The sequence below is a fragment of the Tinamus guttatus genome, unplaced genomic scaffold (genome assembly GCF_059628265.1).
Source record: "Tinamus guttatus ecotype Peru unplaced genomic scaffold, ASM5962826v1 Tinamus_guttatus_pri_ptg000027l, whole genome shotgun sequence".
Lineage (NCBI taxonomy): Eukaryota > Metazoa > Chordata > Aves > Tinamiformes > Tinamidae > Tinamus > Tinamus guttatus.
Genome location: NW_028288561.1, coordinates 2,526,918 through 2,671,096, shown reverse-complemented (window position 1 = coordinate 2,671,096; position 144,179 = coordinate 2,526,918). Strand labels below are relative to the sequence as shown.

General features: G+C 46.1%; 1 protein-coding gene across 1 annotated transcript; it reads right to left on the bottom strand.

Moving 5' to 3' along the window:
* Positions 1 to 49,307: 49,307 nt before the first annotated feature.
* Positions 49,308 to 124,760, bottom strand: NFATC2 (nuclear factor of activated T cells 2). Its single transcript, XM_088528425.1, has 10 exons — positions 124,586 to 124,760; positions 117,717 to 118,740; positions 116,134 to 116,302; positions 101,088 to 101,290; positions 99,540 to 99,712; positions 89,194 to 89,334; positions 78,613 to 78,668; positions 77,586 to 77,712; positions 75,297 to 75,992; positions 49,308 to 50,438 (listed from the first exon to the last, which is right to left on the bottom strand). The coding sequence occupies exons 1-10, from the start codon at positions 124,758 to 124,760 to the stop codon at positions 50,383 to 50,385; spliced, it is 2,820 nt and encodes a 939-aa protein (XP_088384551.1). The 3' UTR covers positions 49,308 to 50,382.
* Positions 124,761 to 144,179: the final 19,419 nt, after the last annotated feature.

The window sequence follows — 144,179 nt, the reverse complement described above, 5'->3', positions numbered from 1 at the left end:
GCACAGCAGTTAAGTGCTGCGAGAGCATGTACACGACTCCTAGGTCCCCTGCAGCTCTGTCTTTTGATAATTAGATTTCTTAGAGAAGCGAAGGAATTGCGGAGGGCAGCGTGTGCTGCGGATAGGGAACAGCCCTGACATGCTTGTCTCTAATATCCTGAGCGTAATCACTATGCAGAGCGAGGGATGGCAGCAGCCTGTGCCAGCCCCTCGTCATTGCTGCCATGTGGCCCTGCAGGAAGGCCCTGACTTTAAAATAGCACCTGGCACACACAGCGCTAGGAAGGCAGAGGTGTTATTAAAGTATATGGGCAATCTTTTTTAAAGGCTTTTTATGCTGTCTGCAGCTGTGTAATTGCCAGCTTTCATGTACGCTGGGGAGGGCTGTACCTCTGCTGGGTAACATTTTAAATCCTTTTAAATAGGGATTCAACTACAAGTTTCAAAAGGCCCAAGGATGTAACTGTGAGAACAACTAGTCCCAACCAAAAGCCACTGCAAATTATTCTTCAAAGTAGCTAGTGTCTTGTAAATAATTTGAGCTGAATTTGTACCTTTGTTTTAAAAAGCAGTTAAGAATTTTGTAAGTGGGCTGCAAATGAGACAACAGCTGCGCAACTGGCTTAGGAATGGCAGGAGTATGGGCTGCAATGGGAGCCTGAACGTGGCCGGACCGATGCCGTGGGCTGTCTTTGCTGTGGTGTTAAAGATGACGTGATCCTGGGACGTGATGGAGATGACGTGCTCCTGGGACCTGCTCCTTTGGGCAGCACAGCCCTCAGCTGCACTGGGCATCACTGGTGGCATTTGCTTCTAAAAAAGAAAAAAGGCCATGGTATTAGGACATGGAAGCTGGTTGATTTCTAAGCTGAGAAGTAGGAGTCAGAGTTGAGCTGTGAGTCTTTTCTCCCCCCTTGCCTTCCTTTTTTCTTACTCTTTTGCTTTCTCCAACTTGATTAAATGATTGCATAAAATAGGCCATTGTTTTTTAAAGCCTGTATTGTTTTCTCGTGAACCTTTCATGTGGAGTTTGGAGCTTCTGGTACAGGAAAAACTCATGTACCAGCTCATTTGGAACAAGAATTATGGGATTAAGAATAATTGATAACTGAATGTTGCTGCCCCTGCAGTGAGCTTTAGGAATATTCACGCTCTTTCTCTAAGACAGCTAAATGTCATCCCCTTTTTACTAAGATGCAGTGACTTAGCCAAGCTCCTGAGTCAGGCAAGAGACTGCTGCAGTCACCTTTCTCAGCCTTTAGTTTTCACCCTTCTTTTCACGAGGTCTCAGTCTTCTGGATGTTACAACCGCATAAGTAAACATCTCTTCTAAAATGCAGCTCTTTGTGGCTTTCTGCAGATAGACTTTCATACCTTTTCTTCTCAGTAAAGGGTTGGATTAGGGTTTCAACCATGGAATTTGTAGTTGTCTCTCTTCATACTTGAATGCCTCTAAACTCCCGAGGCTGTTGGGAAACAGGGGCAGCAGTGCTTGGATGTTGATGCTCGCTCTGCTCCTCCTGTGTGATCTGCAATGCTCCCTGCTAAAGAGGAGCCTTCCTTTGCCTCCCCAGCTTGCGGCTGCTGCGTATTTGTATGCAGTTGGTCAGGCAGCTGCAGTGATCTAAGTGCACTAGAAAGCACTGACACCTAGTGCTGTGCATCAAACAAGCTAATTCTTTGGCGCTTCCAGCTTTGGCAAATACTTTGTGTGAAGCCGTGTTTATTGTGAGCAGTTCCCTCACTGAAACATCCCTCGTTTAGAGGTTGGATGGACAGCGGTGAGGAAGAGCAGCAGAGAGATGAGAGGAACTCTGTGAACTCCTGATTTGGAAAAAGTGTATGATCCAAAATGAGATGCTGTCATACTCCCTGTGTCAGTGTAGCCTGTGGAAATCCTGTTAATGCACTGGTGATTTAGCTGCCATTGTAGGTTTATCTTCTTAAACAGTATTTTTTTCTTTGCTTGTTTGTGAATCCTGTGCTGAATGTATATTTAATATCTATACCTGACTATTTGCCAAGCCATTTGCTTATTTTTCTTTTTCAATTGCTGTACAGATGAGTTAATTCTTTTATCACTTCTGATGCCATGTGGTGTGCACAGAGAAACTGAGGCAGGGGCTGTTTAAGTGACTGGCCAAAACCCCAAAATCAAGTCACGGTAGAACCCAAACTTTAGTGATTGGTGCTCCCCATTAATTATCCAACCCACTCATTCACACCGTTTGTTGCAGAATTTTATGTAACAGTCGTATAATAAAAAGTGATAATAAGTTGCATTGCTCATATCCTTTGTGTGAAGGATTAGGGGTTTATCAGGAAGAGTAAGCTTCCATTTAAGCCATTGGAATTTTGCCTGAAGAAGAGGATGACAGGGCAGGGTTTGGCAATGATTTTTGTTGGAAAAGTGAATATGACATAGCGAGAACTGAACTGGATCCTTCTGCAGCATGCAGGTGTCATTAATCATGCTAAGAACAAGCCATAGCATTGACTAATTTAAAATATCCTGCCCAATGGCCTTGTGGTATGCCATGTAATGGGTCTAGTCCTGTCAGGTAGTGACTGTGATGAATGTAGTGTTTAATATTTTACTTGCCAAGGTTTTTAAAAGATTTAGGATGAATCCACCCTCTGTCCTAGGAGTTAACAATCCACACAGAGATGACTGTATAGACAGGGCATCATCAGACCTACACTGGGATTTATTCTGTTTTATGGGCCAGATGTAATGGGGTGCCTCAGGAGGGGTGAACCTAAACATAAAATTCTGAATTATTAAGAAATTATGAGCAATCTTTGGAATTCTTTGTTTATAGACAGTCTCTAGATATTTAGTGGTAGTGAAAGTTTTACATAATGCTGGAGATACTGAAGTCAGCCTGCTGAATTTCATCCTTTCTTCCTAGATTGGAGTTGTCTTGACATATGATTCTCTCAGCCTGCAACACTGAATCTCTTTTTTTTTTTTTTTTTTTAAAAAAAAGATCTGCTAATTGTTAATCCTAATTCCAATTTTAAATATGTCTGCTTGCTCTAATATTTCTTATGCAAGTGAAATACAATTGGTGACAAATCTGGGCTGCCAGCTGAGTGCTGGAAAGGGGTCTGTGATTTCAGCCAGAGGTTTCAGACATAAGTTTCACTAGCTCCTTTAGAAGGAAGAGACAAAATAAGAACTCCAGCAATCACTAAACTTCCCCCAAAGCTCTCACATGCTTAGGTACCAAAGTCTGCTAATCATAAGACAGAAATCAAATCAGGTTTCATTAACTGTTGGTCTGAGCCCCAAACTTCCCATTTTCTTTTATCTATCTTTGGGATTTTAGGTGCAGAATTGCATATCCAATAACTAACCCGCATATGCTGATGTATTTTGTGTCATTCGGTGGTGAAAAGGGAAGGTTCCCTGGCAGGTACTGGACTGGCAGTGACAGTGTAATCTTCTTTCATCCTGTGCCGGAGGGAGTTTGATATTCAAAAGCATTTTTTCATACCAAAACTATGCTGCAGGCACTAAATCTTCAAGAAGGATTTGTAATTATTTCCTGAAATGTTCGAGTTCGTTCATGTGGCTGAAGTTTTTGCGAACCCAAGGTGTGCATCGCAGTGAGTGTTCGGCTGGGGTTGTGCACGGGTGCTGCAGCCGCGTGTGTGCAAATCCGGGCACGTTTTTACCAATCTGAATGACTGCTCCACTACACCAAGCAGCCATGCAGGAGCTGGACATTGCATCTAAGCTAAGTTCTGGGCTCCCTCTATAGGCAACATAACGAAGTTATGTCTACATAGCGTGATGGATCTACCCATTTGAGGATTTAGGATGAATTGCCTTTCAAAATTACCTATTTTTCTCTTTTGGACTGTAGAAGGAGCTTAGGCTAAATGTCAGTCTTAGATTAGATGTCCAACTTCTGAATGGTTTGACTTGATAAAATGCGGCCAGGCCTTGAGTTTCTGAAGATGAGGCCTTTTCAAAAAGTGCTTTAGGCACTTGCGTCTCAGCCCAGCTGGAAGGAGAGGATGAAAAGAAAACAGCAACATGTGTGTAGGTCAAATAAGGCTCACGCTTCACCGAAGAGGTCTAACAGTCTGTGACAACAGAAGCCTGTCTGAAGCTGGCAGCTAAACGAGCCTTGGTGGTATGAAATGCCCATAAATTCTAGCAAGCAGTCTAAGCAGGCTGCTGAAAAGGTTTCTAATGATAAATTAAAATGTCTGTTTTGGAAATCCTATTTTTTTTTGCTAGTAAATCTGGTGATTCTCTGCATGCTGGCACATACAGGATATTTTAGAGGGGTTTTTAAAATCCTGTTTATCTGAATAGAAAATGCCCCTCAGCCTTTCTTCTTTTGAGAGGTTTCTAGTAGCTGAGAATTTATCTCTGCATAATCCCTTCTGCACAGTATTTTTGGTGGAGTGGTGGTCGCCAACACTGAGCATATTAGGCAGGAAGGAGGTGCAAATGAAATAGTGACCAGCCCTCAAGAGAGTGTTCCCTGCCGTGGCAGCGACACTCTGCAGAAAGTTGTGGGGTTGGAGGAAAATCCCACTGGCAGACACTCCTGATCAGCATTTTTCCTATCAAAAGAGCCTGAAGGAAGGTTGGAAAGAACAAACCTAATGGATCATAGTGATTGTGGAACGAACTGAGGCAAAACAATAAATAAGCAAGCTCACAAGGCACTGGCAGACCTGGGTTTTGTGTTCTCATTTAATCATCCTGTGGATGATTACAGGAGTGTAATAGATGGGAGTGCTCAATCCCTTGCTTTTTAATTTAAATATCCAATACAATCAGGTGTGAATTCTGTGCAGTGTGTTAGCTAACAAAAATTAATGAAGCTTAATTAAAGGGTGTTTTAAAAGGCTGTGAAAATGGCTCAAGACCTCAGGAGTGCAGGATGCATGCAAACTGCCTTTGGGAATACATTTCTTTTGAGCGCAATGGATTAAAACCCAGTCACATTCTTAAAGAATGAGGGTTATGAGCTCGGCTGGGCTGCACAAGGCACTGCAAGCTTAGAGGGAACAGCATATGGAAGTATAGATGGTTTGTTATGATGTAGGAAAAGTAAGTGCAAATTACTAATGAAGCTTTAGTTTTGTTGGATTTCTATTCTTGTGAGTTTTAACCTCACAGGAGGTTAAAAGAATTAATTGAAGGGCACTGAACTTGTTTGTGGGAATAAAAACCTCATCATTTACAAATGAATCCTTTTTGTTTTTGCTCATGAGGAAAAACAAGATGCAGGTGAATAAGAAAAAAAAAATCAGACCATGTCTCATATATTGCATTTATTGAAACCTCATCTCCATGGGTATAAAAAAACAGCTCCATCTTTCAAATGAAATATGTTCCTGTGGCTGTGCAGCTGATTGGTATTCATCAAGCTGCAAGGGAATGCAGTTTGTATACAGAAAAGTGTCCAGGCTTCTGGAATCATGAGCAGAAAACTCATGTATTTTGGGGGGGAATTTTTTGTTTTGTAACTGCCACTGGATGCCAAAACTAGAATCACGGTCTTAAAGAGCAGAGCTGTGACCACACACAGTGTGATTGGAATGTGTCTGTGACTTTGGTGCCCTTGTGGTATGATTATACTGTTAAGTGGCATGGTACGTTACAGGAATTTATGAAAATATTTTTTCATAATCTCCAGCTAAAACCATACTGTCTTTTTTTCCTTATTCCTGGCTTCATGCTGAAACACAGTTTCTCCTTCTTGTTTTCTTTTCTGGATATCAAATTGCACTGCATTTTTAGAGTAATTTTTCAGAGAACATATGAAAGGAAAAGAAATGAGACTACGCAGAGATTTCTGCAAGGAACATTGTTCATTCTCATTCGGAATTGCAATGAGGAAATGTCTACAATGCAGTTAATGATGCACAGCAAAGAAAAAAGCCAGCGCATCCTACCAAGCCCTCTAGACACTGAGACACCTTCTAATGTACAAGTGTTTTTATCAGAAATCATGCAGTGTAGGAGAGGTCATTGTCTTAAATTCAAGAGTTGTAACTGCTGTGCTTAATCCTGGGTAGCAAATGACAGCCAGGGGTTTTGGCTCTACCCTGGGCTGCAGAGGAAGGGACAGGGCACCACTTGGATGAACAGCTCTTTCTTTATGAATTTCTGCGGGCAAGCGTGCCCTGCAAGTTGTCATAGCCAACAAGGCAATGGCCTCTGCTCTGGTGACAAGGTGAGCACAGCCCTTTGCGTGCTGGAAAGTGCCCAGAGCTTCCCCGGGTCAGTGCACTCGTGGCACCGCATTAATAGATGGCAGCGCAGGAGCTCGGTGACAGCGGGGACGTTGTGCTTGGTGGCTGGCCATGAGGGTCATGCAGGATTTGCACCCTGCAGGATTTGGTCTCGTTCTCTGATAACGCAGCAGCAGCCGTAAAGCCGGCGGGTCGATTGCCAGAGTACAGGGCATAACTGTGGGGATGCAGCACTCGCCAGGGCTGGGTCTGCAGAAAGTAAGAGCTGGTGACTCACCTTCATCTCAAACTCTGAACAAACCTCAGTCTGAAATTAAAACACTGGAGAGAGAGGAGAGGAGAAAAAAAAAAAAAAAAAAAAGTATTTTCCCCCCTACTTTAATTATTTCCATATCTCTCTCTAAACCCTGATTCCTTTCTGGTCTGGAAGTGGAGATTGTTTAATACAGTAATAGCCTTCCTGATTCATCCAGAAGCAGATGATTTCCACAACTTGATGAGAAGGCCTCTTCCCGTGAGTATTCTTTTCCATGTATGTAGGCTCCAGTGTCTACTTTCCTTTTCCATATGTATCCATATTGCTATAAATGTCAAATCCCAGAAGTGCAGAAATTGTTGATTTTAAAAAGATTAAGTCACGTAGTGCCCCTGCTCTTAAAATCCCTGAATGTGTAGGTTACTTTTTTTTTTTCTGCAAAGAATTTAAATCGAAAAAACAAAAGCGTTAGGTGCCAGTTGGAAGACAGATTGAGGGAATTCAAGTGCTGCAGGTATGGGAGGGCTTGGTTAATGGTGCATGTTTCAGGACACAGAACTAACATGATAATCTTGCCAAATAACTTTATCTTGCAATGAGTTTAGGCAAATTCAGAGGTCTTAAAAGGGCCGCTATTTGAAATCTAAGCTTTCCAGACATGCCTGAATGTCAGTGAGTTTGAAATCTCCATCATCATGGTACAATTGGTTTGTCTCTAGATTGAGCTTAATGCAAAAACTGCTATTTCAGATCACTGCAAGTTATTGCTGTTTTGAAAAATGAGCAACCAAAATTAGCTACTCTTAGGGTAGCTAAAAAAAATAGGGTAGAAACTCTAGGCATTTGAGGAGCTTTTTGGTAGTGTGTTTGCTGTGATCTCTGGTAGAGGCACACTGTGTTATGGCACTGAAATAGATATGTCTAGTAGAAGAGTGAAATCTTTCATGGTAGGTTACAAGAAATGTAATGTCATTGCAACACTGATTTATGAATCCAATAAAATGGTGTATTAGGGATATTTTGTCATTACAAATCATGAATATAATGCATCCATGCCAACATAGAAGGAACGTATCTTAATATTTCTTGCAGTGTTGTGCTGATTTGTGATTTGGTTCCTGACATACAGTAACAAGATTTAGATAGCAGGAGGCTGCTGGTGATTTTGTATCTTCAGTAAGGAAATGAGATTAAACTTCAACTACAGTGTGTTTAATCTAGGTGCTATTTTATTTACTCAGAAGTCCAGTAAAGGTTTTACTGATTATTCTTGTAGATTTCCTGGGTCAAATTATGCACCTAGCGTTTTAAATTGTGCACTCCACTTTGGTTTTGTTAAGCATTGATGAGGGCTGGTAAAAAATATTTCTCTATTGTTTTCTCTGGACATTTTGCAGGCTTAAATTCACTGGTTTCTAAAGCTATCTCACTGACAATAATTTTATAGCTAAACCAGATAAAGACTGTCATTAAAAACATATGTTGTGATTTATTATGCTTGATATTAATAGAAAATGATCAGCATTTGCCCCCTGTTTTTATAATGTATCGCTGCTAAAATCTTCAGTCTTGTCTCAGAGTTGTTCAAGCAATGTTTCTCCTGATTTCGTTGTTGAGTTTTGATTAAGGAACTTGGGGATTAACTTCAGTGATTGCAAATGTAGAAGCAATACAGGAATGCTGCCTATTTTTTAGCGCCTTATACTTGATAGAATATTCATGTGTTCATACAGCAGCTGTGATCTATCTTTTATAATGATTTGGAGTGAAATGAAGTTTGCTTTGAGTGGAAACCATCCATACTATTGCTGACTACAGTATAATCTCCTTCAGAGGATAATTAGACTAAAAATCAAGTTTTACATGAGGTGAAAGATTTTGCAGATGGCAGCAACCCAGCACAGATTGCAAGTGCTGTCTAGCTTGGGTGGCTGATGTTTGATTTATGGGTAGACAGTGTAAGGATGTTTGATGTATGAGCTGGGAGGTGTCCTCACTATGCTCAGAAACGTTTGTGTGTGTGAGGGCCACATCTAATAACCTCCAGAGGGAGGTTTTAAAGAGGAATATACTCATCAAATGTTGAAAGTGAAATGAAGTTGATGACAAAGCATTAGTTGTTCCAAGCAGCTTGAGGGTAATTTGAAGGAATACCAGAGGGATTTTGCTTATTGCAGCCCTTGGGCTGAAGGCTGTTGAACTTCTCATTAGGACGCAAAGATCATGGTTTGTCAGTGTGCAGTGTGAAGAGTTCGTTCCAATGTACCCCTCAGACTCAAGAGTTTGGAATGAGTTGCTTTCCATAAGTAGTAATTTCATCATCTGAAACCCCTTAAATACACATCTGCCTCTGCACAGGTGCCTTGGAGGAAGGTTTGTGGAGGTGAAGAGCCTGTTGGATGTGTTCACCAAGGGCAGCCTTCAGCGGAGGGATGTAAATCGCAGCAGTAGAAAGAAACCATGTGCAGGAGACCTCATAGGCTACTTTCTCCTCTGTCCTCTGCTTCTTTCTTTTTCTTTGCCACCAGTGCTCTTAAAGTTTTGACATCTTCCTGTGCTAAATTCCTGATTCCAATGCATCCTGGAGGGGATGGAGCTGTGTCTGGGACCCGTGCCAATGCGTATCGGTGCCTAATTGAAAGCCCATGACTTTGTGTAACCCCCTCCCATTGCAGGCGCAGTGGGATGTGCAGGGATGTCCCCTCGTGGCTCCTCTTGCACTGCAGTGGCCATGGGATGCTCTGCTGCAGCTTGTGCAGGTTGCTGCTTGGCTCTGCTCTGCTGCAAGGTTTACACAAGAACACTCCACTGCAATTTCCAACAGGCAGGGTGGTTTTTTTTCCATTGAAATTCCTTTCTGGCACTACTCTTGATTCCAAATCTCATTCAAAAATCTCTTTTATTACCTGTTTCATTTCCTTTATTTTTTCTCCCTTTTCACTCTCTTTTGCTGATATTACACTGACTTGGTGACTCCATAATTTAAATGTGAGGAGAATTTTAGTGGAATCTTATGAAAGATATTCCCTGACATGCCTATAAAAAGGTAACTTTCAAACAAGATTTGTAATCTTGGTTATGCTGTATCATGTACACTATCTAGATTTAAAATAAGCCTATGAACATCGAAATGAACAGGAGCTGAAAGTGCCTGAGGGAAAGAATAGAAAACCAGCATTGAGAGGGAAAATGTGGAAGTTTATAATGAGAGAAAAAACTTTATCCCTGCGAACATATTTGTTATTCCTCCTCCAGCTTTGCCCAATTTTAATAAAAGCTTGGAGAACTTTTAACTCCGCACAACTCTTGATTTTTAATAAAAACTGATGGAAGAGATTAGGTATCTATGTGCTTGTAATCTCTTTCATAAAGTGAATCATTTACACACTGTTTCTGCATAAAAATGCCCCCAAAAAGCAATTACTAAAGAAATCCCCACAATATTTACTTTTGTTTTATCCCATGTGAAGCCCTTACATCTGGGGGCATTCTCTGCATGTTCTTGGGTTTATATTAGAAATGGGAGGCTGTAAAAACGCCTGTCGTAGTTTTCTGACTGCTCTGACTTGCTGTGGGCAAGTCCCTGCCGTGTCCCAGGCCACTGTCACCAAACTGCAGCACGGTGCCTATCGTGACCGTCTCTGTAGCTACGAGGACCTGTCCCCATCAGCAGGAGGGCTCCTGGAGCAAGATGCACCTCGGAGGAAGGCTGAAAGCTGAGATCACTTCACATGTGTCTCCATATCAGTGCTTGAGGCTGGCTGTCAAGCTTAATTGAAAGCACTTGGCACGCTCCTAAATAAAATATTGGAGCTGATGGCTGAGGAGCAGGATCACAGAAGTGATGCATGAAAATGCTGATTGCCCATTTCTGTGTTCCAGGTGTGATTCATGGGGATGCTGCCTGGGAAGCATTTATATCCAGCTGTAACAAACATAAACAGAATGACACAGTTTATTAAGCCAGCGGCAAATGTAAATGATGAAAGGCTGCTCTGCAAAACCACATTAAACATGTCCCATTACATGACATAAACCACATTTTGTAGCAGCTTAAACATAATGCCTCTTTCATTCCTCTAATTCCTGTGATTTAAATTTCTATACTTTATGAGATGGGAAAATGGTAAAATATGAGTTCTACTTGTGTATGATGATGTTTTCTTATCAATACACAGATGAGGCAGAATAACATAATGGAGAGGCATGGGGAGCTGTAATAGCATCATTAGAAAGGGAGATTCATTTGATACTTGGAGCTGGATGGGAGGCATTAGTCACACGCAGCTGCTTTCCAAGGGTAAAACTGTGTCAACAGAGGGTTGTGATACTTGGAAGGCTGCAGATTGACCCCCAAAGTGAGGACAGTTCATTCAAACATGAATTATGGATCACCTACCCCTGTCACAGCTGCACATGAGCTTTCCTTGCTCCCTGGGAGAGCCCTGGGCACCCAGGGCTGCTCATGGTGTTAGAGCAGCCAGTAAAGACTTCTCTATAGGTGTTGTTCTTGATGGAGGTCCCTGGATGTGTTTGAGATGCTCCAGCCTAGTTTCTTGGCAGGTCACTGCTGTCCAGCCTGCCCAGTGTGACCCTGCTGCGTCCTGGGTGGGAAGACGTGCCCATCTGGCCTGAATGTTTAATGCTATAAATACAGGAATGTGCCAGCTGGCCAGAGTGCCTGGCATTTGAGCAGCACAGTTTTGGCTTGCAGCGTTTAAGGGTTGCTGAAGTGTTTTTCAGAGCTGATTCATCTTTCCCCATACAAGGGAATTCAAATACCCCGATGTGCTGATGCACGTAGCAGCGCGTACCTCCTTCATTCCACACACCTTGTCTCCCTAAAGCGCCCAAACGTCCCTTTCTGTTTGCCAAGACCTGACAATTTGGGGCCAGACTTCTCAAAACATAATGTACAATCCAGGATGCAGGTATCGTCCTTGTCTTGTGCTGGGGGCCTGAGCTGGGCTGAAGATGTGTGTTCATCTGTGCAAGGCACTGAGAGGGGTTTAACTTCCTTCTCCTTTCCTCTCATCTTTAGGCCATCTGCTGTGGTTTTGTTAGCAGGAGGAGAGTTTTGTGACGTTTAGACTGTTTCTTCTTGCTATTTCTTCTTTTTTTTCCTCATATCTGAATGGCAGTTATTACAAGGTGTGGGGGAAGAGAAGCCTCCGAAAACCTGAAGGAAACATTCACTGGATTGTTTTGTTCTGACTCACCGTTTAAAAATAGAGTTTGGAAGGGAATCAGTTTCCCGTTCCTTAAAAATACATTTTTGATGTGGTTTAAGAAAGAGTCTGAGCTATGCTTCAGGATGTGTCTAAAGACATAACTTCCATAGAATTTCAATTACCTGCTTGGCAAAAGGCAGGTTCCCAAAGTTTAGACCACTCATTTAGGTTAACTGAGAAACGGAGTCTGAATCTGGGTTTGCTCTGGCCAGCAGGGCAAGCGTTGTCCACTAGCTCTTAAAATGTTTCAGGATGAAACATTTGAAAAAAGATACAGGGTTTTTTCTAATAAAAAGAAATTAGCATTTTCTGATTTCTTCCTCCCTCCCCAAACAGATTGAAGGCAATCAAGTTCTGGTGTCAAGCAACAGAGGAGAGGCTCATTTTAGGGAAGAATGTATTACTTCTGCGCCCATGTATTCTACGGTATTTACTGTGCTCTCGTGTCCTGGTTCTTGTTAGTGTGCATTCGGTGGGAACCACAAGCCAAGCTCAGTGATAAACTGCCAGTCTCAAAACATATGCAGTGCACAGCATAAGCAGCCTGAACCAGAAATCATTTATATTACCAATTAAAAATATTTGTAGTACCCTATTGCCTCTATAAAGTTTACATGTTTTTAGAATTCTTTTTTACATACCTTTGATTATAATGTGCAATTCAAAACCACAGGGCATAGAAAGGTGGTCTAGGATGTGATGCATCTGGGGGCACAGCACTTGCCTGCATCTATTCTTACCCCAAGCTTTTTACTTTTCTCGTAAGCGAGCGCTGTCGGAAGGGCCTGTGACACCAAGCAATGCACTTGCTGCTTGTGAAGGTCCTTGCTAGCTCGGATGGACTTCAGGAGTGGCAGAGGAGGAAGAACGAGAGCAGCGTGTGGGCGCCTTGGCTTTTTCTAGCAAGCACTACTGGGCTTTTTAGCAAAATGACTCTTAGAGAGAATTGTCCCCAAACCACAAGAGTTAAGTGCACTACAGACAAAATGGTACTGTGGCTTTAGTGTTGATCACCACGTTGCTGCTATTTTGCAGTTCGTGCTTTAAAACAAGGATGTTTTTTCAAGAAGGAATGGAGGGGAATCTTCTTCTGTCTGTAGTCCTCCATCCTGACAGCTAAAGATAAGGTATTCTCAGCTGGTTTGGAGTCTTGATAAGGATGGAAAACTTTAGGACAAAGTTAGTGAATGAAATTTCAGATTCACTCATTTCTTATGAATTCTTCTGTGAGATTTCAGTCTAAAATGGCAGAAACCTTTCAAAGATCAGAAAACCAGAGGAGAGATATTCATAGCATTGAATGATACAATTCTAACAGAAGTTTCCTAGGATTTTTAGCAACAGCTAGATTAGCAACAACACTTCTTGGTGTGTTTTTGGCTACATCTATACCAGACTTTGAAAATAAATTTCCTTTTATTTTAATTCCCCTGAGCTTTATGGTTGCAAATCCTTTTCAGATTCTTTCAAGGGTGAGTGATCTTCCTCTCACCAGGGTAATTCTACTTTAATGTTGTGTAAAACACAGGTCTGCATTTGCCTTTTCATGAGCCAGCCTGTGTGAGTCACACACGCTTTGGCACTTCATTCATAACTGTGCAGCACCTTTCTGGACTTGTAGGATCTAGAGGTCTAGAAGGACAGGCATAATCTTGATAATGCCTGTGGGATAATCTTGATGCCTCTTGGACTCTTTGCTGTCGTTGCCCACTAGGTGTAATGAGGGGTCTAGGAGATGTTACATGTAGGGAAAACGTCAAAAGCTGATCTTGCTTGATTTCTACTCCAGTATTTTTGTGTACTCCTACTGAAGTCATTAGACTTGTGTGGCTGCTCACCCCCTACATGCTCCACATTTGTGTTTTCCTCCTACTTTTTTAAAAATAGACATCTCCGTGTTCCGCAGCATCAGTTCATTGCTGTGGAGACGGTTGTTGTGTTGCCAATAGAGAGATGATTTCACTGACAACCTCTGAGGGACACAAACACAAAGACATGGCAACTTATTTCTTTTGCTGTCCATTCCTCGATCATCATATTGGGCCATTCTTCCTTCTTGCTGCAGCCTCAGCTTGAATAGATGCACAAATCTCTCTCTCTCTTTTTTTTCCCCTTCCTTCTCCCCCCAATTTGGAATATCTTGGTGTCTGTATATACAAGCAGCAGATGTAAAGTGCCTAGAATAAGAGGTAGGACACAACACCTACCCACCACATCTATCCAGAGCTCTCGTTGCTCAGTGTGTTTGCACAATATGAGAGTGCTGAAGGCGATGGTTGTTGAGCCTTGAAGCACCCCTCATCTCTGTTGTGCCTCCTTCTCTTCTCCCAAACACCTTTGGGATATATTTTTAAAGGAAAGAACCACCAAAATTACATACACCAAGAAGTTTATCTTTGTAGAGAAAATAAGGAATGAAAAAAGGGGAAATGCCAGCTCAGTTGAGTAGTCTGGACCCTGTAAACTACCACTGTAGTTCTTAGTTATATGAAGTTTTGTAGAAAATTCCCAGGTAGTGTAAACAAATGAGTTGTATTTGTCATTGGGGAAAATCAGCACTCTAGAAATACAGCAGTATTTCTTCCTGGCAGTCCAAAAGTCCACGTCAGAAGTGGCCAGTGCTGTGATGGTAATTGGGCTTCAGCTGACTGCAGCAAAACTGAATCAACTGCAGCCTGTCTTGAATAATGAAGATCTGAAACATAATCGAAAATATATTCACAGAACTACAGATCTCCAGGATCACACATAACGTAACTGGTGTTCACAGCCTTTCTTCGGACTCAGATTTTTTCTCTCTTTTTTAGTTTAAGAATTGGAAAAAAAAATCAATATTTAGAGCAGCTGATTTGGCATGAGATGGAACAGAATGCAAGAATTAATACTGCTCTTTTCTGTGTCATGCTGTTTCTGATTCCCCTTCTGGGGGAGCTTCTTTTCCTAGCCTCTACCCAGGCTGAGGCAATCAGCAGGTATTACTGGTAGCAGATGATTTGGCAAGCTACGATGTGCTTGCGAAGTCACTTTGGAAAATGGTGCAGTAACCTTGAGTGCCAATAGCAGAAAACTGTATTTTACCTCTCTTGAATAAAGAAGGTATCTTGTAGTACTAACAGATGGGTAAGTTACTATGGTGATGGAGGCTGTATAAGTAGATAGAAATAAATATATGTGTAGTACCTTTTCAAGAAGGTTTGACAAGAAGATTGTGACCTGCTTCCATGGGATTTATGAAGAAATGGCATGTGTTTGTATTAATACTTTATAGAAGTTAAAAGTAGTACATGAGAAACTGATTTCTATCAGGCAACTACCTTAAGGACTGTGTGTGGTAGATCAGCGCCTCCTAAATTCCCCATTCCTTTAGCTTTTGCAGCAGGATTTGCACTCCCTCACCTCTTGTTCTAGTGGCTGCTGGATCAGTCGGATCAATTTCCTTCTTTTTTCATTTTCTTGAGATCCAAGACTTTGTTCAGGTCAGCTCAGCTTAATAGGGTTCTTTCTTCTCTGACATTCTTCCTGAGTTATTGCACACGAAGCTCCAAAATGGATAAATTTCTGGCCTTTGCCCTCTCCTGGTCCTATTCTTCTGTTTTGACTCTGAAGTTTGATGTTCCTCTACTTGGGATGCAAAGTTGTCTAGACTGTGAGCAGGAAGCTATGATTTGCTGTTGCCAAGAGATGGAAAGGCCCTTGGTGTTTCTGATAGAGGCCCCTGCAGAAGTCAGAGGCTGTAGTTAGGACCACGCACAAAACGTGTCCCAGGCTCCAGCTGGATTTGTAGCTCTAGTTCTGCAAACTCCCAGGGAATCTCAGTCTTCTGGGCATTGTTTACTTGAACAGGCCAGACAAATGTGATGAAAATAGAAGGGAAGGCAGAAGAACAAAGAGAATTACAGGAATGATTTAGGCAGCACTTGGGGTAATATGATAATTGCTTTGATAATTTTAAAACCTTTTTTTTTTTTGAGTTTTTGCTAATAACTTAGTCTGTACAAGATAGCTGTGGTTGCAGAAAGCTTTCAGAGTGGTTGCACTTGTGTAGCATTGGAAAGCCTCCCATGTCGCTTTCAAGGCAACCTCACAACTGAGAAGGTAAAAATCAAGCCCTCGATGGGATGTCCAGACTTGGTTTTCCTACCAGCCAGTATTTGTCTGTATCTGCCATTCCTCTAGGAAAGCTGCTGGCAGCAGGAGCTGTGTGGATCCTCCTGCTGATGCACATAGGGCAAGCGGCACCAGTGATCACTCCTCTCTGCAGTGTTTGCGGTGCTGGGAAAGCTGAAAACTTGATTTTGTCAATTAACAAAAAAAAAACAACTTGGAGAGTGAAGTAGAAGCTGAGATTGTCAGGCTCTAACAGTGTCAGAGCAAGATTTAAAGTGGTCTGAGACCAGCAGCTGACTGCGCCCGCAGCACCCCACCGTGCTGGTCCGCTGGGACGCAAGCTCTTGCTCGCTTGGTTTTGCACTGTTCTCCTTTTGTAAAAAGCAGCCAAGGAGTAAATGGTTAAAAGGAGTTGCAGCAGCTTCCAGCTTGGCTGATCTCCAGTCCAGTACACCATTTAAAGACATGTATTGCACTTTGTTCAAAAACCGTGGTTTTTCCCTTCATTCAGACTTTTTGGTCTCCCAGAAACGTTTCCACTTAGCTATGCAACCTTCTTGTTAATTGAGGGCTTCAGAATCGCTGAGAAGACCTTCTGCTTCAGCTAGGTAACTGGTGTGTCACCAGCTATCTTACTACTCACATCCAGATATTCTGGGAGTGTGAGCAGAGCTTGATTTTTCACATCTCGCTTCCTGCCAGTGTCTGATTCCTGATAGACACATTACTTGCACCCAGTTTCACACCAGAATCCTGAATGCCATATGGATTCCTATCAGCCCCATGCTGAACCTTGGCAAACTGCTCAGTGAGCCCAAGGTAAGATTTTAATTTGAAGCAGGTGACACCGGGTGTTTGGCTTTCTTTTCTAATATTTTAGAGCCTGATTTGCTAAAAGGCATTTATTAAACTGTGCATCCAGATAGTGCAATTAAGCAGTGGGACTGGTCAACAGTGGATGATTTGGCTATTTTGTAGCTGCTTTGGCCTTAGCCAATTACCTGATTTATTCTAGCCCCTGCAGCCTTCAGGGATATGGCTCCGATACATATTGGTATATGCTAAATTTAGTGCATGCATCTATGTATCCAGTCTGTGTGCACAATTTGGGCACGTTTCGTTTGCATTTAGCATATTTAGCGACTGCAGCTTTAGAAAAACTTGTTTAGATCATTCTGAGTTGAGAGGGGCCTCTAGTGGACTGCTTTGTCAGAACACCAAGGTTTTAATGTTCCACAGCCATCCTTGGAGAGTCTGCACAGGAAAGCTTTTCCATTTATGCTGAAATAATTTAAAAAGCCCACAGAAACGTCTCCACATTTCGTATTCCCTAGTTCACATTCAGCGTTTCTTGCATCCTCTGCGGTCCTCCTTGGCCTAGCAAGCAACTGGCAAGTGTGGTGTGTATTTGCTGTACAATCTGGGAGCTTGGGAAGCATCAGTTGATCCTACTGCTGAGGCACTAGACCTTAAAGAAAATGCTAATGAATTTTGAAATCACATTTGCATTGCAAACAACACAATTTGTTCTGCCTTTCCACAGAATTAATTTGAACTGTCGGTTGTTTTGTTCCAGCTGTGCTGTTGAATAATGTTTTTCCTTTAGGTGTCTCAGCTCTGTAAAGATCTTATTCATAAACTAGGCAGAGTAAATTAAAAATTTTCTATGTTGGACAAATAATCTGTTCAACTTTGACATTCATTTGACAGCTGTCTCCAAATTACAGTGCGCCGGGGAGTCCTGTTCTCCTGAAAACTCCTGAGAAGTGTCAAGTATCATTGCTGACTTGTTTGGATAGAAGAAGCTTTTTCGTTGCCCTTGTGTGAGGTGACTGGCCGAAGGGTAAAGCTAAAGTGGTTTTGTAAGCTGCTGCTTGGCTGTTACTTGACCAATATCTTTCTAGGCATGTAGTAAAAATGAGGATGACTTTTGTGTCATTTCACCATGCTGTATGGATTGAATGAAACAAGGATGCTCATCATTGTGAAATCTTGGTGAGTGAGGGCAAAGATTCTGTTGCTTTGCTTTCAGGACGTTTCTGAACTATAAAGGTCTTGCTTTCTAGGTTTGCAATGTGCCTCCATCTGTTTGGAGGCAAGATTTGTGTGCAGTGATGAAATCAGTAGCTGAAGTTCCTTCGGGTGCTGGAGAAGCAACCGTTGCAGTTTTCAGCTCTTGCAGCAGCTGGCGCACGGCTGGTGGCCGTGTGAGGACAGCAGAGCAACACTGAGGACTGATGCAGTATTGATACTTGAGTATTTTTTTCTCCTTTGAGCTAGGATCAAGAAGACCTATTAGTCAGTGATTTAGGAATTACATTTTAATCAGCATTGGCTGCCTCTGACTTGATCTCTTGTACGGACTCGACATCTTTTCAGCAGGAATCTTATATTCTTTGATGAAAGCCAGGTGAGCTCCAGAAGGACAAGGCATGAACAGCTTATTACCAGGTGGGGTCTAGTCCTAGCAGATGTTAAACATTCACAAATTCAGGTTCAGGCTGAGTGCATGTTCCTTGGCTGAAGAAGTCTTGCCCTGGAACAGTCAGAAAACAGGAGCTGATTTTTATCAGTCAAGGAAATAATTTAGACCTGGATACTTATGGGTCTCTTGCTTTGATTCAGCAAAGCAGTCTAGGTCTCTGTGTTGTGTCTGAAAAGGAGCCAGTTCCCAATTTTGCTGATAATGAATGTAAGCAGCTGAAGCATATTCCATGAACTTTCAAATGAGTTTAGAACCTGAAATCCTGACAGCTCTCATCACTGTCTGCATCTCACCTCTTAAAATGAGTGGTAGAGGCCTTCTCACGTGAAGGTGATGCTCGCTTCAAACTTCCTCCCTTTCTCCTCGGTCTGTACAGAAGAAAAGCATCAGAGATGATGCTTGCAAAAGAGCATCTGGACTATTGAGGAGTATTGCTGTGACTGGTGATAAATTGACAGTACCAGTTTTACAGGTTTTTTTGTTTGTTTGCTTTTGATTGAATTGCCTACATACTCTGCTTAAAGATGGAGTTCTGTGCCCTGTGTGAGAAGCAGTATAAGGCTTTGCTTATGGTACAGCTGAATAACAGTGTAATAGAGTGGTTTAAAGTGAAATTACTTCAATTTATTTTCATAGGAAGAGCATTAGCTAGCCATCTTAAGTATCATACTGGACAAGGAATTGCGAGTTTTAATTATTTTAGTATATTTTACATGTTTTTAAATGCTGTTTTAGACTCTCTTCAGACTTGAGGATATCTTCGTGATTTATACATGCAATAACGTATCCTTAGACAGTAGATCTGACCTTCTTAAATGTGGTGCATATCAAGATCAACTGGCATTTTCATTAGTTTTCTGAAGACATTTTTGGATAAGTGGTTCAGCTTCATCCGCGTAAAGAGCCATATCTTTTTTTGACTTACTGCAAACAGAGAATTCAGAACAGTCACGTCTACAAATTATTTAACTTTCAAATGCTCATTAAATCTTCAGCTCCTTCTGCAAGCTGCGTAAGTGCTATATAGCAAATTATGGAAGGTAGGAGGTGGAAGAGGATAAAAATTGCTTACCCTTCACGCCATTATCCCCGGCGATGTGTCGCTGTCTGGCATGCGCTGTCACTTCTCTGAAGTCCCCTGTGCAAGGCCCCAGGAGCGCTCCAGCAGGCAATGGTACCACGTAATTAAGTGCACAGGAACCCTGGCCCAGCAGAAGGGGCTGGATACGTTAACGAGCTGTCGTCATCCAGCTGCAGGAGTGTGGTTTGCATCAGAGCAGTCTGAGGTTGATGTCTTAATATGTTTATGTGGCTCACCTGGTAAAGGCAATGCAAATTAGTGCAGTGTCTGATTTAAGTCGCAATTTTTCAACATTTAAATCCTTTTTTTTTCACTCCTGCTGCCTAGTTTGAGCAAGAAAAGCGAGTGAAAAATTGCTGTCATAAAAGACTCATCTGCTTTCCATTATACTGACATTTAAGAATTGCACACAGTAAAATGCTCCTATGTGCTACAGAGAGTGACAGGAAAAACAGAAGGTTAAAATTTATAGCAAACGGGAGATTTTGTAATTCAGCCTACTTGGGAGGTGGGAGTGGAAATGGCAACAGGGCAGCTATAACCAGCTCCCTGCCCCTAATCCTTTTCATCCCTCCTCACATCTGCATGTCAAGGAATTAAATTGCCAGTACACAGGAAAATAGTTTCTTAAAACACCCTTTACCCTCTGTCTCTTTCAGATTTTATATATATATATATATATATATATATATATATATATATATATATATATTCCAACCAGAAGTCAATACGTTGAACTCCCTCTAGGCATAACTCTGTAAAGTTAGTGATTTAATATGACTTGTGTTATCAGTAGTTTTGGTCTTTATTGGAAGGCGACTGTTAAGAAACTTTTTTCTCTGCATTGGGAAAGCTGATTGCTCCTGTGCTGCAGGGACCTTCCAGTAGCTTTTGGCTTCTCACAAGATGAGGAGACACTTTTTTTTTGTGGTTGAGAAACATTTCTGTTTCCCTTTACAAGGGAGAGCTACAGGGTTGACTCTTTGGATACAGGAGCATCAGCAATAGCATGAAATGCTGCTGTCCATGCAGCAGACTGATCTCAACAGCTGAGAGCACATGAAGGGCACGGGGCAGTGAATAGTCCCAGAGCAGGGAATGTCACTGCATTATCATGGAGAGCACTGGGACACAGGGCGCTGGAGCCAAGATGAAGCTGCAAAACAAATTTTGGCAATCTAGAGGAGGGCAGATGGTAAACTTTAACTTTCTTTAGAGAGGCAATTGCTGCAGCCCTATGGACTTCATAATTTAATCATTTAATGCCTTCCTCCACCCCTTGCTGCGCAGTGGGGAGGGGAGCCAAAACTCTTGGCAGGAGCAGAACGCTCCGCTCAGATCTGTGAACATCTCACCATCCATCTCAGCGGGTGTTGCACGAATAAACATTTTGAGATCTTCAGCAGGAGAAATTCTGCCAAAAAGGTAGCAGAAACCAACACAAAGTTCAAATACTGGTTTAGAATGCTGCAAAAAGCTATGTCACATCCCAGTTACACCACAGACTGCCTCTGTAGTGTGGATCAAATCCTGTTGGTCCTATTTGAGCTACATATTTACCATGCACCTCTGTTTACACGTGCATGTTGGTGTGCTGGCCTCAGTGGATGGCTCTGTTCAGTATTTTAAGCACATGCAGAACTCTGGTGTGTCTGGAATTAATGAGACAAGAGGTGAAAATGCCATTGAAGCATCTTTCATTAATCATTATAAACCACCTAATAAAGCCTCATATATACATAGATAATTTGAGAAAAATCAGACAGGAAAAAAGCGTGTTGTGAACTGTGCTACCAAGAAAAAAGGGAAAAAAAAAAAAAAAAAAAGCATTATTTTTCTAGTCTAGGGAGAGTACAGGTAAGACTTAGTATGTAGGTTAGTGTTTAAAGAAATCAAGCATCCTAATCCTAAGTCTGGGAGTAACATCAATGAATTAATGCAGTGACCCTAGTGTAAATCTGATGAGGGGTGAGAGGAACAGATTTAAGGTATTTCATGCTTGAAGAAGCCTTCAGTGAAGGAGGTGCTATTTAACTATTTGAGAGAGACTGTGCTAATGGGTTCTTGCAGGTTTCATGAATTTCTCCGATGCTAATGTTCTCAAACATTGTAAATCCCACTTCTGCCCATCTAGAATACTTGTCTGGCAGTCCATCTCTGAGGACTGTGAAAGAAGGTGTCCTGGCATCAGCTTTCATGGTTGCAGGCACTGGAATAACACTGATGTCTTCCCCAGAAAGGTGTTTTCAATATTTTATTTAAGCTTTTATTGAGTGTTTCAAAGCTGTAGATTTTTTTCCCCCATAGGAAAACTGCCCTATGTTAAAAACTTGCAAATGTCTGAAGGATTCGCAGCAAGTAATAGAGTAGGCATATTGCTACTTCTATTTAAATACTAATTGGTAAGAGTTATTACAAAAATATAAATGCTAAAGGCCAAAGCATCATCCCAGGCAAGTCTCATTAAATCTATAATCAGAATTTGACCCCACAAAGAGGAGAGGTCTGCCTTTGATTCTAGCCCAGACTTTTAAGACAGTTGAATTGGCTCAATGTTCTGATTCTACCTGAAACAGGAACAACATTCTTTTGAAACAGCTTTATTGCATCCACTTGAATCAATAGTGCTGCTCAAAGAAGAGGGAGAGAGAAAACAGAAAATACAATATGAAGTAAATCAATGAAAATATAGCAATTTTTTATAGGAAAAAGAAATAGGAGTCAAAATTGGCAGTTGGTTTTAAAATACCAGCCAGGGAGGTGACTGAAAAACCTCCTGCACAAGTTAATCATTTAATGCCTTCCTCCTGAGTCAAGAGGTCAAGTCAAGAGGAGATGGCAGGAGAAGAAGGGAAAACACAGGCGGCGGGGGCACTTGTGAGCCCTGGAGCCAGCTCAGGTGCCTCTCTGTGGAGAGAGGATCGCAGGGATGGGTAGAGCTTCCAAAGGAGACCATGGGGTTTAGCAACACCCATCTAGGCTCTGTCTTTAGCTCTGCCACTGACAAGCTAGACAGACATGGGAGTTATTTTATTTACAAGTGAAACTTTCCTCCTCGTCTAAAATGCTAGTAATAATCCTGAAGAAGGTTAAGGTGCGGATGAAAAGCCCCCCACATATGAGCAGTGAGATGTTGTTATTTATCATTATTACTGTTTTTATTGTTACTAATTGCATGCCATAGTGATAAATCATGGCAAATTATCATTAACAGCCACTGGAGTCCAAGTCTTTCATATGTGTTTTTTGTGATGGTCTGCTGTTAATCTCAGAGAGCTTCTGCCTGTTCCTGCCAAGCTCCTGCTTGCAAGCAAGGAGTATTAAATGCAATGAGCACATACTCTGTGATACAGACCCTACCCCAAGGACCTTCTCTTGTGTTTAAAAGAAAAACATTGGAAAAAAGGTAGAAAAGATGCAGTCGAAAACTATGTCTGGCTAAGCCACAGTCCTTTCATTTGTCTTCTGATGAGACTCTGTCCTTGCACATGCGTCCTTACCCCTGCCTCCCTGTGCTGGTAGCAGTTGTTGTCACTCATTTTGATTCACAATAGGGGACAGACTGTGAAATTACTTATACCAAAGGATTAGCATCATAAGACTAAATTCTGTCTTTGAAGATAAGTATCACATCTGCTGCTAACTTCAAGGGAGACCCTGGATGAGATCCACAGAAAGGAATTAGCGTATTCGGAGCAAAGGAATGTTTCAGCAGTAATTTTACCTCAGTGGATAGCTAATGCAGGTGTTTCTGTCAGTTTTCTTTTTTTCAATGTCCTCTCCTCTTTCTTCTTTCCTGCCTGACCCAGCTGCATTGCAGTACTGGCATGGAGAAAGTCCCTAGCACTGTTGGTGCCCGTCATTACTGCGTCGTGGCCGCAGGTTGGGAAGAGCTTTGCTGCATCCCCGCTTTCTTAGCTGCTTCCCGGTCGCATCCCAAAGGAAAGGCTGCTCTTCCCTTTGCAGGACAGCACCAAGCAAAAGCAGCAGCTAATTTCTGCGGTTGGCGTTTTTCCAGTTAGTCAATGAGTGCCAGACGGCAATCTGTTGCTATTATTTTGTCAGTGCTGAATTAATTCAGAAATATAAAATGAATGGAAATATGTATACATATAGTGTCAATTCATGCATTTACCATTCTCTACAGCATCTTTGTTTTTCTTCTTCCCACCCCACCGCCCTCTCCCAAGGAAAAAAATCAAGTCCCAGTTATAATTTCATTAATAGTTAAACCACTTGGTTAATTCCTCTGATATAGCAGACACACATTCAGATTTGTCTGAGAGGCTCTTCACAGGTACAGGTTTTTAAGTACAATGTATGTGTTTATTTAGCCACCTGCCTCACTGTTTTTTGCCTGTGAATTTGAGATGTTGCTATTAGATGTTGTTATAGGCTGCTGTTTCTATGAGGTCCCCAAGGTCCCAAATGTTTATTGTATTAATGCACTTAGATCTACCGCTCCCCCACATCCCCCTGCAAAATGCAGGCTTATAAATGGCCATTAGATGCACAGGGCATTTTATGAGCTGCACAATTTGCAGTGTAGGTGCTTCCAGCAACACCTGAGCCACAGAGGAGCTAAGGGACAGTGGTGGCCATCGATTGATCACAGCTGGGCCAAGAGCCAGTGGCAACCTGGTGCTGGATGTGCCACAGGCAGTTTCTCCTTGGCTCAGCCGTACGGGTCCTGCAGATCCTGGTTTGGGGGTTGGTTATTCCTTTGCAGCCTCCAAAGCTTGATTGCATGCTTGTTTGGGGCTCTTTACCCTTTTATGATCCCAAATAAAATCATATACAAGTAGAGATATCATTTAAACAGTTTTTAACTAGAAAAACAGGTCTGCTTTAGAGTTATTTCTTTTTTTTTTTTTTAATCTGCCTCATAAATGAGAAATTCCTGAGCTTCTGGTCCTTTGTGAAGATTAGTTTGCATCTGCCATCTAGGAATGCTGCTTAACCTGTTCTTGCAGAGAATAAGGTTCTTTCATAAAAGTTTATTTCTATAATATATTTTCCCGTTGAATTTTAGTAGGACCTTGCACACAGTGGTATTTGTAATCTTTAGCATTAATTAATTCAATATAGTATAAATCAGCAGAAGCAACAATATTAATGAAAGCAATAAAAGCAGATTAATGATTAAAGGCGAAGAAGCAGAACCCCAGCATCCTTGCAAATGCATGTTTTGATGTGATTAATTTTTGTTTCTGTTTTGAGCGTGGGCTGTTTCTCTCTACAAGTACCAACAAGATTTCTTACTTGGGGAAGTTTGGAGTCCCTGGGCCTGCTTTGCTCTGCCAGTTCCCAAGGCACCAGGTAGCCCAGGCTGCTCTGGCAGAGCTGAGGATGCATTAGAGGCAGCGTGAGGTCCTCGGCCACCGTGGGCAGGAGTGAAGCACCAAGGATCAAACTGGTAGCCCACGGAGACTGCTTGAGCAGGCAGAAAAAGGGGGAAATACTGTTAGAAGCACGGTATTTCTGATGGTGTTTCTAATCCCTTAGTGGGATTTTTTTTTTCCTTGAGATCACCAAACAGGGAGAAGCACCCTTGCTTTTGGTGTTTTTGCAAAATGAAGCTTTGTGTTTGCTCCTTGCGAGCAGATGTTTCTGCAGGTTCTGCCCAGCTTCCTCAGGGAGAAGAAATAGGTGGGAATGGAACCAAAGGCAGGAGGTGAGTTAGGGAGGCTCTGCCCTGCTGCTGCCAGCCCCTGCGTCTGCTCACGTAAGGAGGAGCAACGAGGGCAAACACCAGATTAAAGCTAATGCACTCGAGCACGGATGTGTTAGTGTCTGGCACGGGAAGGAGAGACGATGCTACTGCATGTTCCTTCCACTAATGACTTTTGATCCTGCAACAAACCCCATTTGTATCCATAATGAAGGCTTGTAATGTTAGCAGCAGTATTAATGTCAGTATAATTAATAATACTATTTATACCGCTGAGAGACAGTTACTAATTACGCAGAAGAATTGATATCCAGCAGCAGATTAACCTTTTGTCAGTAGGCAAAGGCTGAAGCTGTTTTCCCCCAGGCTGGTCATTAAGGGGCTCTGCTCGCACAGGGCCATGCAGAGCGAGTGGCTGTGGGGACACAGCTGGAGCCGTCACCAGCGACGGGCAGTATTGCCAGGTGGGTAAAGTCTTATGCTGCTGTTACATGTCTAAATAAAGTTCTGTCATGTCCCTAAAAAGCGACCAGGCTTTCAAAAGGAAATCACTGCATCATCAGCGTATTTGCATTCAAAACATTTTTTTCGTTTGAGTTTGATGGGACCTGGGTCGCTACTCAGCTCATGGTTAAGTTAGGTCCCTTCCCTCGATCTCGATCAGCTACTCCTGTGTGCGGAGGCTGGTTTCCTCCGCACGGAGCAGCGTGTCTGTGTGGAGCATGGCCGGAGCTGTGGCTCCCACTGGCTGCTGTGGAAAAATCACGTTGTGGTGAGAAGACAGCAGGGATCCCAGCGAGAAGCTGGAAAAAGCCATCGAGCCCCTGGCCAAGCCGCCTTTCGCTGGAGCTGACCTCGCTGCGGCTCCACGTGATTTATCCTCTTCAAGGCAGGAGCTCTTGGCCATCCCACCACAACCACCGCGGGCTGGGGACGTGTTCCTGGGCCTTGCAAGCAGCCAGGTGGGTGCATTGGAGGTCGATGGGCTGTGAAGGGACAGAGGGCTGTGGCTGAGGCAGTCCCCGTGTCACAGCGTGGCCCAGGCGGTGCAGAGCAGCCCTGGGTGCTGGCGTGCAGCCCAACGTTGGCAGCCCCTTCAATTCTCCTCTGCTGCTACCTGGTTTGGGGACATTTTCACTGAGCGTGGCAAGTGCCATACTGACATGATTCCTGAGCCACAGGATCCAGCAGAGGGAAACGCTGACCTTCAGCGCAGAGGATGGAGCTGCAAAAGGAAGAAAAGGATGTGTCAGTCGCCCCTGGACGCACTGGGAAATATTCCCTCTGTGGGGACAGGTGGTGGCACTGTGCAAACAGAAGTCAAGTTGAGGTTTCTGAGGGAAAATGACTGTCCTTTTGCAGCTGGAGGGACAGGCCAGGGTGTGTGGAGTGGCTGACATGGCTGCTGCTCCTCAGGCTGGAGCAGCTTGGCCACAGGCATCATGATTTGGGCAATACGGATGTCTCGATGGGCATTCTTCCTTCCAGGAATAAAGACATATAGAGGCTGCAACTGGATGTGCATAATTCATCAGTGCAGTTATAAATTTGTTGGGGGAAAATTAAAGATTTTCATGCCTCTCTGTGTTACTTTCAGCCAGGCAGACGGATTTTCTGCTAAATCCGAAGCACCGACTTTCCCTCTTAGCGTCAGTCGTTGCTGCTTGATGATTGATTTGGGAAGAGACTTTCCCAGAGGTTTGGAAGGAAAAGGCTCCCCTCTTGCGGCTGCGAAGGAAAGCGCCTGGCCTCCTTCGGCACCATCCCCTTCCCAGAGCGGAGAACAGGGATGAGCAGGGAAGGTCCAGGTGGGAAGCAGCTCCCGCTGCTGCAGCACGCGGCGTTCCAACAGCGCCGTGTGGGGAAACTGCTTGGGCAGAAGTGGATTCAGTAAAGTTATTTAAGTTATTGAAAATAGTCATGATTTAAATTAACATTAGTTCTAAAAAAACTGATTTAAAGATGTTTTATTGGTACCTTTTAGTTACTGCCTTAAGAAGTGCTGCTTCTATATTGGGCTTTTTTTTTTTTTCTCGTTCTTTTTGCTCTCTGAGAGAAGATATGGATAAGCTTTTATTTCTGTGCAACTCAGTAGGCATTTACTTATATGATTAGGTTTTCTATTTCTGTTATATTAGAAATGACAACTGCCACATGCTGTTTACAGGATGGCTAATTTTACTTCCAATTTGTGTTGGATTGCTTTTGCATGAAAACTGAAGTATAATTCAAAAACCACAAAAGCAGCAGCTTAAAAGTATGAGTTAAGAGCTGCCTTTAAATACCTTGAACACAGAGGAAAGAAAAAAGAAAAGTAGTTTTACCCAAGTATGCTTTGCAATGAAAACAAATGCATTTATTAGAGAAGGGAAGTATTACTTGTAGTCAGTAAACTGAAGCACTTGTTGCTTGTCAGCGTGTGGACCAAGGCTTTGGAGCTCGCAGAACGGAGCCTCTTGCACCTCATTTTTTGTGAATTGGAAGAGGAAAACAAACTTTCTTCCTCTTTCAACTCCCAGCTGGTCTCTTAGTGCTGAATGACCCACTCATCGAACACAATTACTCGCATGCATTAAGACTTTTTTCCCTTGTGCTCCCACAGAAGAAACAATTACTATCCAGAGCAAATTTGCTTACTTAGGGAACAAACTCAGGTTTCTGGTGCTTGGGTAGGAACTTTGTCTGGTCATTTGCTTTTTTGCCGTTTTTTTTTGCAAAAACTTTGCTCTTTTTTGAAATATCAGTAGTAGGCAGTTACAATCTGAAAACTATAAATAATTTACATTGAATTAAAAATGACTTACATTATATCTTAACATAAGCTGTTACTAGTTTTATTTATTTATTTTTTGAATGAATTTATACACATCCCAGTCTGATTGTTCTCTCAAATACGTATTTTACTTATTGTAGCAGCATTTAAATTCCAGGAAATAATTTGATCCTAGGATTTGAATCAGACCCACAAGAAAACTGTGAAAGGTTTGGATTCAAGGTTACAGTCTTGGCCAGTGCCTAAAAGGAAATATTGAAAAATGTTGCTCAGGAAGAAGGCAGCCTGATATTAGAGCTGTCGTTAACACAAATAGAACACATTTAGTTTGTAGTTTCAACCGTAGTGCTATTTTTAAACTTTAAGGACGCTAAAATGGGAAATCTTTTATGTAATGAAAATCCAATCTAAACAATTCCTTTTTGATTTCCAAAGTAGATATTTCTATTGAGGAAGACTTATGATTCTTCAGTTTTCAGCATCATTTATTGTTTTTATTCAATGAAAAAAAGTGATATAAGATGTATTTGGCTCAATACCTCAGGCTTTTTAATAGAACTGTTCACTTTTATTTATTAGTCTGTGCCTTCAAGCCCTGATATCATCCCAACATCAAAGAAACCCATTCAAAAAGACCTGAAAATGGGATGGAAATGCAATTTGTCTTTGAGATATGGTGAGAATAGCCAAAGTCACATTGTGTGCCTATCGGTTCTCACATCAGACGAGGGTACGGGTTGCTTTGCTGTTGTTCCCCGCTTTGGCAGTGTTCTGCTTTGCAGTAGATGTTACTAAAGATGACAAAATCCTGAAAAATGAAGACAGTTTTGTAGGACAAATTTTCTGCCCTGGTATTTGGAGCAGAAGGGCAGCTTTCCTCCTCCTCTTACCTACACATACCTGCCTCTTGCTTCAGCAGCTACAGCCGAAGTGTCTCCTTGGTGTCTCTGTGGAGGCCAGGGAGGGACATGGTGCGGGGGAAAGGAACGTTCCTGCTCTTCTGCACTGCCCAACCAACCTGCAGCCTCTCACTTGGAAATATCCCCAAATTTCTATCGTGTGCAATCAGTTTGCATGGATTATGTATGTCCTCAGCTGTGGCGAGGGCTTCTCGGGAGATGCAGATAGAGCATTTTGTGGAATTTGTGAATTTGTGGAATTCAATTCTCAGCTTTGTATCTGCTTATTAGTGTTTACAAAGGATAAAACTTATACATGCTTTGTATTTCATTAATGTATACAAGTTAACTAGGGCTCCTCTGAATGAAATAAGCCTCAGAAACGCAAGCTTCTTTTCTGTTTTACCTTTAAGCAGTATTAATTTTTGAATCTAATTAGACCCTGGTTTGCAAGAATGATGGCTATTCACATTCAAAATAGCTGAGAAATATTAAAAATGTATGACAGCTTTACTCGCCCTAGTTCTAAGCCTTACGAGTGAATATTTGTTTTCTGATTTTGCTGAGCTTTCTGAGTATCATTTAGGTGCTGAGCCAGGAGAAAATGACATTTAGTCTGAAAACATGGCTGCATGTGCAAAGCAAACCTGAACGCAGTGCCCTCCAAATGCAGTAAATTTATCCATTCCAAAAACAGAAGCTGCGAATTTGCTGCATTCTGGGTTTTAGTCAAACAAGACAACTTGTTTTATTACCACAGCTAGTATCCAAGTCATTTTATGATACACATATTTTTAAGAATTTGATCTGTTTAAAGTGAGGTTAATGTTTTTGTAATAACGTTTACCCATCTCCCATCTTATCAGTAATTTTAATCTGGGATGATTTCATAACTTTTTCATTTTGCCTTCAGTTTTATACCTTCTGCCCTGGATATATCTGCAGTAATAAAAGCAGACAATCAGCAGTGTTGTTGCTATTAATAATGTGTTTCACTTGTATATTCTAAGTTACCTACAGAGCTTCAGGATAAAAAAAGCATGTCATTTATTTTGCTCATCTCCTTCTGATTGCTTTTTGTATCATGCCAGCACAGCGGTACAGTATTTGATTTGCTTGGGATGCAGTGATCTTTGCATACTACCAAAAACTCATTTTAGCACTTAAACAACCAGTGAGGACTAAACTAATGCTACCAACTGAACGTTGGTCTAGTGGTTATAGAGAGCTCATTGCAAGAGAATTTCATGTGAAATGCATCTGTTTTTCTTTCTTGTTGACATCAACACAAGTGTCAGGCTCTAGAAACTGAGCAGAGATAGAAAAACCTCCCACAGTTCCTGGGGGATTAATCTTTCTTGCTGTTGGCATTAGGTTTGGGACGCAGCTCACACTGAGGTCACTCTACCTATCACGCCAAATTACCAACCAGTGTGTCCGTGGCCAGCTGGGATATAAAATGTCTATGTTCTGATGCAGGCAAGTTTCTTTAGACTTGGATTTGGTCTCCAGTAATTGCTTATGCACATACAAATGGGAAACAAACACTCTTGCTGTGAGGTTCCTGCTGGGCGGTACAGAATTGGCACCCAGAGAACCGAGCATCATATTTATGAATGAAAATTAGGTCAGACAACACAGAACTTAGCATTTATAAATCTAAAATGCCTTAGACTTAAAAAAAAAAAAAAAAAAAAGAGAGAGAGAAAAAGAATTGAAATGAGGGGACTGAATATTTTTAATGAGAACCAACATCTTTGAAGGACGCACTAACACTCTGGGTCTCTGCTCCTCGTTCTGACGGAGAGGGGAGGCGAGGTGACCCAGGGGAGTTGTTCTAGGGACAAAGTTTTGGCAGTTCAGTTTGAGTTTTGGCCAGTCTGTGGGCTGCTCCGTTTGTTTTCGCTTGCAGAAGGGAGTGGAAAGGCCCGGGAGGTTTCCTCCCCCGGAGCTTCCTGGTGCCGGGGCGGTGGGCAAGGCCACGGAGTGGCCGGCATGGGTGAAATCCCTTGTGTTGAGACAGAGCAACCTGGCTTGGGAGCAAACAGCCCTCGGGACAGCAGGCTCCGTGCTGCCATTCCGCACTGCATGTCCTGGTGTATTCCTGCCTGGAGGTACCTGTGTCCCCAGGTCCTGCTTCGCAGGAATGCACTTGCAGGTTCCATCTCCCCCAAAAGGTGGAGGCCTGGATCTGTTGCCTGTCATAGCATCTTCCTTATGCTTTTGCTTATCAGAAGCTGGATTCTGTCCACTGCAATTCCCAGTGTCTGGAGCCAGGAACTTAATAGGAGTCTAGTTTAACCCAGAGGCAGGAGTATGATTTATGAAGAAATGGTCTTTTCTAAATTTCTGGATTTAGAGAATTGTAAGAAGGGCTGATACTGACATAGAGATGGGACTTTGACTCCCAGCCCAGGTATCTTGCTTTTCCTGAACAAAAATTCACCTAAGCAAAAAAAGGAGCTTGAGAGCCCTCTTACCTTCAAGTCTTCCAGAAGTGTGACTTGCTCTAGATCTTCATGAATTCACTAGAAACCTGACAGAAAAGCAAGATGCAGCTGCCAGGTTTGGAAGCATCCTGCTCAAGTGCGTGTGATTGGTCGGTTTTGCTTTTTTTGTTTGTTTTCATATTTTTATTATCCAGGAGTAACTTGGAAAAACAGTTCATCTCCTTTAAAAAGGAGTGTGTTCAGTATTCTGAGAGGTAAGAGAATAATTAGGCTGACTATATAGAAGTGGATGCTAAAGCACATGTCTGAATTGACATGCCAGTTACATGAGAAGTCTGTGTCAGGAAAGATAATTCTGTTTCTGCTCTTTCAGATGTCGCACCTCAATATTTTGTTTCTTTGTTTTTCTTTGTTCTTTGGTGCATTTTTAAGTTTTGAACATCATTAATATTATGTTGCTTTCAGATCAATAAATGACCTCTCTATACAGGAATAACTAGAGGCTCTCTGGTGGAGACAATTTATCGAGTCAAACAACAAAGAAATAAAATTTAAGTCAAACTGTAAAGAAATACAATTTAATAAGAATTTACTATCTTCAAAAAAAAAGAAAAGGAAAATAATCTCTAGTTCTGGAGTTTTAGAATATAAATGACAATGGAAGTTCATGGAGCCTTTCAGATTAAACTGAACGCCAGCTCCATTAAACCAAACGGAGCATTCCTAATCTGACATGTTGACAGGGACACCCCTGCCTCTTCCAAAAGCGAATTTCAAATGAATCCAGATTTCTCCTATGTTCCCAACAGGGGCTGGGCTGACTCCAAAGGAAGTTATCCAGGCCAACAATAAACAAGATACACATGAGGCAGCTTGTGCCACCAGGAAATCTTCCAGGGAATATGCAGAGGAGAAGGAAAGCCAGCAGAACCGTGGCTTAGGATGACTTTCCTCTCTCCTCAGTATGGCCCATCTCAGTGTCTTCAGCCAAAGAAAATCCAGTTTCTTCCCCCTGAGACCCGTCGCCCTTGTGCTCCCTTTCCCCCATGCGCTGGTTCTCCAGCCCCCAGCTCCCCGAGGCGCTCGGGGCCGCCGTGCAGCCCCGCAGCTGCGAACGTTCACGCTGGGTTAGTGATGCCTGCGCGAGCGGGCGGGAGCCGCGCTGTTCCCAAGAGGGCTCTGCACGTAATCTCAATTATGTACTTTTAAAAAGCAATTTTACCCTTTTCCAGACGCATCTACTGTGAGCAGGCACACGGTCGTGGCACACAGCGGGAGAACCATCTTCTGCATTTACATTTTGGCATTTACTGTATAAATTCCTAAGAGGCCCCGGAGACCTGGCCTGGTGGCACACACCACGACTCACCAGAGAGAAATTTCAAAATTTGCTGGAGCAGAATCCCTAAATTTCCCACTGCTCTGAGATACCTCATCCCACCTGAGCCCCTGCACAGTGCCCTAGGGTCCCTCCTTTGGACAGGCACCAGCTCAGCTCCTGTTACTTCCCATGCTAGAGACAACAGCAGGTCTACCTCATGAAACTAAATTAGGGACTGCATTTCCAAAGGAAATCCACTATTGTGGCCCTAATAATAGTCTGCTCAGAATTTCCTGCCAAAAAAAAAGGCTGTCTGTACCTGTGTAGCTACAGACAAATATTAGTACATGCCAAAAGGAAGGCTGCAGTGTCTACTTTGCAAATGCAACTGCAGGGTTCCTGATGTACATGCACAACAGAGACAGTTGTAACATTTTTGACAGCACCACACAGAGTATAAAATATGTATTTCAGGTGGTCATTTTTCAGCCCAAACTTCAGGTTTTGCAGCAGACTTAGCAATTTATTGTCTCTGAAGTTGCAGAGATAGGTATGGTCCTTGCCAGAGTCATAACATTGCAATTGTGTGTGTGAATCTTCCATCACCAAAGTGACAGGAGGGCTGTTTGCCCATGAGCTGTGTCATACAGTGTCCCTATCGATAACTGGATTGTAGTGGCATACATAGAATATATATTGTGTTAGAATTTAGTAGTTGAAGCAAATATGCTAAAGTAATTGAGAAAAATCTATCAGACTGCTAATTTTACTTTTAACCATGAACACTTGCACAAGGAGATGGCATAGTGCATTGCTACAGTACAGAAAATTGTTGAAATCCTGCACATAAAGTATGCAAGTGGTGATTAATGACTATATGTGCATATTCACTGCAATGTCACCTCCGCTTTACTAGTGGTTGTACATACAGGGACAAGGAAGAGTTCATATATGTGCATTCCTATGCCTATAGGTGCACACATGTAACGATGCGTGCGCAGAGGTAACCAGAGCAGCTCCATCTAGTTGTTCAGTCACAGTATTTAAAAATTCTGACCGGATTTGCTCTAATAATATCACACTGCATTTCTGTGTACTGATTATTTTAGATACCCATGCCAGACCTGTCGTTTGGGTCTGTGTCAGGACGCTGTTTGGGCAGAGATTTTGTCCACCAACAAGTGCCAAGAGAGGTGGCTGCAGAAGGGTCTGGCTGTGCCCATGCACCAGGAGGGTAGGAGGTGGTTGGGGTCGGGGTTTTTCTTCTTCTCGAGTTCAAGCAGATGCAAAACCCTGAGGGCAGCCAGATCTAGACATGAGCCCGCGCAGTGTGCGGTGCCGTAGCCAGATCCCTCCAGCGCGACGGCTTTGCTGGTCTGTTTGTAAGATGTCTTTCTGCTCGCTCTCGCCTTTGGCAAGCGCTCGCGGTTGAGGCTCTGGCTCTCCTTCCAAGGCGGAGCGCTCAGGCCAGCACGGACACTCGCATCCCCTCCTCGGAGCTGGTGGAATCACGGGCGAGTTCCATGAAATGAGACTGGGGAGTTTGGGCTTTGAAGCTCCCGCGGCCAAGGCTGGACGCGGGCTGCGCCGGGGGGACCGTGACACCGGCCTCGCGCCCACGCGCTGCAAACGTCCCCGCTCCGGCCAGCCGCGACTTGGCTTCTCCCAGGGCTGGTGACTCAGAGGGGATCCCTGAGTCACCGGGGCTTCCCCGGGGCCAGGGCCTGTGTCCCGCCATGCCACGTGTCCTGCCACGCGCCCGAGAGGGCGGGAGGCTGCCCAGGAGCCTCTGCAGACCCCTGGGGACATCCCTGTCTAATCCAGCCCCCCAAGGAGCTCGTGCCTGCTCGAGCCACAGGTGGGAGACGTGATGGGGAGCACACGGGACACTTGCCAGCCTTGTTTCCATGACTTCCTTTGGATTTGCTTGTGGGGCCTCTTCCCGGCGCCCCAGCCCCCGGAGCAGCAGCGGCTCCTGCGTGGAGCTTGTGGCAACGTGGAAGCAGGAACGAGCCGCAAGCAGCTCTTGTGAGCTGCGCTGCTCTGCTGGCATTTTTGTCTGTTTTCCACCCACCCCTGAAAATCATCTCTGGCCCAAAATGGGGCTGTGAGCTTTACCACATGCTCTAAATGAAGTGCTAATTAAATACTTCTACTTAATGTAGGCAGCATTTCTTTGAAAGGGCGGTAATGCTTTGCAGATGGCCCTGCCTCTCCTTAGAGGAGGACAAGGAGAGCAGAGTCCCCTCACGTCCCCCTCAGGAGGCAGCAAAGGACTGAGCGCCCACGAGCCCATGAGGCTGGTGGCCACAACAGCCCTCAGCTGCTCCAGGTTCCTTATCCTGTCCTTGCTGCCTCTGGGATGCTGCAGGTGTTCCTGTCCGGATGCACGTTTTGACACATGGGATAAGTGGTGGAGCCAGGGAATTTGATGGATACCCAGTGCCCAAGAGAGTGAGCTGAGAGGTGGCAGATGGTGCAGAAAGGGACCTGAATCCCGATGGAAGCAGCGGGTTTCTGGATCAGGCAGGGGCTGTTCAGGGCAACCAAAAGGGTCTGGATTTAGCATGTGCACCAGGGAGACTTTCTGGCACGGGGTAAAGGCTGACAAATCCAGAGCAGCTGGAAGGCTCTGCTCTAATCATTGCTACTGCAGTCATATTGATCCTTAGGTTTCAGGGTCAACAACCACCAAGCTCAGGAGTGCCAGGTCACCCAGCTCTGGGGATTCACACGTGCTGTCCATGGACCAGCCCGGGCCCTTCACTTGCCCACGAGCTTTCACGCAAGCCCTGGGCAGCGCAGCCCACGCAGCTCCCGTGGGATCAGGGCTCTGCATGGAGGAGTCCGGGTTTCCAGCACGAATCCCAGGCCTGGACTCAAGAGCTGTGTCCGCACACCGGGCCCGGAGCCCCCAAGGCAAGCGAGAACGGCCGCGACCTGAGCATCTTCGTGCTCGCCAGGCCCTCGGGATCTGCTTTCAGGGAAGGGGATTTTCCTCCTAACCCAGGGGACTGGAAATCCAAACTGCCCTTTTTGCGAGAGCTTCAATTCACAGAAGGGCGACCTGTGAAATGCCAGGGAGGAAACGTTGGCATCCTGGCTCGTGGTGGGCGCTGCAGGGAGAGGGCACCCCAAAGAGCCGGGAAAACATCGAGCGGGAAAGGCCGGTTGCGCATCAAGACAAGGGGGGAAATCCTGAATAAGCCAAGATCCGCATTTTGACGAGAAGGATGGCCAGCCAGGGTGCCTGTCTTTAATTATCTCGTGCTAACGAGCTGTGTTAATGCTCTGCCTTCTGACACATCAGTGTTCCCCACAGAATGGATAGCGCCATCCTGCCCCGTTGCCATCGCAGAGCCAAGGTGTGTTAGTGCAGGTGGAATAATATTTGCGTTAGACTCGCAGACTGCCGTAGTGCGTCACTTTGCAGGGCTGCATGATGATAAATTAGGTCTTATTTTAACACTGACTACGTGTATGTTTGTAAGTGTAAATTGGAGAGGGAGCACTGAGCGAAATGGGGGGAAAAGCCCAATTTTCCATGTTTTTGTTCTGAGGCACTTTGTGTTTTGGGTTGCAGCCAGAGCGGGCTCCCTCATTCCTCCTCATTCCCAGGCTCTGGAATTGTCCCGCACAGGGAGCAAATGGCTCCTTGGAGGAGAGTTGGGGATGAGGTGTCCCCAAGAGGGGCAGTTCCTGGGGAGGAATTTGGAGCCGGTGGCTCCACATGGAGTCCCCTTGAAGAATGCAGCCACCGAGAACAATTTTTTGGAGTAGCGCCATCAGTTTATTGCTGCTGGCTCCTCTCCGGGGCTGGGAAGAGGATGAAGCTTGGAGCTGGGATTGCAGCACAGCGAGGCAGGAGCTGCTTCTCACTCCCTTCCTGGAGAACACAGCCCTGGTGCCCATCAGAACCAGCCCTTGGGAAGCTGCACATCTTGCAGCTCTGTTGTGTGAAGCACGTGCTAGGAGCAGTCAAAAGGAGAGCAGAGCTTCTTTTTCGGAGTGATGCTGTAATTAAATAGTGCTACTTCTTGTTCTTCTTTTTCTGGGGCTGGTAATAGTGATTGCTGAACAATAAGGCCATAGCTCCTATGCATTTCTTTACACTAAGACATACACAGCATCTTAACAGGTAAGGAGTATGACAGATATTCCCTTAAAATTATCAGAATATTCTGCATTTCTTTCAAGATGACTCTGCAATGTTCTGATTGCTTCTGGGGGCTGGATGCCCTCTTGGGAGAAAAAGGAGGTAGGAATGCAAGATAATGAAAAAAACGGAAAAAGAGCAAGAGGAAGAAAAAGCAGATGGCTCGATGGAAATCTTTCTTTACTAAAATATTACACTTTAAGGATGTGAATTCAGTTGACTACTGCTATTTATCATGACCGCATAAAACTCAGAAAGTACTTTGGTATTTAAATAGTTATAGATTCAGAGATGAGTCATGAACCAGACTGATATTTTATCCTTGGCTGTGTTGGTGAAAGATTTTCTGATGCAAGGGTCTTTTTTCCGACCTCTCTGTTTTCGTGATATTTATGTTCTCCGATTATTTTGTTGTCAATATATGAGACAAAACGAAGCATGAAAGTTAATGCTTCTGGGCTATCCATTCTAATGGACTTAATTGTTTTCTTTTTTAAAAAAATGCTCGGCCAGGCTGTGTTGCAGAGAAGTTCCAAGTTTCTGCTCTCCAGAGAGAATCAATTAGGACAACGAGCAAGAGAGAGCACGATACCTTCTGGCCGTGCTTCTCGAGAAGCTCCGAGGACAATTTCTGCTGTTGTTGGTGGGCGGCTCTCGGAGCCAGCTCCCATTTTGCACATCTTGTTGCCAACAGACAACGTGTAACTTGTGCGATGGGCGCTGCAAGCAGCCGAGCGAGGCGGCCGGTCCTGCAAAGGCAAATCCTGCCACTGAAATTCGGGTTGAATTCACCTCGGCACGGCAGCTTGGAATAGGCTGAAACTTGTACGATAAATAGGATCATTCCCATGAAATCGGTTTGGAGGCAGCGTGCTCTCCCTTGCTCCTAAAGGCAACCAGCTTCTCCACCAGCCTCGCTGTCCTCACAGCAGCTCCTAAAGGTGCATTGGGAGCCTGCAGGAAGAGTTAAGCCGGAGGGAAGACAGATCCCTGTCCCAGGACAGCACTCATGAGGTTGCAGCCGGGGAGCTCGAACAGAGGCTGCTTTGGGCTGGTGCTTGTGTGGGGCTGGGAGCCTGGGAGGGCTCTGACTCACCCTGCTCCGCCAGCGCAGCACAAAACGCCTTTTATCACCATCAAACCCTCCCTTTCGGCCCCGTTTCTGAAGGGCAGGAGCCCGGAGCTGTGTGTAGTGCTCCTGTCTCCCCGTTTGCCCCATTTGCCATGCAGAGGGGGGCTCTTCCCAAGCCAGCACCAGGCAGGGGACGGATTCCTTGGCTGCTGCGGTCACTCCTTGCACTGCGTTGCATGCGTACCCTTTAGCTGTAAGAAAACTAAGCTTTCCCATCCGAGTCCTTTTTTCTCCTTTCTTGCCTTAATCCCTCCTTCTCTTTGTTGCAGAAAAGCTCTGTTTATCTTAATGGGGACAGCAGGAACATGCTGGCCTCGTAATTGCCACGAAGGCTACGGAGTGGTCCAGACGGTACCAGTTTGCACTGATATTTTGCTGGAGCGTGCCAACAGCAGGCGGCTGCTGGGAGGGCTGAAATTGCTGCTTTTTTTTCTGCTCACATCTGCATTTGATTTTCAATCAAGACTGGGTTGGTGGAAAGCCAACTAATCTACAGTGCTTAGGTTTTTTGGTGTTTTGTTGTTAAGGGGTTGGCTTGAGCCAAGTTTAAGACCAGAGAACTAGTTTTTAATACATTTTTTTTTTCCCCATGAATTCGAAGTCTGCATGGATACGAATGCCTTCAAATGGATCAGCTGGGGACATTATTATTCACTGTTATTTCTTGGTATTAGTGTCTTGCCTGTGACCTTTATGAAGGGCTGAGACCTCCTTGTGCCAGGATAAAATGGCAAATCGCAACCTGGGCCCTCAGATAACAATTTTTATATTTTTATGGGACTTTGCCTGTGAGCTGCAGTAAAAGGACTTCTAGCATCACCTGCCATTACTTACTGATCCAAGGCTCCACTTCATGTGTGTCTCAGTAAAACAGAAACTCTAATTGAACATATCATTACTGCTGTTGGAAGGTGCTGAACTGAGGACCCTCTGCGCTTTGTGCACGTTTCCTCAGCCCGGTCCTTTCCGGAGCCATCGCGGATGGGCTGCTCCCTGTGGTTGCACCCGCCCTGCAGGACCTTGAGCCTGCAGAACTTTGCTCGTCTTTGCCATGGTGGGTTGTTTCCTACAGGTTTTCCCAGCTAATGTCCAGCTGGAAGGTGAGGCCATGGTGAGGAACCCCTCGTGCTTCCCCCTGCCTTCCTCAGCGAGGGGATGCTCAGTGTTTGCTGCAGTGGTTCCAAAAGGAACCTTCTGGCAAGGAACCTTTTTTATTTTCATTTGCGGGTAGGTGAGAGGCTGAGCCCCTGCTCAGCTCCCAGGTTTGGGCAGAGCCCGTGTGTCCGCACGCTTCCCGGCTTCCCGGCTTCCCTGCTTCCCTGGGCATCGCTCCGCGGGAGCGTCTCCGGCCGGGCACTGACTCATGGTTTTTGCCATCACAAGCCGTCTGTTTTCATAAACAAAATTAAACACGCTGTGCTTATTCATTAGGGAGATTTAAAGTCCGATGTCTCTCAGCAACCAAGAAATATGTTTCATGGGATGAACTCCTCTCCTTCTCCCCACTCCCCCTTTCTCTTTTTGCAGCTTAACCAAAAAAAAAAAGAAAAGAAAGATTTGGAAAAGCACTAGCACCATCCCGATGCTTCCAGTAAAGCACTAGCACCATCCCGATGCTTCCAGCATGCTCGCTCTGGGCATGTCGGTGCAAGGACGAGGTGCCGGCTCTCCAGCTGGGGCTTGTGCCTCCCAGGGAGGAACAAAGCTGTTTTCCAGTGGGATATCGAAAATTATATAGCGAAGAGCAAGAAAAACTATGATACATTAATCAGCTGAACAAAGGTCCAGGGAAGGTCTCGTGCCAGCCCCACTCCCCTGGCTCTCGCAGCAGGGATCCTGGCGGATCCAGCCCATATTCCTGGAGTGACCATGTTCAGTTTCCCTGCCTTGGGGTGGGCTCTGCAGGAAGGTGAGGGGCTGCTGCATCCCAACGGGACACGATTCCTGGTCCCTCTGGCTCCCGCTCCTCCCTCCTGTGGAATCTCCCGTAATTGCTGCCATTGAGGATAACTGATGCGCTGGGGACATGAATGCTTCTTCGTTAAGGACTGGACTAATGCTACAATTATTGTACGTGAGCAGGAAAAATCTTCTATGGTTGAAATAGAATCGAGTCAAATGGGAACAAAGTGTGTGAGTGAGTTCAGGGCAGCGGGATGGATGAAATGCTGGGGCTGCCGCGGTCCCCGAGTGCTCACTGGAAGCAGAACAGAGCCAGGAAAACAGCGACGGAGCGGGACGGCGCGGGGCAGGCGGCTACGCTGGGAAATCCCCCCTGCAGTTTGTGCGGGTCCCAGCTCAAGCATCCGGACTGAGCACCTGCATCTCGGCCGTGGTGCTGCACAGGGAGAAGTGTCTAATGCCACGTTGCATCATCAATGTAGATAAATTCCAGCGAAAGCAAAAGAAAAGGGACCAGAACCAAATCCGTATAAAGACACAACATGCTCCTATCAGCCTGTCAGTACGGATTCACTCCCTGGTGTACACTGCCTGTTGAATGTGTGTATTTTTCGGGGACCGGCTGTGCTGGGGTTTGTGCTGTCCCCTGACCACACAGCCCGGTTGTGTCCAGGGCTCGGGGACTTGCCACGTGTTGCCCGTGCTGAGCACCTGCTTCCACATCCCAGCTCCGATCCGCAGGGGAAAGGGAGTCCTGCCCGGCCAGGGCCGGAGCAGGGAAGCGGTGCAGCGTGTAATGCAGCTGTAATGTCAATACACGCGGGTGTCACCCCCAGCTGCTGGAAAAGCAAGACTGGGATGGGACATTGATTAACAAAAATGTGTTAATCACGGGGTGGGAAACATCCCCTGAATCTCCATTCATAGCAACATCCTAGTCCCTTTTCCATTAGTATGCAAATATTCTACCCATCAAAGAGGAAATGAATGTGGAATTTGCTGTGTCTGCAAGCGAAGTCAAGAGGTATTTTGGCCGTTCTTGAAATCCCACTTTCTACCACATAGGGTAAGTGAAGTGAATGCATTTCCCATGTGCTTTGGAGGGAGCCATAAATCAGGAGCGCAGCAGAATAACAGGGCTGGTGTTTGTCCTCCCAGCGCACCCGGGCGCCCGGTGCCAACAGCAACAAGGCAGCGGGGGCCGCGGTGCCGGAGCAGCGCGCGGAGCCCCCGGCTGCTCCTCACTGAGGGAGCCCTGCGGCCCTCTTCAATCTTGGGAATTTGTGGAGCGGGGATATGGATCCGGACACGGGCTTTGGAGATCTGGTTTCTAGTCGCAGTTAGTGCAGCTGCCGGGCCTGGGACTCGGGGTGATTTGCTTCGCTGTGTCTCAGTTTCACCTCTGTAACGACAGGGTGGATGCGGATTAGTTCTGGGCAATAATGGAGAAAAAAAGAAGGGGAAAAAAAAGTGGCTCTTCTTTAGATGTAGCTCCTTAGTCAAAAAAAAAAAAAAAAAAAAAAAAAAAAAGAGCATGTTTAGCTCAATATGTTGCTAAAAACATAGAGATAATTAAAGTAACCGCTGATGTCTCCAAACCCATCCCAGGTCTCTCCACGAGGCACCTCTTCTCCCTGCGAAATGGGGCTCTGGGCTCTCAGGGAGCAGCAGCAGCGCGGATGGAGCGGGAAGGAGGGGTGGAAGGGGCAGGAAGCGGCGCAGCCATCGCCGCAGCTGAGCAAATAGCGCTTTAATAAGGAGATTAATAAAAGAAAAGGCGTCAGCTCCTGTCGTCACCCGCTGCGCGAGGCGGGAGCCCAGCAGCGCGGCGGCGGGAGCCGTCCCGCACGGAGCCGCCGTCCCTGCCCTTCCCATGGGAAAGGCTGTCCTTGGACACGGGTAACGCGTCCTCCGTGTGCCCCAGGAGCGACGCTGCGGGAACGGGAACGGCGCTTTGCTGGAGGGAGCGGTGCCAAGGGCGAGCAAAGCATCGCCCACCCGCTCCCGAAAACCCAAAACCTCCTGGAGGAGGAAGGGAGGACAGGCCTGGCTCACCGACAGCATTGCCTTCCAGTTAGTTTCTATGCACATATATGTGCATATATATATATATATATTATATTAATATATTATATTTTTTATATAAATATTATATATTTATTTTATATATTATATTTATTTATATATATATATATATATTTAAGATAAATTAAGCCAAAATGATTTCTTGCTAAAGGTCTCCATGTATAGGTATCAAGAATCCTGGTTTATAGAAATGTTTGAATCCAGATGGGGGGAATGAAAAGGAAAGAAAAGCCTGAGGAACGCGAAGCTCTTGGGTGCTAATGGTAAACTGAGGGGCCCTAGAGACCTCAGCCCCAAAAACAGGCTCTTTCTTGTTCCCTCTCATTTCTTTTCATGAAGTCTTAACATGGAAAATCTTAGAGATTAATCTGCTTTTAGGCTTAGACGTCAGGTGTCCTGACAGTTTTCCTGATAGTGCCTGACTTTTGGTAAAATCCCATGAAATTTTTACTCAGGCTGATGCGACCTTGTGAGTTATTCACCTGACCAGTGATCCAGCCTGACCTCTGGTGAAAGCTCTCAGCCAAAAAATGGGTATATTAAGAGTGGCCACAGGGAACAAGGTAAATCTAACATCTTATTATCACAGTGAGGAAAAAAAAATGCCCTGCCAGTTTGTGCTGCTTCACTTTGACTGAACTGTAGCCAATGGTGGAGAAAATAAACAAATTTACAACACTGTTGTGTTCCCATAGTCTTACCTAATATGCACAGGGACAGTTTGGTCAATTTTTACACATGTTCTGAGGCCGATCAAGTGTGCTCCTATAGAGGCACCATATAAAACCCAAGTAATCTGCTGCGCTACTGGCTGCAAAACATTAGAAATGACTGTGCTACAAGCCAAAATGAATTCGTTTTATAAATGAGCTCTGAAAGCTGTGTGAATTAATAGGAATACTCCTGGGCTTCCGCCTGAAATGACACTAATGAAGCCGTATTTCCCAGGGATGTTTTCCTTAGGCTTGAAGCCACTTAATTTCCATTTTGGATGGGAATGTTTGCTAGGTAGAGTGAAGCTGCAGCGCATGGTCATGCACCTTGCACACACTTGCTAGAGGTTGAGTGGACACTCCAAGTCCCTGCACTGATCCAGCAGCCGTCCCCTTCCGTTCCTGCGCTGCCGGCATCCCGGCCCTAACGCTCTGCCCAACAAAAATAATTCCAGCGGGACTTGGAGCAGGCCATGGGCTGCTTTGGGAGCAGCCAGGCCAACCCCGAGGTAGGTGGGAGCACCTGGAAAAGGAACAAACAGACAATTTTTCCTTTTCCTTATTAGCAGCAGCCCTGATTAGCAGGTAGGATGGGCACCTGAGCCACCAGCGGCGAGGTTTGCAGACGAGAAGCTGGTACCAAAGGCAGCTTCGTAAATGCACCGATTTGCTTTTCTTATTTTTTTTTTAAATCTTGTAAATCACGTATTTACACAATGGAGCACGCGAGCAAGGCAGCCCCCTACCAAACCCAGATGTTCATTAGAAACACGAATCCTTCTTCCTTACAGCTACCATGAAAAGAAAACCATCCCTCCTCCCTATCCCCCCACCTCCCCCCCAAAAAAGAAAGCCAGCTCTGTTGAAGGGGCATGAAGGCGTAAGTTAAGTCTACAAAATCCAGGAAATTTACCGTTAAGACTAAAAATCTGGGGGTACTGGTGTAGAGTTTTAATTTGGACCCAGGATATAAATTAAAGCCAGAGCATCACGTCAGGTGCTCAAGTTCGCAGCCCCTAACTGCGGAATTTCCAGGTTAAGTTACTTAAATTTTCCTGTTGCTGAATAAAGCTAAAATCCTGAGTGCCATATATTTGCTCATCATAAAATGTTCTCTTTTAGCCAGTAACAGCTCCTTTGTTGGCGAGGCCTGTCTGCTTTATGAGCGTCCCAGCCTTTGTACCGTGTGCTGGGAGTTAAGCGCTTCCACATGGCCCTCGCTCCGAGGCTTTTGTGAATAAGCAAAGCAAAGCGCTTGCTCCGTGTCCAACAAATGCATCAAATATGGTTTGAATTGACTGTTTTTAAATGCAAAGGATAATATTGATTTTGTTAAGGTAAATGTCTTTAATTGCACACTATATAAACCCAACGCGTACCGAGATATAATGGGCTCTGGGCAGCCTTCCAGCACAGCAGTCTGAAAATGTATCTTTTAGTGTCTCTTGAAGGAAAATACAGGGTTGGGATTTAGATGAACAAAAATTAAATGGAGCACATCTCCAATCTCCATAAACCATATACTGATACCGAAGGACGTTTACTCGGATGGAAGTTATCTCTGTATAATGGCACAACCTCAGCAGAAGAGTACCTGTTGTTGTGCACTGTTTGGTGCTTTTTTTACTGGCTGGGGAAAAATAAAAACCAGGAAAAATAAGAAAATAAGGGCAGAGGAAGGAGCTTGTTAAAATTTTTCCTGGTATGAATCGGTGTCATCAGTAGTAACTGATTGGGATTTTTGATGCAAAGGGAGACTGGGACCCTCTTTACTCCACACTGAAATTCCCCCACGCAGAGAAGCCCCCTGAGCAGTTTCATCACGGCTGTTTAGACCTTGAGGTCCTTGGCACCCTCCTAAAAAGGAGATTAAAGGAATTTAAGAACCAAGAGTGAATGCAGCAAATATCCTTTCATTTATTGCTAAACTACCGTAGTACAGGCAATATATAAAAATATTTTTACAGATAGCAAAAAAAAAAAAAAAACCCATTACATTGGAGGATAACAATGTTGTTGTAGGAATGTGAATGATATAAACCCCTTTCCAATTCTTGAAGTTAGACTTTTGAATCAACAGCTTGAGTAAGAAGACATTTGTCAGGCCAGTCTGGGGGACAACTGCTCACTTTGTGTGGGCGCCTCTGGGTCTTGGATGGTTTTAGCTGCCCGTGCAGGGTCGGCCACCAGCGACTAGACCTGGACTTATGATGGGGATGGAAAAGAGCATCCCAGCCCTCTCCAGAACACTCCGCACACACAAGATGTGCAGGTCCCCATTGGGGCCAAGGGAGCTGTGCCCTGGCTGCACCTTCCCTGCTCCCGCCACGCTGCTCCTGTCGTCAGGACCCGGCACTTTAATCCTTCAAAAACAGCTGGGTCCCCCAACCCACACCTGTGAGTCCGGGGCTATTTCAGACATTCAGCTCATTGTTCACTTTTTGACACAGTCATTCTACAACCTGCAACACCTTTTGGCTTGTTTTTTTTTTGGTGAGAGCTATTGAAAAGACTCAAACGACTAACTTTTCTGCAGACAATCCCACATTTGCAGCCTATATGAACTTTTGCAGGACCAGCACCTTCATCTGAATTTTTTGCCTGCAATGTGGGTTGGGTCCCAACTTACGTTTTGTGAACCAGGAACAAGGAGACTGGCTGAATAATCGTGTACAGACTACACTGGATTCACTATTGATTGGTAGCGAAGCAAATTGCTCTCAGCTGTTACCACTGCAGCTATAAAACAGCAGACATGAAAGAAGAGGGATGTCATTTTTATGTCAAACACTCAAAGGGGTGGATCACTCGATCAGAATTGAGATGAATAAAGAATTATAACTGTCCATGTTTGATGGCAGAGAGATGCCTTACATTTACACACAAGAAATTACAGCAATGTAAACAGGAGAACAAGCAGTTGATTCTGGAGAATTTGCAGTTCCTTCAGTCTAAACCAAACATAGGCATTTCTTCATATTGCATAGGAATATGTCATATAAATAATGTACAGGGTGGCACATAAACTGAGATATCAGATGATCTGAAATGGTGCAAAATTTATGATAAGCTATGATTCAATTTAAGATTTGAAATTAAAAGACAGTTGTTTTCTTGAATTCCATCTGGCAGATAATTGTTCTCTATTAAGTAGAAATTTAGAAAGCAATTTAGGAAAAAAGGTCAGATTGAACTATTTAGAAAAATATTTCTAAAGTGTTTAAAGCTGTCTTTGAAGGGTTTAGAAAAAAATATCTTTTTTTAGGACAATAAAAATTCAACAACAATTGCATAGAAAATTAATATACTCAGAAAAAAAAATGAAAATTGATCCTTTATAAATACTATTCTTAATCCAAAAGATGTTGCATATTTGGTCAGACAAAAAGCACAGACACTTTTCTGCAAAGATATGGATTACAAAATATACTTTAAAAAACATGCTAGCTATTTTGAGAACTGTTTTAGATATATTATCAAGCAGCAGCATTTTATACAATAGAGAATAACATAGTGCTGTTTTGAAAATATTCTACATTCAGAAAATGCTGTATTCCTACAAGAAGAATGGAAGTGATACATATTTACATGGATACAAATAAAGCAAGTGCAAAAACCATGGCTCTTCTACATTCTTTCTACCAATAAAAACACATACGTTAGACGCTTTCATTCCATTGCTGTTGTTCAGGTCTTACATTTTGCCCATTCTCATGGAGAAAAACAAAAACGGCACTTCGTATTTCATTGCAAGTATCTTTACGAGCAATTACTCTCCTGGCAAACTTACTTCCAACACTCATAACTGACAAAACACTCATAACTGACAACTTCCTGCTATCTGTCAGCTCCCATTCCACTCTCAGACTGTTTACATATCATGAATGATGATTTTTTTTAACGCTACGTATTGATATATTTGATGCAGAAGTTTATAGAAGCTCATCCTGTATCTGCAGTGAAAGCTTGGATGGAAAAATGGAAATAAAACCCCCGCACACACGCACAAACACCAGAAGAGCGAGATGAACTCAGCGTGGTGCCACTTTGATGGAAAAATGCATTAGAGTCGTTCACCCTGCAGACAACATCTTTGGAGGCCTTTGGTACAATGGCAGGAAGGCACTGTGGTGAAACATTCAGATAACTGAGGAAAGACAGAACTTCCTCATGTGCAAATATGGCTATCTTCCAGAGAAAGTGAGAACAAATTACTCACAAAACGCTATTAACTCTTCCAAGGTTAATCTAAGGCTCCTACAGAAAGACAGCAAGTCGCATTATGTAACAAAATATTAATACTGGAAAAACACTGCTCAGCGAGAACAGGAAATAATTTAGTACTGCATATTTTGAAGTGCTTCAGCGTGGCTAGATGATTTTAACCTATCTATATCTGCTTTATTTTTAAAAAGAGGCAGCAACGTGTAGCACTATGTCTGAGGATACTCCTTTTCTCCTTCTCAGAAATAAATATGAAGTTGGTTAAAGCTGTATTTTTTAATCTAATGGTTGCAGGTAGAAGCAGCTAGAGTAGCACAGCCTGACCTCATGAAGCTGTAAATAAAACCACTAAAATGTAGTCTATATTATATACATCTTATGAACCCTCGATCCAGGCGCTGGCTGCACGGATCGGCCGGAGCGGAGCCAATTCCAGATCATGACCCAGGATCGTAACTGCGTGTGTGTATATACTCCATAATCACCTTCATCCAGAACGCTATGGATATACATGTGGGTGTGTGTGTATATATTATATATGGAAAATACAACAGTATATATTACATATATATAATGTTATATTTTTATATACTTATATATGCACCTACACGAACACACATGCTTAACAGCTATGCCTTAAAAATTAGGAAGAAATACAGCTAATGCAAGAACAACGGCACAATTTGTAGCACTTTTTTAAAAAAAATCCTCTTCCCCTCTCTCTACAGCAAAGCATCTGCAAGAGCATGTAGAAGTCGTGGAAATCTTATCTTTCTGCTAAAAGGAGCAAAAAAAGTCGTGGAAATCTTATCGTTCTGCTAAAAGGAGCAAAAAAAGTCGTGGAAATCTTATCTTTCTGCTAAAGGGAGCGTGTTTTATAGGTGCATCCTGCAAAGCGGCTTCTGCAGAGCCTGGCAGGGGCTCAGGGACTTGCCTGCCCGGACCCCTTTGAAGGCTCAAATCACTCTGAGATTGTGATTTCCCTGTCTGCTTTACACGGCCATGCTTCAGAGAAAGGGGAAAATGATGTAGGATGCTCAAATGATCAGCAGGGGTCAGTGGCAGGAAAAAAAAAAAAACACACACACCAAAAAAAACCCAACCATAATCGGGTTCCCCATGAGGAACATCCATAGGGAAACTGCCCATTGCAGGTCGCTACTGGGTACCTGCTGTCATCCCATTAGAGATGAGACATCCATCTGCGTAAACAGAGATGCTGAAATCCAGTTGCTATCCATCACCAAATAAACAGCAATATTTTTGTCAGGTTGTCTACAGATTTACAAATGAGTTGATGTTCTTCTTTGGTATCCTATTTAAAACCCAGCAAGAGGGAAGCTCCTGTCAGTTAATTTGCAATTTGAAAGTGGGGAAAACTAAAGCAGGGAAAACTAAGTGGCCATTCTCAATAGTTCCAAGTTTGAATCCTGAGAAACTGGGAGACAAATTTGGGCGGTTGTTTTGCTCAGTCGCAATAAAGAACTTCTGATAGACACGTTTCACCCTTAAGAATTTTTCAAAATTGTCCAGTATTTCAGACTGCATTAAAAACTCCACGGTGGATGGCAGATAACTGAAGGTAGCTTGTCGGAGGCGTGTGAGCAGTCCAAGTGCTGTTTAACACCCAATAACTTCACGGTGCAGAAGCCATTTCGACGAATCCAAGCTTCAGTTTTGTTCATGTATAACTCAGGAGGAAAAAAGGCCACTCACTTCTGCAGGTAAAAGGCTGAGGTTTGGATATATTTATACTCATGCTGATGCACCACGTGCAGCTCACAGCACGAGCCCCAGAACGAAGCATCCACAACCAGAGCTTTTTTAGTGCTGCTGAAATGGGATACATTTTGTGACAAAAGATTTTAATTTTGCGACGTGGTGCATGGTGCGTGCCCCGTCTCCGTATTACTCCAGCAGCGCCTGCGTTCCTAGCAGTACTTTTGTGGGAAAAGCAAGAAAATTCAGATTACAAAACCAAGATTATGAGAGAGATCTAGGTGAGATATTCTGAGCAGCATGATGCTGTAGTATCTTGCTCTAAAACACGGACTTGCATAGGTTAAGTGCTAACTTTTTGTGGCAGTATATTTTTCTCACTATGCCTGAGAACGATTTTGTTGAACCTAGCATATACTCTAAAGGTTTATGCAATTACTTGTTTTGCAGTTTTGGGGAACCACTTATACAGATGCTCTGCTGACCTGTTCTATTCCCCTCCCCTAATTACTGTTGTGAGCATGGGGACATGTTGGTATTCAGCAAAGTTTACTCTGAAACAACCAAGAACTGTGTTTTCTGGACTCGACCTCTAGCTCTGCACCCAAAATAATATGAGCGTTCCTCATTTACAAAAACAAAGATGACGATTAGTAGCTATTTCCTACAGTATTATGGCTATCTCTTACTGTACATTGATTACGCACTCAGGATGTCTTCTTATCACACGGTGGTAGCAAGGGCACGCCAAGAAGTGTGACAAATGCACGAGGAGCACACCTGCAAATGGCACAGGTAACCTCTTACTGTGATAAGCAGGTATCAGTACAGCATATGCAAAAACCTGAAGCAAAACATAACTAACACATTAATCACATGGAGATTTAATCTTTCCAGAAATTGCTGGTGGCTTTGCAAAGCTGAAGAAGTATAAGTAGGTGCATGTGTTTGTTTATAAGATATGGCTTCTGCGAGATGCACTTATTTTCCTCTGCAGCTGGTGTGGATAAATGTCACAGCTGCTAAATGAGACAAGATACAAGCCAACAGCAGGTTCTGTATGGAAAGAAACAGCAACAATTCATTAGAGATAAAACATCTAAGACATGTTCATGTACTGCCTTAATATGAATAAGGATCAATCATAAAAATCTTTGGATAGGCATAACAGTGCTTAGGTTACTGAGAGTCCTATATATATTAATCTCTACTTTATCAGGGTTTATTTTATCTTGGGAACAATGTTTGAATGGCTGAATTTTTCTTTTAATTAGTTCTCTTTGAATATCCTTCTCCTTCAAACTCCTGTCCAGAAAAATAAAACTCCTGGATCCAACTGATGGCTACTGCTTGAAATACTAATCACAGTGCTCAGGCAGAGAACATGGGTTTGGACCCCAGGTTGGCCAAAGGCCGAGCAAGCCTGGGTTGCCTCAGTTTCCTACAACGATAACATTTTTCAAGAGGGCTTCAAGACCTGGAGGGCAAGTCATTGTTAGCAAACTGCAAACTGTTTTTACTCTTTTATGGAATATATTACTCTTTCTTCTCTCATTTCCCACCCCACCCAAATAAGCGCTCATGAATAACCTCCCTTGCTTTGTGCCGTGTTCAGGAGTGACGTCTTACTTCTCCCTTATTACTAAGATATATTGATACATAGATAGATATTTTGCAGCAGGCTCGAAGAGTTTCCTCAGACAGATGCTCTGTTATATGAGAACAATACGATCTTTGGACTAAAGGAAGGGTGTCCTTTTCGATGTTTACAGAGAGAGGTGGCGAGTTGCTTAGTCAAGGCTGTCAGCTTGATGCCAATACATTGTTCCTTGCATTGAATTGGTGCCTTGAGATGAACAGTTAAGGAAGCAGGAGGTTGCAGGGACACTGGAAGGATCTAAGAGGTCAGTTATGGAAGGATTCGGCACAAGTTGTCTCGCAAATCTCTGCCTCTATGTCTGGTTTCTGGCAGGCAGTCCCGAAAATTCCTTCCTGATAATTTCATTAACTGTGAAGTAAAGAAAGAGAAAGAAATGTTAGAGCACCTTGAAAAACACGAGCAGCAAACGCAGTCCTGGGCAGTTGACCATTAACTCGAAAAAATCCCTGTGCTATTCATAACACAGTCCTGATTACAACTTTAAACTTTCTAACTAGTCAGACTGCATATTTTTTAAGGGAAAATAAGGAGAGGAGAGAGAGATTCTACACTGTGTTCAGCATGCTTCAAATACCGTAAAAAGTTTATCCACACATGGAATCAGGTGACCAGTCCATGCTGCAGCCCTTACATAGAACAAAACTTTCCCTCTCCCGCACACGTTTCCTTTATCCAAGTAGAAGAGGAGTCCACGGGTATCTGAGCATTTCAACACCTTTACTAAGCAGAAATAAGAATATTTTTGAAAAGAAAAGGCAAAGATTTGGAGGGGACACGGGGTAGTGCTGAAAAAGCACAGATTGCGATGCAGGGTAAAGTGGTTTGGGTTTGTTTGCTTGGAAAAAAAAAATCTCCCCTGAAGTCTCTTTGTTCTACATTTGTGCTCTAGTTTGTGTGCAGATCGCGGCAAGACAACACAAGGAACTTCCATGCTCCTCTCCAGCCTTCTCCTCTCCCAAGCAAAGCCCAGGAGAAGCCCCCGAAGCTCCTTCTCCCAGCACGGTGTGATGTTACACACAGCAGCCGTGCTCCTCCGGACGCCTCCGTGCTGAAGCAGAGTCTGGGCTCCTCCTGGACCACCCCTCTCTAGGCTGGGCTTTCACTAGGACCCCTGCCACGGGAGACCTGAGGTTCTCGTGTTCTCACCCAAACCGCGTGTTCGCGGTTCCGTCTCATGCGTGGTGTATTCACCAAGGCTGTGCACACTTTGGAAACTGTCTACTTTGATAAATATGCCTTAAAACTGAAGACAACACTGTCTAACAGTTAAGACCCAGATCTAAATGGGTAGCAAAGTCACTCCACGTCTTCTCCCAAAGGTATGGGCACAGGCCAGTTTTTGGATGCAGTTCCAGATTCATCTGGAGCCCTGTCACTGTTCTTGCAGTTGTGGGCACATTTCTTTGCCTTTAGCCTTGAGTTCAATGGCATTTTTTGGATTTCCTTTTGCAAAAACACTATGTCTTTCACCTCAAATGAATTTACAGTGAAAGACAGGGAGGAGGCATGTGTCAGACACATATAAAATTGAGAAAGGGCTCACAATTTTTCCAAATTACTGTTTCTTAGGAAGTGCTCATTATTTATGAATATGTTCCTGTGACACAAAAGGCAGACAATTATACTAAGACTTTTTTTTACTGAAAAAAAAATATTTTTGAAAATGTAACAGTTAAGTGTACCACAAGTTAAAATTGAATAGAAACCAATGAACCCACTCAAGCATGGGCTGTTCTAAAGGAACCATTTTAATAAACTATCTTGTGTTTTATAAAACAACAGTGCTCCTTTCAAAAATATATATATATGTGTTAAGTAGATGGGTGTTAGGGCATCTTAGTAATGAAGAGGCTACCTTTCTTCAGAGAAAACCTGAATTTTCTTATGCTTTTCCTAGGTGTGATTTAAGAGCACTTGTTCACAAGACAAAGTACGTGTCTGTCCTCAGCTAGTAGTGGGCAATTTTCATTCTCTTCAACATAGCCAGGTTAATGCCAAGATGAGATCAAACCGATATCAAGGGCATGCACTGAAAGAACTGTATGATTTCTTCTTTCTGATATTCAAGGGCTAGACACAGACTAATTGAAATCAGAGAATACCCTCACTCCAAACCGATTAATCCTCAGGCAATCAGTATTTGGGTCCCTTTCTAATGAGAGTGTGCAAAAAGTTGTAATAACCAGATTTTTCACCACTTCCTGACAATTAAATCAAATGGTGCCTCAACTCTTGTCCTTGAGGAAGGGAACACATGCATTAATTTTTAATGCTCACAATTAGCAGGTTGAAAGCCTCCTTCCCCGTTCCATGCAAGAGAATTCATCTCAGAAGAAATAAAGTCTGTGTTTTGTGCAAAGTTCCGTGTTATTACTAAACCGATGTATGCCTGCAACAGATTATAATCCTCAAGGACTTGATCTTGGCCTGGTTAGTACCTGCTGGACATCACCTGGATGCCCAACAAGTAAAGGTGGCCAAAAAAATAAGGGAAGAGCAGGCAGGCCAGTAGCTATGGTAGCACATCCAGCTGAGGGACTTAAAACACCTGCATGGTAATGGAAGTGAATCTCTCTATCTTCCTCTGAAGGCACCATGAAACACAACTATGAAAGATGCTCTAGGCGTCCCTGTGTGTGCAGGGGGGTTGGATTGGAAAATCTCTGAAGGTCCCTTCCAACCTTAAGGGTTCTCTATGAAAGCAACTGCAACTGCATGAGGTGCTGTCACCTCCAGCCACCCACCTTCACCTCCTGTCCTGCCACCAGCGTTGGTGCCAGCAGAGCCCTCGTGCAGGCTCCGGCGCGGGGTTGCTCTGCAGTGGAAGCGAGCGGCCAGCGGGAGGTGAAATTGGGCTACTTTCAAGCAAAACCGGCCCGCGACTCTGCTCGAAGAGTTTCCTGTTTGCTCTACCCAGGAAATGAGAGAGGAGCAGGTCTTCAATGGAAATTTTTCGCAGCCTCGACTAAAAATAGCAGTGAGGTAAAAGAAGTGGGCACCCACTCTCAGGGTCATTTCCTTTATAAAACAAGCGGGCTGGTTTATTTATCAACATACTTCTTGAGCAGCCAGTGTATCAGAAAAGGACCCTATATGAGTTTGCTTTTATTTAATACGACCACCATGTATGGAAACAGCTAACAGTCATCCTGGTCTAGAAAGGATTAACATACTAGGTGAAAAAAAATTGCAGGTGATTAAACGGGGTTGACTAAACCTGCAGGCTTTTGAAGGGTCCTTTTTTTTGTTGTTTCCTGGCCCGAAGCAACGCTCTGGTACGCGGCCTGCAGAGCCGTCAGCTCGCGGGGCCGGGCAGGTCGGACAGTGCGGTAAAGGGCTTCCTCAACCTGCAAACTTCACTTTCCCTCCTGTGTGCTGTGCAGGAGACCAGCAGTGGGGTTTGCGGGCTGAGGTTATAGGGGGACAACCCGATAACTTTCGAAAAGAGCTAAAATGTTGCAGGGGAACAGCATGAAACATCAGCCCCGCAGAGGAGCTGCAGGGTGATGCTCAAGGGCAGAGCTGGGCGCTCTCCCTTGGAGCTCCCGAGGGCTGCAAATCAAACAGTTGTTTTAAGTGTCTAGTAAATGTCTGAATGACAAGGGAGCTACCTTCTAATTAGCAGCTGCCCTGAATATCCTGTGTTCAGCCTGAATTTCACCTAAATCCGTGTGGGGACGGGATTTTGGTGCTGTTTAGATTGGGCAACACTAGCTCTGAGAGAAGGATGCCTAGCTCAGTGATTGACACTAAAGCTCCTAAGCCACAACCTGAGCTCCTAAATCTAGCAGATAAAGACAGCCCAAAGCAGGTTTCCTTCTCCTAGATGGGAGGCACGTCTGGATTAGAGCCCAGGGAAACCACACGTCTTGGGAGAACCTGCTCCAGATTTTGGGAGTGCACAAACCCACATTCAGGTGTAACCTCAGGGACTGGGTCTCAAGTGCAGGTTGCACAGGACCGGCAAACTGAGACATCTAAACTTCACAGGAAGCTGAGATCATGAGCTCAACTTTCTATTCTGAACTCCTATGTATCTTTTTTTGGCAGCATGGTTGAAGCGTCTTTCAAGTATTGGTTCTCTTTATTAGCTCATTTCGAGCTGAGTACAAAGAGAGAGGATGTGATTAATAAATAAAATGTTATTTAAGGTGCCTGGCATGTGGCAGCTTTGGAGCACACTGTTATTGACCTGCTTAATGAGACAGAACTGATCCAATGGGGCCGCGATGACATATGCAAAAATCACGAAAAATAAATAATAATAAAGCATATTGAAATACAGCTGATAATGACCATCCAGACCAGGGAAATGTCTATGTCAGCCTGAATCCTTTCAGCTTATCTTATTAGATACTGCTGAGCATTAGAGCAGCCCCAGCGCTTGGAGATCCCCAAGCGAGCTTACTGCAAAGGCTGACTCAAATCATGGGGGAGCATCTGCGTTCCTCCAGAAACTCAGCTTTGATGGGCTGGAGTCAGTCTCTCAGGCTCCAGGCCTCCGAGACATTTAAGACTCCAATTCACATCCTCTCAGATGGAAATCTGGAGCGTATTCACTTGCGGGCTCATAGTGGGTTATATTAAACGCCGAGCTCCAACTAGTAGTCCAGAGACAGAAAACAGTCTCCAGTTTTAGCTGGCTTTGAGTCAAGCTCCTTGTAATTGATTGCACGCACGCACTCGTGTTCAACACACACACAAACACGTTGGGGTAACGGCTTTGCTAGAGTTATCCCAGTTTTGGGTAGTGGCACCGGGGTCGGTGCCGTCTCCGCACCCCAGCGAGGAGCAGAGACGGGACCTCCTGCCCTTCGGGGATCCCGCGCGCGCCGTGGCCGCTCCACCAAGAGCCGTTTGACACGTGAAAGGGCCAGGCTGCAAATGAGCGAGCCAGGGAGCACTGAGCTTTGAGCCTGAGTATCCAGCGTGACGGCAAAAGCCACCAGGAAAACGGTGGTGCCACCAAGGGAGCGTGACGGCAGCGCGGGGACAAGCGTGCGCGCGGGCCCAGCATGCACAGCCCCAGCTCCGGCCCTCCACCAGCCCCAGCTACTGCGGGACAGCTCGGTGCTACGATTAACAGATTAAATAAGACTTAAAGCCCTCTAAGCCAAATAAAAAGGGGCATGACTTTTTCACTGGAAAAAAAAATAAATATAGGTTAAGAGAAACACACAGCTGGAGAAAAGGCAGAAAAATACCAATTACCTTTCATTTTGATTGCTTGGATCAAAGAACACAGTCATTCTTTTTCATATAATGTTTTGTATCCAGCTAAGGTGTGTATCTATCAGCTCTGAAAAAGATTTGCAAAACCATTTTTGAGAAAAAAAAAAGTAACCTTCGACCTATGTTGCAAGGCCAAATGTTACACTTTTCAGCTACTCTTCCATTTTTTGTTTTAATTTATTAAAAAGACATTTCAGCATATACAATACATAAGGCAGAACTTAACCGCTGACCTTTCTGTTTGCTCAGATCCAGCACTACATTTTACTTTTTTCCCCTCTTTTTCTCAACTGATATAATCTAAAAATAAATATGCAAAAAATTACACTGCGAAATTCATCACAAAACATATGAGAAATGCTGATAATATGATCTGAGGCTTCAGAGGCACAGGAGGTCCATGTGTCTTGAAAGTCAGGTCAAAGACTAGTCACTGCCTTTTGCAAAATTCAGTTATATTATCATCTTAGTGGCCCAAATAAAACATGACACATTTATGCCAGATCAAAAGTCAGTCCCTTTTAAATAAGAAATCTAACTAAAACGGCCATGTAAATTAGACTTTGCCTTAATTATAAAGAACAGGAAAGACACGGGCAAAGAAATCCTGAATGTTATAGTCTTTGCTGCAAACTCAAACAAGGTGCAATTTTTTTCTCATAAAATGGCAATATCTAAAATTCTCTTTCTTTTTTCCTTTCGGATCGGTTTATTTTGAATTAATCTTGAGAACAGTTAGTGCTTCCTGCAAAACCATGTGGAAATTAAAATATAATTGCAATATTTAGGAAGAAAGAATGCTTCCTACAGACGAAGCTTGTTTTGAGAGCAAGCCTCAGAAGCGCCTCTGCTGCTGGATTTCAGGTGACTATATATAGAAGAGAAATATTTTACTTGGCGCCCTAAGAGCGTGCAGCCACGTATCATGCACTTGAACGTACCATTCAGTACACAGCCTATTTCATATCCTGCGTCCTGGAAAAACAGCTTTTCACGAGAAAGCAGAGCAACTGCTTGACTGGTAAATACAAACTTATGTGTGACAGGCACAAGGAACCCAACCCCGGCAAACTGTGCCACGAAATACACCCCTGATAATCAACGGCAAGGAAAGGCTTTGTCTGGAAAATGTGGACATCTCATTACTGAAACGTTCTCAGATGTCAACCTTCGCTTTCATTACACATCCATCTGTAAAGGTTCAACTCCATATTGAGAAAAAAAGTCCAACCGACACACCTTGGGACTTGTTTTCTTGTCCTATTTGTAATCTCTGTCATCTACGTAAACTATAAACCTCTTTAGCATCATCCAGCCCTAAGGCAATCAGGTCATTTCCAGTACTAAAGCAAATTTTTGGAAGAAATTGCAAATCTCAAAGTAAATGGCAATTAAAGTTCAAAGATGCATTTTTGCTGTCATAGTTTAAACATGCACATTAGCAGCTTTTGACAAATTCGACACCATAATTTCTGATAGAAAACAGAATCTAAATAAAATATTTATTTCTGGTTACAGCCTGTCTCCACTGAAATTAATATCTAAGCTCCCGTGATTCACAGGATCTGTAATTCACTTGACATCTAAGTAAGTCAAGTATTTCATTACGGTTCCAGAGTGAAGTCAAAAAAAAAAAAAAAAAAGTGCCATATCTGTTGTAGCATCCTACCCAAAATCTTTAACAGGAAGTTGGGTGTGCCTGCAACAAAGGAGCAAAAAATACAGATAGCACTTCTTTTTTAAAAAAAAAAGAAATAACTTTCTGCTAAATGCATAATGCATCCAAAGTGTCAAAAAGGAAATATTTAAGGCACAAGTCTGTGCCACTGCTGCAGAAACTCTATGGATATTTTAAGTGCTTTAATTATTTTTAGTCCTTTTCCAGAAAGGATCCACGGTCCCCTTCTCTGAAACGGTTGTCATAAAACTGTTAGGAAAAACTGTGGCCTCGTGGACCAAGGCTGGACAGGCCGGACTCCACAACCTGGTCCTCAGCCAGGTCAGCATCTTGCCATATGGCCCAGGCCAAGCCCAGAGTGTCCCAGAAGGACCAGCCTTTTGCACACTTGCTTTGGCCTGAAAAGGGCAGAAAGGCACCAAAAGCCACATCCAGGGCACAAAAATGATGCCCAGCAAGCAGAAAAGAGCAGCCCAAAACGGGAAGGGCCTGCGCAGAAGGAGCCTACGCAGCCCCCGTGGATGCAGTGGAAAGCAATCGTTTTCAAACGGGGATAATTTGAAGCCTTTAAGTAGTTTATCAGATTTCAAAAGCCGCAAGAGCTCAGCTCACTAAGGCACGCTAAAAACCTAATGGCAGTGGTTTAAGATAAGAACCTTTAAACAGACCTGGTAGGCCCCATAAATCTCAGTGAAGATCAGAGTGCTCAATACAGCTAAAAATCAGCTCCCAGGTGTTCCTACCAGGATGGTCAAAACTGAGACAACGGGGATGGTCTAAGTCATCGTCTCCTGACTCCGCGAGACGAGCTCTAACCAGGGGACACGGAGCATCCCCGCGGCCTCCCGGCAGCAGCTCCGAGCAGCTTCCTTCAGCCGAGCATCCCCGCACGTCTGTTCACCCACCCTCAGCCCTCCACAGAAGTCGCTGCTCTGCAAGCAGCTCCCTCCAGGCTATTTCTCCTCGGTGGAAGGAAGAAAAGCGATCGGGGACGAGGGAAACAGAAGATAGTGACTTGCACAAGCGGAGAAGCAGCATTTGCTTTCCCTGCAGGACCCGCCGTGCATGCGGCTACCGGGGGCCTGCCCATGCAGCCACGCTTCGCTTCAGCCTGCTACACAAACGGTTACGAGCCTGTAAATCAGTAATAAGTTCCACCTGAGCCTGTAAGCGATTAGTAAAGAAATCACTGCACTTTCATGGCCAGAGGACTTTCACACAGTTAATCAGTCAAGGAGCGAACGGGGTGTTAACTGATTGCCCTGGGAGGGCAGGAATGGAGCCCCCCCCCAAAATGTGACCTGCAACGTAAGGGAGAAGGACATTGTGCAACATAATGTCCAGCAGAAATAGATTCCAAATGTTGCATTGGAGCAGAATGATGGAGTATGAGCAAGGGCTATTTGTGGTGATCTCAGATATGTCAGCCATGTCAGCAAAAGGAGCAAATATTATGGGTGACACAATCGGGAATGCTATGAACACAAAGGAAAAACTACTTGTCTTATCCCTTTTGTGCTAAGGGGATTGTTTTACTCATAGATTATTTTATTTCTTCCTTAGATAAACCCTTGATGCCTGTTCAGTTGGTATAAATAAGGCATTAGGGGCTGGCAGAGGTCTGGTGTCTTGATGTAGCTCTTCTACAAGTGTCAACAGCCAGTTTGGGAAACCTACCTTGAAAGTGGAAAACTAGCTCAGCCTGGGTGTGAGGAGGAACTCCAGGCCACCGTGGAGTTGGTTTGTAGTAGCTTTCCATAACAAAGTCTTTTTTTAACTGACTTTCTCTCTGCTCGCATATATTTAGATATGACTTTCATTCTGCAATACTCCGATGCCAGAGAGTTTTGGCCGAATTTGCAAGGGAAGGACATGTGTTTGAGTCATGCAGTTGGCTCTCGCTGGTTGATAGTTAGGAAGTCACTGAGAGAAGATTAAGTTTGTGTTTAGTTTTAGTTAACATGTGATGAGACCCAGTGAGACATTTCAAGTAGAATGCACACATAATAAATAAATATACTAAAAATCTTATACCAGAAGGAATGGAGCACATTTTCTTTAACCACACGAGTTGGCTGAAGCAAAGCAGAAATATTACCCTGGCTGGAGTGTGGAGGGGCCTCTGCTTTGTTGCTCCAGGCTCCTGCTCTAACGCTGAGCGGCTGCAAAGCACCAGGGCGCCCTGTGCCCAGCGCTGCCTCTCGGCGTGTGGTTGGGGCCCCATGAATGGGCTCCCCAAGTGCTGAGCTGAGCTCTGCTGCTTGCTCTTAGTGCATCTTGCTTTCACATTAAAGGCAGCAAAGCCATAGCCGGCTGGGGGGACTTTTTCCTACATCAGCTTGCAGCTCACGGGCTGCAACGCGTCGTAGCTGCAACCACAGCACCCCTGAAATAGCCGCTGCCACAGGAAAAGCGCCCCAGCGAGGATGCTATTTATTCACAGGCCACTTTGCAGTTTCATCATTCTCCTAGACTCAACCTATTTACGAGGAGGCGATATGAGTCACTCAGTAAAGTGTTTAAAAAACAGGCGAAGAAAAAAAGAAAAAGAGCGGCCGGGAGAAAGGTATTTTCTTTTACCGGAAATAATTGAGGGGGCAGAATCACAGCACTGTTACAGCATGTTCAGGATTAACTCAATGTAACAAGAATAGGCAATGCTGCTGATTCTTGTTTTTCTGTCACAGAGAAACTACCAGAACAAATATTTAATTGAGGGGAAACAAACCATTTAATTAACATTTAATTGAGGGGAAGCAAACCATGTTACGTTTCCCTTTCGGCAGTTTTTTAGAGGATCAACAGTCAATAACATAATCTCTTCTCCTCTCTTAAGCTCTAGCGCTTATATATATTAATCCACAGAAGTATTTACTGGCTCTATTTCCCTGGCATCTCATCTGCCACCGGCTCTGAACTTCACAGGCGGCTCCGCTGAGGGACTTGTGGATTCTTGCAGGATCCAGCCCACCGGAGCAAACCAAACCTCCCTCCAAACACGCCCGAGCTGCTTTTGAAGCTGCTGCTCGGGCAGCCAGGAGACAGCAACCGTCCCAAAATAACAGAAAAGATGCACAAGTGGCCTAAAAGAAGCCTACTTTTCCAGATAAACCAAGCTGCATTACGGAACAGGCATATAAATACGCTTCTGCTTGCAATTATTCTGCTTTCTCCCCCCCCAAAATAAAACAGGAACAGCAAGCGCAAAGCAGGCATGTTTCTTATGTGCCTTATTTTAAAGAGGGTTATAGGAAGTAGGTGCGCAGTTCTTAGTGAAAAAACGGAACTTTTTTTTTTTTTTTTTTCTCTCCATGGGAACAAATACAACCATTTTTGCATGCAGATTATTTTTCTAGCACAATTCCACTTCCTTCAGAAAATGAATGTTTTCTCCCTCTGCCCTCCCTTCCTCTGCAGGCAACCGAAAGGGCTGGCACTGCCGGAGAGCTGTTCTGGGCAAGGGGAGGACCGTGCAGGACAACCCAGCTCCTAACGGTGACAAGAACGAATCGTCCCGTGTTTAAGGGGTTATTGACAGTGGCTTTCATGTCTCAAGGAGGTGCCGCATACAAGTGCTGCCCATCTGGCTGCGTGCAGCTCTTATATTTTATTTTGCACCTAGACTGCAAGGTCTTCCCCTTTTCAGTCAATGCAACATCTAGCACGATGGGGTTATGCACCAGGGCATTCCTAATCTGTATGGTAATATAATAGTAACAATAAATAATATAATGGGGCATAGGTATGGATCAGAGAACAAGACGAACTGAGAGGGAACACTAATTATGGGAGATAGCTGCAACAAGAAAAAAGTGCAAAGACCAGGAGAAGCAGATACCACAACTGACTTTGCATCTCATCGACAGAAGGCCAGAAACCTCTGACAGTGAATAGCTTGAGAGCATAAGGAAAATATATATGCATCATCCAAAGAGTTAAAACTTTCAATCTGAGTCAATGGCACAAACGGCAAAAATTTTGTTCTCGGTAAGTAAAGGAAAAAAAGGGGAGGAGGGGGGAAGGGGACATGTAAGTTACCAGAAGTAGGACCGAGCTCCATAAAGTATAAGAGTCGCTGAGGTGACTGGCTTTAACTGAAGTGCAGCCAGAGTTATTGAGGTTGGGCAATTCCCAACCTCACCACAGCAGCAAGAACAGCATTTATTCAAAATTTAGGCCTTGATTATCATCTGCAGACCTCCCATATCCACACTGCAGATCCAGGCTTAGCAGCGACCACCAAAACAGACTGCCCAGGTAGCCCTGCGTGGGGCGAACGGGCCAGCGCGGAGCGAGGACGCGGTGCCGCGGCTCCGTCCTCCCCGCCGGATCGCGATGCAAGAAGCTGGGAATACCCAGCGAGGGCATCGCCCCCGCTCCCGAGTCCCGCCGGGCTCCCACAACACTCTCCATCGCGCTGCACCTCGGATTGAATCCATTCATTGTTGGGATTTAAGTGTCCGCTGCTAAACCTCCTGGGTGAATCCCAAGCGAGCAACAAGAAGCTCTGGAACCACACAGGGATAAAACATCCCCTTGCCTAAACTAAAGACAGAACGTGCTTACGTTTCACATGTCCTCATCTGACTACAGAACACATACAAAATCGCCTGGCAGACCATTCCTCTGGCTGGGAAAGCAGATTAAATGGGAAAACTGCTTGCCCTGCTGCTGGAGAGCTAGGTGCAGAGAGCTGAAAGACACAGTGGTAGTCAATTAGGAGGCCAACATCACCATAGCTCTATCTGAGAGGTCTTGGAAAGAGCAATTGCCACATCTGCAAACATGACTGAAATGCATTGGCTAACACACATCAAAGAGCAAAACTGCATGAAGCCACTGGAGATTTTCTGCTAGGCCAGAGTATTAAACATATCCTGGTGACTAACTCCCAATCAAATCAATACCTAGTTTAAAAAAAGAAAATCAAGCATGCAAAGACACAGCTATTCCTCACCTCTCTGAACCTGGCCCAGACCTTCCCTGGCATTCCCCAGACAGACAACATGGAAAAAACGCTGATGAACAGCAACTGGAGAGGAATTTGTGCCCATCCTCTGGGATGCTGAACACAAACAGGAAGGTTTTGCAAATTCCTGGGCCTGGTGAGGGCAATTCCCTCAGCGGTGAGGGAGAGCGGACCCCTTGCAGCACGAGGAAGGCTCACCACGCGCTATGCAACAGCCCAGCGCTGTCCTCATCTCTTCTTCAGGGTACAGGACAGAGCCACCAACACTGCTGGCTGCCACCAGCTGCTTTGCTTTGCTGCAGGCTGAATGCAAAGGGGAAGGGCTGCAGAAGGGGTGAAAGAACCTGCCCGCACACCGCTACGAGCAGCACTGTTGGTATTCGGGCCATAAATCAGCACTGTTAATATCAACAGTCACCAGGCTCAGGAGAGGGTCTGCTCACCACGCCGAGGGGACAGAGACCATGTCCCAGAAGGGCTGAACTCCCCACGGACTCCTCTGCCATTCCCCGTGCCGTGTTGCTGCGAGGAGCCCAGGCCGGGGCGGCCGCCTTGCAGGGCAGCGTCGCAAGGGGGCCAAAGAGCGACGGGAGAGAAGTTTGTTTGTTTTGGGCTCTTCTTATTTCAATCCTAAAATGTCATCTGCATCCAGCTGTTAGTATTTTGGAAATCTGCTGGGTTTTGTTTTCCTCTCGCGTGGTTCAGCGTGGCTGATGCTCCAGCTGCAAAACCTCGGGCAGCTGGTAGCCTGCTCAAAGCAACGCTACATGAAAGCCCGTGTCCTGGCCAGCACCATCGTCCCCTGCCAGCAACCCAGACCCCTCCTGGCTTCCCAGGGCAGCCGTTCCTCGTCCTCCGTCCATTGGTGACGGGAATGGTGCTGGATGCTGCCCGGAGCAGTGGGAACGGCTCCGACGCACAGGCGAGCGCATCGGGGGGGTTGCTAGAGGAAATACTCTAGTTGCACCCAGCAGCATCTCAACACCAACTTTTGCTCCTTTTCAAAACAGCGATGCCTACACTGAGAACTGTATCCTCATGAATATTCTGCAGATTGATGAATTTGTGAAATTCTACGGCATTGCCCTCTGCCTACAGGTTTTCTGTTTTTTTTTTTAGAGTTTGCTTTAAAAGCACCTAATTTTCATGAGCAAAACCCATGTGCTATCTGCAAAAAGACCATCATTCAGCAGCAGTGCAGGGTGTATGTGAATGTGGGTACCCCCAGCACCCTTTCCTCTCACCTGTGTGTCGGTCCCTGCCCTCTCGAGACCCCCGTCACCCTTCTCCCTGCCCCAGAGCAGATGCTGCCCAGGCACCAGGGCCCTGGAGGAGGCAGGGACGCAGCACGTTATGGGAGCAGGGGGCTGCAACGGGATTATTTCCAAGGAACGTGCTTTTAATGAGGTGCAGGCAACACATGAAAACACAGAGCTTAGGTTAGATTAAGGGACAGGGGTCTATTACACTTCATCTTCCACCTGGCAGCTGGGAGATCCCCAGCTTTTGTCCCCACAGCTGTAACTCTGTGCTGAGTTATCAGGCGACACAAACTCATCCGTGACTCACTGGCCAGGTAAACACAAGCCAAACCAGGTAAACACCTGGGCACCTAGGCAGCCCCTGCACGTCCTCTGCCTCCTGAGCAGTGTCAGGGACAGCACTGGGTGCCCAAAACCCCCAAGTGATCACGTTTATCAAGCAAGCTCCAAAAGCCAAGTGTTTGCTGCACAAGATGCATTTCGCTTGCAAGGGAGGCTCTCGGTGGAGGTTTCCCAACAGGGAAGGAGCAGGGGGAGCCGTGACGGGGCAGGGACGCGGGATGCCATGAGTCACACGGGCTCCGCTCGGGGTTACGGCACCCGGCACCTCTCCTGCGAGCCAGCACCAGAAGTGCTTGGGAAGCAGCACAGTTCCTGTTTTCCAGGTGCCGGGAGCCGCGTTGTCCCTGGAAAAAAAAAAACCCTGTGCGGGCAGGGGGAGCGCGGCGAAGGCCAGGCCGGCGCGCGGGAGCAGCCCCGGCAGCGCCGCGACCCGCCGGCCAGAGCATGAAAACACTAGTGCTGTTTATAGAGGGAAACCCAATTCGTCAGCCCAAATGAATTCCTCTGCTAATCCGCGCGAGGCTTCATGTTTTCCACCGGTCCCAGCCACTGTAAAGACTATCTTTAGGAGGCACAGTGTGTTTGGAAAGGAGCAGCTGGAAAGAGGGGACGCTTATGCCAGCTTGGAAGGCTTTCTGGTATGGAAAAAGAGGAATGCTCTCCTGGGTCTCCCCGCAAAATTAAAGCATCTTCATGCCGAGCGGAGCGGCGCCAAGCACAACAAACAAAAGCGGCTTTCCCCAACTCTCCTGGGCAGCCGCGCTCCGGCCTCACAATGGTTTCCATAGAACTTGTTTTGCTATCATAACAAATTCGATCTAGCCAGGCGTGATGGGGCGCTGGGTTTGCTACAGACAAGAAAATTAATTTCCCCGCGCACCCGCCTGCCAAAACAATTTTGTCCGGGTGCCACAGACAGGGAGTCCCCTGATAACCGGCGCATCTGCCGGAGGCAGCGCGCGCCGTGCAGAGGGACGGGGCTCCGTACGGGGCACGGTGCGAGCTACCTCTGCGACAAGGAGCGGGGAGGCCGGCCCTGGCCGCCCGCCCGTCCCCGCGGCCGCCGCGGCGCGCGGCTCCGCTCGCAGGCACGGCAGGAAGCGGCCGCCTTGCCGCGCTCGCTGCGCTCTGTCGACACGCCAGCAAACATTTCAGCCCTGCTGTGATCAAGGTGTTGGGTTATTTGCACTGCCGGGGTATCCCCCCGGAGAGCACTAGGGAATCGCGTTCTTCCCACCCGTCTGCAGAGCCGCGCGCGCATCCATGCGCTTCCCAAAGCGGAGACGCTTCCCTGCACGCTGGGAAAGCCGGAGGAGGCCAGAAAGCTACATCGGACAGAGACGGCTATTAGAAGCACCCGCACTTTGGGCATGTCTTAACGTTGATCTAAAATTGGAAACTCTAAATGGTTTCATTGATCTAAAATGATTGCTGCGCTTCGGAGGTTGGGGAGAGCTAGGAAATGCAGTATCACGCAAAGCTCCACAGATGCTAATTTTAAAAATGGAAAATTGAAGAACAGTGTTGTATAATTTTTAATACTAACCCATAGTATTTATATTGAAGAAAAAATGTATTAAATTGTACATTTTTTAGGAAGAGAATATAGCAAATATCATCTGAAGACATGAAGCTGCAGGATGACTTCAGGAGAAGAAGTTCCAGGTAAACCAGCCCACCTAGCTGATAATCTCACCCTGTATTTTGACTGCTGGAAATGAGCATCTCGGGATCCTTCCCAAGAGTGAAAATACCATCCCACAGAAAGGAAATGAAGATGCATGAAGAAGAAATAAAAGGAGGAAAAACTAAATGTATTTTTAAAGAAAAAAGACCCATGAAACACAATGTAACTCAAGAATGCATAACTTAAAAGTTATCCTCTGATCTTAAAAGTTATCCTCTGATTTGGCACAGTTCTGGTTTAAATCAAGACAAGTTGCTCACAGAACTTGTCCTGCGCCTAGAAAGTCAGTGCTCATGTGTAGAGACTATTTCCAGCCTTTTATAAACTTAAGTTGGCATGAAATTATCATTACTTGATGTCCAAGGAGAGCTCCCTAGCTTTATGCTGGGCCATATGTTTCAGACTGCGGCCACCTCTGAATAAAGCACCGGCGAGGCGGGTGCCCATGCTGGCACCTTCTCCTGGAAAGCAGATGGTCACGGAGGCTCAGAGGTCCCATGTCCCTCAGAATTGGGACCTTTATAGACACTTCCAGAGAGCAGCCCTTGTGTCTGAGCTGGTTGGTAAAGCCACATCTCCAGCACCGGGCGTTATATGACCATACAGGGGAGGCAGCATCATCCGGCTGCCTTTGGCTTTGTGGCTACAGCGTCTCCTGGAAAGGAGCTCTTACAAAATAACTGATGCTGCGTTGCTCATAATGACCAGATACTTAACCCAGGGAGGTTTAACCGTCTCGGTACTTTCACCGCTGGCTCCCATACTTCTGAAGCAGCTCCCCCATCATTTAGTCATTCTCACTCTTTCCAAAGAAACTTAGAAACCACCTAAATAAACCAGCACCAATTGAGACATTGCAAATGTCATAAGAGTCATTCATGTGTCTCACTATTTGTCCTACATTTGACTCGATTCATTCATGGATGATGAAGTCATTTATCATTAAGAAACCAAACCAAAGCACACCACAACTTGGGAATCTTTGACTAGACTCCCCTGGCAGGGATAATCAGAGGGAATGATTACAAACTCACACTCCTCACTTGCTACTTCTTTCTCCCTGGCCCAAATTATTCCTTGCTTGTTAAAAGCAAAGGCTGAGAGTGCTTTGCGCAAAGGCAGAGCAAGTCAAGAGATAAGCACTGAGAAAAGACTCCACATCTCTGTCACTTGTTGTGATACCATCCCTGTGTTTCTGCAGGAATCCAGGTACCTTTCCTCCTGCCCAGAAGGTTTTCCAGGTGTGTACCCTGCTGCAACCATCACGCTGCACATACCCTCCATCCATCCATGTGCCTGAGGCTGTACAAAGGTCTCTGGCTGGAGAAAAAGAAGGAGCACCAGCACACATGGACCTCTGCTTTGACACCTGACCATCACCTGTGTGGAAAACTTCTCCCCCACATGCAAACATATCACTCACTTCAGTGTTCATGGGCAGAAGTCAACTCTACTTCTCTCACTAAATCCAGTTAAACAGGGATTTTGCTCTCAGGAAATAGAGTTTGTTCAGCTGAGGGCAGAGTTTAGTCTGTATTTTGAAACAGTTTCCAAATTAAAAACCCACAAAAGAACATGGCTTGATTAAAATAGGAACTGTGTGGATTCAGAGAACCTGCAGGAAGATGGAGAGCATTAGATTCATTTCCCACTTAGTGAATTAGTGTTGTCCTGCTTGGTCACATGGGCATCACTTCTGAAGCTCTTGGATCCCCAATGGTTTTACTCCAGTTTACAGCAGCTGAAAATTTAACTCTTTTATATCCTACATTGTCCACTGGTTAAATCCAACTCAAGACCAAGCCTTCGAAGTCAGTGTTGTCACACCATTAGTCATGCAAGGACACAGAGATCTCAGATTCTAAGTGCTGAATAGATAGCAATTTCTGTAATAGATGTGTGCCTTAACTGAGGAGTGCAAATGTTTCCCAAGTTTTTGGATTTGGGGTTTTTGTGCAGACCTGCTCGAGAGAGGAGATCCATCTGTGAAATTCACAGCTGGCTGCATGCCCAGATTTCTATGCTAGCAAAACTGAAGCATGGGGACTTGGACTGTTGATTCAGACACAACTGCACTGCTTATACAGTTCAGCTTAGCCTTTACCTTCCTCTCTTCTGTCTTGGTAGTCCTGAAAAGAGTTGTAACTCAAAATGAGCAAGAAAAAAAAAGTGTGTGAAAGTCAGCAGCTGCTTTAAAATTCAATTTAGAAGCTAATATGCTGGGAAGGGAGCTTTATGGTATTCAGTCCCTTGCTCTTCCCCTATCTGTGACTCTCCTGATGGCATGACCACAGATGTGCTGCTTGTTTTTCAAATCACAGAAGCAGGGATGACCTATTAGGTCATTTAGTACCTCTCCTAGCCAAGGCAGGATTGTTCCTGGTAGTGTTTCTTCTCATACAGTTGTCTAGTCTGCTTTTAAAATTCCTCTAAAAACATACAGCATCCAAATTAGCACATAAAAGTGTCTTGGAAATGGTGACTAAGCTGTGCTATAAAATGATCTGGGAGTGTAAGGGCCCTACCAGCTTCTGCAGGGCAGAAACGTGGCTCTCACTATTTAGAGTTCTCCTAAGAAAGCTCACTTGGATGTGAAGTTCAGATGATTCATCCTCCTATTTTTTCAAAATGGCGAGGGATTTATAAATAATATATTTTTTTATAAGAAACAAAGTATAAAAATCAAATGGAAGAAAACTGGGCTTCAAATTAATCATCTATAGGGTTTCATTTCTCTAAGAGAAAAAAAACACGTGCGGACAAAAAGCCCCCATCAACTATCCATGATTGCTGGCAGTAATTGACTTTAATTGGAAAAGTTCTCTGTGTGTGAGTAACACCGAGAAAACAGTCATTTTTTCTACATTAGAGGCCTTTATAACCCGCTTTCAGTTTGCACCACGAAAAGACTGTGTATCTTTAAGACAGATATTCTTGCCAGGCATTTTATTTCACAATAGTTACAGAAATGTGCAGATGTTGTCCAAACTTTTCAGAGCAGCAGGGCTCTCTGCAGCTGCTCGCAAGATTTCAGAGCTGCAGTTTGAAAACGGCTCAAGCTGCCTTTGCACTGGACTTTGCAAGAGGAGCTCAATCCTCCCAGGTGCTCCACTGCGCGGCGAGGGGAACCTACCCTTTCCCCATCTTTGCACATTCTTAACATTAACAAAATTCATAACAAATGAACGCGTGAAGAGCAGTGCCAAACCCAGGCGCTCAGGGTTCATGAGTCAGACCACTAATGATCATGAGACAGGTTTTAACATCATGAAATTACCCTCCCCCCTAACCCGAAGTTGCATCATTTCTGTCTGCTCGATTTTTAAATACCAAAACACTGACAAGCGACATATTTCTAATGTTTGGCTTTTTCTTGAATCTAACTTGAAAATATCACTAAAAAAAAAAATCTTTGGGCTTTGAATCATTATAAATATAAATTCTAAGGAAGGGTGCGAACGCCCTCAAAGCATCTTCCTAATACAGGAATCCAGTGCATTGCATCATCTTTGCTGCAAACTAGCAGCACCAGGACTTGTCCTGAAGTGCTGAACGTGCAAAGCAAGTGGGCTCGGGTGATCTATGCCCGTTTGAGAACCCACCAGGGTGCAGGGGCTGCAGTTACCTGGGGGGTTCGGCCGGCTGCTCCCCGCGCGCTCGGTCGCGGCGGCACGAGAGGCTCCCGCTGAAGCAGCTGCTGGTGGTTCCCTGACTTGGCGCGAGCTGTGCTGATCCCAGCAATTTTATACCAACAGAGCTCTGTCTATACAAGGGCTTTTACCATAATAGCTGTGTTAGCAAAAGAAAAAAAAAAATCAACCACCTTCACCAGCATTGTTATGTGGCGAGCCGACCAAGGGTGAGAGAAGCCCCGCGGAAGGTTTGCAGGGAGCCCCGCGAGCTGGTGGCTTTAGCTCTGGGAGAAATTGCCACCTCGCCTGCTTTGCACTGTTTGGTTATAGGCTGGTTCCCAGGTGCATTTCTTCTCATCTCCAAAGATCCCATCTTCACCCATTTGCATTCTCCCAACTTCATCCATTTGCAAGATTTTGGGGGAAAACTCTTCCCTGTTTCTTCTCATGCTGCAGTTACTCTAATCTGTTACTGTTCCCCTGCACTGGCTGGAGGGTGTCGCTGGCCTGCAGAAATGTTACCCCTTTAAATTGAAAGTGGATTCAAGGAATAAAACTAAATGCATGGTCTAGTTTGGCAGATGCCTTCCAACAGATGGGTGTCTCCGGTCGCCTTTACAAGAGCTGTCTGCTTGCCTGTGATTCAGACTGTCTAAGGAATGCCACGAGCGCGGGGTAAATGGACAGCAAGTCTGGGAAAGGACTTTATTGTGGTTTAGAAGCTTTCAAATCCCAACTGCATGAACAAGTCCTTCTTTTCAAGTCGCTCTTTGCCAGGATTTCAAAACCATCGCTGCAAATCGCTCGGTGCCTTCTGCAGAGCGAGGGCTCGGGGTTGATCCGAGCCCACCGCTCCGGCCGCCGCGGGAGGTGGGTCTGTCCGCAGAACCCCCGGCCCGGCGCGGCCGCGGCGCTGCGGCGCTGCCCGCGCTCCTAATGGGATCTGCATGTTCCTTTGAACAGGAAGCGCTTTGTACACGACTCGCCCGTGGCACCAATTAAAGATTCCTGAGCCCGAGAACAAAGAGGTGCCAGTGGAACTATGGTTTTAATCACTTGATTCATTTTCTTCCTTCCTCCACTGCTGACTTGGGATGTATGGCTTTTCTCTCTTTTTTTCTTTTTTTTTTTTTTTTTGCTTTGTTTTGCATGTTTTTGGACAGCAGGACAGCCACGTGGAAAGGCTGCTGGGGAAAGAGCAGGCTTGAAAAGGGCCTGCATTTATTGGCATTTTCAAGCAGTGAATTGATTCTAGAGGTGAAGAACATCAAATGCCAGTCTGCCAGAACCACACAAATACTCAGTTCCTAGCTAAATATGTGACAGTTTTGGTTTTTTTTTCTGAGTATCCCTGCAGGTTTTATTAAAGTGAATCAACTAAATGTCTTAACACTACTAGATGAACAAGATACGTATTAATTATGTAAACTGAGCTGCAGAGGAGTGAAATATATTGCCGAAAGGCCAAGCTCAGGCACAACCCAGCAGTCCTGCCTCCTGGAACAACCATCTTTCTGCCTCCTGGCAACAACCTCTAGGCTTTTGGGTGCAGGGACCACATCTGTGCCCTGCACTTTGCAAAGCAGGACCCTGCCGTATGCCTGGGACACCCAGGTCCTAATGCACTACGAACACACAATAGCAGTGATCCAAAAATAAAGCATGGAGCGCGCTGAAAGAGCAGCGTGAGGTCTCGGGAGGGATAGGAAATCCGGCAGAAAGTGAGTCAGAGCATCAGGAATGAGCCTGCTGAACACATAGATATGCTAGAGCGGTCGAGCAAAGCTTTTTGAGAACGTACATGCTTCACTCGGTCAAACAGAACTGCCTGCACAGAAATGACCACACCTTCTATGAAAAGTCGTTCTAATTAAAACCAGAATGTGGCCTTTTTTGATGCGAACTGTTGCTCTAGCCGAACCGCAGCCCATTTGCAACATTCAAATTCCCTCCTAGCTCAAAGACAAGGAAACAGGGAACACCATTCCCCTCTCTATCTTCCATCACTATTTGCCTCTCTGGTTTGTACAGCACTGACACATGGTGTGGAGAACTCAAAATCAAAGCAGGTCATGTTGCTAGAGCTGCCATCATCAGTGCTTCTGGGAGCAAAGCTGCAGGGATGGACGAGGGGTGGGTGCTGATGCAGTAGTTTTACTTCTAGGATCTTCAGGAGACCTGGGGCCTCCTGGAGACACAGCCTGTTCTGGCCTGTGCCACAGTTACAGCCCTGGCTAAGGACACAAGAGCCGGTCGGGAAAGAAGGAAAGCAAAAGTCAAGACAGAAAGAAAAAGAAGAGATTTGCATTTGGTTTCACACCACTGAGAGGACAAAATGAGCGTTTCAAATCCTTCTGGCTCAATGAAAGAACACAAAAAGAAGGAGAAGTAGTAACTATATATACTCCAAGTGGTCTCTGATGAGACCAAAGGCTAAGGTAACAGTGGTGGGGAGCCAAACCACTTGAATTAATACATTGCTCATAGTGAAGATGATCAAAAGCGTAGGGTCATCTACAAGCACCACATTGCACACACTGCAGTTCCCTTTTCTAACAAACATTTGCTGCATCTGATTTTTTTTTCTGTTAAATACATGAGTTTGCTACGCAACATCTCTGCTGATCGGCAGTCTGATTAACCACTGCACATGCATCTGCTTCATCTTCCTCCTCCCCATTACAGACTACTCAGCACCAAAAATACTTTGGAGACGCTATCTCAGACTCACCATTTGAGCGCCAGATGCAGTTAGATAATTACCATTTAAATAATGACAAACTTTTTTTTTTTTTTTTTTGTAAAATAAGAAGCACATAAGATGACACAAGAACTTGAGGAACAAAATCATATTCAGGCAAATTGGTAGCATTCAAATAACAGATACATGCCCGTTTATTTGCTTAGGACAAGACCTAACGCCACATTTCACACCGAATCTCTGCCAACCTCTCTAGGTCTTGTTGGATCTGAGGGCCTCACAGTGTGTAACACGTTTGTCCTCGTATTGCTGTTGTCACACGACCCTTGTCTCTCTGTGCTGCACATGGGGAACTGACACACAGCAGTGGAGTTCCCCAAGGCTATGCAGGAAGCCTGTGGCTTTGTAGCATGATCCATGTCCCAGGCAACCCATGGGATGGCCAAGTGCCCTAAGCCCTCGGCCATTCTCTCTCTGGATCCTGGTCCTATAAAAGCCGACTGTATATTTCTGTCAGCTTCAATGGGTTTGGGATGGTGCTGCAAGGGTTTGCTGGCCAAATTCTCATGAATAGGCCCTTCTCCTAGGGAGGCTTCTTTACACTATTCGGTATCAAAAAATTATGATATTTTTGTCAGAGAAAAGACTGACATGCTGCATATACCTTCCGTCCACTCCTACCTTCAACAGGTCAACATAGGTGACCTCTCTTCCAGAAAGGGAAAGAGACCCAAATCCAACCCAAAATCTGTGGACATGTGCAGACATATGCGAGGCAAGGTCTAACCTATCTCCCTTACAGTTCTATTTGCAAATCCAACCTGCACCACATTTAGTGATTACTAAAGTCCTCTTCCTAGTAACCACACAACCACGTTCACGAGATTTGTCAATTCTGGCTGTGAGGGGAAAGAAGCTGAGAAGCTGGGAGGGAGCTGTGGTCTGCTTGGACGGGCTTGCCCTAAGGTAGAACAGAAAAGAGGAGGTAGGGACAAATATCTCCTTCAAAAAACAAATGAGAAATCCCTACATCTGCAGTGCAGTCACAGATGAGCTACAGACATGCTAAAGATATCTTTAAGTTGTTTAGAGAGAGTTTATGGTAGTTTATGGAAGTAGCTACCAGCTGAGTAGCTACTGTACCCAGAGGTTTTTAGCAAATGGCAAGATTCACCCAAGAAGATAGGTGAACACTTGGGCCATCACCTGCTTTGAAGTCCATGCTCTTTTGTCTGCACTGCCGCTGCTATGCAACCTATAGAGCTCAAAAGCCTGTGAGCTGTGATCATGGTGTGACTGCAACCCCTTGGTGGAGGTGGAAGAGCCGAGATCTTCACAGGCAGGAGGCAAGGGGAGATCAGGTGTGCTGTGTGTCCTGCTCCATGCGCCTCATGGAACAGTGAGGCTCTGGGCAAAGAGCAAACCGTGACCTCAGAAACAAGACCAAACTCTTCTACAGCAGAGCAGGTAAGAAAACAGCTAGTGAAGGGTCCTGCCAGCAGTGGCAGCAGTTGATTGGAAGAATGAAAGAGAAATGGCAGCCGTGTCATCTACCCGCCGTGCCTTGCTCGCTTCCAGGAGAGCTCCAAGACGGGGGCACGGCGGAGCCTCCCGGGGAGGCACCCGCTCTAGAAATGAGGAAGCGACGGAGCGGCGCTTGTCCCAGGTCATGGCAGAGCCCAGAAGAGACGCAATGGCCAGAACATCCAGGCTGTGCTCAAACCATGGAGGCGGAGGACAGCAGCTGGCGAGAGGAGGTCGCGAGTTTAGAAAGAGAAGAAGGCTGGATTGTCAGCAGAAACACAGAGGAAGAAGAACAAGGACCAGGAAGGAGGAAGATGGGGGAGGATGAGCAGAGAGAAGGGAACCGAGACACCGAGACTGTTGCTGTCTGAGAGCCTGTGCACCACCACCATCAGGACGTGCTTGTGCTGGACCCAACGGCGAAGCCATCACCTGAGCAACCACCCAGGAAACATCACAGCAAGACCTAACGGCTCATGTTATCTTAGAAGAGCTTTCTGGATAAAAGGGATTTGCGGGTAAAACCTCCATAATCCTTTTGGTTTGGTTTCTTTTAATACTATAAAGCAAAAAATAAACTTTCTAGTTAGCAAAAATATGGCTTTTGTTATGTTATGAGTCACTTTTCCCCAGCAGCAAACAAAGTGGCTTTTCAATTCAAGTGCTGAACATTTTAGAATCAAATATTGCACAAAAGTCCTAAAGTAAATCACCGTTCTCCCCAGCCAGACTTCTTAAACATGTCAACTCCCTGCAGCCAGCAAAGCGATGGCAAGGGACCAGACTCACCTTGCCTGAATGGGGTGTTATGACTGATAAATTAATCTCTGTTTTCAGATGAATTCGGGATGACCCGGTCTGCTGAGCAAAAACTAGGGATTTCATTTCTAACACCTGCTAATTCTACCCCAACTGTGTGGAGTGCAGAGCATCCTGTGCAAGGTGCGTAGCGTGAGATGTCACCGATCTGATTCGAAACCCAATGAAATCAATTTCACAGTCCACTTTTGGAGTTCATTTAATTGGATTCTGGCTCATGTCTAAAACTTGTCAGCTTTAACTTCACATTTCCTTCTTTTCTATTTCTGTTACAAGGTCTGTATCAAGTATTTCTAGAAACGTGGAAGAATCTCTCAGCTTCTCATAATAAAAGCATCTTAAAATCCAGTGTTCAGCTTTGCTATCAGAATTATCTTGCTTTGTATTCCAGTCCTTGAATGCAAAATGCCTTTTATTTTATTTCAGATTCAGCAAAATCTCCTAAATCAAAATCACTATTAAATCTCAATTCAACACTAGTAACATTCCCTCTCCAGACAGTAAAAAGTTATCCAGATTTTCCTGTGATTGCACCAAAGCCAAATCAACCACATTTGCAAACACAGGCAAAGGGGGTAAACACTCCAGATCCTACTCTCCCTGCAAAAAGGGCAATAAAAGTTGCACATGATACAGCCACAGAGTGCTCACTACCTGAAGCTAAGAAAATTTCCTCTTGCAAGGATACTACTTTAATAAAAGAACTAATCAACCAGCTTCCCAATAGCTGCCTACCTACGAGTAAGCAGGATGCGTTCAAAGAAAGCTGTGCTCTAAGTTATATTCATTCCTAAAGGCTAAATCTGCTGGGCCCACGACAAAGAAACAGCACTGTTTTACTTATCAATGTCCTACTGTTCATCTGGAACATCTGCAAAAGTTTTGCCTGCAGCACTACCCCATTCATTACAGCCCTTGATAGACTGTTCAATAGGCTTTTTTTTTGGTACAAAATGTACAAAAGCGTTTTACAAAGTGGACTTTGCCCTGATATGAATAATAATTTAAAAAAAAATTAAAAAGTGCATTTTGTTTCAGTTTCTCCATTTTCCAAAGCAACGTTTGGCAAACGGAAACAAAATGGCAGCATCTTAAGACCTGATGGTTCCCTCCCTGTCATGAAGCAAGACAGGGTCTCTCTGCAGAACAGTTTCTTTTGCCCCATTGCCAAAGTGCATTGCTACCTACCAAACTGCCACTGATGAAAGACTAAACCACAAAATTTCATGAGCAAAAGATCAACCCCCCATCAAAAGAAGGCCACATTGCTTTTGTGCAGAGGAACAGGTAGGATTTGTAAGTCATAAATCCTCCCCTCCCTCCAACAAACCAATCCACACAAGAAAAGAGTGGTGCTTACCGTCATCCAGGTACGCTTGGTCCAGATTCTGCTCCTGCTTAATAGTGACTCCAGCTGGTAACACTTCTTTCTGGTCGCTACCTGGTGGTCCATTTTTTGCTGCTCGCTGGCCTGAGGCTGCCTGCTGCTGAATCACGGTAGGGTACGAACTTGGACTTAACCTTTGTGCTTGACTGACTTGGGGCTGGCTGGATCTTGCAACATTGGATGTAAAATTTTCGCAGCACATGATGTGCTGAAATTCCTGGTGACTTCCACACCTCAGCTGCTGGTTGGTTGGAGAATAGTGGATCACAGGAGAAGACTGCTGGTTGCCTGGAGAGTGGTGGAGCACTCCTGAAGTTTGGCCTGGGGAACCGGCATGCACCAGCACTGACCTGTGGGCATCTGAAATAGCCACCGGTGTGGCCATCAAGCTGGACTGCTGGTAGCCCAGCTGGCTTGGGCTAAGGCTCTTGCTTCTTTGGTATATTACGGCGGCTGGATTCTGCTGATGGTATCGAGAATCAGGAGAAGAAATGCCTGAGCGCAACTGCTGGCAGGGGGCCATAGTGGCCACAAGACAGGAAGGGGACTCGGTGACCATTGTGTGCTGTGAATAGTAAGGCTGTGTTACTGTTCCCAGACCACTGTGTACTGTATTGCAGATTAAGGCTGGATCATAGTCATCAATGGGCTCTGTTTTGATTGATGGTACTAGAATAAAGCATGCAAAGGATGTTATTCGTAACAAGCTGCGAGAAACAGAGGTTTTCCTTGAAGTAATAAAAGATTTAAGTCATTTACAAGGTTTGCACGTGTGAGCTCTTATCTCCTTGCTATTAGGTTTAATAAAACATGTCATTGCAATCATAGGAGACCCTCATGAAAACATTCTGTATTAAGATGGACATGAAAATGTCTACCCAACAATTTAAACATACGTTTCTGAAAATTTTAAAATTCAGTATTTTAACTCATTGTAATTCACTTAAATGCCATTCTAGATGGAACATAAGCAAAAGAAGCCAATAGTAGGTGTTTCTTGCAGCATTTCCATCTCAAAGAAAAGCTGAATAAAACAATTCCTATGGAGCATTCAGCTCCTCATTTTTTGGTCCAACACTGAATTAGGCAGAGCTGAAATTAATTGAACTCTTAGGGTGATTTTTTTAGTCCCCTTGCCGCATGGATCTCCCTCAGTACTGACAGCTGAACACCTTTTGGACATCTGCGTTTAAAAGATCAAAATTTCTACTTTAGTAAAATGTGGGTGAATCTTGGTGTGGATAAACAATGGTTCTCTGTAGACAAATACTAACTTTTTTACTGCCTTTTTAAAAAAATTTAAAATGTTTCCTAAAACTCAGTACAGAGGTACCATACCGCGGAAACCATATGATGGTCATGCAAAGGGGTTTCATTACGGAAGTATAAGGTTTCCTTCTCTGAAGTGGTCTATTTGAAAGTTCATATTGAAATAATCCTAAATTTCTCAATAGTATTCCACTGTTTGGCAATGTAACAACTATACAATTCATGTGTGATGAAACAGCAATGCCCTACATGAATCATAAATTCAGGGAGATGAGCAGAGAATTTTAGGCTAGAAGACCCTGAAATAAAAACCAGTACAAATGTTTGTCCATCCTTGGAAACTAGTGGAATTAAGTTTGTAATTAAGTCTGAAGCTTGCAAAAAATCTCATACTGTTATTCTGTGCTTTCTGTTTTTGCAAGCACAATACTCTGATTTTCTCACAATATTTTTCTCCCAGCCAAAGCAGATATATTCTGGGAATCTCATTAGCAATCCTGTTGCGTTTATTGTGAGATTGCTCATCAATTCCCAAGGGGAAGAACATCACAAAAGTGCTCATGTTTTTCTCAACCAAGCTCATTCTGAAAGTCTATATTGCTGCTCTTCCTCCACACCAAGCCCTTGTTATTTTCCCAGATCTGATGTTATCTTAGTGTGGTACATGTCAGCTGGGGAAGGCAGTGCCTGCTGTTTTCACAGGGTCACATCATGTCGCAGACTGATCTGCTCCCACTGAAGCTGTTGGCAAACTCCCATCAGCTGAGTGGGGCAAGATCAGTCCCCTGCCAGGATTTATGGGAAATTCCCGCTCCTAAATCATAGGCATCTTTTAAACCAAACATTTGTTGAGTGCTTAACTGCATCTCTGAATTAAATTGGTAAAATTTAGATCCCCAGATAATGTTGGAAAAACAAAAAAAAACAGAATGGCAAAAAATAAAATCTGGCTCCCGAGATATAATGACAACTTGCTCTGTCCTTGGGAATTACCTGGGTGGTAGGTAAAATGCTGGGGTTGGCTTCTTTTTCTCTTCCCATTGATGACATAGAAATTCACCTTCACAGGTGTGCGGATGTGCTTGTTACGGTATTCTGGTATTTCTACAAAAAGCATGCTCTGAAATGACAAAAGGCAAAAACACCTAATCTGTAAGTGCAGCCAACAGCAGATTGTTAGGCGCATCCTTCCTGTTACACATTCAGGGTAAAGGAAATCTTCCTACACATCCCTAAAAAGAAGGACATATGAGGAAGAAGCAAAGAAAGGGTGGATAGAGCAGAACTTGAAAATTTCTGCTACTAGAAATTTCTGGTATTTCTAAGCATCCTCTATGGTACTGATGTTGTTCTAAACTTGAGAAGTCTCAGCTACAAACAAAATACACAGAATGGTCATAAAGGCTGCATCGGCGCTGTTAATCATCCTGTGCTTGATAAACATCTGTGCATTGCACAAATTCCTCTGTTTTTGTTACAATAAACTTGATTACTCTATAGGCTTATTACTTATACACAGCCGGATCTCCCTTCCAAGGAAGCTCAGAGGGAGCGTCCCGGTCTCTTCCGCAAGAGCAGGGTGGCCCACGGCAATGCAAGTACCAGCTCCTCCAAGGCCCAGTGAGGTCCCATTAAGCAAAGCGAACAAAGAGGCTCATTCCCTCGAAAGACCAACATTAATTTTAAATAATATAGCACAAATCCTGTCCTGCAAAGCACAGAGCACCCAAGACTTCCACCCAAGTGAGAGGAAGTCAGACCCGCCAGCATCCTGCAGTGGGCTTTCAAACCCAGGCTGATACAATAGAGTCCTCTGCGAGAGCACAAAATCCAGCAGTTGTTCAACTTGCTGAGGGTTGCTGCTAAATGAATAGTTTCTTTTTGCCACACATTTATTGCCGAAGCATTTGACATTTGCTCATCACAGCAAGCTGGAGACACTCTTTGAAAACTACCCCTTGAATACAAGCTGCTGTGTGAGGCGCCCCGGGAGAGGACACCCAGCGACCCGCATACTTACAGGCTGGCTCTTATCTTTATCCACCGTGGCCTCCATCTCCCAGATCTGCTGCCCATCTAAAAGAATATCACAGGATTAACTTCACTGCGTTTTCAAAAAATCACAGAATGACCAAAAAAAAAAAAAGACAAAGTAAGGGCATAAGGTTAACAAAACTCTCAAAACTGATAGCAAAACTCTCAAAACTCACTTAAAATTAAACATCTTTCCAGTCCTAACTAAAGTAACACCATTTAATTTTAATATATCCTTGAATGCTTCTCTGGGCAGGAAAAGGCTTACGTACATATTAGAATTAACTGTATTTGAATAAATTTGCTGAACTGAGAAATTAAATTTTCAGCACAAGGACAACACGTGCTTTTTGCCAAACTGGATTGCAGGCAGCTTGACTGGTGGGGTCACCACCAGTGAGGCGACCTGGTACGGTAGCTTGTGGCTACCTTAGTTGGGACACCAGCTCCATGCAGTGCTTGATTTCTGTTACTCTCACATTCTTAGTATTTATATCCATTTCTTACACATGTGAAACGAAATCTAGTCACGTGCTGTCCAGAGAGGCATCTCCCCTGATGAAGGAGCAAACTCTGCATCTCTGACAGGGGACCTGCACCTTTGCACTGCCACCACTCCAGGCTTCCAAGTACCCTGGGCTTCCAGTCCAGCTCCAGGCACAGCAACAGACTCAATATCCACCCCAGCAGTAGCTCAGCACATGTGCAATGACTTTTGTCTTGGACCCACTGGGAGCCTTTCTGCTCTTAATTATATCCATGAGCTCATCTCTCAATTCTGAGCTACATAAAGTTGTATTTATAGAGTAAAATAAAATCTGATCTCTTCCTATGGAATATCATCAAAGTAATGCAGCACCATAACAGCACGTTAGTAGTGGCAGACAGAGTATTTGCATACAGACTGGGTGCTTCGTCTGGCTACAAAATATTTCTTAAATCCACTGTCATCCACCCTTCACAGAATATCCTTTAGCAATGCTTTCCTTAAAAAAAAATTAAAAAGGAAAAAAAAAACCCTTAATTTTAGTGCCTACCGCTTTGATTTTTATAATATTGTGCTAAGTCTTTTAAGCAAGTAATTTTCTGGAGAAAAATACTGATGGAAAAAAGATGCTGTGTACCTTTTAGAAAACTTGATTTTAAAATGAATGGGGGACACGTATCCAAAACAGCTGGCGTGACACACAGTGCTGTAGCCACAAGGCTGCTGTTTGTTTTAGAGGGGGAGGAATCCGCTGGGCTGCGTTTCCACTGGTGGGTTCCCAGCCCGCGTGCCCGGGTTTGGCACCGCAGAGGTGCAAGTCTCATAGAAAAACACTTCTTCTCGCAGCACTTTTAGTTTTCCTGATGCTTGGAAATCCTGCAAGAGCTGCTTTTGTCCTCTGTTATTTAAGCACTTCTGCCTCTGGCAGAAAGGGAAATGTGCTTTTTAAATGCATTTTGTATTTTTTAAACGCATTTTCGGGAGAGAGTTATCCCCTGCTCCCAGAACTGGCAGAGGCACTCGGAGGGTTGGGATGCCGCTCACCCGATGAGGAGGAGGAGACGCAGCGAGGAAGGCCCCGTGAGTCACCCATGAGTCACTGCCCCTTGGGGATGGGGACTCTCCCCATCACAGACAGACACCGTGATGCTTCACAGGGACATTCCCTTCCTAGGGAAACCTTGGGAACAGCCACCACATTAACAGACCTTCTCCCACCAAAACTCCCAAGCCAGAATTCTGAGACCCTCTGAAGGAAAGAGGAGGAAACAGCAAAAAACGTCATGAAATAACCGATCGGATAGAGCCGTGCGTCGGGGCTCTGCAAGCAGTGAAGGAGGAGGGTATCCCGACAGCAAGGACAGCCACACGGGAGCATTTGACGCTGTTTTGCCCCCAGGCAGAATGTTTTCATCTTTGTCTCTGCACTGCTTAACTTCAAACAGTCTGTGCTGACATAACAGCATTAACTGCACATAGAACGTAGAAATCAAAAGGATTGGCCTGTCCAAAATGCATAAAATAAAGGAGAACTGGGTCTCAGAATCATCTGCCGTGTCCAGGGGGCCTGTGAGGCATCTGCAACTGCGATTGCAGTTGATTTGATTTAGTAACTGAGCCACTGAAAAAGCACTAGGAGCTAATGAAGCCAACCATAAAAATCAAACGATGCTTAGGTGGAGTCCACAGCAAGAATGACACTAATCCCAACCAAACAAGAACTACGTGCATGGGAGGTATCGTTCTAATGATGATTGATGCTTCTGTTTGGATATCATACCCCATCTCGCAGCAGCTGAACAGGTTTCTAACAGATCTGTCAGCAGTGGCAATTCCTGGTCTTTAAGCACCAAAGCACTGTTGAATATAACCATTCTGCAGCTCACTCACTGACCTTTATGTTTAAATATCATGATGTGGCTCCATCTGTCTCGCTGCTTCACTTTTATAGTTGTGAATGTACAAACTTTAATTTGAGACAATCAATATTTGCTTTTGCTTTAACTTCTCTGGATACACACATTAGACGGAGCTTTTGGCAGAAAGATGAAGGAGGTCAGGAATAAAATGAGAAATACAAGTGCGTTCATAAATACCCCTCCAACTTACTATTTTTTGCCAAAAATGATGAGAAATCTTTTGATTATGCACACTCAGAGAGCTAACCAAAAGCAGGAAGACTATATTAAAAAGAAGTGCAAGATCCATCCATAGCAAATGTGGGGAAATTTGGTACAGAGAAAACTTCCACAAAACTATCAGCTTAGCAAATTTGTCATCTTTAAAACATACATAAAGGAGATTTTTTAGAATTCATTGAAGGGAATAATTGAAGAAAGTCCCCAGCAAAGATGTGATTTTCATTCTCAAGATGGATGTACTAGAAATAATAATGCTGAGATGATGGCCGGACCCAGGATGCCTGAACGCCACAGCGGCGCCCTGCCACAAACCAGGCAAACCACCACTCGCCTCCCTGCTTACAGACCAAGACGACTAAGCCCCAGCTGATAATTTAATAAAAGGTTACAAAGAGCTGATTATTGCATAAATTAAACCTGCTTCAACCGAGATGAAACTGCAAATCAGCACCATTTTTGATGAAGCGTTGCAAGAGCGATCATGAAGACGCGCAGAGCGCGCGCGCTGCAAGCGGTGCCGGGCCCCTCCAAAGAGCTGCACTCTGCGGCCAGCGCCTCCTCCAACATGATCCCACCACACGCATGGCTCACCTGGGAACACGCTGTCAAAGCCAGGAAAACAGCAGTGGTTCCACTAAAGACGAAGATTTCTGGATTTGTAACCCCAACGTCTTACCCACCATGGCTGCCTCCCGCAGGATTTTACTGTTGTGGCTCCCTGCTCATTTAATGGTTTGTCTTATTTGGCAAGTGTTTAACACCACAGGTCAGTGAAACATTGAGGAAATAGAGATTTTTGTGCTGCTTCAGGGCTATGAGACTTAGCATTAAGCCCTGATGAGAGATCTGATTGTGTCAGCACTCTTTGGAGGAATGAATGAGTTGTTGGAAGAAGGTAATTCTACCCTCTCTAACCCAAACCAGGATCATACCAAAAGTCTTGCTTCAAACTTTGGGGAAAATCAAAACGTCAGGCTGCATTAGGAACATTTTGGGTGATTCTTTGCAGTCCCTTATAGGGCTTTTTTTAATTAGCCAATTAAAGGTTCTCTCAAACTGGCTACAGCCTTTACACATTATTCACGATCCTTTATTCATGACTCTGGGGTCAGTAACTAGCAGAGAAACAAACTTACTGCTTTATTTGAACAAGCATGACTGATGGACTGAGAGGTTCAGGAAATTTTCTTTGCAAGTCTCTCCAACTGAAGACTAAGTGGACTATTGTGCTGATTCTGCATGTGATTCTGTGCCCGCCTGTGATTTTATGCTTGCAAATGTGCACTGCTTTTCAGTCAAGCATTGCACCGATTTCTTAATGAACAACCTGTTACCTCCTTCCCAGGCAGCAAATGGGGCTAGTTCATCACAGAAACCCAGCGTGGAGCTGGGGGCAGCTGTTCTCACTAAACATCTCTGCAGAGTTCCCTTTGGGTTGGCTATGAATCGTCCCTATTCACTGTGTTCCTTGGAAGGTCTTCCAAAAAGGCACACACATTATCTGTGTCAGCTTTCCGCAGCGGATTGCAGGCATCCCTGGAAAACGATCAAGGCGACCTCTTAAACCACCCCGAGAACAAGGAAAAACGAACACTTCCTAGCGGATCAGATGGCACTTTGGAGATGGGGAGACTTTGCAGGCAGGGGACAACTTGCACCAAGTCTCTGCTGCTCTTTGGTGGGACGAATCCCGGCTGCGGCTGGGGAGGTTCATGCCAGCACAAGGTGCTTAGACCCTGTCTGCAGGGCAGTTGTCTCCTTAAAAGCTTTTCCTTCAGGATGGTTTTCAAACTTGAGAGCAAACATGGCATGAATGAATTCACTATTCACAAAAGAAGAGCTATTGCCTTTTTCACTGAGCTTCATTTCCACGGATTTCTTTTTCTTTCTGAACCAAGACTGCCCACTGCAGTTAATTCAGCTCTGAGCTGAGGCCAGTGCCTTCATTTCACTGGAACACGAGTTTGAGTCACCCAGGCCAAAGATACAAGTCAAGGTCTGGGAGGTAAAAGGCCAACAGATTAGTCATCCACCATCCAGCCCAGCCCCAAATCTGACATTTTGCACAGTGAGAACAAGTCTAGAGGAGATTTCCCCCCCATCTATTGTTGAGGAACTCAGCTTGCAGTAAAATAAAACATAGATACAGTAGTTGAGCAGGGAAGCAGCAGGGGCAGTCTGTCATTCCAGAGCTCTTCCAAATAATTCCTTATACCAATTCATCGAAATAGATTTGTTCCTTTTTTTTTTTTTCTTTTAAAGATTGTGTGAGTGTGTGTATAAATTATTAAACAAAAGCTCCACTCAAAATAAAACCACTGGGAACCTCCATGTAATAAAATGAGTCACACCAGGATGCGATGACTAAGTGGGAGAATAGGGAATTCCACTCCCCATGCCAGCTTTTTATATGATCAATTTTCTGTCAACAGGTGATGGGAGCTCCTCTCCCTCTCTGCCGCTTGCTTAGTCCAAGAATTCTTATTATTTTTTAATATTCTCTTTAAACAATTAAGATTCAAAGCTGAATAATCAGGACCGGGCACACTTCCACTAGGCGCCCCCATAGTAAGCAGAGAGCCAGGGAATCCAGGCCAGTAGTGGCTGCCTATGTTAATAAGGATTTACCAGCTGTAAAATTCCAAAATCTTGTGTCATACGGGGAAACCTTCCAAAACACTGGATTCCACCCTGTCTCGCTGAGCTATGGCAACTCAGTTTCTGCAGCTACACTCTTGTGCATTTTTGAGCATGGGAGCCTTAGATTTTTTCCTGTTTTGCAGTGTTTTTCTGGGATCCCCCGTTCAACGCCCACCAGTTGCCCCGTGGGATTACAAGAACACCTGGGGCAGGGGGTGCATTCCAGCCAAGGGGCAAACCTGAGGGCAGGAAGGGCTGCAGAGCTTCCAGCAGTGACAGAAGCGAGGAAAGGCAGGAGGTTTCCCAGTCACCCTGCACAGCACTTGCTGCTCTTCAGAGTTCCCAAATGATGGGATTTACTGAGATACCTTCCCCTTTTGCTTAAAAGGGCAAAGAGAAAACTGAGCAGAGCGAAACCTCCCTGCTCCTGCCCAGTTCTGTGCCTTGATGCTGAAGTTTGACATCTTTTTGGCAGGAAAACAACCAAGTTTGGACTCCACTTTGCAGCCCCCTCTGCTTGGGAGCGCTGCAAGGCATAAGGAGAGCAGAGTAACCTGCAAGACCTTTAGCTAATGTAAAAATCATATGGGCCTCCCAACATGGACAGTTAACATTTACTCCTAGCATCATCTCATCACTTTGCAGGTTTAGAGCAGAGATGATGTGCATGCATCCACCTAGAAATATCCAGCTTTAAATGCTGGACTCCTGCTACAAAATGAGCAGAGAAGATGCTAGGGATTGTGTGCTCATCTGAACTACCAAGAAAACTGCAAGACAGCACAATTATTTCATATAAACTAGTTAGAACTTCACATGCTCCAAACACAAGGAGTAATTTCAGATTAAAGGGGTACCCTGTCAGGTAAAATTAGGCTCCCACCAACTCCTGGCCAAGGCTGCCCCATTGCTCCCAGGCCGTGCAGAGCCAGAAGGTCTTTGCTCCTGAATCCATTGCTGAGGGCTCCCACAGCCCATAACACATAAACACTTCACCCCATTTCACCAGGCTCTCTGGCTGCTTTTCACAGGCAAATCCTGTGCCCAAGCACCCAGAAGCACCGAGCTACTGCTGCAGGCCAGAGAGTAGCTGTGTGAGAAGCTATAAATTCTTCATTTTTTCATCTTTTTATCTACTGAGCATTTTAACTATAATTAAATATGTTTTCAAACATATTTTTACTCTCCCCAACTAACCTGTGAATGTAAAGGCTTTCTAGTGGGCTGCAATTTCTTTTAAAGTTTTGCAGAGAGCAGTGCATGAAGACTGAGAGCATCATTAAGTCCAACGTTTTGTGCTTTATAAACAAGCGCTTTTCCAGAGAGTGAAAACTCCAAAACCAGAAAGCACTGCTGTGCTCATCTGTTTGCAGGAGATATAGCAGAAACAGTGAAAAGTGCAAGTCTGAGAGTGAAATCACCGCAGCGCCTGCCTGCTCACTTGCTTTTAGGACTGGAAGGAGTCCTAAAAGACTGAAAGGAGTCCTAGGATTTCAAAGAACTGGAATGATTTGATTCTGGGGGGAATGATGAGCCCTGGCCCTGCAGTGACTTCTGGTAACCCTTCCATGGTGCCAACCTCCACCTGCTCCAAGCAGCGGCACCTTCGAACTCACCATCACGAGAGTCACTGGGGTGAAGACAGGCAGAGAAGAAGGCTCTAGAATCTCACCCCTTGAATCCAGAGGCTGGAAAGATTGATTTGTTCTAAATGGGCTTGCAGAGCCCGTGCTCCGGAGCCCCGGACAGCTGCAGCGGTTCAAAGGGCGCCGGGCGCCACCTCCTCTCCCCACGCTGCCTCCCGCCCCGGCGCTTCGCGGTGGATCCCCTCCAAAGAGGGACGCGTTCTGTTTGGGTTGTTCCTCCACCACCCACATTGTCCTAGCGATGATTCACGATGTCCATGTGGCCACCAGAAGAGCTTGGCAGAGGAAAGCACAGTCCATTTGCACTTTTCTCCCAGAGAAACACGAAACTTCCCTATCGCTCGCAGCAGAGCAGCAGTAACCAGGACACAAATGGGAGTAAACACAATGCAACCAACAGCATCGGACTTGCAAATTTTTACATGGTAATTAAAACAAATAAAAAGGGGAATTCCGAACCTTTTCTCTTTTTTTAACTGCACTGCAACCTCAGGGCCCCAAGCAAACACAACACCCTTGACCTTCAGGACATTCAAAATCTTTACTAGCCATAAGAAGCCTTTTTCGAGCCCTCTTTCCCACATCAGAATTTAAAGAATACACACACTTCAAAAATTTCTAGCCGTGCCATCAGATGCAGTTGCTTCCCCTTAGCTATATTTATTCAGATGAGCTCAGCTCTGTTTCTCTGAGCTAAAGCAACATTTGGATCTTAAAACTCTTTGAGCCAAACTCTGCTTCCGTATGCTGGGCTGACTCGACCAAATTCACGAGCTCACAAGCGCTGAAGATTACAATCTTTCACCAGCAAGAGGTATCGTTCAAAGGAACCTGCAGCTCGAACGCTTGCACGTTGCTAAAGCTTAGTAAGAAAGTGATTGACACTTGTGCATCAGCATCTCAGGCACTTTCTCCCACCGCTCTCACCTGAGCGCTTTGCTGCAGCCCCTTTCCTGCTGCCATTTACTGCTGCAAGCTGAATGTGATGGTGTGAGATGGAGCTTTGGGTTGGGGAGCAACTGGGGGAATCTGCACTCAATGCACTACAGCAAGCCAGTTATTTTCACATTGCCATCACAGCCTCATTTGGGGAATATTTGTTCATTTTCCAGGTATTTCTAGGGAACAGCATGCTATCTGGAGAACAGCAGAGCAGAGGTGTAAAAAACTATTTGTTACTGCACTTAGAAGTATTTCGGATTTTGGTCACATATATGAAATAGTTCTACTTTTCTCTGGGTTGCTAATGGCAGGCGGTTACCCATGCAGCAGCAACTGGCATGGTCACGGAAACAACCATTTCCATGTTCTACTGTTTATTAAAAAAAAAAAAAGAAGCTGAAGGTCACAAGTGCAAACGAGAAAATCAGAAAATTTTCAAGCAGGTTGGGACGCTCATTAACCTCTAATCACCCAAACACAGATTTAATTTCCAATGCGCCGCAGTCAGCCAGGGCTGGGGCAGCCCCTAGGGATCCGCAGCTCCTGCAGCTCCTGCAGCTCCCTCACCTACGGCACTCCAGGAATACAGTTTTCCCCCTAAACGCGGCGCCTGCCAGGGGAGCGCTGCTCTGCACCGCGGCGCGCGGCGTGCAGCGAGCTCGCTGCAAACCACAAACGCCAGCGGATCGAGACGAGCAGCTCGACGGGGGCCTCCAGCCGCCCCCTCCTCTGCTAGTCACCGATGGGACCGCGCGGCCGCAGGGGACGGGGCTGCTGCTCTCGGTGCTGCTGCTCTCGGTGCTGCTGCTCTTGGTGCTGCACAGCCCCTGCCTCGCTGCCACGAGCGGGAGGGCAGGGTGCCAGAACCGGCCCTTCGTGTTTGCAAAGCGCTTTCTGGATCCCTGGACATCACCGTTACCCTTCTGGAGCGCCTTATGTAGAGTATAAAAAAATCAAGCCTAATGAAGGGGAAGTTAAACAGGGTCAGCCCATTTATAAAGAAACAAATCCCCCTTTGAAAAGGGCGTAGAAAATCCAATAAAATACACATACTGCTTAGTGAGGTGAGATGAAATGCCTGCATACATATGATATTAGAAAAGAAATGAGTATCAGTGCTGAGAGAACAGGTAACTAATTAGAGCAGAGTGCATTTGTTTGCATTTTCTCCTGTAAACAGAAAACCTGGATTTCTGCTACCCACTTTAACCATTCGACCATGCTGAACATATTTTCTGGGGGCAGATATTCTTTAGCTAGAAAGCAGGTGATGTTTATTATGGCACACCATTATGAATGCCCAATAAAATGTTCAGCAAAGGCATTAAAGGTGATGCTAGGCAACTCAACAAAGCCCAGTGCCCGTTCATTATTCTGTTATTAATATTCCTGCAACACGAGTCCAGGCTTGGGACCATCCTGAGCTAGGTCTAAGTTGCGCAACTAAGTAGACAAGATGGAAAGAGAAAACAGATAATCTCCAATCTGCCACTCGCTCCCCCTCTGCGGTTGTTTAAGACCTAAAAAGATTATCTGAAAACTCTGTCAAAACATTTCTTAAACAAGCAGCTCTACTGAAAAAAAATATAATATTGTGCTGTGACAGGGGACTCTGAATTAAGTTTGTTTTTTTTGCTACAGTCTGATCCTTCCTTTTGTGGATTGCTCCCTGGAGAACTCCCTTGGGATCCGTTGTGTTATGATTCCATCATGAAAGCCGGGAGCTGCCCACCCGGAGGGCAGTGCTGCAATGGGAGATGCAAATCTGCAGGCACGAAAGCAATGCAGACGCAGTGAGCACAAAGGTGAGACTCGGGCATGCAAATGTAACATGCAAATTTTGATGATACGTTCCAGGGATATGCAATAAAGTCAGAGACAAATACTTCAAAGAGCCCAGCAGCTGCCAAGAGATAATCAAAATGGGAGAGAAAAAAGCCTTAAAGAAGTAGGCTTCCAATCAATAAATAGGGTTTTATATATTTTCTGTGACATCTTGGATTATTTTCCATTTAACCTCAGTACCTTTCACATCCCTGAATTTCATTTGCCAATGGAGGCACTGTTTCCCTTCAAACTAGGGGGAAATATTTGGTCATGTTTATGTTTATTCTTCTTAAGCAGCAATGTGGAAACTATCAATGTAAAAATATCTGAAGCAATACGGAAGATGAAATGATATAAAATTATCTTCATACTTAGATGGAAGATTATTTTGACACAAAAATATTTCTACCCCACACACTTTTAAGGTTGTAAATATCAATCTTTGTTTGTAGTTCATTTGCAATGAAAAATATTCATTCCAATTGAGATTTCTACAATAGTCTTTGCTAACCAGGAGATTAAAAGTAGCCCAAGGAAACTTGTAAGAGTCTTCCTATTTCTTTGATAACATTTCCTGTTTCTGCTAGTTCTCAGTGCCTGCATTCTTACAAGCCTTCCCTACGACACGGCTTTGATTTACTCTTCCACACTGCCTGAAAAATTAAAGGCCAACAATGCAGATGTTTGCTCCATGACTAATGCTTCTTACACGATTACCTCCAGAGATTCATTTTGGCTTTGATGAACTTGAAAGGGGCTACTCGCTTAAGTAGTGTTACTTGTGAGCACCTCAAGCCTACTCATTCATAGGATGAGACCACGAGACCAAGCAGGATACACCTTTGCCTAATCACATCAGGAAAAGTTGGAGAAAACTCTCTTACCTGAAGTTTTCTCTGTGAACACCACCTTGGATTCTGCTGTGAAATTCTGTCCTGTCAGGATCATCTGTTGTCCTCCATAAACAAGGCAGCTATCAATATCTTGTCTTTCGACCATTGGAAGTTCATGAGCAGACCTTTGGGCTGTGGACAAAATGCAGACATGAATGAAATCAACTATGTTTTACCGGGACTTTCCAAATCTTCCCAGAACTATCCACAGATCGATCTTGTCATCGTTACCATCCGCTGACTGCCAAAGCAGCTTCTCCAGGGTGCTAAATTTAGGTTTGAGAGGGAAAAATAAACTTACTCAAGGCATTTTATTTGGAAACATTCAGGAGCTGGCTGCAGTGTTTCAGCTGTGCTGGCCTTACTCCTTGTCCTTGAGAAAGGACAGCTTGGATGAATGAACTGGAACTTGCCCATCTCTGTTTCCAAACAAATGGCCAAATTTTCAAGTGCAGGCACACTACAGCCCTGGAGCCCAAAAATTCCACCTGCAGAGAGGATTCCACTGCATAACACTGAATTCCTTCAGAAAAAAAAATAAAAATAAAACCTTTCTACAAAACCCCACCACTTCCTACAGAACAGGCATTCTATGTTGGTCTTGGAATGGTCCACGTGCCAACAACGCCATGTTCTCCATGTGCGCGTGCTGCTGCTTGGGCTTTTTGCACAGGTTTTTTGTCTCATCTTAAATACCAAAAAAATGGATCCTATGTTACAGATTAAGTTTGGTCACAAAAGACAAAAATGCATGGAGAACGGGAAGGAAGATGGATACATTTCTGGTTATGGCCCGGATGGTGTAGGCCCTACGTGTGCAGGTCTGCAGGGAAGGATTTCCAAGGCCTCTGCTGTTCTTGGCCACAGACTGGGAGCGTGACTTTTCTGCAGCTAGAAAATAAAAGGTTAAGACCATCTCTCCACCTACTTCCTTTTCATCCCACTGAAAAGGCTATTTGCACGTTCAGAAAAGCTCAGAGAGTCGTGGTCCTCCTTGTTGCAATCCTACTTCAACAGTTTGCTAGCAAGCGGCAGGAACCGAAGAACACAAAGATGCAGGAATTCTTCCCTAGCACGCAGACAGCTGGAAAATATCATGAACTTCCCTGTGACCAGACCAGGTGGGCAGCGAGTTGGGTCTGGTGAGCTGCGAGTTCATGACCTGTACTCAAACTCCTCCGGATTCATCCACCCCAACTGCAAAGGCCTCCAGAGGATGCCGCTCATCTATTTAACAGCTGTCTTGGCTGGATTTTAACCTTCTCTGACAAAGAGCTTGTTCCCAAGAGACCTTCAGCACTTGTGTCTTCCCTTCACTGAACACCGTTCACTGCTGAGCCAAAAATAAGGAAATGTTATCCTATATGTTCGGTCCTGGGCCTCCACACACACAGGAGCAAAGCTGTGCTTTCTGCAAGGATGTCCAGGCACCCTTCTGCTGCTGTGCACCCTTCGGAGAGCCTAAAATAGAGCGGTTCTCGGCCCCAGGGAGCTCTGTGCAAGTTCTGACCCTCACAGGAAAAAATACCAGGGCTGGAGTATTTGGTGGGAAAACCACAAGCATTTATGTTTTTTGTATTTTTCCAGCAAAGACAAGCTCAGCTGAGCCCCTCCTGCCAGTCATGACCCAGAGCTTTTATTCTTGTTAAAAACATAAATAATTCAACATTTATCACTCTCTTATGCCATTTGAGAGGGATTTTTAAAAAATTATTGAAACAACCTCAGGACTCATTGTTCCCATCAACTATATTAAAACAGCTGGGCTAAGATACTGCCAATTAAGAATATATATTCAGATTATTGTCACAGAAGCTGCTAATTTATTTCACATGACTGTATAATGAAGCCCTCTCCCTAAATACTTAAATTTTTGATGAGTTCATAATTGGATTTGCCACAAAGATAGATTTGTAAGCTCGAAGGCTGAAGAGTAAACAGCAATCATTAAAAACATATCTGCAATAGTCAGGAGAAAACGTATTTAAACTTTGCCCTGGACAGTATTTATTCCTACTCAATCCACAGATTTCGCTTCCACAGTGATTCTACTTGTCAGAATTCCAGATTCACCTCCCTGCCCCGCAGACTTCAGCGTGCTGGGATGGAGCTTTATACCTGACCTCCTACGGATCAATGGTTCTCGAGGCTTTTTCAGGATGCAGAAGGCCAAATTTAAGCCTGGAAATAACCGTCTGACTCATCCTAATTACAGTTGGATCTGGGCAAGCTGGAAATCGCTGCTGAAGACCAAGTCTCTGTCCAACTTCCATAGCGCGCAGTGTTTGTGTACGGCACGACCTACCAGGGAGCCGCGGAGCCGGCAGCGAGCACGCGCCCCGCGCGCTTGGGAAACGCCAAAATCCCTCGGGATACCCCCCGGCAGCACCGCCCGGAGGCTGCTCTGGCCAAGCAGAGCTGTGACTACCCTCGGTGCTGCCCTGGCCATGGCTAGCGAGCTCAGGTAGCCAGCAGAGCAGGCCCTTCCACCAGTGCTTTCGCCCTCACCGGGACCAGGTCCTGTCACAAGGTTTGCAAAACTCAGCTGTGTTTTAAGTGCGCGGCAGCACTCGCAGGCAGCACGTTTCAAACATGCAATGTCTTTCTGCACAGCTACTGCTCAGCAGAGGCTGCAGCCTCCAAAGCCTGAGCGCTTTGGGCCTCCCCTTAGCAGACACGTTGGCCAAAGAGTCAGGGATGTGTCCCCCAGCGCTCGGCTCCGGTGCTCAGCTGGAACTGCACCTACAGCTATGTGGCTAAAAATATAAGCTACGAAGAATAAAAAGAGCAACCGAAGGGGTTTCAGTTTGCTTTCCTGGAGGTACCACAGTGAAGGGAGAAAAGGAGGATGCTAGTGCCTCCTGGGCATGAGGTTTCCTCTGACCAGCTTTGCCTGCACATTCCACCTCCCGCTAGCTAATTTGCAACCCTCTCTCCAAAACAACAACAAAAAAAGCTTTTCACTTTCCAAGGTAATAGTTTTGTCAAGGTTGGCAAGAAGGATCACCCATTCTCCATTTCCACCAGTAAGGAGGCCCAAGCTTTGGTGTGGAGCTGCCTCAATATGATTCTTTTATTTTCCTCTGCAAGAAATATTAATTGCCAATAAATCGCCTTCTTCTAAGACTCACGATGGGTGGACTGCATGCAATAATTTCACACTATTCCTTCTCTTCCCCCAGGGGTTGGCAGTTCATAAAGTGACCTAGAGCTACCGGAGTTTATGAGCTCTGAATAAACACAACGCTGTTGATTTAACTAGTTGGGGTGTTTACTTTCAATAGCAACAGTTACTGACATAAGGCAGCAGAGCAAATGCTATAGAAATACTCGCACTTGGCCTCAAGCAGTGTGTCAACCTATTAACAGGGGACACTATTTTTCTATTTTATTTGACTGTCTGCAAATCAAGATGTCAGGGATGCCTGGTGCCAAGAAACACAACGGAGAAAGGGAGCTCCTGGCGGCCCGAACCCACCGCAGGGCAATGACGCCGCTCACGTCTTGTGGCGGAGAGCTCGTGATCCCCTTTCCTGCGCCAGTAGGTTGAGCCAGCCTAAATCTTTAGCCCAGCAGGCCAAACACTGCCGGAGCCGGAGCACAACAAGGCAGGGAGAAGGTGCTGCCGCCTTCCCGGCGGCCCACGGCCCCCCGGAGCAGTTGTGGTGGGTCCGTTCCTAGCAGAGAGGCTGGTGCCGTGTGGGGAGCCAAAGCGAGGTTAGGGACAGGCGCCTGCCGGCCTGTGGCGGCTCCGGATCGTGCCCGGGCGAGCAGGGCCCGGAGCTGCTAGTAGGCCCTGGCCTCGGCTGTGCTCCCTAATCCCCTCGGCTGTGCTCCCTAAAGCACTCCCTGGGTATCCTTGGCCTCGTCCGAGAGCCCTTTTCTCTCCACGCAGCTCTCCCCTTCAGCGTTCCTCCCATAACACATGGGATGAGCCCTTGGAGCCCCCTGTTAGCATCGTGTTTCCTTCCCTCGCCTTGGAGGGCTTCCAAGCACTGCCTCGTCTTGCCCAAATGCTGACTCGTTTTATGAGGAGTCTTAACCGAAGCTAAACGTCTCTTAACGGCCCCCGGAGAGGAACCGTCTCAGCAATCGCTCTCCCTGCACGTGCAGCAAGCAGGAGGGCTGGTTTGAGTAACACAGACAAGGCAGAAGCGCTAACACGATCCGCCTTTCGGGAGAAACGGGATTGAGAGCTCCCCGCAGAGCAGCGGGATCCGCCTGCCACCTACACCGCAGAGCTGCTCCGCGCCCGCCACGGAGCAGATCCCGGGGCCTCGTTCCGCTGGGGGCCCGAGAGCCTCCTGCACCCTGCCGTGGAAACAGGCACCAGGGAAGAGCTGCTGGAGCAATGGCTGCTCTGTGCAGTTGTTCCAACACCTGCAAAATCACACGCGGAATCCCTGTAGCTGAACACACTCAGGCAGTTCTGGGTGGTCAGAAGAAGCAAGAGTGTGGAACACCTCCAGTCCAGGGGTGACAAAGACATTATTACCTCTAATTACCTCTAATTGCTATCACAAGCCAAATAAACCACCTTTTGAGCCAGGAGTCACCATTACTGACTTGCTCCCAGCCCCTGAGTCCTGCCAGGTTTGAGAGGGGCAGGTAGAGCTGGGTGTCTGATGCTAAAAAGCCTAGAAGCAATAGGAGAGCCTTAACAACAGCGTAATTTGTTGTCAGATTAATTCTTCTACCTCAGTGCAAACCTTAATGAGCCGAAGTAAATATCTCCTTCCTGCTGTGACGTGTGTTTGTTTATGGCCTGAGGAAGGGTTGATGGGAGCAGAGCTCCCATGTATCTTCCAAAGCATTAATGTCTCGAGAGACTTTGATCCCATCCATCACACGCACAAGCGCTCTGAGCTTTGCAGGTGGGATGCAGGTTGGTAGGAAGGGAGCAAGGGGAGGCAGGGAGAAGCTGGAGGTGGTGAGCAGTGAGCTGATGGAGACCAGGGCCAGGAAACATCTCCAAGAGTCAGTATTGCACCACATCAGGTCATGATCTCTATCGGATCTAAGTTTTTCTTAGAGGAATATGGGGGAGCGAGAGGCTTACGTGAGGATGAAATATGCAAAATTATTTCCAATCTTTGTGATTAGATGCGAAACCTTGAAACGGAGATCTAAGCACACCCAAGAACTACAAAAATAAATCAGTTTGAGATGACAACGTTTTTCAATTCATTGCCGGACAGACTTGACCAACAATTTGTGCAGAGCAATTCAAAAGGAAAGCGCCAAGAAGAGAAGGTTTTTCTCCACCTCCTTTCTCTGCACATAATTTACTGTATGATGTCCTCAAGAAGGCACAGTGACAAGCACTGGTGGCAGCAGTGTCAGATAAATATGACGCTTTCTATGAACTGCAGCCAGCTCACCAAACCAGCGCGTGATTAATGACAGGAAAACCATGGCCTCGGTTCACTTCTGTGTCGATCATCACTGCGGGTATGCACAGCATTTCCCTTTAATCCCTCGTGGAGGAGATCTGCGGAGCTTAACGTATGCCCAGAAATCCACGGCCTGTGCAACGCGCTGGGTTGCTTGCTTCTCCCACCAGCAGCAGTGTGAAGACGAGAAGCAAACAGGAGCTCACGCTCATACCAAGGCTTGCCGCCTGCAGAAAGGGCGGGCGGGCGCTCGCCTTCCTTCTGACTCAGAGTTTCCAGCCTAAAAATCTTCTGCTTGTGCATTAAAAGTGGCAAATGTCAAAATTAACCTTTAAACACTGTGTTTTAGGAGAGGGAAAATTTTTACTTTAGAAAAAGCATCTGTTTTTGTGTCAGCTGTGTTTGTGACAAATCGGATGATGGTCCTGCAGTCGAAATAAAGGCAGGGAGGGGATTTTTTTCTAATTTAACTGCAAACCATGACACTTGTAATAACCACCCTCCTGCTTAAAATTGCAAGTGGGCATCTCCCATGTGCAAAGATACCACTCATTTCTGCTTTTTAATCTCAATAAGCAAGGACTTTTCTTGCCTGCCTTTGTATTCACCCAGCCAACTCACAGCCAAGGAAAAGCACGCGTTGGTTTGCCAAGACAACATTCCTTCAAATGACTAGCTCTTTCCTCTGTAGTTATTAATGTGTCACATATCACAGGCTCAGAATGTCTAGTTTTATGGGAAAATCTACTAGAAGGAGAGAAAAATAAAGGAAACTTCCAGGGAAATTGATTAAAAGGAAATAAGATATTTGACCCAATTTAGTGGAACAAAATACTGTCAATAATAGAAACCATTTAAGTTCCTCAAATGGACACTCTGTTCTTAAGTAATAAGTTTTGGTTTGTTTGTTTTTGTTTTTACCACCTCGGAATATCTATTATAAGAACAAGATTTTGGAATCCTTGTCCTTCTCATGCCAAGAGCAATCATTTACATTTTACGGGATTCATAAGCATAACTCAGTAGCAGCAAACACGTTATTATGTAACGTGAGAACTGTGAAACACTTTGGGGAGGATTAACCAAGATCCATTAAACTGAAAGCTGCGATGCGGAGCGAATGGTGCTCGCACTCTTTACATGCACATCTCACAAGCGTTTGCATAAAGCAATTTTTGGTTGCAAATATTGTAGAGTAAAACAAACCACACGTCTGCATCAGCCCGACAAGTGCTCACTTGGCTGCCCTGAAACCCTTTCAATGCTCCTCCCTCTCTGCCTTATGGACGTTCCAGTGAAGGAGCAGAAACATCACCTCAGTGATCAATCATTTGCCAAGAAATGAGCTTCTGCTCATCGTGAAAGGCAAGTGAAAGCAAACAAACAGAACTAACATTACAGAAATTCTTCGAACAGTCTCAAAATAATGGTCACGTCTGTAAATTCCAAAACTCTTGGGGGTAACATCCCCGCTGGACTGTTGTTAGCCCAGTGACACTTCACGCGTGCGCAGGGGGGTGTTGGGCTAAGGAGGTGCTGCTGTATGGACCTGCTGTGGGTCCCAGCGATATCTGTGCTGTTGTTGGCTGTACTGCTGTTGCCTGGCCTCGATGCAGCACCCAGGGAAGGCTCTTCCTCACCTTTCCAGCGGAAGCTCTTGACCCCTACCTAGAGGACAGGCTGCTGCTGCAGTTATCAGAGCACTCGCAAATGCCTTGGCCTCCCCAGAGGCTCCAGAATGAATCAGCCAGCTAGAGGAGGGAAGAGCTGCTGAACATGCAGGCACATCTGGATACAAGGGCCATTTTGAGGCATAACCCATCATTTAACAACATATCACCCCCCTGGTCCTCCCCCACAGCTGCCTGGGGAGGAACTCGCTCCGGATGATTCTCCGAACCTGTGAAATCCCCTCCTAAAAGCTGCCAAGGGCTGCGTGTGACACAGATGAGGTGCAAGCAGAGCCCCCCCCCCGAGAAGCAGAGACTTGGCAGCTCTTGCTTCATTGCAGCTAACGAGCTGCTGACACCGCTGGGAGCTCTCACCAGCCCCAGCTTCTGCAGGGGGAGCGCTCGGAGAGCCCGTTGGTAGCACCGGGGCTCCCGGGGGAGCCGCGGGCTGGGCAAGCGGCGGGTTATCGTGAAGCTGCTACTGACTCTGCCCGCGGGCGCTATTAACAGCTACCACGCAGGAGGGAGCCTACAGAGGAGGCCCTTGGGAGCAAGGATTCCCAAATGGCCGCGTTAAAAAGAAAATAATAATACTAGAAGGATAAGTAAACAAAGGAAAAATGAGCACCATGGTGGTGCAAGGATGTGGGGCCAAGGAGAAGATGTTGCAGAGCCCCAGCCTGTCTCTTTCTTCAACATCAGTGCTGGTCAGGGGACTTCAGAGCTCCTTTCAGCTCAGAGAAGCTGAAATATGCAGACTGTCCTGCAGAAACTTAGACTTATCATCGATAATGCGACTTAACCTGTATTTCTAATGCTGGTTGAATCAACCTGTGTTATTAAGCATCTCCCCAGAACTGGGCTGATATGAAAAAGCGGTACTAAAATGTATGAGCACAGTTAAATATGTAATGCACATTGCAAATGGAATGGGTTTTTTTCTCTGGATTATTTCATATTCTACTTCCATGAGTTCACAGTAAAAGACAGTCCTAAACATATCCCTGCAAGATTACCGGTATATCCAGTTTCCAAAGGATAAAAAATTCATTTCTTCTTAGTGAATAAATGCATTTTTTTCCTCTTAGGATCTTTATTGTCTGCTATGCAGCCAACATTTTAATATTTTCGATTTGATTCCAATAATCTTATAAGTAAGCTACTTAAATCGGTACCTCCACTTGTGGTTTTTTATGCCTTTAAGACCCATCAAAGTGAACATATCCTTAGAATAAGCGCTCAAGCATCTTAAGGAAACTATTGCAAATAGCAGTCATTGCACAGGGAAATTAGAAGTGTATGTGCAATTTGGAAAATGAAGTCTACTCATTTGTACTCAACTGTGACCAGGTGTCTGCCTTCTCTTTAATGATGGGCACAAATATAACGTGCCATTTTGGAAGGCCCTTAGAAATGCCTGGCAAACTCCTCCTGAAAGAGTTAATTGCTCTTCCTTGTAGGAGAATTCAAATAACTGGGGCAGGGGCAGCGGGGCTCACTGCATAACCACGTAATCAACAGATCATCACCCTTTGCCCTGGGCTTATTTCATTTTTCAGCAGAGAGAAAGTAAGAGCTACACCTGGAGTTATGCCACCCAAATAATTCCCAGTTTTGGGCAGGAGGAAGCAGTTTTCACTAGGAAAAGAAATTGCAGGGGCAGTCAGTGATCCTTTGCTGCCTTCTTTTCTATCCACAGAAGTTGCAGTTTATCAAACGTTTCCTTTAGCAAATGGGCCTTTGTTTGAGCTGGGACAGGTGCCTGGTTGGGGTGGAGGCCACTATTGTTTCAACCATCTGGTTCCATAAAGGACCATAACTGTTTCCTATGGAGAAAGCTGGTGGCTACTCCCCCTATTCTCCTTTCTCCCTCTGGGTGCCAGGAGTTTTCACACAGCTGGTGAAACACTTGGATAGGTGGTATCTTCTCACAGAAGTTATCATATCTGCCCATCATCCTCTCCCTAGTCTTGTTTATCCATTTCTACAGTTCTTTTCAAAGCCAATATCAATAATTCATAGTAGTTTTCTCTCGATTTCCCATCCAAAACTGGCTCCCCTATTATTGTAACTAGTAAGTAGTCAATATTTAAGCAGAGTCTACCTCTCAATAAATAGAACTCGCACACGGGAAGCTCTTCAATGACTTTCCTTGCATGATACATGGCAAGATAGGTTCTGCTAAGGGGATGAGTCATTCAGGGAGAGGGAAACTGTTCATTTTGTATTTGTGAAATCCCCAAACCACTGAAAAGGCACCATTTACCAACAAAAAGCATCACAGGATGCACATAAACCAGAAAAGTGGGTGGAGCCCTTCAAGAAATGACTGTGACTCTGGGGCACCTTGCAGGAGGCCTCTCTTTCTCAGGATCCAGTACGTTAACATGAGTGGGAGGTGCAGGTTTCTCAGTTTACATGCTTGCAGGATTCGCCTGAGGAATCAAAACTGCAAGCTTTCTTCTGTGCCTCGGGGGAATACCAGAATAACTGGGGCTTTTCCTGGCTCGCTGCAGCCTCCTGAGCTGCACACCCCTGTGAGCTGTCATCTAGAAAAACAATAACCAGGATGAGCTCCCAAACAAACGTCTGCTCCATTTCACCTGTGCTGCTGGCACAGTTCGGATCAGAGGATGGTGGTCACTCCTTAAAAAGGAAGGATTGGCCACAACGATGGGATCTGGTCCAGGCTTGAATTTCAAGCACCCTAACACCTGTAGGCTTGTGGATAACAGCTTCTTCTTACAATGCTCCTCAAAAAATCACTGCCTGGGAGGCAGACAGAACACTGCACTCGCACAGAGCGTATGCCCGTATCCACACGGCCACACCGGCACCACCGCTCCCACAAAAGACCTCCTAGCCACAAGGATCCATCAGGAACAAACTATCAAACAACATGTTTGAAAGCTCTGCAATACCTTGCTGCCCTCACAGGCCCCAGGAGCGCTCAAAGGAGTCCACATCCTACCAAAACTTCCTTCTGTCCAGAGCACACACCGGGCAGCCAGACTCTGCCCCATGACTAAGGTCTCTGTCCCACCTTCACTCAAACCTTTGGGCCATCCCACAGTCTTCAGTGGGGATTCATGTGCCAGAAAAGAAGACGCTCAGTGAAGTCCAAGCTCCATGATTATACCAAGTCATCCAGCAACACAACATCAGAGCACTTGGCATTTTGCTTATTTGACTGCTGCATGGACATCGTTTTTATCCCCTCCATGCTAAGTTGCAGCATCATTATTGCAAGAAGCGAATCTCAGGGAATACTTACAGCACTCAATGGGGTTGGATGCCGCTTGCAGAGAAATGATTCTGCCGCTGGACTCCGGGATGTGCACGCGGAAGACGAGGCGAACGCGCGTGTTCTTCCGGCCGATGTCCGTCTCTCCCTTACGCAGCTCGATGTCCGCGTTCCTCAGCTTCAAAATCCCGGCACAGTCAATGCTGCCAAGCACAGAAGCCACTTAGAGCAGGCACAGCTTAACACGCTCGCAAACCAACCCCTGCACGGACGCCGGTCACAAGGACTGCGTTTTCCTAGGACTGATTTTCCTGAGGACTAAGTGCTTAGGAGGAGCTCCAAAGTCTTGTTCCCTCCAGGATCTCGATGTTGCCATTTGAACGGGTCACAGAGCAAGCAACCCATAAAGGGTTCAGCAAAGGATGCCCCAGGGACGCGAGGCTGCTGCTAGACCTCTCCTCCAAATGGTCCTTGGCCGGAGGGCTCAGACATGTCCTAGCCCAGAGCAGGGTCAGAGGTAGGGCCTTCAGTCCAGCAACACCGCACAGAGGGTGCGACAATAACTGTTGCTAAATGGACAATACCAATTGTTTTGATACATACACTATGTGTCCTTCATCATTAAGAATTAAAATAAGTTCTTAGGAGGCATAAACCCCAGTGTTTTCTATACCCACATTGAGCCTGCCACTGTACATGTGCTGGGGTTTATTATTCTAGGGTTACTCATTAGGAACAGACACTTAGTGTCTGGCTTTAGTGCTTGGCTGCTCAAGCTTGAGATGTGCACTATTATTTATTTCCTTGGCGTAGGGGGAAGGAGATGCTCAAGTGAAAGGGATAAATGAGGTACTTATTCTGAAAAAAATATATGTATATATATAAAAAATGTGGATTTTGTGATGAAGCAGGGAGTTTAAAAACATAGCAGCTCTGCCAATTTTTTTCAGTATCCTCTGAAGGACAGAGACAGCTCTTCCCTCGACAGAGCAATCACTCTGAAGCTGTCTGGAATATATTCAAGCCTGAAGATTCAGACTGGTGCCCACTTCATCCCTCTGCCTCCATAAAACTAAAAGAAATAATATAGAAAATATGTGCCTGTACTTGCTTTTCGGTTGATATATTACAGCAGGAGAGACTATGATTTCATGGCCAGAGCAACTTGGCCAAGTTCAGATGCACTCTATTCCATTAAATGCCCTAAAATAAAACCCACACCTCCACTGCCTACTGGTCCTTGCTCTTGCACCTTTTCTCATTGTATCACTGCAGTGCAAAGACAAATGATTACAATACAGTCACTGCTGTAATTACAGTAAATAGGAAAAAAATATGTATGCGGTCAGCTGATGAGTGGTAACTCTTTAAGCAGCTTTAATCCAGCTTCTCTGTTCACATTTTTACACACACGCACAAAAAAAAAGCCTTAAATTCATCTATCATCCCAATGTGCTGGAGAGCCCCTCTAGAGCAAACATCTTTATTCTTTTAAGCGAGTCCTTTCTGTAGGAGGAACTTTGCATGCCAATTTAATCCTCCTCAACTTTGCTAGTAATAATTTTAAAAATTGCTTACGTTGCTTTCATGTTGTTTTTGGGTTCCAGTGGGATCTCTAGAACTTTGGTGTTGCCGATGATTTTTTCATAGCTGGTGGTGGTGACGGTTTTTCCCGTAATGCGATGGACTTGATAGAACGCGTGAGGTTTAAGTATCCGCTCATCCGCTGTCCCAATGAAGATCTGAAGACCCAAGGGTTTGTTCTCCATGTAGCCATGAAGCTGGCAAGAGATCAAACATGAAGTATCACACACAGGCCTTGCAACTCCCTCATATCAAGCAATCAAAAAGTCTTAAAAAATGTGCATATAGATCAGTAGACATATATAAAAGACATGCATTTTAACAAAACCAGCCTCTTTTCTACTCTCTGAGACATATTTCCTCTTAAGAGTATTTGCTGGAGTACGCAGTACACACGGAAGGTAGTTAATGAAAACATGTTATTAATGGCTATAATATTAAGAACATCAAGAGGAAAAGAATTCCAGACTTAAGCTCTCCATTACCAGAACTTCATTGGTGGTCTCCAAAAAGGATTGATAACTCCCCTGGAAAGGTCTGTTTTGGGGCATGAGTGTCTAATTTGCTGTGGCCTTTCCCAGTTGGGTGGATGAAGTCAAGAAGAGGAGGTGACTCCTGGCACCTGAGGCAAAGCTCCCTGTTCTGGCTGGTAGGAGAGGCAGTAAGGAGTGACTAAAGTGTCCTTCTTCTGGCACCACTGCCAGGGATACAACATCCACCCCTATGCTTTGATGTTACGGATCTGCACAGACCTGCACAGAAGCTTAACAAAGCGCATGGAAAAGGCCTGGTGACTTCAGTTGGCTTTTGGCCAGGCCCTATGTGCTGTCCAGCTTGCAAACACATACCTAGCTCACATCCCATTCACTAAAAAGGCTTTGCCCCAGCTCAGCTTGTGTTTTCTACTGCGAATGAAATTAAAAAGAAAAAAAAAAAAACACCAAAAAAACACCAAAAATCTACTTCCCCCCTGCCCCAATCTAAAAGTCTGTAGAAAATGTGTCTATGCTTTTGAGAACTGAAATGCTAAGCTGTGTATAAACATTTCAGAAATTAATGATTCCTGCAACACCCTTTTCTGTGGCCTCAGCATGTGCAGTCTTGGCTGCTCACACCCCTCCAGACCCTGCTGGAAACCCCTCACTCGACATCCCTGGACTTCCTCTGTCCCCTCATAGCAGACATTGAGCTGTCCTCACCCTCTAGCTCTTCTCTTCGCCCTCCCATCCCTCATTTTCTACTCAGTTAACCCGTCTATTCTCCAACTTTCCCAACCCAGCCCCACATACCAGCCTCAGGTTCTTAAACACTCACAGCACAGAGTTTCCTGCCTCATCCCCAAGGGAGGGTCTTCGCTTACATCTCCACCCTACAACCCACCCCGTCTGCAACACTCTTCAATAGTCTTGAAAAGAACGGATATGTTCTTGTTCTCTTGAAGACACTTATGCACCGGGGCTGATTCACTGCTCCCTGGACCTCTTCCTTCCTGCTTTCAGTTGACATCCAGCCATTGGCCTTGCATTACACCACTTTGCATTACAGTCTGTACAGGTAGACATGAGGTTTTCCTCCTGGATTTGCATAGGACCTGGCACAAAGAGGTCTTAGTTCATGGCTGGGGCCGCTACGGTTCAAGGAAATAAGAATGCTACTTTGCACAAAAGAGTCTGTTTTATAAAGAGTAGTGGCTGCTGGGGAAGCACACAAAGCCAGAATCCTTGCAAAGGCCAGGGGACAAGGAAATATCTTTTTCTTTATTAATGTTCAAAATTACAAATCAAACCATACTAAATTTCTCACATAACCAGAAATTAAAAACAGACATTTATCTACCGCGTAGTCAGTGATCTAGCTGAAAGGGAACTTTATGGTCTGAGACATGCTAAATTTGTTTTCAATTATTCTCTCCGCAAACAAAACCTTGATGAAGCCATACAAAGCAAATAGTACGGGGAGATCAGAGAAAAGAATGATTAGGGTAATAGCAGTCATGGGCAAACCTTTTTTTTCTCTTTCTTTTTCAGCAGTCAGCAGGAGGCATCTTAGCATAGAAGGGCTAATTCCCCCCTGGAATCCCTGCATCCCTGCAGCCTCCTCCAGCTCGTGCATGTGAAGGGGCCCTCGCTGCTCCCACGGGTCATCGCGGGTGTTTGGGGACATGCAAAGCCCAGCTCTGTGTCCCAGGGCCCCTGCAACCCCAGGGCCCCAGCTGCAGCCTCCACTCACATGGATTGCTCCAATGAAGATTTAATAAGGGCTGTGCATGAAAGAGCAGCCGAATCCAGGCTACTTGCAGTGTGGATCCTGAGGACTCCATGAGCTCTTCAGGAGGTCGTTAATACGCTAGGTAGGATAAGAAGCTCTGAGCAGACGTGCCTGTTGGCTCTAGGAGCGAGACGGAGGAGGAGCAGAGCTGGACACCAAGCACAAGGGACGACACAAAGAAAGGAGCTTTGCCAAGATCGTGATAAATACAGTGGTGGCCACAAGGAAATCTAGAAATGTAAGGAGTGAGGCTGAAAGCCAGAAGACTAAGGGTGACAGATAGATCTGTCAGGAAGAGAATGAATGTAGGGACCATCCCTTGCTCATCCCGGGCGGCTCACTAACGCCGCTGCCTTGGAGAGCCACGCTGAACTTCATCGTGGTGCTTCCAACACCCAAGATCTCCCGGCCTTCAGTGAAAAGCCAGTGCATGACAAAGGGCCATGCTGCCTTCCAAGGGGAAAGGGAGGAGAGAGGAGCACCCTTCAATGCAGAGCAGAGCACCCTTCAACGCAGAGCGTGTTTATCCTCATGCCCGACAGAAATAAATCCGCATGGATGCAGCTCAGGCGAGGAGAGGATCCTTCACACCAGAATGGTGATCACGGCAGAGCAGCACCCCTTCTGCCCTGGCAAGGCAAAAATCCCCCAGTTATAGGTGGGAGACTGGAATGGAGCAAACCAGATAATAAATTATGAAAGCAAATCTCCTCGCAGCGAGCACATAGTCAGTAGCAGCTGTACCAGAGCCAGCTACGCGCTCAGCTTTTAGTCCTGGCCATCTTTAAAAGTAATTTGCAGTAGTGGTTTTGCTCTTGTATAGAACGAGTTCCCAAGGTAAAACTATTCATGCCTGTGGGCGTGTGTCTGTATAAACATATGCATATTTAAAGGAGAAAGGAATCGGCTGCCTGCTCATGCAGCAATGTTTATACCACCTGCTGGACTAGCGGGTATAAAACACGCAGTACAGGAGCATCTGGTGCTTCAAAGGACCTGATTTGAAATTCTGGTGTTTGATCAGCACAAGCAAGTAAGAGAATTACTTGGTAATTTAGGGCATCATGGGATGACATCATTGGAAAACCAAAATAGTGTTATAAATGCAAATAGAATAATAAGAAAGATAAATATGTAAGAGTTAGGCATAGAGGCTTAAAGAGTCTGTCCTTATCTTTAATCAACTGTTTACGTTTTGCATTTAAAGGACTAATATAGCTGATGATTTACCATAAGCCTTTCCATGAACCTTTCGCATTATAGGGACACATGAGGCTGACCTGGGAGCACGGAATGAAGGTGGGAGCCTGCAGAACCGCTCCAGGTCCACGGGGTCTGCGCCCTGACCCAGCTCTGCCACAAACCACTGCACGACTTCGGTCAGGTCATTGAATCTACGCTATTTATTTGGGCTACATAGTCCCCAGAGACGAGACCAAGGGACAAACCCAGCACCAGGGTGTTCTCTGCCTTTTTTTACTCTTCTTTCAGTGATGGAGGAAAAAAAAAATAGCCTAGGATTTCAGGTTCAAGGCAGTGAGAATCAAGAAAGATTTATGAATAGAGAACCCTGGAAGGAAATATTTGTGTGCATTATAAGGTGAGTTATTCACAATAAAACTCCCCCAAACTGTATACGGATCATGCTGGAAAAAACCCAAGTCCTTTGAGTCACATTTGCCACACAGGGAAAGAGAAGCCAGACATGATGTGTACCTTTCCATACTCTATTTTGGGATTTTAAGATCCTATTTCTTTCAGTCAAAAGATTTTTCTTAAAACTTTGCTTTTGCATTACTCTTACAATATTAACATAGCCAGACATGGGCTGGTCTGTGACCTGAGGAAATGCAAAGCACTTTGGCAGATAAACAAATAACATCATTCAGAAAACAAGGAGGCTTTTCTTGTTTGGTCTGCTGCTACGATTGGGTTTCTAAACAAAATGGAAATTTGTGGCAGGATTAAAAGCATTGGTTCACCTCTGCAAAAACAAAATTCATTCATTCTGCACTCCATCGATCAGTACCAGTTACATTTGAGAGAGGGGGTTAAAGGCACATATTATCACACAGAATAGCATATGTATAAAACCCTCCACACGCAAAAAAAGAGCAAACTAGTGCCACTAGTGTTGCCTATCAGCCATCCCATCACGCACCTAAACATGGAGCTTCTGCGACTCTATGGCAATTGAGACCACACATCAGGCATATGAAAGAGGATGATTTTTTCCTGAACTATTTTAAAATCTCTGGTGTTCCTACAAAGTGAGATCTCAGCTCCAAATATATGAGCACTTAAATAGGAAGTCTCAAATTGAGTCCCTGTGCTGGTATTCAGATGAACCAAACTGCTGCATCTGCACAGCCTGCATAGCCTCTGGCTGTGGGGATTTAAAAACACAAGATCATCTTTACTGTGCTGTATAAATAGCAAATCCCTTTGCAAAAGTGACGCTGGCAACATTGCTAAGTTCTGTTATTAAACAACTGAAGAGTAAACTGGCAATGGGAGGCAGTGAGGGGTAAATTTTTTGAAGATTTTGCAGGTAGAGTCACCAATAGATGCAACGTTATGTATGCAGAAAAGGAATTGGGGAGAGCTTTGAAACACAGACCTTTGGACCTTGGACAAATTTACTCAAGTGTAAATATCACTGTATCTCACATAGAATAATATTAGCAGCATGAGGTGGGAGGATTCCCAGTGCGTGGGTGCAAGTGTCACCAGCGTGCTCCATCTGCTTCACCTCAGTTCCTACTAGCATTGCAAGCTGCTGCATTTGCCTTTTTAAAAGCCGTATTTCAGAGCTAAGTTTTCCTTAGGGTTTCCAGCTTGGGCATTGCACAGCAAAGCAACAGACGCAGCCGTGTGCGGGGCTCTGCAAGACTAATGCTGGAATACCTGCAAATCCTAGGGACACCTTTGAAGAGGCACAGTGAAAACTTCACCCTCTGTGATATGGAGGCTGGTTGCCTCCGAGAGGAAGAGGGAATAATTGGTTTCCCATTCATCCCAGCAGAGTTTTGCTTGTCAGGCGTTTAGGACTTCATCCCCTGGGAGGTATAAAGCTGCATCTTTAGAGCTGATTGCTGATCTTCCTGTCTAGACAACGCCAGCTACTGCCAGGAGGAAAGCATAAAACTGGGGAATGAATTCGCCAGTCCTGGCGATTTTATTTGCTTGAAACTAATCAGCTCTCCTGCTCGCTTCAGCCCCCTGCGACACGAGGCCGAGCCCGCGAGCTGCTATCTCCCTCCGACGGGGCCGTGCATGTGTGTGGTCAGCCTGGAAACGCGGCCGCGCTGATTCAGAGAGACAGGCATCGGCCGGCAGCAAAAAGTGGGAAAACAGAGCCCGCCGGCAGCGCTTAATTAGGAGCGAATGCAAAGCTGCGTGAGAAATCGCTTCCTCCCGCCGCTTCCCTTTTCCTGCTGCACACGCGGAGATAAGGCCGCGCTCTGGCTCCCCCGGCAGCGGCGCCCGGTTCCGGCGGGCAGCTCGCCCCGCGCCGGGGACACCCGCGTCCCCCTTCTCCCAGGAACGGGGAGAGGCTGCAGAACCGAACCGGGGGCACCGACCACTTGACACCACGAATAACTGCTCTGCTCGGCTCCCTGTTGGCCCCCGGGCCCTTTTCCGTGCCAGGAAGGTTTTGGGACAACACGGAGCACAGGGGATGCAGATGTGCTGGCTGAGCACCCCCGCCCGCTCGCCACAGGGTTTTTGCTACACACGGTCAGGGCTTCTTTCGAAGGAACTCTGCGTTTTGGGTCAGATCGTTAATTCCCATCACTGATGCAGTCCGACTGCAACAATTCCAAGGATTTTTTCAGGTCTCTACTCAGCAATGCGTTGACCAAGAGGGAAACGCTAGCTGCCCCGTCTCGGGCGGACTGGCGTATCACTAGCTGTCAGTAATTAGCACAAAGCCCTCATGCAGACACCGTATCATGTAGCGGCGCGCCCGCCTGCTTTAGTTAGGGACTGCCATTGAGCAATAAAGTTGAAACTTGTCACATGTTTTTGTTCAATTTAATGTTCTTGGGACATAGCAAGGGAACGCAAACCAGAAGGAAATCTCTGCCTCAGTGTTCTTGCTCCTTACTGCGGCAGGCTAGAAAGGCCTCAGGAGATAATCCTTTGAACATCTGATTCTGCTAAATGATGAGCTTTTATTATACTCAGTTTTGTATGTTTCTTATTTTGGTGACAATTTTGTCGAAACTCCAAAGACTGAGTCTCAGTGGCTCTGCTGCTCCTTACAGTAAATGGCAACCAGATTTCCAGCATCTAACTGGGCTTTCTCTTTGCAAATCGGGCTAAAATGGACGTTTAGGCCATGGGAGGCATCTCTCAGCAGAAGGCAATGGAGGGTCAAAGCGGGGTTTTGTCCCTGACTCGGTGCTCAAGATAAGTTTTACACTCCTCTTGACGAGACAAAATTGTTTCTGTCACAAGTAGAATGGAGGGCATAAGATGCCACCAGAGCAGAGCTGGCAGGACCTTGCCCCATGGCTATGCCACCACACGCCAGGTCACTCCCTTGCCGACCATCAGCAGCAGCGTTGGGAACAGCTCCTAGCCCAAAGGGCTGGAGCAGAGCAGAGGGCGACTAGCTGAAACGCTGCCTTAGTGCCCAAATCTGCAGCTGCCTCTGCAAAAGCCATTTTGCTCTTCCCATCAGATGGACGAGCAGTGACGCTTCAGGTGCGGTGCTGAGCACGTAGCCCCGGGTGCAACTTGCTGCTGGCCAGCCCCGACACTGCTGTAAGATCCAGACAGGGCTCGACAAGCCAGGAGACTGGGCAGAAATGGCAGCAAGAACATCACGGAGCAACTTGGTTCGGCCCATGGTGACAACTGACTTGAGCGACCCAGGCCTTGACCCAAGTCACCACTGTGCAGCCAGGCTGTGGGCACGTCTGCCTGCAGAAGAGAGGATACATCCAGCCACGCCGGGTCAGCCTTATGCTTAGCCACAGGCTGTTTGACTGGATATCAGATTTTGGAAAGAATCACGGCCAAGAAGCATTTCTGGAGCAGGAAAAAAAAAAAAAAAAAAGCCCCAGGAGCCTCTCTTCTCCCCAGTTTCATCCTCCTGCTGAAATCAGCAACAGGAGTCATACTCAGAGCACAAATAACTCAGCCTGTTGGAAGTGTCAAGGTTTCAACAGTTGTTTCAGGATGAAGCAGAGAGACCCTAGAAAATTTTCACCAAGATCCAGGCAGGAGGAGTCCAGTCCCTTTCGCCCTGAAGAGCTATCAGGCTGCTGAGAAAAATGCTCCCCCAGGATGCAGGAGACCCAGGTGCAGGTCCTTGCTTGGAGTGAGGCAGAGTTGCAATTGAATAGACATCGGTCTTGAGAGGCAGGGAGGAACTAAGGGCTTAGCTGTACAGCAAAGCGGGTGACTAGAGAGCTCCAAATGAGTTTGTGGGACACTGTGCATGAACTTCTCATGCTCTTAGTGTGAACCGGATGAGCTCTGCAGGCATCACGGCCAGGCGTGCCCATGTGCACAGCTAAGAGGCATCAGTTCCTGCACGCTGGCTACACAGACGAGCCCCGAGTACAGTCCCCCAGTTCAAGCACTCCTTGAGTAGCTTGAGTAGCCCAAGCCTTGAAGCTGCCAACTCGGGCCTTCTGCATCTCATAGGCACATATCTATCCTCCAACTTTTTGCTATACTTTCTGTTCCTTCTGCTCTGCTAAAGTTACTTTCCATCAAAGCAAATGCATTTTAGACCAGACTATTTTTTGGACTCTGAAAGTTTTAGCAACGATCTTCCAGTCATCTCTAGCACAAAGCAGCACCCAAACTTGGCACCCCAACTGCAAGCCAGGGCTATATTGCCTCATCTCCTCCTGGGATGGAGCAAACAACAGCTGTGACACTGAGCGCATCATCTAGGGATTTCTAGTCATTATGAAAAGAGCTTCTTGGGACCAGTTTGTTTCCAGGTAATTCTCTCTCGCTAGGCTAATTATCTGCTCTCTTCTTGCACAAGTGTTACAGAGCCTTTACGTCTTGACAAGCAAGCTCTTCCTCTGATCTTAGTTTATTAGAGGTTATAGTTGATATTCCCTACTATTCCATCCAGTCTCACATCTTAACACAAGCCAAGTTCAGGCTTATTCGTGTTTTTCTACACTACTTCTAGTTTACCTAGTAATTTATTTTCTTCAGTGGCCCCAGTGAGCCTTCAGAGAGATAGGTCTCAAGGTAGGGACCTGCTATCACCACAAGCTCTAGCATCAACAGGACAGCCTGGTCTACTCCTAAATTTGACAGGATATTTTTGAACAGAATTTCCCAGAGGTGCCTAAAACGAAGCTCTGTTTTCAAACCTGCACCTCCATCCATGCAGTAAGCCCACGTAACCACAGCAAACGCCTCCAGAAGCCAACAGTGCTGAGCTTTCATGACACACACAACCACCGCCATGGTGCAAAGGCAGCCCTCGTAACCCCACGGGCGTGAAAAGCACAATTTGCCCCACGCTGCCCTGCACGTAGGGCAGTCCCTGCATGATCTAACAGCAGCAGCTGCCCGAGGCTCCTGCTTGCTAGAAAACAGAAGTTAGGGCAGCGAGAGCGGCACGATCGCGTGCTGCAGGGCGAGCGCGCCCTGCTAAATAAGGCAGGGCGGAAGGCAGGGATGGACTGAACTGTTTGCCCTCTCCAGTGCACCACTCTGGCAAGTGAGGCTTGATCCCAGCAGAACTGGGCCTCTGGTCCCGTGAGCACGCGGATCCCGCTATCCGACTGATCCGACAGTCCTTGCTCTCCTCACAAGCGGGTGCCTTCACAGCATGCTGGAGTCGCACGCGGTTGAACACCCAGGGCCCCCCCGAGAGGCCCTGACTAGCAAGCGTCATCTTCGACTCAAAACCACAAGAAACACATAGGGCAAAATTCAAATATAAAAGGAAAGTGGGGCACGAGTTGGTTCTTGCAAAGCAGCTCCTGTGCGCTCCCTTAACAATGCTACGATTATAGCTGCTTTTTTGAATTAGAGAATTAATGAAAGTCATCACAACTGGGGAGTTTAAAACCCGAGGGGAAGTCAGGTCAGCGGTGTTGAAGGGAAGGAGCCCCTTTCCAGGGAATCTTCTTGCAGGAAGCAACCGCAGTGAGGAGGAGCCCGACACACGCAGGCCCGTGGCGTCGGGGGAGCCCCGCTGGAAGCCACCACTCCAAATCCTCTCCCACGGGGAACCCAAGAGCAGCTCCTGCTGCCTCGGGCCCCCAGGGTTTTTTGCTAAGTAACGCTCCCAGGCGGTTTTAGGACACTGGGGCAGGCAGGGTCCACCCGCCATTTCACATGCTCCTCCTGGGAGGGGAAGCAGGGGGAAGAAGGAGCTCCAGCTCAAAGGGAAGAGGTCCCTCTTGCCCCCAACCAGCCCTCCATGGCGTTCCCCTTCCCGGGACCGCTGGGCCTAGCGGGCCCACACACAGCTCCCACCTCCTGGGGAGGCGTCACAGCCGCCAAGCCGGGTGTACGGGTGTGTGCCAGCAGTATCACCACCGGCTCGTCCTCCCCTTGGAAGTGCAAGTGTTCAAGCCCGCTGGGAACCCTCCCAGGAATCAGGTGGCCATGGACACAGGGTGCCTTGTGACTTCGCTGGTGGCCTCTGCGCAGCCTCACACCACAAGCAGAGCAAGGCCTTGGGAAGTGGGGACCCACGTGTTTCCTGTCCTCACCTGCTTTAGAAACTGCCACCTCAGATGGCCCTGATGGCCCTCAGATGGCCCTGAACTATCAGGTTACCTGATAGTGGGGAGCAAATAAAATAAAGTGTCCAATGAAAAGTGGAGTTAACAACGCACTGAATATGAGAAAAAGCGACAGACATGAATAAGTCACTGGTTACTTGTGTGCTGCTTTTCATGCCCAAGTATCCGAGCCTTTCATAAAGATACATTATCGGTACATCAGGGGAGAAATTCACCGAGACAACAATAAAAAGCAACATGCCAGAGTTGGGCATGTTCCTTCGAGAAAATTACTACAAATTGCTGAGCTGAAGTGCTGTACAGAAAAACAGCTTCCTTGAGGAGCGCGCCAAGTAAATCCAAAACACATGGATGGGAAAAAAACAGATGAGGATGGGGAACAGTAACAAGAAGTAAAAATAAGGCATCCTGTATGCACTCTTTTAACCCAAACTTTGGCTGAATTCTCATAAAAAAATTTTAACAACATATCTCCACCTCTTTAGAGTCCATGGAAAATAGACAGATACCCAGCTGAACTTGATGCTCTGTGTCACTGCTCCCAGTTATAGCATGAAGTCATATTTACTGAGCACCTTCCTCTCCAAGAAGCCCCAAGGACTTTAAAATGTGGGAAAACTATCACATGAAATGGGTCTGTGTCAATTAAACATGTGTAACTGCAACACATTTCTAATGAAGAAAGTACCGATCCAATTATCCAGATCATGCGTCCAGTCATTTGCATGAAGCAGCAGCCTACCCTCTTTAAAAGCATTTCCTTTCACTCCCACTTGCTTCTGGGAAGGACAAGGGCTCTGCTCACCAACTCCCTGAAATGTCACACAATAGTGTGAAACATCATTTCCACATGTCTGAGTGCTTTGGAAAAAAAAAAAAAAAAAAAAAGGCTTCATGCAAAGCACAAACCCGGAACCACTACATTTAAAGGGAGTCTTCAAAATCATATCTGTATGGTTTTTAGGTGACCATAGGCTGTGCTTGACCATGAGTGGAGCTCCTCCAAACCTTGCCTTGCTATAGAGAAGGCCTTTCCTTCTCAGCACTGTCTGAAACAGTTCAAAGATAGAAGAAACTTTGCTGAGAAATTAAAATCTCTGTTTTGGATCCTCTGTCTCTCCTCCCTTTGGGGAGGTAACAGAGAGAAGTCTTATTTCAACACTTTCCTGTGGGCAGTATTAGAAAAAGAAACCCACACGAACATCCAGCATGACTCAAATACTGCCACATGTCAAGGGGTGCGAGGCTGTGGGGGAGTAAGCATTGCCAACGACCCCAAAACAGGAATATCATCTGAGCACTGGGAGTTCTTAGAAAGATTATTGAAAAGAGTGCTGGGAGAGATCTCAAAGGATCCTCTAATTCTTCTCCCTTGTCCCAAGTAGAATTCAAACATATCCATGTCCTTCCTAGCAGATGTTTGGCCAGAACCATGCAGAAGAGAGATTTTAGCCCTCTGAAAAGGGAGTTTGCTCTCAGGAGAGCTTGGATAGATCTAGCTTTGGTTTTGAACTGCCATCTCAATCCCAGTTTTATCCATAAACTCTTGATGCAGGAGCAGTCTCTGCACTTCACAGGGGACTGACTCTTTCAGGGCTTTGACTGAGGCAGCTCTAGTACAGATAAAGAGCTGGAAAGGAGAAGAAAAAAAATAAATAAATTCATGCCTGCCCCTCCTCAGCGGTCTCAGTCATTGGGCAGACCTGCAAGGCAATAGGTATAAGTAAACTTGAGCTTTGTCCTTGCTGCACCGGATTTCCTTGCCGCTTTCAGTGACTTAACATCTAGGGGATACTCACACTGTCTAAATATTGGCATTCAACCTAGGTCCCTAAAATAGAAGTCCAGCTTCTCTATAGTTAATAGCGAGCAGCAGTTTCCTCCCAAGAGTGATTCAGAACACACAAATTGGGAGGCTACGTTTCTCTGTTCGACTCTGGGTGAATGGGGCAAACATTTCATGGGCTTCTTTCTTCCCTCTGCCCAGGAAAAGAAAGTAGTAAATGCCCTCTTCTGTACAGAGCATCTACCCAGAGGTTTTGGTTTATTTAATTGCACTCTCGTTGCGACATGCTGTGAGTGCAGAACTGGTGCAGAGTCCTGTGCGCAAGCTCTCGGGGCTAGACACGTGAAGAAGCGGAAGCAGCATCAGAAAGATAAACCACAAGATTAGGCCTAGAGGATATGAGAGCACCCAAAAGAAGAAACTTGCATGCAAAATGCAGTTTTCAAAAAATAGATACTGTAGGTCAACATCGCACTGCAAAAAACTACCTAACATCATGTCCTGCAGAAGGTTCAGCTTGCTAATAAGGCACATGGAGGGTTCATTTAAAGAGAATCTATTAGAAAACAAATTAAGAACCAGATAGTATTCTAAAGCAGTTAATCAAAACAGTGAATTTGCATTCTATCAAAAATGCTTGTAAAACTTAAGAACATGAAAGAAGCGTTTTTTCATGAAACAGCTCTAAATCACACTGCTTTGACGGGATTCCCCGCCTCCGCATGAGTTTGGCTTCTCAGTATTAAGTGCCAGGATTAAGAGAAAGTACAGAATTGAAGGGAGTTCTAAGCACTGCAAAAATCTCAAAGGATGATGCTTTCCAATCTCCATCATTTCCAAGGTGCCATGAGCCTCTAGCGAGGGTTTGTAGCCTGCAGGAGAGCTACAGCCCCATCATTCCCAGCTAAGCAACATCCTTCCTTCTTAGGGGACTGGGAAGCAATAGATCTTGTTGAAAACTCTTTTCATTTCATTGCAACCAGTTGCCTTTAATTCCTGCACACTCCTCAGTATAGCATCTACTCTTTGGAAATGGATGTTTGCCTGGTCCATTTTATCTATTTTTCTACCATTTGAAATTAGCTTTTTTTTTTTTTTTTTTTTTTTTTCCTAAAGTTGAAATTCACTAAAGGAAAAGAGTAAAAGAAAGAAAACTTGGAGCCAAATAATTTTTATGACATGAAAACTTGAGATCTTAGATTTTACTGGCCTTCACAAGTTTCAGATGTCGTAAACACACAGGTGCAACTATCTCACTGCATTATACCCATGTGAACCTTGTTATGTTACAGGGAACGCAAATCCAATGAATACTTCCATGTTTATTATAAAACTCCATAAAGAAACTGTTCATATTTTCCCCATATGCAGGCCCAGCTGTGCAGAAGCACATCTGCTTGGGAGTCTTTAACGTGGATCTTTGAATTTACAGTTCAGTGTCTGCAAATTATGATAAAACTAGGAATAAAAGTTCCTGTCTCCAACTGAAAATATAAATCCCTCTCTGATTGATATTGGTTACAGGAAGGAAATAAAGCACTTTTATTTGCCCATGTCACAAGAAACTCCTTCACTGCAATAAACATCCTGTTGATAGGAATATCTTGGGGAGGTAAATGCTACAAGTTTGTAAGCACACCAAGAAACCAGTAAGTACAGGCTAACCACGTAGCTCATGTATCCACGTGGCTGCAACACACCACAGTAGGTTACTTGTTTGTCAGATTCATAAAGAGCGCATGCATTATATAGCAAATATGACATATGCTATATAGCAAATGTGATCACTATTGATTATTATCTTGCACTCTTTACTCAAATACCCGGTCCGTACATACATGTCCAGCCCTGCCAAAGTAAACAAACTCATTGATTTAGCTATTTATGGCTTGATTTTAAAAGGGGCAGAGCCTGCAGGGGAACATTTAACATATGTTTGACATTAAGCACCGGTCAGCTAGTGAAATTAGTGGTATTGATCACATGCTTAAAATTAAGCATGGGCTGAAATGTTTTTGTGGCTCAGCCTTGCCATAGCAAGTCATGATTTTGACAGCAGCACATGCAGGATGTGCCCTAATTTCACTTAATAAAAGGGAATTTAGCGAACCAAAGCTGCGGTGGATGCGGACAGTTGCTGTAGTTCATTACGAGCAATATCACAATAGCACCTCGCAACCCTGGCCAGAAGTGTGGCTTTACTTCCTGAATGGTGCTAGCTGAAAACAGGAGGAAATGAGTGAAAAGAGTGGTGCGGCCCCGAATGAACACAGTTCAGCTAGGTAATCATTATTTGACATAAAACTTGCCACGGTGAAGGTGGCCAAATTTGGTTAGTTCCATTGCTGCCAGTCTGCAGCCTCTTCACGCCTTGCAGTTGTTTCTGTAGTGGCCTCAACCCCGTTCATGAGTTACCTCCCTCCAGAACTCGCTCATCCTTTCTCCCTAGGGTTACAGGGCCAGCAAACACATTCCTCTCTGCATTTACAGTGTTAAAGAGGCCACTAAAATGTTCTTTGAAATCCTCCCCACCACTGCATCATTAAGTTGCCCTTCTCTGTCCTTATCATACCACAACTACAGTTTTTGCAGAGATTTCCCATTGGCACCATATACCCAGACATCAGAAGATGAGGAGAAGGCCGCGTTGCCACACAAGACAAGCAGAACCACACGTGAGGGAGGACCTGCTATCAGCCAGTTACGTGCCAGCCAGGAGGAATGTGCCGAGTACTGAATTCTACACAGGTGAAACACTCCGACCTAAACTTAAACAGGCTTAAAAACAGCAGTTCTGCTACTATCCACGACAGAAACCTCTAACACAACCTGCTCTTTATTTTAAATCTCGGCTTGGACAGGACGCTGTGCAAGAGCCGGGCTGGACTGCAGGGCTTGACGCTCACACGTTCAGAACCTCCCGAAAACCCCTACGTGACAGGGAGGGGGTTTCCAGGACAAAAGGGATGCAGCTGGAGCTCGGCACAGCTGGACAGCTTATGACAGGAGTCGCTCACAGGGTTTAACACATAGCACAGAAAAGATGGCAAATATTTTGGCTGCGTTTCTGAACTCTCACAAGCTCCTCCAAACCAAACTTCCAGAAATTCACCACCGTTCAGCCAGAGATATTTAGGCCCGTTGACAAACACACTCAAGTGCTCACGTTCCCCCACCTCAGGGCCCTCCCGATTTGCACAAACCAAACCCGTCCCCAACTTCGCGGCATTCCGCAGTGCCTTACCTGGACGACGGGGTGGCCTCCGGTGGGCGCCTTGACCGCGCCGCGGCTGCCCTCGGTCTCGTAGTGCGCGCGGTGATGGGGCTTGGGCTGCACCTCGATGCGCAGCTCGTAGGAGCCCGACTGGCTGGAGAGCGGCCACTCGAGCGGCGGCAGCGACTGCACGGGCAAGCTGGCAGGGCGAGAGCACGGAGCGATGAGCGGGGCTCGCAGCGACGAGCGGGGCTCGGGGCCCTGCTCTGCCCTTCCTCCGAGCACCCCTGCAGCTGCGCTCACCCAAACGGAGCTCCCTATCAACCTCAACAAGAACATGTTGTCCCAATCACCTTTGATTGCAAGCTCTGCTGAAAGTCAGCACGGATAGGATGCTTTCTGTGGGCCCCTCTCCTCACAGAAGTTAGGGAACTCCCTGATCTCCAACAGATGTGTCTGTAGGTTATTTCAAGGTTATTTCAGAGGGTCCTCTCTCTTTTATTTAACTTCTGCTGTGCATCTTAAACTTTGCTCATAGATAACTTATATTGCAAAATAATATCTCCAATCACCATTACTTACCAATTGCATAAACTAATTCTTTCTTTAAAAAGTTTTATTTTGAAAACAAAATTTCTAATTCCTATAAATAACAAGATGAACAAGAATAAAATGCTGTATATTCTTACCTTAGTCTTCCTGTTATCAAAACGCACAAGAGTTTATCGCATCAAATGAATACATTAGAAAGTGCAGGCAGACTCTGCACTGGATTTTAACCAGCCATAACCTGATTAGCATAAACTGTGGCCAAGGCTGCCCTGACAAACCCTGGAAAGTCATGGCCCCTGTCCTTTGCTTGCCATTTGTTTTAACTAGGTCTGGAGCAGCGTGCCATAACCTCAGCGTGGGGAAAACCTTGCCGAGGAGAGGGCTGACCGGATTCCAGTTGCAACTGGAAGTGGAGCCACAAGCCTGGAAACCACCGTCCTGGCAGATGGGAGCCGAGCGGGTCCAGCCCTGCAGCTGCGCCCCGGGCGCCGCCGGCGTCGCACAATGCAGGGAGCAGGGGAGGGCAGCGCAAGCGACGGAGATTTCGGTTCAATGACAATTAACAAATTAACAACCAACAGTAAATCACTGGGGGTTGAGTGAATATTCAGTTTGACTTGGAGCAGCGTGCTCTCTTTTGAATCGGGAAATATTTACAGCATTTCCATGCTGGAAGGAAGTTTCTCAGCAATATATTCAGTGAAGTTAGAATAGCAATCAAACCACTTTGAAAGTACTGGGGCAGAGTGCGAGTGCCTGACCCTTGCCAAAGGCTGCCTGGGATTTGCTTTTGAGACAAATAGTTTGGCAAACTGAGGTGAAATTGTTATATATTGTGGTATCAATGAACAACTTCCATGATGTTTCTTCCAGCGCCAAATTTATTTCAGAATCATAATGTATTGGGTTCACAGTGCACCGTGGCACAACCACTGCCATCCCTGAACACTTAGCTCTGTTCTGCAGGAAGATCTCCCCAAGGCAACCCTTCCTAGGAGTCACCACAGCTGACAGAGGGTCTCAGGAGCTAACGAAATACAAGTACAAGAAGTGCTACGTACCTGCAGAGAGGTATTGCAGGCATCAGTTGCTTTGTCCAGGATGGAGGTACCAACAAAATCGATTCCGGGGCTGAGTTTCTCCTATCCTCCTGCTCACAAGGCCCATGGAAGTCAACAGTCTGAAAGACGTGACACGGAATGCTGTTTTTGTGGGAAGGCATCGAGGAAGGATCAGGGCTGGTTTTCCAAATTTTTGTGGGAACACCGCAAGAAGGATCCGTAGGAAGGCTGTTCATAGCATCCATGGAAATAGGAGCGCTGGGCAACTGCGTGTAAGTAACCGAAGAGCTGTCTTCTCTCAAAGGGATGCGAGGAGAGGATTGGGGAGAGGGGGTCCTTGACTGTCGTGGAGAAGTGGAAGGCAGCTGAGTATTGTAGAGCTCAGTGCAAGAGTACCTCCGTTTTGCACCTGGTGATGAAGACCTTGAGTTGGGACGGGGTGATGGTGAATGATGTCCCAAGCAGGTTTCCTCCGTGATGCTTGTTCGTGGTGACATTATTGGAGAGGTTCTAGGAGAATAATGAGTATGGATGTTTTGAAACTGTGGACAAAGGTCATCACTAGGACCATTATTTGGTGAAACACATGGTGATGTGTAAGGAGAGAAATTTGTCTCTGAAATGAAACTTGCAGATGAGCCGCTACTAGCTGGGCTCAGACACAGTGGTTCTCTGTAGCCCTCAAAGCCAGGGACAGGCAAGGTAACCCTGGGGCTAGTGGTAGCTGAGTTTGACTGATGTTCTACCAAGAGATCTGTGTCTCTGCCGCGGAAGGGACCCCCTGAATGAATCAGTTCATGATATGGAGTAATTTCAATCCTAGGGCTCGGAGCAGAGGCCCCTGCAGCGTTTGCAGGGTGCGTAGGTGTTGTCCCTATGCTATCTGGCTGTCCATATCTGCCCATGGGATCTGCAGAAAGGCTAGAAAAAGCCAGGGGGCATGGCTTGAGGCCACAGTCCAAGACATCATGAGCGTATGTAACTCCAGAGGGTGGGCTGTTGGTTTTATGTGGAGTCGGTTCTTCTGGAAAAAGAAGGGTCTCTTTAAGACTATATATATTACTGCAGAAGCTGAGCAATCATGGATTAAAAAAATGCATATTTATAAACTAGATGTGATCTGTCAAGAGGTAAATATTCAATTCGCTTAATTATTTGTAACTGCAATTAATGCTCATGAAAAGTTTGGGTTAACAGCCAGGGAAGCTCAAGTGCTCGGAGCGGATGCGCGCGGACCACAGCAGTGCGAACTCCTCCACACCGCCCCGTCCGCCTCCTGCTACCCGAGCCCTGACCTAGAGGGGTCCCCTGCAAGCGTGAGAAGACACTTGGGCTTCTCTGCCCGTTGAACTGCCGCCCTCTCTGCAATTCTGCCAAAGATGCTGTTAGCACCCACGGGGTGCTGTGATTTTGGTCAGCTTTGGCCAACAAGGAGCTGGGCTGAGACCGTCCCAGCACTAAACCGGTTCCCAACAAGATGACATAAAACTGCAAGGTTGGGAGGCAGGTTTTGGTGAAGGGAAAACAAACGAAACCAAAAGAAAACAAAAACAAACAAACAAAAAATCCTCACTTATACAGCAAACTCTAGCCAAAAAAAAAAAAAAAAAAAAAAGGTGCATTCTGGGTGACAGTTTGTTGTTTGGCTCCATATCATGTCAACAAGTTCCGGTAACAAAATTCACATAAGGAAGCAGCAAATCATCAGCAAATACAATTGCAAATATTGGTTAGAAAAGGAGGAGATAGAAAGGATCGGCCCTAAGCTCACAGGCAGCCACTTTCCAATTCCAGCTCAAGCAACACCGAAGAGGGATTATAACATTCAGAATAACTCATCAGCACTCAGTCCACCACTCTCTCCTGGTGCACAAAGAAACTCCTATTTCCAGCGATTCCTGAGCCCAGTCCTCATCCCGTCCCACCACCCGGGAGGTCCCTAACGCCGGCGGTGGCAGGGCCGGGGTCACCCCAAACACGTGGGACGGTCTCACAGAGCAGCACATCGGCTGCCACGGGTCCTAGCTGGGGGACTGAACAGCACTTGTTGTAATGCAAAAACACACAAAATACAGTCAGGATTTTATACATTTCAAAGATTTCAATGCTTTTGGTGGAAAATGTTTGAAAGAGCTCCACGGTCTGAGGTTAATTTGCACTATCTGTTCACTCTTGGGCAAAGATCAGTATGTGTCAGAGGCAAAGAGTGTTTCTTTTAAATATTCAGATAACTTTTCCAGCATTTTCTCCAACTCCTACACTACATGAGATAGCATTTCTCATGAACAAATAACATTACGCATAAAGCCTGGTAGGAGCTGACTGTACTTTTGGCAAAAGTAATGAGAGGTTGTAGCGAAACTTTTACGCATAGAAAGATAGTGATTTTGTTCAGGGGTTTTCTGTTAGTTTTCAGGTTTAAATTCCTCTTCATGTGAAAGCAAAATCTTCCACTGATGGCTTTGCTGTGAGAACATGAAAAAGTTCAAAGCCATCTCTGCTCACTGATGTCTCCCCCCTCAAAAATGGTGACCTTTCCCAGGTGAAGACCTCCTGAGCTACAGAAGGGATTTACTAACTCACCATCAAGATTGGAAAAAAAAATAAAAAAAGAATAAGCCAGAGTTTGGACAAGTCCTACTTTTTGCTCCAAATATTTTGCACAACCTGGAGAAACCTCCACTTCAGTGTGTCAGGAATTGCCGGCCGTTGGACCAGTGGCCAGCCGAACAACGCAGAAGGCTCCAGGATGGGCGGCAGGAAGACTCCTGAATTCCCTCTGGCTTTTCATCCCAGCACAAATGCTGCTTTAGGGACAGGGGGAACAGCAACGAGAGTAACCGAGTGCGAGGACAGTGTTTTTTAGTATCGCTGATATAGCGATGGCATTCGCGGAAGCAACTGCCGCTCGCGTCCCTCACCCTTGGAGCCACCAAGCGCAGATGCTGATGCTGTGATTCACTTTGTCCCTCCCGGGGCCGTGCAGAGCTGCCCGCCCGTGTCCCACAGCAGCAGCGACACAAGGTTGGAGCGGCGCAGGGGAGCCGAGCGCGCCCCGGTAATCGCGGAACAGCCCTCCACGCCGGGCGGCTTCACCTCAAGGAACGGGCAACCGTTTCGGTTCCCCATTCGCCCACCTCCGGCAGGAACTGCACGTGGCCGCCTGCGCGTCGATGCCGTCGGCGGCGGACAGAGACACAAGACACATCGGAGGGACGAGGGCAGCTCCGCAGGCCCTGCAGATACACCCTGCTTTTTGCTGGGAATAAACAGTTTAACTTTTCCTTGCTTTGCACTGAAACACCTTGTGTTTAAACCAGCCCTTTCCCCTCGCTCTGTACCTCGCTCGAGCAGGACTCACGTCCCAGATATTCGGAGCAAGGCCGAGCTGCAGCACGAGCTCCCCTTCCTGCAGCTTCATGGGCCGTGTGTCGGCGTTGCTCACCCACCGCTAACGCAGAAGGGACGAGCGGGACAGCAGACAGCACCCGCAGCCCTTCGTGGAGCAGAACTGCTTGGTGAGCTCCCAAAGCAGCAAGCAGGAGCAGGGGAACATGCAGGAGAAACCTCTGCTTGTTCCCTGAGCGTGCGGGGAAGTGCGACGAGCAGAGGCGACCGAGGCCTCTCCTCATTTGCGCCTCTTCCCGACACCCTTAGGATTCCTCCCTGCCTCCACGCTGCATCCCTGAGCCCGGCCTGAGAGCTGTCCTGCAAAGGATCATCCCGGGGAGCCATCCGGGTTTCCGTGCCTGCTGCTGGAGCAGCCTCCGGAGCCCCCGGCACGGGCAGCCCCTCCATCCAGCCCCTCGTTCGGATGGAGCATCGCGGAGCTGCCCCGGCCTCCACAGCCCCGGCGTTTCCAGCCTCGGCGCTTCATCGTGCTCCGAATCAGCACCCCCGGGCTCTTAAACAGAAGAGATGCACATCCCGCCAGCACGGGAAAGCCCATGGGGGAGAAAAAACCAACAAAAATTGGAAAGCCTTTAAAAAAAATTGATAAAAAAAAAAGGCACACAAACGCACAAACCCTCTTCCTTCCCACACACCTCCGAAAGGCCACGAGAGGAAAACCCACCGCAGCCCCTGGCCTTGAGAGACTTCCCCGCACGCAGGAGCCCACAGGGACCCTCCCCTCTTCTTTAAACAAGGCCCTAACTTCAAAGCTGCTCAGTCAGCCAAATGTGACCTTGCCAATTAGCTCAAAATTAGGGCATAATAGATCACCAGAGCAACGGCGCGTTTATATAAACTAGCATCTAAGAGAAGCTAAAGATAGATCCTGGAGGCCAGCGGAGCCAAGAAGCGCAGGGGACAAGTTCGGTTTCGGCTTCACATCCACTTGCAGCACAACTCCTGTAACTTCACTGGAGCTACCGGTTTGCATAAGGACAAGAGCCCAAAATGCTAAAATTAAGCAGCTTCTTGCAATTTCAAGAGGCCAGTCTGGATTTTTTTTTTTTTTTTGCATTTTTCAAAAGCTCTGTATTCTCTTATTTACACTAGCTGCTTGGAAGCTTAAAGTGAAAGTCGGTTTCCTGAGTGAAATCTGGTATTCTCTATTACATGTGCATATTAGCTTCTTTACTGCAGGGATGAACACTGCGTCCTGTGTTACTGAGCCAATTGCCAGGACTGAGCTGCTAGTATCTTTTTTTTTCTTCCTTTTAATAGCTTTTTATTAGGGAAAAAAAAAAAAGGAAGACGACAAAAAAAAAAAATAAATCTACACATATAGGGTTTGAAACCAGAAAAGTTGTAACCTGACTGGGAAGTTCATCACCTGTAACTATTTTATGCCATCTTTGAGGGAAAAAAAAAAAAAAGATATTCAAGTTTGAAATGGGGCAAAATTTGGGATACCACTGGCAATATCTACCCATGTGTCTTTCCAGGGATTAATCTATTTTTTTTTTTTAAAGCACAGAAAATGTCTTCTTGGACTAAATGCAATCCCAAACTCAGTCTAACAGATACCTGTCCTGCAAAGCTGCTGACCACTGTTCACCTGGACACGTCTCCAAGTTCAGCCTGCTAAAAGCAGATGTTTCTAGTTTGAAAATGCCGAGAGGAAGATAGCTAATAAAAGTCTGGCAAGCAAAGTTAAAAAGCACATGGAAAATGGCACTTTGTATAACGCTCTGGCTTATGGAAATAGCTGGCTTAAAGATGAATATCTAATATTAATAATATTGACTGTAGGGTTTTTATTTACCCTTTTTCCCCTGTTGCTTTTATAGCAGTCCCTGTTCCTGTTGTCTCAGGCACACATAAGCACTAGCGAGTGCCAACTGCTTTCAGTAAGGATATTTCTGGCATTTCCATGGCAACAAGTTGTGATATAGACCCTACTTTTAAAACACAAGCTGAAATGCATACTCTCAAATGAGAACCTTTTAAAAAAACCATTGTTATCAAAGATCGGCTTGCTTCCTCATTCACCCGTAGAGACTGAAATGTGGGGGTTTATTTTCCTTAGAAAAAACATGAGAATCGCTCTTAGCGTGTTTGTGGAGATTTGTTATTATAGGACTGCTGCTGAATGGCGGGTGGAGCAGCCCAGACTGAGGAAACCGGAGCCTTTTCCAGGTCTTTGAGGGGAGGGACCGCGCGGAGTTCTGGGCGGCCCAGAGTCCCCCGTGGTTTCGGTTCCGCGCTGAATCCCCCTCGGAAAAGGCCCCGTTTTCCCCGTGGTTCAGACGGGACAAGAGCTCAGGCTGTGCATAAAGCGCCCTCGCCAAACCCGCCCGTTTCTGTGCTCGTGTAAACACGCTTTAATCCTCTGTACATTAAAGGTCACGGATGCACGCTGGATCGCTTACAGGCTCGAGCTGGTGTCTCTTCAAAGCGGGTGAGAATGCTCTCCAGATTACAACGCTAGTATGGAGGGTTGGGATCTTTTTGTATGCTAATGATTTCCATCTTTGGAACAAAATTACTGCTAATTACGGTTCCCAGTCATTCGAATGGGGAGAAAGCAAGCTTAAGAAGGAAGTTACTTCTGCTGGGAGCACACACTGCTCTGCACTTGTGCGGTTGAGAAGATTTAACTTTCTACCCCCCTCCTACGTACTATTATAGTTTGTGGGACTTCCCACTTAAGGCTGCACAGCAGTTGTCTCTACTATAAAGCCATGAAGAAAAGCAGCATCTGAAGCTTTCGCTGAGATTTAATGCTATTTCATTAAAATCACTGACCTCTGCCTGCCATTGATTTATTTTAGCAAGTTTTGATCTGCATTAAACCATAAAAGAAAGCGCAACTTTGTAGCTTTGATGAATTAGTCATCCTGACGCTGACATATATTTTATACTTAAGCAAGTAAACACAAGAAGAAAAACTCAGCAACAGCTCTGCTTTACCAGCACCACCACAACTGAGGCCTGACAGGGCTCCTCGTCCCATGCTGTCCCTTGGGAACGCCCCGTCCCTCCAAACGCCCCAAAGAAACGCTCTTAACTGGGAGCCACCTCTTCCCTGCAAACGTATGAAAGACACAAAACCCCGGCGATCCTTTTCCCTGGGTGCCGTTTCCTTTGGCTTTGCCTCGTTGACAAAAACCCGCGTTTTACAGGCCAGCAAACTTCGCTTTTTTAGCGAGGTTAACACGCAGAACCGTCGTTCAAGGAGCCAGGGCGCACTTGCTGCGATGCTTGCGGTCCTGCTCCGGAAAGCGCCAGGCAGCCCAGCTCTGTTGTACCACGTTTAAGCTCCTGGTGCGGGACCCGGCCGGGTGCCCCCGCTCCCTGACACCCGGGCGGGTCGGGCCGCGCTCGGACGGCGGCTCCGGGGCCGCCGCTTCGCCCGGGGCTCCGGGGAGGGGAAGGTCCCGGGCGCCGCAGGCCGCGGAGCCGCCGCCTCCCGCACCAACCTTCAATGGGCTTCAGGTAGTCGTAGTCGAAGAGGATGGAGAAGTCGAACTCCTCCTGCGGGCTGCCCGGCCGGGCCGCGCCGGCACCGGGCTCGGAACCGGGCTCGGAACCGGAGCCGGGCCCAGAGCCGGGCCCGGGTGCCCCCTCCTGCGGGGCCGGCTCCGCGGCGCTCATGGGGGCGCGCGGCTCGTGCGGGGCTGGCGCTGCGGCCCGAGGTCCCCGCGGGGGGCGCGGGCAGGGGGCGAGCGGGGCGCGCAGGGGGGAGCCAAGCGAAGGGCGAGCGCGGCCCGGGGCGGCTCGCGAGGGGGATCGGCGAGAGCAGCGCGGCCGCTTCCTGCTCCCGAGCAGCCACCTGCCGCCCGGGGCCGCCCCCGCGGAGGAGGAGCCGGGCCCGGCCCCACCGGCACCGCGGGGCTCGGCGCGGCCCCGCGCGGAGCTGCGGCCGGAGGAGCCTCCCGGGGCCGCCGTTATCCCGGGCCGAGCGCGGCCTCCCGCTCCGCAGCGAGCCGGCCCCTCGCAGATGTGGTTTCCAGGGTCTCTTCCCTCGCCTTCTCCAGCCTTCGTGCGGCCCCTGCCATGTGCTCCAGCCTCTCATTCCAGGCAGCTGCCAGTTTTCTGGATGCATCTCCTGCAAGCACCAGCCAGCCTGTCCCACGCGGGGCGCCTGCAGAAGTGCAGAGCACACGGTGCACAAGGCCTCCGTTCTTCCCGACCTTGCTCGGAAACACCGTGTCAGAGCCCGGGCCCTGCTCTCGCCACGTTCCCTGCTGACCGCGCTGCCAGCTCCCCGAGGGCCCTGTGCCATCCTTGCCACATTGGCCCCATTCACGGCCTCTTCCCGAGCGCATCAGCAAGTGCCAGTCATTTCTCCTTGATGATGGCCACTCCTCACTGCAGTGATTTAACTCAGGGGTGCCTGAGGATCCCAAATTTGTATGCTCAGAGCATCTGTGGTCAGAAAATTCTGTTCCCTCGCTCACCTGTTTAAACGGCCCCTGTATTAGTGCCCAAGCTGCTGACACCAGGACTGGGCCTGAGAAGTGCTCCTAGTCTGCAGCAGGGAAAGGAGGCAAAGGCAGAGGGTCCAAGATCGTTAAAGAAATATATTGGTGTTTACTTCAGCTTTGTTCTTGCTTGCTGAGCCTGTTAGCACGACAGCATTAGGTGCACACTTTACAAATCTGTCCCACTGACAAGTTACTTGTCCCAGGTCACACTAGATCTCTACTATAGCACACTTGATCCAGGATCTCCACATTTTGGCTAATACCTTGTCACTTCCATCATTAATATGGTCACACAAGTAATGACGCAGTACACACACTTCTCATCACCTCCTGTTCTTCTATTCTTGCCAACTTAGGATGCAAGAACAGACCTTTCCTGCTCTTTCAAACCAGCTTTGACGTGGAGCTTTAGCAGAATCTCAGCAGCTCCTGCCTCAGAGCCCGTCCTCGTGCGCAGCTACGGGATGCGTTAGAGGCACCTATTGGTGAGCAGTGACACTGCAGAGCACGGGCACTGCCCTGGGGCTGCGTGCGGCGCAGGGGGATCATCCAGCGGGAATCAGGCCTTAGGACACTATTGCTTTGGTGGAAAGTCCCAAGGGAAAACAGGCTTTCAGAAAGGGTGGGAGATCCTGCACAACTGGTTGGCTAGATTTTGTACTACGACTTTTAAATAGAGTGGGTTACCCGTGAATACCAGGTATCCTATTTGTATATGCTCCCTATACATTCGGTATAGGGGTGCTTTTTAAACAGAGACAGAAGAGCCATTACCCTAGCCCTACAGCCCCTAGCTTAATGAGCAATTTCACTGCAACCGAGGCCATATTTTCACTCAGCGGGGACTAAAAACACAACATTTTCTCCCGTTAATGCATAATATACATGGTAACACAATGGCTTCCTTGGCCCGCGCTGCTTGAACTGTCTCCCGCGCGTCCTTCCAACACCCCCGGGAGCGGCAGCTTCCCGGTTTTCCAGGCCGTCAGCGAGGGCTCCGCGCGCTCCCGCTCCCCGCGCCGCCCCGTCCCGCTCCCTCGCTGCTGCGGGGGCTGCTGCGGCTCTGCCGAGCCCAACTCACCCGCTGCAGCGACGCCGAGGGCTGCGCTGGCCACGGGGCCTCCCTCTCGGCTACCTGCTGCAGCAGCGGGGCCACCGCAGCCAGCGACGCTGGCCCTGGAGGGAGCTCGCGTTGCTCTGCCCCATTCATACCAAGCTGCTTAAATTCCAAGGAAAAAATCAATTAATATAAAATTGACATATTTATATATCCGTTTTTAAGCGATGCTTACTGTTTGTTGGAGAGCTGGCCTTTTATCATTTGCCTTCCTACTTAAAATTCATTAGAGAAACTAAATATACTTGCTGATTTTGGCGTAGCGCTAAAGAGAGCTGTCATCCTTCCAACTAACAACACATGGAGCGTGATTGGATAGCATAATTTATACTAGCCACTACAAGGAAAGCCATGAACAATAACATAGGTCTTTTTCAAGTAGGATACGGGTGACAGGCCGGAGAGCCTGGGGAAATTACCCCAATTTCTGCTGAATCTTTACCGTAGCCTTTATCCTTTATTTCCTAACCAGCCTGTGAATCTATTAAGAACGTTAAGTTTCGAACGTATCCTTAGCTACTCCTAGAATTAGTAACGCTCCACAAATGGAAAATGTACCTTTTGCTTTCCAAGATGACCATGTAATTTCAAATAGTTCCACTGCTATTTCATGCCATCATAAATTCTCACACTGGCGAAGAGTTAGGGTGACAAGACAGCAATGAGAAAAGTGTTGGACAAACGTATGGATTAGCTCAGCTCGTAGAATCCAACTGTTTCGCCCAACGGAGAGCTTCCCAGATGTCCAGAGCTACCCGGCGGCGTGCGCTCGAGCAGATCCCCTGCTCCCTTCTGCAACACATGCAACGGGGCACATAAGGACATTGGTCCCGTGTGACTGCGATGCTGTAGCCTATGGGAATAACAGTTTCCATAGGCTTCAATCGCATAGAGGTGTGAGCAATAGTGCTATCTACTCTGTGGACTGTCCTGCAATGTACCAATGGGTTATTTTGAGCAGTAGTTCAAATCCACAAAACACAGATCTGGCCTAAATGTTAGAGATGCACGAAGCCATCCCTAGGTTCGAGCAGCTGCAGAATTCGGGCCGAGTCACAGCTGTAGCTCTGAAGACCTCCAAGGGCTGAGTGTATTTTAGCCAAGACCCAAAATGTGCTCCCTGGCCAACAGTGAAAATAAAGCATTATAAATTGTTTAAGCTTTAGCCGCTACAGCTACATAACTTACAAATCCTGCCCACAGCCTGTTGTTAATAATTAGCAAGGAAGAAAAAGCAGGAAAACTACTAGACTTGAATAGTCTGTGGACTCTTCAGTTCAACACATGCACTCAGAAAAAGCACACAGCACAAATCAAAGCAAAAGCCCAAACAATGTGACAAACACTTCCTAATGCTTATTTTCCATTAGGGCTGGAGTGAAATGCTGGGACTGCCCAAAGACCGGAAATACTATCTGGTTTCCCTGTATCTCAGGCTTCTTCATAGCAGAAACTCTTCCTTTCTGCAGGGACCCTTCATTTCAAGGACCCTTCTACTGCCACCATCAAAAGGCCAATGTGGTCACAACCCCCGGCCTGTGGCCATGGCCCTGTTCACGTTCTGAACACTCACACTGGAGAGCTGGGAGTCAGAATTCACTCCTATTTTTCTGTAAAGCTGCTTTCATGAGCCAGAAAGGTGTTTCAAGATCTTAAGCAAAATCTGTCCTTGGCAGCTGTAACAAAAATTGCAGCCACGTATGCTCAGAGCAGCCTCTGCACGGAGCAGAGCTGGAAATCCGCAGCGCTGCCATTTCAGGGAACTGCAGAATGGAAGGAGGACTTTTCCACATAGTTGGATCGCTGCTTGACTTTGGCAGGGCTCTGCTTTAGTAAACTTTAAAAATATGTGAATGCTGAACTGCCCAGGTACTGGGGACTAGGAGGCTGAAAGCAAACTTAAGAAAGAGCAGTTTCTAGCATGATACAAACCACGACTGAAGAAGAGCTTAACGCATATTTCAGTGTCCAAACTGACTGCAGCAAGTTTGCAGAGATATTTTAAACCCATCCTTCACTATGATTCATTTGCTACTTGCACCATCTTACTGTATTCCTCGTATCAGTAACTTAACAAATGCAAGCAAAGACATGATATTCCACAATGAAGAAAGTTTTAGAAAATCATCTCAGAAATATGTGGATTATACTAAACATTAAGTGGACCAGATGATACTTAATTTACACTGGTTTTCTTATTCTGTGATACTCCAAAATTAAGCTTTTGAATTAAAAAAAAAGGCGGGGGGGGGAGAGAAGTGTATTTAAGATTAAAAACTTCCATTTAGCAGCTAAAAAAAACAGAGAAAATACTGGGCAGTACTGTCTCAAGATCTAAGTGCTCTAATAGTGTATGTGGCAGGCATGAGAAATTTAACAGGCAACTAAAACTTGCACATGGACTTAATCCAAGCTCTTTAAAATGAGCTCAGACTGTGAGTGACTAGTTGCTTGGTCTGGAGTGTGGGGAGGGCTAATAGAGGAAAAAAAATAAAAAAGAGAGAGGAGAGAAATATTATTCTGGTACATCCTTTAAGAGACACCCACGCACGCACCCTACTATTCAATTTTGGGGTCAGGTTGAGTCAGAGATATTACCCCCCAATTTCAGACTCAGAGTGGTTTGGCAAGGAAGAACAATGGAAAAATTGCTCATATCTCCATGTTCCTATTAAGTCCCAAAGTCTGCTGTGCAAACCAAAGGAATGCACATATCATAGTTAAAAAAAAATAGATTAAGCCAATAGTGGAAAAGAAGTTCTAGGATATTATTATCCTTGGCTATTTCGAAAAATGAATGATGAAACATTTCAGTTAGAATATCTATTGGAATGTTATAAAAGAGTGTTCCAATTATGTCAGTGTCCCATCTGTGAATGCGATTTCTGTGCTATAAGGAGGGCTCTGAGGATGATTCACGGGTTGCTGGATGGTGTGACTGCATCTCGCGGCGCACACGGGCAAAGGGCTGCCCCGAGTGACAGCAGCGACAGACACGGGTGGACAGGGTGACACAGGGGCTCACGCTCACCCGGTGGATCTCCCTGCCCTGTCCAGGCTCTCGCTGACGCTCGCAGAATCACAACTCGAGGGAGAAAAGGCCCTCGAGCGCCTTTTTTCTATCAAGCTCATGCCAAGCGGGCTTCGTTTCCCAATCTGAGCCTGCCCTATTCATAAATGGGAGCTTGGCCCCAGGATTATTAACACAGTATCTTTTACACGCCCTACATTTATGAGGCTACTGCACTTTGTTGTGGGCACCAAAATCCTCCCCAAGCCAGACGCTGCTCCCAGAATTGCCGTGCGCTGTTAACCCCGCACAGCCCAACGCAGCTCTGGCTTTGTGGGACGGCTGGGAGACGAGCTGTGCCACGAAATCAGCCGAATCCCTGCTCCCCTGGCACGAGCAAGGACTTGGCATTAGGGAAAACGCTGGCCCAGGAGCACGGACATCCTGCCTGAAGAATCTCTGCACTGGGTTGTGCAACCGATTGCACCGCTAGTCTGGCTGCTGCGGTCTCAAATATTTGATCTGGAAAAAAAAATCACTGCTTTTCATTTCAGTCTCTGACTGCAGGGCTCAGGGGCCCAAGGGAAGAGATCTCCCGTGGAACATCGACCACAGGGAAAGCAGAGCTGCATAATAACGGCAGGGAATTAGGTAGCTGCCATCACAGCGCTGCCCTGTGCTGTGATATGCTGTCACTGTAAAGCAGGTGAGCTGGTGGCTTTGGCAACATGGGGAAGAGCACGCAGTCCCTTACTGCCTTCCTTTCCTGCTTTCTCTGCTGCAAAATAATTTCTCTGGGACGTTGTGAGAGTGACTGAGAGCTGCTGAAGTGCTCAGCAAGAAGGGGGTTATGGCTGGGGAAAGCCGAGGATGAACGGGACATGGCCATGGGCCTGATCCTGGGGCAATAGAGCCAGTCAGAGCCTTTCCCCCGGCTTTTATACATTTTTAGATGAGCCCCTTCGGTCGCCGCGTTAATGAGTGTGTTTTGGCAGGTACTATGAGAGCTCCCGAGGCAAAATAGCCGCTATTAAGAGGCCTCCAAGCGCAGGCCCCGCCACCCCCGCAGCACAGGGGGGCAGCGGCGGGGCCAGCCCGTGCGCGGCCGCGGTGACTCAGGGCACCGGGCGCGGGCGGCTCCGCAGCCGCCAGCCCCGGAGAGCGGCGGGCGGGTCCTGGGCGAGGGCTGCTCCCCGGTGCCGTCCGCGCTCCTCCCCGGGCAGCGGTTCCCTGACGTGCGGAGATAGGAACTCACCTGCGCCCCCCGCGCGCCCCCGCGCAGCGCGGAGCAGCCGCGGGGCTGCGCGGAGCCGAGCGCGGAGCATCCTCCGCCCCTCTCGTGCCCGCGGTGCCAGCTGCGTGCCCGGGAGGTGGCCCTGCCCGGGAAACGCTGCCCCTGCCCCGGGAGGGGATGCCCTTGCCCCGCCGTGGCGCTCGGGCGAGGACGGCGGTGCCGGTCCCGGTGGCGGCGGGGGCGCGCGCTGCGCCCGCCCCGGCGGGCAGAGCCGCGGGGCCCGGCGGAGCGGAGCGGAGCGGCCCGTCCGCGCCGCGCACCGAGCGCCGCCGGCGGGGCAGGCTCCTCCTCTCGCCGCGCTTAACTCTGCGCGCACCGGCGCGGAGCGCGGGGGGGGGTCCCGGCCGCAGCGCCCCGCGCAGCCGCCGCGCTCCGCCCGGGGCGCCCAGCGCCGGCCCCGACCGGGCGAGCGGCCGCCGGAGCCGGGCTCGCCCCGGGGCCACCGGGCCCGCCCCGACGGCAGCGGAGCCCGCGCAAGGCGCCTGTCACAGCCCGAGACGCCGAGCGGGACAGGGAGCAGAAGGGTTAAGCGGCCGGGGGGTCAGCAAGCGGGATCCCCCAGTGATGCTGGGGAAGAGGAGAGTCCCCTGGCTGGAGCTTAAAGGAGGTTTTGCCAGACCAAGTTGTATCGCCGCCGCAGAGCGCTCCAACCCCAACCTAAACCCCGCTCGGTCCCTTCCCTGAGGGACCTTCTTGCCACGAACTCTCCCTGCCCACCCCACATATCTGGATCAAGCCCCTGGGCAGGACAGCGAGGGGCGCAGAGCCCCCCGGGCCGGGGCTGCCGCTGCGGGGGACACACACACACACACACACACACACACACCACACCGCACACAGCCAGGAGCTGCAAGATCCTACCTTGATCCATAGACCTCATGATGTGGTGGTAGGGTACCAGCCTACAGGCAGTTTCTCTCTGCATCGGGAATTTAAAAAAAAAATAAAAATCAATAGTAGGAGAAAATAATAATAATAATAAAAAATCTTCTTTAAACCATGTTCAACCAATGCTGCCCGGCCAGAGGGAACCCCTCTTGCTCGCCTCCTCCGTAAGCGTTTGGAGGTGCAAAGAGGGATCCGAACTGGGCTGAGCTTGTTCCTGAAGTGAAGTCAGTTCTCTGCTCTGAGATGAGGGTTACTAGAGAGGGAAAGGCCACTTCCTTCCCTGCTCCGAGTGTTTATAGTCTTTGAATGCTGTAAAATAACGGGATTCCCTCACTGTTTCCTCCTGTTTATCCCAGTGCCATGGAAACCCTTGGATCGCCTCCATCTCCCAAACTGAGGGCTTTCCTGCAAACTTCACATTCAGGAATCCATGACGTCTCCCAGCTCCGGGCCAAGGCAGCTCTGCGGCTTTCTCAGTCTGCAGCACAAGCACTTAATTGTTGAGCAGAAAGTTAGAGAGCGAGAAAGAAAGAAATATGGATGATGTTAAAATCCCAGAGTGTGCTCTTTAAACAAAACTTGCAGGCACTGCAAAACCTTTCAAAGCAACAGGGCTTCTGTGCAGAAGTTTTCCTTCTTCCCAGCAGAGACGAGCTCGGGCTGCTGCTGCTTTTACCTTTGAATAAATCATTCAGAAAACTCAAGTCCCAAGCTTGCATTTATGTCTTTCTGTTTGCCAGCACCCTATTAATACCCATCTCGTTACTGGCACTGGCTTTGGCTTCTAATTACCACCGGTTCAATTCTTTACCCAGAAGATGAAAAAAAGAAAAAATCGGTTAATTTGTTTAGTGGCATTTCACAGACCTCTCGCTGCTGCTATTTTTAGCTCATTTAGAAAGCGAGAGGAGCAACCCCACGGCTTTCCACTGATACACGTGGAGCTCAGCAAGAATGAAATAGCCAAGGAAGCCTCCGAAACCAAGACAACCCTCCTGTGTTTACACGTACTATGTATAAACAGGAAAATAAAGCAAAAGAAAACAGGAAAATAAAGTCAAAGACATCGTGTGCTGTCTTACAATGTATAGTTTTCACTGTTAATGTTAACAAGCATCTGCCTTGATTCTTTCCTGGATGCAGGGGCTGCATGCAACTGGACTTACATATATTTCTTCCAGAAGAGATCAAGAGTTCAGATATATAAAATGCTTCATCTGGGACCTTGACAGCTCTGCAGATGCTCAGCGTTTGTGTATAATCCGACCAGCCCTCGGCATGTACATTTTCAATAGGGATGGCCGTGGGGTCAGCGTCTCGGGCAGCAGCCGGGAGTGAGTCACTTTGCAGATGGACTTGGCCTGGAGCTGCATGGAGGGCTGGCTGGCACCCGCACGACATTTCCATTTTTCACTCCCTGAGTCCCAAAATCGACTCGAAGGAGGTATCACAATCAAACTTTCTGCTTCTCGAGTTTGTTGTCTCGCAGGCTAGCAACTGCAGGCCGGCCAGGGAAACTCAGCGCACCTCACTTTCCTAGCCTGGCTCATTTTTGGACATGCTGAGGCGGAAATACCTTCCCCGGCTCCACGGGCCTGTTATGTAACACACTTGCAGTGACCCTCACGGGGAGAGGGAGCCCGTCCTCAGGGATGGCCCGTGGCCACGGGGGTCCCAGATCAGCTAACGCAGAAGCACCAGCACCAAGGGAGGCTCCCTGATGGAGCCTGGCTCCCAGCCACCCTGGCACCCCAAGGAATAGGCTGTCTGGAAGGCCCTTCCTTCCATCCCCACAGAAACCCCCGTGCCATTAGAGACCTCTGATGCTTTTTGCTCTCTGAGCACTAAGGCTGTTAACAATCTTTGCTATTTGCAGTGTTTTTCTCTTGGTTATTCCATGCCAGGCTCTACAGAAGCACCCCCTGAGCCCCAGGGACTTATTGCAGTGGGCTCAAAAAGGCAAAAACCCCTATGCTCAAACCTAGGAGCTCTGTGTATTAACAGCCCTCCAAAACAGACCACTCTGAAGCCATGATGGTCACAAGAGGAGCCCACCTGCACTGGTGCTGCTCCTATGTGAGCCCTGGGCACAGCCACCGCCTGCAAGGCTCTGTGCCATTTAATAAATACTAGGTCTCCTGCCTATTAAAGCCTAACATCTATTTTCGCTCTACAAGCCAGCTCAAGCCCGGACCCACTACTTGCATCCATTGCTGCTTTAAAGTGAAGTTGCAGCAACTTGATCTCTGTTGCAAAAATATTAAGGGGACCTGTAGGTAACTGTTTGCTCAGACAGAAATGCAGAACTTCTGCCTGAGCTCCCTCCATGCCCGTCCAACCTGACCATGGCACCAAACTCAACCCCCAGCATCACCTGCAATAGCCGCCCTGAGAAAGCAGCAGCGAGGGTTAATGTCAACGCAGGGCTGAGGGAAATAATTAAGGAAGGGGTGAGGGAAATAATTAAGGAAGGGGTGAGCTGTGTGCAGGGGCGCGAGGAGAGCAGCTGGGGAGCCCTGCGGGTGCCACGTGCTGCCAAAGGGTATCCCAGAGCGAGCGGAGAATGGGCTACCCCGACGGAAAGCTTCTCCTCCGCCCACGCCGAGCTATAATCGGGGGAGCTCGGCGGTTATGGCACACAGGTTGGCTTCCCTAGGCTGCACCAGTTAAAAATACAATGTCTTTCTTTTAATAGCTCAGTTTGATCGGCTCCCGCTAGTTCACATGACAGGGTTTTCCTAAAATATCTTCTTCCACCAAGTTTTTTCCAACTTAAAAATGCTGAATCCTGCTACCCAAATTAAACTCAGTGCAAAGCAAAGAAGAAGAAAAAAAAATGAGTGAGAGAGGGCTGGCGGCGGCCTCGGCACTGCGAGCATTCCCCAAACCAGCATATGACACAACTGTAAGATTTCCAAGGCTTTTGGAGAGTTCAGCGAGAGAATCGTGTCCTCCATTGGCTGCAGCTTCACGGCTGAGTTAAACTTTCCTGATGGAACCTTTCTCCATCTGGCTGCTGCTCCCAGCGCTTTGCAAGTGGCCATGGAGGAGAAGGGGGATATAGTTCAAGTCTTATATAACTGTACAAGCTGGATGCGGGGGCAGAGACTTTCCCTAGAAACGAGAGATTTTTATATATATAGTTATTTTTAGCTTCCTTTTCAAAGGAAGGCCAAATACCTCCGACTTTCCTTTGCTTTCTTATTTTGGTATCACTAAGGGATTTTATTTTTGGAGGTAAGGAGCTATTTATAGCTAATATTTAGAGCTATTTATTCCTTCTTTAGCAGGGCACTTCCTCTGCCTTTGGGGGGCACATTCTGGACCACATCCCAACCCCCCAAAATCAGCCCTGCCCCCCAGGATGCTCAGGGCTCCTTCCCAGGTCCGTGGCGAGCGGAGCGGGATTTTTGGGACAGGGAGGAGCAGACGCATCTCCCGGCCCCAGGCTGGCCCCGGCCAAGGGAGCAGCTCCGGGCAGCGATGCTGTCACTGCAGCAGCTCCGGGCAGCGATGCTGTCACTGCAGCAGCCCCCGGCCAAGCGCTGCAGGAGGCCGAGCGATGCCCTCGCTGCTGGCCCGAGGGCTGGGACATCACCCTGCTGCAGGACGGGGCCACCACGCAGCCCACGGAGCCCACGGCTCACAGGGAAACTCTCCCTGGCTGGGACATTTGCAATAAAACCAAAATGGCACCATTTTTGTTCTTTTTTTTCTCCTTTTTCTCTCTTTTTTTAAACGTCTCTCTCGTGCTCTCCAGTAGATAAGACATCAAGGCTTCCTGAGGATGTGCTCTCAGGCCACTGGGGCAACTGCCCAGGGTTTATCATAATAGACTTCATGGAGACATCTCTATTTTCCACTTGCAAAGGTATTTCAGGCTCACAGCAACAATAAGTATTTTTGACAAAAGCTCATCATCCTTCCAAAGTAAATAGAGCTCTCCCCGAACATCACGGCCATCACATACAATGTGTTCCTGAGAACAACCTCAACATGTTTAAGGCATTAAGCGGCGCTGTGCCTAAACGCCACATTTATACACTCCGGGTGTGTCTTCACTGCAGCTAACCTGGACTCCCAAACGGAGCCAAACGAGGACCAAATAATTCAACATCTGCAGCTCGACCTGTTTTAGTAATGCAAACTGGCATCTCGCTGCGTTTTCATAGCCGTCCTAGAGCACTATGGCTACAGAAAGCATGGTACCAACTCAAGCTTAATTCTGACAATGCACTTGTCTGAATAACATATCCAGTCACTTAATTAAGTTACAAACGGAGTGTCTGATCTTGTAATGAGCTCCACGTGGCCTGGGGAATCCGCCCACATACAGCTCTCAGTGAAAGATTGGAACTCGAGCCGCTTGAATTTTTCCCATCAGAACATTTTTTCCAAATGAGAAAGAGCTTTTCATCTAAAATGAAAATTGGTTGAAATTTTCTGCTTTTTCAATAAAACCCAATAAACTGAAAAGATTTTTTTGAGTTAAAGTAGTTCTTTTAAAAAAAAAGAAAAAAAGAAAATTGGCTTTTAGTAAAAGGGTTCTTTTTTGAAAATTAAAAATAATTTTTTATAAGAATCATTTTTTTTTTCAACAAAGGCAGTTGCAGAAAACAAAACCACAAATAAAAAAAGATATTGAAGAAAGTGTAAAGAACATTCTTTCTCTTCCCCCTCCCCTCAAAAATTTCCTGTAAAGGAAAAAATAGCTGTCTTTCAACTCACTCGCAGAACAATAGGGTCCCGTTCTCGCTGACTTTACTCGGGCAGTTCTTCAATTAGTGTCCTATTATGGGACCAGGAGGATGTAATTATTTCAGTTGGCCTGATATAATACCATCCTAGGCTACGGTTTTCCGTTTCACCTACTACTGTGTCGGTCTCCGAGAAATATTGAAGACTCCAGCCAGGGAAGGACATCTGTGATGCTGCCGCAAGGCTGCTCATCACTATGTGTGTATGGAAACGTCCAGCACCTTCATGCCAGGTTCTTCTGCTCTGCACCTGCAGCAGGGGGAAGAGCAATTCACAACTACAGCCCTCACCAAAACCAGAACCGAAGCTGTGGCACTGCCAGACCCAACCGTCAGAGCGTGGGAATTCACAAAATCCTGAGGAGGAGGGAAGTTGCCCATCAGGTGGCTAGAAGGGGAACATTTTCTCCTTGGAAGGCCTTTTTTTGACCTGAATAAGACATTTCCTATAATGTGCTAAGTGCCATAACACTCCTGGAGGTTCATTTTGTGGGGGTACAGGAACAGACCCTGCATTAACCATCACCCACATTCACCTGGGCTGAAGATAAATCCAGTGATTCAGACGAACCTGAAAATTGAGAGATGAGCAAAGCCAAAGGAAGCATTATGGGGAGCAAAACAGATGAAGAGACAATCCTATCACCTGCAAAAGATCCAGGGAGCATCTCTGCACAGTGCTTCAAGGCAGCGACTTCAGGGAAGTTTCTGCTCGCAACGGAACGAGGGACAAGTCAGCCAGGAAAAGCAACGTTTCTGGAAGGTACAAACGGATTGTGAACTTTGCCAGCAGGATTCAAATGTGACAGCTTAGAAATAAAAGGATTAAATTAATTTACTGGATGTAAATGGCACTAGATCTATTCCAAATCTGAAATTCAGTTAGTGCACTCTAATTCAGCAAACGTGTCCGAGAAGGGATGTTTATACTCCATGATTTACATTTTTATCTAAACATCAAACATTGTTTTCAGGGAACACTTAAGCCCTCCAGATTGGCACTGCCTTACAAACTACTATCAATGATTAGGTTAACAGCTCCAAATCTCTGCAAACAAGCACGTAGGATAAAACTGAACCATAATCTCCTTAAAAAAAAAAAAATCAGAAAAGCTATTTAAACAGCAACAACACAATCCCTGGATGTGGCCAGGAGCAAGATGCTGGTGCCTTGCCGAAGATATCTTGTCTTGAAGACTATAAAACCATAGGGTTTTGTTGTTATTGCTTTGTTTTGCTTTCTATGGTTTTAAGGTAAGATTCGGCAAAAGAAGGACAGCCAAACAGAGCAATTGCTTGCTGGAATAATCAGGAGGAGCCACAGCCGTGTTTGGGAGTTGGAGAGAGCTTCTCTACGGCACACAGGCAAGTAAACCGTGCTTGACGATTTACCTGTTTCTTTCAGTGCTTAAGTCACTGTAACTGCAGTGGCCAGGCTACATTTTGAGAATAGATCTTCAAAAAGCAGCTATGGATGAGAAGCACCTGCGCAATTCTTAAACTGCTTAATACTGGATTTTTAGTCTCATCAAGCTGGGAATTTCCCATTCCTAAGTAACTCCCCTGCTAAGCATGGAGTGACTGCAGAGAATGAAGAGTGGAATTCAAAGGGGTCCTTCTGACTGCAGAGAAAATGAGTATTTTTCGCTGGCTGCTCCTGGCAGGAAGGCTGGGCTTAGTCTGGGGAGGTTCACGTGAACCTGCTGCACCACAGGGCTCAGCCTGGACCTTCCTCCAAAGCCCGACGGAGGAGCCAGCACCCCCTGAGCAGGGCTGGGGACTGGGGCCTGGGCAGCAGCGAGACGGGTCTTTGCAGAGCTCTCCAAAAGGAAAAGCAATCACGGCAGCACTAAATCAGGCAGGGCTTCCTTTGGGAATATAGACCAAGAAGGTGGTAGCTATGAAACCCACTGTGCTCCAGGAGCCCCAGATAACTTCACCCATCAGCTCCACGGGGATGCACGGCTGCATGGGCAGACCAGCACCAACAGCCACCAAATCAGCCATGCTGCTCTCTGTGCAAAGGGATTTTTGTCATGCAATACAGAGGGCGATTTATAGCAAAGGGTGATGCTCTTTTATATAAAAAGCACCAACTAAATTTCACGTGTGCATAGATGGCATTAGTTTCAGCTACTCTAGCACAGGAGTTAGTTTATTAAAGCTAACGACAACAAACAATCCAGTTAGATACCTGTACCACAGGCCTGGGGTGGAAATACTGATGCAGTCATCAGCTGTATCACACGACAGCTAAACTAACTAATGATGATAACAAAATGTTAATGACTGTTTTGGATAGGTAGGGCTACCACTTTAATATCACCACCGGGATGAGGCAATCTAATCTTATATCCTAAACACAATTTACGATTCGTTACTGGGGCCCTGGCCACACCCAGCAGCTAATCTAGAATTTCACACATTTAATGAACTTCATACTTGAAATATGTAGTCTGTAAAACCTGATTTACACTGTTGTTAAAATGGTTGTTGGTGTTTGAAGGAAAATATATTTTAAAGTATGTATTTGTGTACATTTTTCCCCCCCTAAAAAAACCCAAGGCCAGTCATTAATTTACCCCAAAGCATATAAAATGTTCCCTCCAGCATAATTTCTAGCACAGTATTTCTTTCAGCACCTCAGATTTAGTTGCTCTGTTTCTTCAGGAGCGACTGCATTCAGTTACCCAAGGAGTTAGAAAGCCTCGCAATGTAATTGTAGGTACTTCAGACAGTAAGTTAACTTGACAAGTCAGTTCATGATGAAGTCCAGGGTCTATAATTACTACTTACCTGCCACTGTCATAAAAATGCCGCATGAGGTCAGTTCTTGCTTGGGCCATACAAGAGGTACCTCGCAATTCTAGTTCATTCAGGAGTGTTAGCATTTTATTGGATGTTAACACCTGATATTTCCTTCAGGCTCTGGTTTTACTGAATGCTTTGCCGCGTTATGTTCTTCGAGGCTGAAAGGGCAACAGGAGCTGAAAGAAAGAGGAGTGGGAGAACTTATAAATCACTTTGCTCCGTGATACCCTCATGGTGAAAGATCATAGAAAGACACATGGGCTGGTGAAGGAAATAGCTGTCATCCAGACACGAAATACAAGATGTTTCTTTCTGTTGAGGACTATTTATGGTGAACACTGCACCTGCAAAAATTAGTTCCACGCTTCGGTAATAAAGACTCGTAAGAATTAAAGTTGGACTCAAACAAAAACGGCCAAAATCACTAAAGGTGTGAATGACCACAACCTGTCTGTTTGCAGTTTACACCAGCCATGGATCTTTAACCAAAATATCAGCACAATGCACTTTTTTCAATGTAATTTTGGAGAGATTTTTCTCCACAAGTGTGCAAATAGCAATTTAGAAAATTTGTTTTTCTGGACCGTTTCTGCTCATACAAAGGGAAGATCAGATGTTAAAATAAGATCATCAAGAGGCTTGAGACTTCCTAGAAGCAAAACCGAGCCACTTCACATCAAACTTTAGCCTGTAGAGAGGTGCCTGGGAAATTCTGGCATTACTTTCTACCTAAAATGTAAACTGTCACTTGGGTTAATTTATCTGGACCCAGCTAAAAGGGAGCAATGCATCTTGATGAATAAATAAAAGGGTACTAAAGATTGGAAAGATGTGTATCCAGAGAAGGCCAAATAGATGAGGGTTGATAATGTCTAACCTTGGCCTTTTAGAAAACTCTTTTTTGTTTTATAGCCCAGCTGTCAGGGTGGAGAAGGTCCAAGTTCCTATGCCACACTGTGAATCACTGATAAATGCTGCTTTAGCATAGTTAAGAACAGACAACCATAGTGGAGAACCTATTTAAAAGTGGTTGAGTTTCCCCTCCTGCAGGGATTTGGCTTACCTGGAACACAAACAGGTGGAGATGAAGGGAGGAGGCAGTGCGAGTTTCCAGCTCACAGCTTAGGGGAAAACTCTGCTTGTTCTTCTTTAGCTTTATTCACCTTCAATGGCAGAACAACCTTTCTGCTTGTCATCGGGCTTGAAGTAATTGCTCCAGGCTATCATGAAGACAAGACAGCATATTAAGCACTTAAAGCTACATTAATAAGCGTCAAGATATAACTTGCTCTAGTTATTTTTAAAGATTAAATTGAGAAAGGATCTTGTGCAGATCAAGTGGCTTGGAAAGGCAGCCACATGAACAGGCAAGAGCTTTGTATGTACACATGGAAATCAGGCATGAGCAGGGACCAGCTGACACTCGGGCTGCCACAAAGCCAGCGCGAGGGGACAGAAACCTTTGCTTGGCAAAACTGTGCTTAGGTTTCACTAACTGCCAGCATCGCTCCAGCAGCCAGAGCTCTCATCACGGCACCAGGGGCTCCCTCTAAGGGAGCTTTGGCAAGAGAACGGTTAAAATGTTGGCTGCTCTTCACTAGGGCTCTGAAATTTTACAGCTCATGGTGGGCTGGTTGTCAAATGTAAGGAGAACAGGATGGAGCCTAATAGTGGTGCAGCTGGAGAGCATAATAAACGTTTCCAGCAGCGGCCCTCGGGAGAAGCAAGATCCTACCTGGCAGGGCAGTGCCGGAGCGCTGGCAGCGCCGGGAACCCATCCGCGAGCTCTGCAGGCCCCAGGTGTCTCCTTGGAGCTCCCGTCCTGTTTAATCCCTGAAATGTGATCAAAGCCACCACAAGGTGATAACGGGAGCTTCCCGAGCGAGGCCGGCGGCGGCGGCGCGCGGCGCTGCGGCCATGGCAACGGCGGCGGCCCAACGCGGTGATTCACCGCGAGCCGCCGGGCCAGAAAGGAGACGTTGTCCAGCAGAGGCCGTCACGAACGAATGCCGGTCCTTATAAATGTGCCTTTTATTCAAATCCTCGATTCCAAAGTGATGCAAAGGAATCCTGCTGCTGCAGACAGTGCTCCTTGCCCCCGTGGCAGCCCTGGCACCAAGTGGCATTTCTTTTCAGGGCTGTTACATCATTATTATCGAAATAGGTATCGTGCTTCATCAAGCCCATTACGTGGCATCAGTGGCATTTTATATGACGCTCTCATTGATGCGAGGCTTGTTCTCACTTCAAACAGGCAGCCCGGTCAGTCGCAGCCTGCATCACTTTCTGGCAAGTTACACACCGGTGAAATCTGCCCCAAGACAAAATGACTCAGAAGTGACATGTCCTCAAGATGTAAGAGCCAGGTCTCCAACACAAGGTAGAGCCTCATTTCTTTGGGGAGAACATACAGCCTGGAGCAGGATTAGGACACAGCTTGCGGGACGTGCACTGCCCTTCCACACAACCCAACAAGGTGCCGGAGCTGACTAAGCACAACTCGGCAGTGCGATCCACTCACCTCCGCTCAGGCTCTTAATTTACATGGTGGGCAGCTCTACTTTTACCCTGGTAAACAAGTTTCTGGATGTAGTTAAGCTACTCGGAGTGTACATTTAAAATAAAATCTGTTTCACATAAAAGGACAAATGAGAATGACTATTACCCCCCTCTTTAATGCGCTAAATTCTTTTGCACAGATTGTTCTTGTTACTACTTCTTTCTGCGAGAGCCGCTGAAGAGCACACAATATTCCTCCTTACGTGCACAGCTGCAGCAAGCCAAGGGAAGGAGCTTTCAAGTGGGAATGCTGTGATTTTAAAGCTCTTTTTTTGTAACGCACTCACTCACCAAGAGTTAGGTCTTGGGCCACAAAGGGAGAAAAAGCAGAAGCGGGAAGGACACTCTGAGCAAGGCCAGATCGTGCAGCTTGCTCATCATCTATGTCTTTAATTACAAGAAGCAGAAACGTGGAGATTCACCATATAACCGAGAGCGCTCCACGCCACCCAAAGAGTTGTAGGGCACGGAAACGCTAGCTCCTGAGCCAAGGAAGCCTCAGCATCTCTAACAGCCTCTAAACAGGCATCTCACTCCTGTCAGGGTCACCACTGACCTTTGATAGGTGCCGGGAAGGATTTAATGCTGCGAATAAGGACGACTGCGCTAAGCGGAGCTTTTGCTTGTCCTGCACCTCTGCCGCTGCAGCAGAGCTAGTGCCACAGCCTCCCTACAACTAGCAAGTTGTAGGAAACTTCTTTAGTAGCAACTTTAATAAGCAGCGATGTAGGACAAATGCTATTTAGACCTGACATTCACATTGCAAGATGGAGGAGACTTACAAAAAATTTTAGATCTTGGTCTAGTAGTTGCTAGCGAGTTTTTTCTTTTTTCTTTTTTAATTTTTTTAAAGCCTGCAATCACATTCCAAGTGGAAGAGGAGACACCTGAATAGGTGGGGCAGTACGTACCTTTCCTACCAGACTGCCTGCGATATTTTAAGTGTGAAGAATGTCTAATATTTTCTTTTGGAACTCGTCTTGCTCCCGGTGCTGTCATGGCTGTTGGGTAGAAGCTTCCTAAGCGAGACATGGGAACAGGCGCCCTCGCCTTCCGTCGGCTGAAGAGCCATGGTGATGACAGATGATGCTATTGAAGGCCGTACACATACCACTGTCATTAAGAGGAAAATCAGGAGGAAAGGCAGAGGGCATATCAACAAGCTTTTCTGGTTCCCCATATGTTTTAAACTAAAGAGAAGCTACTATGTTTTAATGCAACACATAAGGCACAAAGCCATAAGATACCCGCTGACCAGCCATCACCTATTCTTCTTTCTTTTTTTTTTTTTTTTTAAAGCAAGAAAAAAAGAAAAAAGACACCAGTGTATAATACAACCACAACTTGAAAAAAAATAAGGCCACTGGCATTCTTTGGTAAAGCCTAGGCTGAAAACTTATCCTGGGATGCGTGATCTTCCAAGAATCTGCCAGCCCCTGCAGTGTTCAAACTTCTTGAATGACCACAGCCACATGAAGAAAGAAATTAAAACCCATGGAAATCTTTGACATTTCTACTATTATGCAATGTTTGGGTGAAAAAAAAAATTGCAGAAATTCTCCTTCCTTTTCCAGAGTGAGTTTAGAAAAACTATTTCTAGCTTTTTTTTTAATTAGACATTTCACCATTAAAAAGAAACTGTCCATAAATTAAAAGACCCACTAACTAGGACTTATGTAACCCATTTAAAATGGGAAATTGGTAACACTTGGGAGTGAAGTCTGTTACTGTAATTTCTGGAGTCTACAGCATTCATTTGAAGTGCACAAACATCACACAAAAAAAGTTTAATATTCGCAATAGCTAGTTCATCCCTCTCCCCCCAGATTTGTTAATCGTGAGAGAGGTTAATATGCTGGCTTCTGCATCTTGATCTAGAAGATTATAATTATGCAAATAATGTAAATCATCACCCAAATCTAAAAGAAAACTTTTTCATATGATTTTAGCTGAGTTTATAATATAGTTTTTAATCACTGTTTTAGCTAAATATTGTCTCCCAAGTTATAGAATTACTTTATCTGATTCTGTCCTCTTTTTTTCTTGAGAATGTTTATAACTATTATGTTTTGGTAGAAGAATATTGCATTATGCTCGTGATCAATGTTATTGAAATTCTCCCTTTGCAGAATATTCGGTTTCAGAATCCT

What these genes read in the sequence shown, in the direction of transcription:
- NFATC2 (XM_088528425.1), bottom strand. Translation starts at nt 124,760, where the DNA reads ATGAGCGCCGCGGAGCCGGCCCCGCAGGAGGGGGCACCCGGGCCCGGC. An exon ending in GAGGCCACCCCGTCGTCCAG is followed by an intron (nt 101,291 to 116,133) that starts GTAAGGCACTGC and finishes ATCTCTTGCCAG; the next exon opens with CTTCATGGCTACATGGAGAA. An exon ending in GCATTTTACCTACCACCCAG is followed by an intron (nt 75,993 to 77,585) that starts GTAATTCCCAAG and finishes GCTTTATTCTAG; the next exon opens with TACCATCAATCAAAACAGAG.